Genomic DNA, 134,823 nt, shown 5'->3' with positions numbered 1-134,823 from the left:
CAATAGTTTTTTTTTAATTATGAACTAAGAATTTTAGTGCTGTGAATCTATCTATTATTCGTAAATGGATGATAGTCATGCTCGTGCAAACCTTAATTTTCATATTTTGTCCTTTTTTTTTCAATTCATTTCAATTTTTCCCCTTCCCTCTTATCTTACGTACCTTTTACCACTATAACTATAAAGAGCTTTGGTTATCAATTGTTTTTGTCCTCCCACTATTATCCCACATCTCTGCTTCACACCTCCACGTTATGAAACCAACCATACAATATGAATCTATGATTTGCTCTTGCAAAGCAATCAATAGAAAAGTTTTTTCGATAAAATTTCCGGTATGAATCCATCTGATGTTCAATTCACTTTAGCAAAACAATTACTAAAAGGTTTTTCAATAAAATTTGCAGTTTTATCTGTGCTTCAAATGATTATTTTTAATCTTCAATATGGTAATTGTATTTTTGTGATTTTTGTTTTTTTTTGGTAGATATATTTTTGTGATTTTATTTGTTGCAGTTGACCTATCATTTCTTAAAAAAAAAAAAAAAAAGACTGTATCATCGTTAGGATAAAGTATTTTTTACAACAACTAAATTTGTTTTTATTTTTATTTTTACAAAAATCAAAATGACATTCACTTATTTAAAGTGATAGATTATAACTTTTTTCTGACCAAAAAAAAAAAAAATTACAACATTCAACATTGCTAAAAACGTAAAAGATGAATTTGCGGACAAAATGCAACATCCAAGTTAATAGAATAAAACAAAAATTACCTATAAATAATATGATTAAATTAAAATGAATGGAATACCCAAACGTCCGGATCTGCAACATTACACCAAATCATTGATTGAATAACAATTTTTTTCAATAAAAACCATATGAACACCGCATCGAGACAAGAAATCAAACAAACTTGCACAAGACGACGAACAACACAACACCACTTTGTGATGATGGAATTACGAAGGAAAAAATCTAGATATATGTGAAAATCAATTATTTTTTTTGAACAAGTAAAAATGAGATATATTAACACAAGAGAAAAAGTTATGCTCCCTAGCATCAGAAGTGCCTAAAGAAGCAAAACAAAGTTACAACAACCAATTCCGATGAGCAAAATAAAAGTTAAAAATGAGTAAATTCCGAAAGAAATTAAGGGTTGCTGCCACCATATATAATAATCAAAAGGAAAGCACACAATTTTAGTTTTTCAATCATCGAAAAGATGTAATCTTAGCCTTTTCTAGTAACTGCAAAAGGTCAAAATTACATCAATTATATAGATTAAAATAGATGAAGATTAATGATTTCAGATAAAAAAATTGACCCGTAACTACGAAGAAAATAGAAGAGAGAACTATCATTTAATTGTTGAAGAAAACATGTGAAAGATTATATATTTTTTTTGACAAAATGTAAAAGGTTATATATTTTTTTATACCAAAAAGAATTGATAGATTACATTTTACAACATTTGGGGAGTGTTATTTGAACAACCATTTGATTGACAACTTATGGGACAACCATAATTTACACAAAAAAAGTAGGTATTTGTACAAAAAAAACCAAAGCAATAGAGAGATAAAGTAAAAAATAATGTGAGTATGAGAGAAAATTATTACAAAATGGATGTTCAAACGTAATTTTGTACCGTAAAAACGTAATTATAAAATTTTTTAACTTGTTAAAATTATGTCAAACACACTTTTAAATTTAAATTGTCATAACTAATAAAAAGTGTTATCTTACGGTATGAGTCATAGGTATTAGTAAATTAATTAATTAATAAATAAACAACCCTCCCGCTCTACTACTGCGATTCTCAACCCACCGCCGTCGCCGGTAATAATTCCGACCACCACCGTCTCCGATCGGTCAGTCTCATTCGCACTTTCTCACTTTAGCTTCTTCTGTCTATTATCACCATTCCACGCTTCTCATTTCACGCGTATTAAAATCGCGAACTGTTACGTTATGTGCGAATATTTCTGGAGAATGTAGATTTTTTTCTGACAGTTTTTTACGTTTTATAGCTGTAGTTTTTGCTCATAATATTGTGGGTGCAATGTTTTATTCGTTTTAATAATTATTGTTTTTCTTATTTTCAATAAAGCATTTTTTATGTGGAAGCTCTTGAGAGAGTTCATGATGAATAGTAACGAACATTCTTTTCTTTTTCACGCTCATCAAATGGCAGGGTTGATGTTCTTGAATGCAACCCTTGTGTTGTAGTAGAATACATAATCCGTTGCTATTGTCTGGGAATTTGGGGGACAGGGGGAGCGCTCGGAGCAACAACAAACCAGTGCTCCATTGTTAGATGTATGGGTCGCCTCTCTTATATATCCAGCGCTGAGCAACGCTCATTTGTAGTAGCTGTGTGACTCAACCACTCACACTTGAGCCCAACAATTATTATCTCTTCAAACGTAACATAACTTTATGTTTCTGCTGTCCATATTTAGCAGATTTGCTGATATTTTATAAAACCATGGTTTATTCTATCCGCTTTTTTTAGCATCATTGTATATTAGAGTTGGGTACTTTTGGCATCTATCATCTATGAAATGTAATAATGTATTGCTGTACCGATTTAAGACTAATCTCTTAGCAACTTGGATGGCTCAGTTTGAGTTTGGTAGTTGTAATCTGTTGCAAACTAAACCATTTGGTGGGTTAAGTGCATTATGTTTGGTTATACTTATTTGAACCATTGGGTATTAGGAATTGAATAACATCCAGATTTTAGTAAACTAGGTCCCTGTTTACTTGAGCTATTTTCTGTTTTCATTTTCATAAAAAACAGAAAATAATGGTAGAAATATGTTAGCTATAGGTTTTGAAAACATTTCCCTTAAAATCTTTTTTGCATAAAATGTTTTTGGATGTTAAATTGAAATAATTTCCATGGCCATAACAGCACTTCAGATGAGCCTATGTGTTCCTCTATGAAAGCATATGTATTATATGCTGTTCTTAGTTCTGATTCTTTGTTTTCCGAAATTCATTTTCAGGTACCATGGCAAAGAGAAAGGGAAGAGGCCAGCCTAAAGCGTCAAGTCTTCTGAAGAAGGTTAAACACAGTGCAAATGTCGAACCGGTTGTTCTTAATAATCCATCATATGAATTGGAAGTTGATCTTGGGTTTGTAGAGGAGCTGGAGACAGGTAAACATGGATTCACGTTATCATATTCTGCTCCAGTTGATCTTGGGTTTGTAGAGGAGCAGGAGTCAGGGACACACAAATTCCCTTTATCGACGCGTGATGGAGCGATATCGGACGGATAAAAAAGACTTGCACTTAGTTTTCATTGATTTGGAAAAGGCGTATGATAGAGTATCGAGAGAGATTTTGTGGAAAGCCCTGGAGAAGAAAGGGGTTAGGATTGCCTATATTAGGGCTATCAAGGATATGTATGAGGGAGCTTCGACTAGTGTGAGGACGCAGGATGAGACTACTGAAGATTTTCCCATAACAATAGGATTGCACCAAGGGTCAACCCTAAGTCCTTATCTTTTTACTTTAGTTTTGGATGTATTGACGGAACACATCCAAGAGTTAGCACCGAGATGTATGCTTTTTGCAGATGATGTAGTCTTGGTGGGTGAGTCGAGGGAGGAAGTGAACGGGAGGCTAGAGACCTGGAGGCAAGCCTTAGAAGCGTATGGATTCCGCTTGAGTAGAAGCAAGATAGAGTATATGAAATGTAACTTCAACGGAAGGAGAAGTAGGTCTACCTTGGAGGTGAAAGTTGGAGATCATATCATACCCCAAGTTACACGGTTTAAATATCTTGGGTCCTTTGTACAAAATGACGGAGAAATAGAAGCAGATGTAAGCCATCGTATTCAAGCTGGGTGGTTGAAATGGAGAAGAGCCTCAGGTGTTTTGTGCGATAAGAAAGTACCACTTAAGTTGAAAGGAAAGTTCTATCGGACAGCAGTCAGACCGGCGTTGTTGTATGGTACGGAGTGTTGGGCGGTTAAGAGTCAATATGAGAATCAAGTAAGTGTAGCAGAGATGAGGATGATGCGTTGGATGAGTGGTAAGACTAGACAGGATAGGATTAGGAATGACACCATTAGAGAGAGAGTGGGGGTAGCACCTATAGTAGAAAAGTTGGTAGAAAATAGGCTTAGATGGTTTGGGCATGTAGAGAGAATACCCGTAGATGCCGTGGTAAGAAGGGTAGATCAAATGGAGGAGAGTCAAGTTAAAAGAGGTAGAGGAAGACCTAGGAAAACTATTAGAGAAACCATTAGAAAGGATTTAGAGGTCAATGAGTTGGATCCAAATTTGGTGTATGATAGAACACTATGGCGTTATTTGATCCATGTAGCCGACCCCACTTAGTGGGATAAGGCTCGGTTGTTGTTGTTGCTTGTTTACTCCTATTCCTTACCGGGATTTGAACACAGTCCAGATTTTGGTAAACGAATTGTTTCTAGATGCTGAATTGATAATTTTTAGGGCAAAATTGCTCATTAGGCTTCTAATATTTCTCCCAGCCACTCCAAAATTACCTAAATACCCCAAAAGGCAGTTAACTGTCGTTCGGGGAAATTTTTTAAATCGGTTATACCAATTTAAAAGGTGCTTAAACTGCTCTCAAAAGTGCCAAACAACACTTAACTGCCGTTGGAGAGCCGAGCGGTACTTAAGTGCCGCTCAGGGAAGCTTAAGAGAAATTGGACAAGCCTAAAGAAAAATTTCCTTTTCAGGGCCATGATAGCACTTCAAATGGGCCTACTTGCGCCTCTACGAAAGCATATCTATGATATGTTGTTCTTAGTTCTGATTCTTTGTTTTCTGAAATTCGTTTTCAGGTACTATGGCAAAGAGAAAGTTAAGAGATCGGTCTAAAGCGTCAAGTCTTCAGCAGATGGTTAAACAGAGAGCAAATGTCAAAACGGTTGTTCTTGATAATCGATCAAATGAATTTGAAGTTGATCCTGAGTTGGTAGAGCAGCAGGTGACAGGTGCACATGGATTCCCTTTATCATATTCTCTTATTAACTCCTATTCCTTACTGTGAATTGAATACAATCCAGATTTGGGTAAACGAGTTGGTTCTGGATGTTGAGTTGAAATAATTTTTAGGCCCCTAATAACACTTCAAATGGGCCTACATGCTCCGCTACGAAAGCATATGTATGATTTGCTGTTCTTAATTTTGATTCTTTGTCATCTGAAATTCATTTTCAGGTACCATGGCAAAGAGAAATTTAAGAGATCGGCCTAAAGCGTCAAGTCTTCAGAAGAAGGTTAAACAGAGTGCAAATGTCAAAACAGGTGTTCTTGATAATACATCAAATGAATTGGAAGTTGATCCTGAGCTTGTAGAGGAGCAGGAGACAGGTACACATGGATTCCCTTTATCATATTCTCTTGTTAACTCCTATTCCTTACTGGGAATTGAATACAATACAGATTTTGGTAAACGGGTTATTTCTGGATGTTGAATTGGAATAGTTTTCAGAGGCCTTAGAACACTTCAAATGGGCCTACATGCTCCTCTACGAAAGCATATATATGATATGCTCTTCTTAATTTTGATTCTTTGTTTTCTGAAATTCATTTTCAGGTACGATGCCAAAGAGAAATTTGAGAGATCAGCCTAAAGTGTCTACTCTTCAGAAGAAGGTTAAGCAGAGTGCAGATGTCAAAACAGCTGTTCTTGATAACCAATCAAATGAATTGGAAGTTGATCCTGAGTTTGTAGAGGAGCAAGAAACAGGTACACATGGATTACCTTTATCAATCATATTCTCTTATTAACTCCTATTCCTTACTGGGAATTGAATACAATCCAGATTTTGGTAAATGAGCTGTGTCTGGATGTTGAGTTGAAATAATTTTCAGGGCCCTAATAACACTTCAAATGGGCCTACATGCTCCTCTACGAAAACATGATATGCTGTTCTTAGTTCTGATTTTTTGTTTTCCGAAATTTATTTTTCAGGTACCATGGCAAAGAGAAAGGGAAGAGGTCGGCCTAAAGCGTCAAATCTTTTAAAGAAGGTTAAACAAAGTGCAAATGTCAAAACAGCTGTTTTTGATAATCCATTGAATGAATTAGAAGTTGATCCCAAGTTTGTAGAGGAGCAAGAGACAGGTACACATGGATTCCCTTTATCATATTGTCTTGTTAATTCATATTCCTTATTGTGAATTGAATAGAATCCCGATTTTGGTAAACGAGTTGTTTCTGGATGTTGAATTGAAATAATTTTTAGGGCCCTAATAGATCATCAAAAGGGCCTACATGCTCCGTTATGAAAACATATGTATGATATGTTGTTCTTAGTTCTGATTTTTCGTTTTTTGAAATTCATTTTCAGGTACCATTTCAAAGAGAAATTTAAGAGGTAGGCCTAAAGTGTCAAGTCTTCAGAAGCAGGGTAAACAGAGCACAATTGTCAAAACGGCAGTTCTTGATAATCCATCAAATGAATTTGAAGTTGATCTTGAGTTTATAGAGGAGCAGGCGACAGGTACAAATGGATTCCTTTTATCATACTCTCTTGTTAACTCCTACCTTACCGGGAATTGAATGCAGTCCAGATGTTGGTAAACGAGTTGTTTCTGGATGTTGAATTGAAATAATTTTCTGGGCCCTAATGGCATTTCAAATGGGCCTACGTGCTCCTCTATGAAAGCATATGTATGATATGCTGTTCTTAGTTCTGATTCTTTGTTTTTTGAAATTCATTTTCAGGTACCATTGCAAAGAGAAAGTTAAGAGGTAGGCCTAAAGCGTCAAGTCTTCAGAAGCAGGTTAAACAGAGTGCAAATGTCAAACCGGTTGTTCTTGATAATCCATCAAATGATTTGGAAGTTGATCCCAAGTTTGTAGAGGAGGAGGAGACAGGTACACATGGACTTACTTTATTATACTCTCCTGTTCCACTTGATACTGGGTTTGTAGACGAGTAGGAGACACGTACACATGTATTCCCGTTTTCATATTCTCTTGTTAACTCCTATTCGTTATTGGGAATTGAATACAGTCCTGATTTTGGTAAACAGATTGTGTCTGGTTGTTGAATTGAAATAATTTTTAGGGCCTGAATAGCACTTCAAATAGACCTATATGTTCCTCTAGAAAAGCATATGTATGATATGCTGTTCTTAGTTTTGATTCTGTTTTCCAAAATTCATTTTTAGGTTCAATGGCAAAGAGAAAGGGAAGATGTTGGCCTAAAGTGTCGAGTTTTCAGAAGAAGGTTAAACAAAATTCAAATGTTGAAACTGTTGTTCTTAATAATCCATCAAATGAGTTGGAAGTTGCTCCTGACGTTGTACAGGAGCAGGAGAATCAATCAAATGAATCGGAAGATGATCCTGACTTTGTAGAGGAGCAGGAGACAGGTACAATTTCACAATGCTCAACATTCTATTATTTCCTTGAAAACAGAACTTCAATCATCCTCCATGTTATAGTTTTACATGTTGTATTCTGCATGTTATAATTTAATTTATAAACTATAAATAAATTGTTTGTCTCAAATGATTTCATCAACAAAGAATTCCAAGAATACAGTTTAGAACTCGGGATGTAAGGTTGTTGGGGTGGGGGAATTATGGAGTGCAATGATAAGGAGGTTGAAAATTCTATCCCCGCCCACACCATAACATTAACATACAGTTCTAACATTTAATAGTAAAAGAAAACAGTTTAGAACTCCACATATTTGTTTATAGAATGAAGACATCAATGTCATTTGTTGATATGTCATAGACTTTTAACATATCAATTCTGTTTATATTCTGCAATGAATATGTTAAAATTCAGTGCCCGAGGGTAAGGCCACTAAAGCCCTCGCTTTAGGCCTACCGGCAAAAAAAAAATCATTAAATTTTATAGGGAAAAGGCCTCACATGCAGACACAAAAGGCCTCATATATCAAAACTTGCTTTGAGCCTCACTTATTTTTTAGGATTATTGGTCCAGCCTTGAAAGCAAGAAATTGCTCAACGTTGCATTATTTGAGATTATTTTGTTTGATAATAATTGAGGATATTCTACCAAATCATTAATCGAAAATGTCAAGATTGAGAGAAACCTTAATTTATAATATATTATAGATAATAGATGGCATGACATACTTAGTAATCAACTCAACAGCAACAACCAAGCCTTATCCCAGTACGTGGCTATAGAATGCGATAAAAACTTAGGATTTGAACCTAGTACACAGAAGTCATACTTAGTAATTGACTCGAGTAATTAATTTATAGTTGGTTTCTAAGTTTGCTTGGTGTCCTTTATTCCATTCTTAAAAACGATAGTTAAGAATAATTTCAATTACAGATGTCTTATTATTTATGGTTTTTGTATGTTTTAGAATTGTTAATGCAAAGGGGACCAGGGCGACCAAGAAGGTCAATGAATCAGAAGAACCATCGACAGAATGCAGATGGAAAGTTGAATGTTTTCATTTCAATGGTTCTACAGTTCATGGCTTTGAGGCTATATTTGAAAATTCTCTTATTTTCCTATTGTTTCTTGCTTCAGATACAAGAGTCAGGCCTAAGAATAAAGTAAGAGGACAAACAAGAGGGTTGATGCTTGAAATGAAGCGTAAACTAAGTCGAGATGGAAAGATGGATGTTGATATTCATCCTACGAGGCTGGTGGCTGTAGGTCCAGGCCGTAATGACTTCATTACTGATCTTTCTATTATTGTTCGCAAGAACGCCCGTTTTAATGTGAACAAGTGGAGCAGTGTTCCACAAAGTACTAAAGATACTATAGTGGAAAAAGTTCTGGTATGTTATTGGCATTCACGTTGATTCTGGTTTGTTTTACTTGTGATTATCGTTCTCATAGCTGTCAATTAAGCCCCACCCACTAAGCCATCTGATTATGTCCCCCAGTTGAGGGGACTCTATTTTGGCCCCAGCCGATTAAGTTAATAACGTAGGGGCTTCAAGGTCCCCACATTAGAAGAAATCCACACCAACGTAGTCGCATAACTCCACCTCTTTGTTTCTTGTCATCCTCTGCCTTGCTCATTTTCATGTTCAAACTTTTTTGTTAGTTTTGTATTGATTCAGTTTTATACAACATGTAAATGATTTGCTGATAAATCATGTTTTTTTTTTTTTTATGGAAAAATTGAGTGGTTCTATATAGATTTTTTTACCCTCTCATATTATGAAAATTATTATAATTTTACATCGATTGGTCTATTATATTTTCCCACGTTATTAGATTATAAATATGCCACTCCCACGTTGTATAACATTAATACCCAACATACTGCATAGTAACCTATTAAGATCACACATTCAGTAGAGCTATGACCAAAGTAGTCCTTATAAGGCTCAGGACATTTGATGTGTGTGTTGGAAACACTGGCTGCCTTCATTTTAGTCATCATACATCCATGCCCAAAGGTCCAGTGGTAGGCGTGAAGGGATTTATTGGAGACTGTTGCTGCCTTCCTGGCATTCCATCGCACCATCATTTGTCCATATTAGAATTTGACTAAGGTCTAACGCAACCCAAAAAGCTAGCTCATGGGATGACGAGTAAGGATTGACTAAACTTTATATGGACCACTTTGGCCATATCTTCGATGTGGGGTCTCAGCGTAACCCCTATGGCATTAGAAAACATATTGGTTTTACATTTGCGTTACATTTGAGACAGTTCTTCCATGAAATTTTTGCCCAATTTTTTGGAATATTATGTTCTTTTTTTTTTTGGTGGGGTGTGTATGTTGGAGTTTATTAAATATCAATTGTTTTTTTTGAACAATTTAAATATCAATTGTTAGTGACAGAGTAGAGCATCAATACTTTGAACAACTAGTTGCAGAGGTTGGAAGGACAGCGGGTTGGCTTAAAATAGGAGGAAGATATAAGTTAGTTCATTCATATTTTTTGCATTGAGTAAAATGTGTCATGGCACAGTTGTAAGGGAAAATCCTTGGAGGAGAGACTTCTCTTCCGTACTACATTGGTGTGTGTTTTAATGACGGTATTGTCATCTATAAAAAAAAGGACAGTCTTGCTTGTATGTGTTCTCTTGTTATGTTGTATTCTAGTGTTCTTCCCTAGCTGCTCTTCCACTTGTACTTTGTGTCTCCGCGGAAGCTCCATTTGTTCTGTTTTGACTCTGGCGAAATTTATTTCCTCCTTCGATTTGTTTTCTTTGAAATTTATTGAGGATTGTGGATGAGGAATTTTTTAGTTTAAAGAAGTTTTCTTTTCACAGAACAATTGGAGACTTCAAGATACAGATGTGGTTCGGAAAGCGATTATCAATGAAGCGGGCCGTTTATATCGGAGTCGGCGCCACAGGCTTCATGAGCATTACTTAAAATTTGAAACAAAGGAAGAAGCCTTGAAGCATATCCCTGATGACGTCAATGAGTCTGATTGGAAATTCTTGGTTGATTATTTTAGCAGTCCTTCTTTTGAGGTATATTGATTTATGTTGTTCCTATCCTACCCTGTAAATTTTAATAAATTCCATAACATGTTTTTTGTCAATATTATTCAGATAAGGAGCATTAAAAACAAGGCAAGTAAGGCAAAACAGCGGATACATCATACTAGTGGGCCGAAGTCCTTTCAAGCAGCTAGCTTTGATGCAGTAAGATGTCGATTTTACATGGTGTTGTGCCTTGTCAAATTGTGTGACATTTTTTTTGTTACTAACAGTCTAACTAGGATATGCATCTAACAGCGGGACCCTGTGACTGGAAAGGAGCCTGATTTGCAGACATTATGGCAGATAACACACAAAAAGGCCAATGGGGAGTGGGTTAATGAGGCATCTAAGCAAATACATGTAATCACATTTTAAATTACTGTTGCAATTTTATATATTACTTGAATTTGATGTTCTGCCACTTATTTAAATTGCGGACTGTTGTATTATATTGTATTTGTAATTGTAATTTTATTCGTTATAGGACAAGGTTGCTGAACAAATCAATGAGAGTATGCTAGAGAATTCTCAGGATGAGGTGGAAGTAATGGAAACTGCCTTTAAGTCGGTGGTTGGGAAGCAATCATATATGCAGGGTTTTGGAGAAGGATTGAGGTCAGCAAGAAGCTCTGTTAGAGTTCAAGAACTGCAGGCTGAATTAGATGCCCAAAGGGTGGAGGCAGAGAATGCTAGGAAAGAATGCAATGAATTAAGAGCCAAACTTGTTGAGGTCGAGTCCCAACTGGCAGAGGAGCGACGGAAACGAGAGGAGAGTGAGGCTCGACTACTGTATCGTCAAAAAGATATGCAGGAAATCAACAGTCATGTTCAGACTGCCATCCAGTCAGCATTGTCTCAATATTGTCCACGAGTGAGTATAAAAGATAAACATATTTACGATCATTGGGTCAAATTGCTTTTAATTTTGAAATTACATTAACCTATGTTTTTTTGATAGAAAACTGATGAAGAGACCTCATCAGACGATAAAGAAAAGATTGCAGAGCTTGAAGCACAACTCCATGAGGCGGAAGATGTGATAACAGATATTAGGGCAGAATTAGCTAGATATCGCTTGTATTAGGAAAGTGAAGGAAGTAACTGCAACCTTCTTACAATCATAGTAAAAAGTTTGTTTTGATTTATCATGTAAATGTGGTTTACATTTGGAGTATGTAGGAATTTGCTTTAGACTCTTGGAAGCATTCGCTAAAAGCATCTATATTTTGGAATGAATGTTTGCTTCAATTGTGTTACCAGATAGATTATTGTTCCCTCCATTTGGTTCGGGAGTTTTGATGGGGAGGGGAGGGAATATTTTAAATTTCTTGTGTTTGGTTCAATTTTTAGAAGGGGGAGGGGAGGGAGAGGAAGGGGAGCAAAATCCCTTATAAGTTCATTTATTGCTCCCCTTCAAATTGGAGTTTTTTGGAGGGGAGGGGAGGGAAAGATAAATGATTTAATGCAATTTTAATTATATTGACATAATTATCCTCATATTCATTTTTAAATGACAAAATCGTTCTTATTAAAAATTTAAGTGTTTTTAATATATTGCTTATTACCCTTTTTTCTTAACATGCCTATATCATCCTTTTTTTTTTTTTTTTTTTTTTTAAGTAGAACCACATATTCTTTTCTTCTAATATTTTTTTTACGAGAATTCTTTTTTTTTTGTACTAACGTTGTTCTCGTTTTTTTTTATTTAATATTTTTTAATTGTATTATATATTAAAACATTATCAACAAATTTTGTGCGGGATTTTTTATAAATATATTTTATAAATCAGTTCTAACAATAATTTTTTTATAAATATTTTTATATTTTCGTAGATTATTTTATAAATCAGTGCTCTAGTATTTATGAATATCCAATATTTTGTCAGAAGTTTTGTGTATGATTATTTATGGTGTTTACGGTTACTAAGTTTTCATGTTTAATGTTTTATTAAGTGAATAATTTAAAAATCGTGATACTATTTTAATATTAGAGGGATAAAAAAGTAATTTAGTTTTAAAATCCCTCCCCTCCCCTTGTAAACCAAACATATATTTGATTAAAATCCCTCCCCTCCCCTTCCATTCCCTCCCTTTCCCTCCCCTCCATTAAAACCCCTCCCCTCCCCTCCCCTCCCCTCCCCTTCGTTGAACCAAACGGACATGTTGAACCAAACGGACATGTCACTAGTAGACTGAACCTGCTTGTGCAGTTGATTTTGTGCTCTATATAAAATGGACACAAATTTTCATATAAACAATCACCATTTAGCAATATTTGTAATGAATTTTCGGTCGAAAAAGAATCTTACTTCTAATAATATTTAGGCAAAATTACATTTTTAGTCCCTTAACTTAATTTCAGGTAACAGTTTGGTCCTTTATCTTTTTTTCATTTCAATTTGGTCCTTTTTGTCCATTTTTATATACATTTTCAAGCTTCAAATCTAATATTCTTATGTAAACATAGACGATGATCATAAATTTGAAGATTGAAAGACCATAAGAAAATAAAATCATGAATTTTAAACTTAAAAGTTCATATGAAAATGGACAAAAATGACCAAATTAAAATGAAAAAAAAATAAAGGACCAAACTGTTACCTGAAATTAAGTTAAAGGACCAAAAGTGTCACATCATTGGCAAGGTATGGGTAGGGTATGTACCATGTACCATGTAGTTACTTTCTGATCAGTTTTTTCTATTTTCCAAATTGATTTTACACTATGAATCCATACAAATTAAATTCTAAATTTTCTCCTGTTCTTTAAAAAATCGTGAATTATATATTACTCTTTTTAATGCTTTTATTTAAAAAACTGGTAGCATATACTATTAAAAAAAACTAAAAAACTGGTAAATAACCAAATCATTGTGTCATTTTGTATGTCATTTTACTATAGTGTTTGATTTAACAAAGGTGGAATTTAATAAATGGAAATGGTAAAAGTAAAATTCAGACATTTATAATATTTAATTGTAATATTTTTTTGGGTGTTATATTAAAACCTTAGTTTTTTCTCTTTAAACCATAAAAAAGGGTGGTTTATGGTTCTTTTTTGACCCCAAATTGTTATTCTCATTCTCTTTTATTTAAATATATGATTTTTCACATTTATTTAATTTTTCTTTCATGATTTATCCGTCTTACTACGACGTTGTTTGTTTGTCGTCTTTGTGCGAAATTGTTTGTTTTTCCCGTCTTGTTCAGGTGTTGGTTCGGTTCAAATTGTCAGTTCAACCTGATCCAGTGTAGATCCAATTAATGACTTTGGTGTCATCAACGTTGAAGACCAGCAAACATAGGTAATCTAAAGACATGAGTTATATTTGTAAGCTTTTGTACTCTGTCGTTTTATGTAATTAATATGGATGTTGTGCGTTTGTTCACAAATTCAACCTTTTTATATTTAACAAATTTGTATTGTATTTTATTTTTAGTTAAACAAAAGACTTAAATTGTTTTTTTTTTCTATGGAGGGAATTAGTAAATTCATTTTGGTAAATGAAATGAAATGAAATAAAAAAAAAAAAAAATGTGAGAGAGAGAAGTACTTGTAACATAACATAAAGGAAAGAGAAAACTAGGTCTGAGTAGAAAACTAAACCCTTGATTTGAAAAGAGTAGCAAGGATAGAGAGTGAGTCAGTGGAAAGCCCTAGAAACTCACTTCGCAATGTCTCTCGTTAATCAAACTCCTGACATCTCCGGCGAACGCCAATCCGGCCAAGACGTCCGCACTCAAAACGGTATCGTCTCCCTTTCTCTCCATTTCTCTCTCTCCTCGCCGTAACCGTTTTTCTAACATACGCTTTCTTCGTGGATGAACAAATGCAGTGGTAGCATGTCAAGCCGTCGCGAACATCGTGAAAACCTCACTCGGTCCCGTTGGTCTCGACAAGGTACAAGATCCATCGATTCTCAACTTCTTTTTCTCATTTTCATTCATTTTATTCATTTTTTCACTTCGTTTCCGTTTTTGTTTTTCAGATGCTTGTTGATGATATCGGTGATGTGACTATTACTAATGATGGTGCTACTATACTTAAGATGCTGGAAGTTGAACATCCCGCTGCTAAGGTTAGCCTAATTCCGATCCTTCATTGCATTTGAATCATTCAAATGCGTGTTTAATTATTCAGATTTTCTTTTTTTTTTTCTTTTTTAGGTTTTGGTTGAACTTGCTGAACTTCAGGATAGAGAAGTTGGAGATGGTACCACTTCTGTTGTCATTGTAGCTGCAGAGCTTCTCAAAGTAAATTTCCACCTTTTTTTATGTTTTTTTTTTTCCCTTCCATTTCATACATTTTTATTTATTTTATTTTTCCCTTGTGTAACATTTGTTTATTTATTTATTTTTGGTGTTTGAGCAGAGAGCAAATGATCTTGTTAGGAATAAGATTCATCCAACCTCGATTATCAGTGGATATAGAGTAAGTTTTTATTTACCTTTCCAATTTTACTTGTCTTCTTTTGTAAGACTATGAATTTAATTGGGAATTTCTGTAAGATCTTGTTCTTTTTTTTAACTTATCTGTGTTGATTGTTCTGAATAGCTTGCTATGCGAGAAGCTTGTAAATACGTAGATGAAAAGCTTGCCGTCAAGGTAAGATTTAATAAGTATACCTTTTTCCTATACATTTGTTAGGCGTGTTCTTTTCTCATTTTTCTTAGACGGTCGATAATGTTATTGTTACCATATTTGAAAGCCAGTGATGCTAGATCACAATGATTTCTAATTCTCTGTCGTGTTTTATAGAGTCATTTCTGTCCAGAGCAACTGTATGTTGTAGTTACACACATTTTGAGTATAACTTTTTTGATTAATCTTTCCTATTACTAGGAAGATCCTGATTTTGTTTTGATATGCTTACTATTCCTATGTTTAAATCACAAACGTAAACAAAAAGGAAGTTTTTGATGTAATATGTATTCACTTCAATTTTTTTTATACACGAATTGAATTTTGTAGCATGTTATTGAAGGTTTGCATCCTGGACTTACTTCCCAATTCCTTCAGATGTCCCAAATTAACTACTTGAGCTACGCCTTGGGGACTGTATATGTATTCAATTGATTAATTAATTGCTTAAGTAAATAATAAATAAGATTAATGAAATCTTGCATAACTTGGCCACTGTTCCCTGTCTTATTTCCTGGGAAGCATTCAATGGTTTCATTGTTTTGTGACTTTTGTCTGAAAATTAATGCATCTAGAAAGAAGCTGTTGTATTTTTGTCTTGCTTAGTCGGATTGTTCTCTTCACTTGTAGGTTGAGAAGCTTGGAAAAGATTCACTAATTAACTGTGCCAAGACCAGCATGTCCTCAAAGCTGATAGCCGGTGACAGTGACTTCTTTGCCAATTTGGTGCGTTTGTAATTTTATTGACTTTATTTATTTATTTATATTGAATGTTGGACGTTTACATCACTTTAAATTGATGCAAAACAACCATATTTTGCAAATACTAGTTTGTTCACATCCAATTGTTTAAGCTTATATACATCATTATGTTTCATCTCTCAAATTTTACTTGGATTGTAAGTTGAAAACTTGATATTGACCAAGCTATATACAGCATTTACTTTTCCCCATCACAGTTAAAATTATCATAGTTATCGCACAGCTTTCGTAGGTTTTCCACTTTCTGCTTGAGAGGAAAGGAATTCAAGTATATCATTGGTCTACTCACGATTTCTACTCTAGTTATGCATTCAATTGGTTGATTGTATCAGTCAGCAATGTTCTGAGAGATATGGAAATGATCATACTAACTATTATTATTGGGTCTAATACTATTCTAGATGTTTTAAATCATACTAAATTGCATGAAGTTATCAACTGTTGCTATTATAATTCAAATTTTGCATTTAATGGCATGAACTTATCAACATTCTATGGTTGATTCGAATATATACCGTCACAAATTGCTAATACAGTAATTGTTGCTCATGATTGGCTTTTTGGTACGTTAGGAAACCCAAAGAAATTGTAATGGGAAATTGATGGAATAGTTTTATGGAATGATTCATTGAGATCAGTAGTGAGGTCTCTCCTCCTAAAGTCTCCCCTAAAAAATGATTTCTTCTTTCACCAAATTTTACAAATTTACAAGTCATGAATATCTTGTCGAGGGATGATCATGTCTTTGCTTGGTTGGAACATTTGTTGTGGAGAGGGTCATTGGATTATAAAACCTTTGATCTATTGATTTCTCTGACTAGACAGTTTAACTTTTGTAATCACGGTCAATGTAATTATTAAAAGCAGTTCTGACTCTCATTAGTTGTTCTGAATGTATTGATTGATTATTAATTGATTAAGAACAAGATGCTAACTTCTGTTTTTGATTGAGTTTTCTGGCTGTAGGTTTAGGCACTTGATATTCATTTCAGTTGTTAAATTTACTTGTGTGTATGAAATTCATGCAGGTTGTAGAAGCAGTGCAAGCTGTAAAGATGACTAATGCACGGGGTGAAGTCAGATACCCAATCAAGGTTGGTAGTATAATTTGTCTGATACATTCTCAGGAGGCTTTGTTTTGCTTCTGGATGAAAGATGTCAATTTTGAGCAATATGTTAAACATCTGTAACGTGTAGCTCTATCTTGCTTACGTGGTTTAACATACTTTGAATGAATTTAATTCTGTTTCATTTTGATTCGGATTCCAGGGAATCAATATATTGAAGGCACATGGTAAAAGTGCCAGAGACAGCTTTTTGATGAATGGTTATGCTCTTAATACTGGACGTGCTGCCCAAGGAATGCCTCTTAGGGTATCCCCTGCTAAAATTGCTTGTCTTGATTTCAATCTTCAGAAGACAAAAATGCAATTGGGTGTTCAAGTATTAGTTTCTGATCCCAGGGAACTCGAGAAAATTCGCCAAAGGTAGTCTGTTTGGCTTCTACCGTTCTATGTATTACCTTCCTAGTTCCACTATCTTTCTTTTGATATAGTAAGAATAAATTTATTATATAGCATGTAAAAGTATTCGACGGTATTGGTCTGATGATAAAGCATGTAAATTTTTCGAAGTACTGTTAATCATAAGCTTGAAATATTATGATTAATCATTGTGGAAATTTGATCGTGCTCGATTTGGGGCAATTCTCCTCTCTTTTCATTTTGCAGGATTAAGCAACATGTATGTAATATGTTTTAACAAATCATCACTTTTTTCCTCTTTCAGAGAGGCCGATATGACTAAGGAACGCATTGAGAAATTACTGAAAGCTGGAGCCAATGTAGTTCTGACTACTAAAGGAATTGATGACATGGCACTTAAGGTTTGTTGCTATTTTTCACTAGTACTTTTTCTAACGATTTTTCTCTTTAAACATGGGGATTTAATTACAATATTTCATGCAGTATTTTTGTATAGTATTGGCTGCTTAGCCTTTTTTTTTTGTTCTTGTGCTATATAGACCACTCATCTTGATATCTGAAAATTACTAAACAACTTTATCACTTCCTATAAAATTACTAACCAATTCTGATGATAACAACCTCAATATTCAATTCACACTATACTTTGAGATCTATGGATCTGTATGCATGTACTACTTCTGATTTTCTTCTTCCTGCATTAATAGATGTCATGGGTCATATTGATGGGGGCCATGTCCTGTTTTTATATTACCTGTTCTGTTTCTGACGACTTACATAAAGGACCTCTCATTTAACTAAGTGTTTATGCCTCACTTTTTAATCCTGGTTTCAGTACTTTGTTGAGGCTGGTGCAATTGCTGTGAGACGTGTGCGGAAAGAAGATATGCGTCATGTTGCCAAAGCAACCGGTGCAACATTGGTATGCCTTTGTTTAATTTAAATCTATTTATTGAAACTGAGATAATCTAGTAAGTTGGCAGTAAGTAAATCAAATGTCTATCACCATGCACTTTTTAAAATGCTCTGTTTTTCGTACCTCCCCTTTTCTTCTGCAGTTGAATAAAATGTTGGCTATGTTGTGGACTAGAAATGCAAACCATGTCTTCGTTTCCATGCATTAAGTAGATATTGATGCTGAATTCTTCCTATGTAGAATGTTGGTCTTTTGAAAAGATTAACACGTCTTGGATTCTTCTTTTAAGCCTGAATTTGGAACACTGTAGCTTTTACTTTCAAGTTTAAAATGAGTAATGAAAACATAGATATTTGATGTCTATCAAGGGAGATGTGAAAAACTCACGATAACTCATTCTCTGTCTTACCAGACCCATTTGGCCAAGGGGTTTGTATTCACTTTTATGCATACTAGTTTCCTCTATGGGTTATCAGACTTCTTTTTTATTTGTGATTGCTTGATGTAGGTCTCAACATTTGCTGATATGGAAGGGGAGGAAACTTTTGAACCTTCATTTCTTGGAACTGCAGATGAGGTTGTTGAGGAGCGTATAGCTGACGATGCTGTAATCATGATTAAAGGGACCAAAACTTCAAGTGCAGTAAGTAGTTTGGGACCCGAGGATTGGGTTGGTTTTTTTTGTTTAAAAGTATAAATTCATTAAAACAGAAAAAGTACACAAATATTGAGGAGCAAGAATCTTCTACATACAAATGAGGAACAATAAAATGACAAAATATGAAGCATCAATTGTGTCAAACTCCCTATCTTTTGCATCTGTTTAGAGTCTTCTGAATTATCACATGTTTCATACGAAGCTAATTGGCCTAATCTCTTTGTTATGGGGATGCATATACTGGCGTTTATGCTGGGAAATTACTATTTTGAAATGCCAGATACAAAAAATACTATTAATTAGAAAGACCAGGCCATTTCTACATCCATGAGATAGGCCTTCATCTTTGAAGGAGTGGAGTAATCACCTGCTCTTACTTTTAGTTTACTTTCCTCACTGTGATGGTAGCTACATTTAATAGAGTTTACACGAGAGTAGTAATTAATGTTGATGAAATTCTTTATTGAAACTGTCCAAATAAAGAGGGTGCTAATAAAGCCTTGTGGAGTCCCGGATCAAAATTCTAAATATCTAAATTCTATATTGTATAAGTTACAAATATATAGAAATTCCTAGAAAGTGTGGCATCTTTAACATTATTGCAATGACAATGGGAGTGTTATACAAATATGAAAAATTGTAATGATAGCTTTTGGAAAAGAGTGGTGATATATGAAATTATATCATTTAAAATCTGGTTGCACATTCTGTATGATATACATTATCAATTGACTATGTTTTTCTCTTTAGGTCTCGTTGATTCTCAGAGGTGCAAATGACTACATGCTTGATGAGATGGATAGAGCTTTGCATGATGCACTATCAATTGTCAAGAGAACGCTTGAATCAAATACAGTAAGCCTGCATTCTCTAGCTATAAATCCTATTTGGAAAATATTAAGCTATCCAAAATTGAAGATGTTAGTTTCTTTGTGCCAGTAGAGTTCACTTAATGAAGGCTCTGTTGGGGGTATGATCAGATGCCATGAAATGGAAACTTGGGTTTTGTTTTATGGAAAAATTAAACCAATCGTAAATGAGGGGTTTTGAGGCAAAAAGTTTTTATTGCTGTCAGGTGTCGAAGCTAGGTCATTTTTGCTGATAATCTACAGGAGCATAGCATACCTTAGAATTAGAATAAGTATACCTTAGACTATGTTTGGATTGGTGGTAAAGGATGGAATGTGATGGAGTGGAGTGGTAATTAATCAGGTTTCATTGTTTGGATTTGCACAAAATGGAGTGGAATGGAACTCATTTCATCGCATACCATCATATCCTTCAATTTCTCTTTCCCCCCAATTCAGGGTGTATGCAATGGAATAAGCCTTGTAATTAAAATATTACCTTTTTACCCTTTATTTATTTTATCAGCACAATTAATCTTCATCTCAAATATTCCTATTGCAATTGTTCATCACACATTGATCCTCCTGTTGCATTTTTTTTTGAAACTATGTCTTTTTTTTATTTTTATTTTTATTTTTTTACGGATGGACTTTGCTATGTTTATCATAACTATCCTGTTGCAAGTTTTTTTGCTATGTTGTGCTCTTGGTTTTTTTAATTTTTTCTTTTGTAAACATTTGAATGGTTATAATTGACACTGTTTAAATTGATATTGTCTATTTCTTTTCATGTGTTTGGTTGGCATGCCAAATCAAATTAAGATGCTCCATGAGTTTGTTTTTGTGGTTGAATTGTTGAAGAAAATATAAAAATAGTAGTAATATGTTTTAAAATATTATAACTTGTTCTGGCTATTTATGGTATTGCACCTGGGTTGATTTCTTCATGTTACTACAAGTGTTGTTGACTTGGGAATGATATCCAAAAGTTATATTCTATAATATATTATCCTATAATTTCAACCCCTGCCACTAAACTTGTAAGGACCATTATTCTTTAAACAAGACTAAGTAACATAAATAGCATAACCCTTCAAGGTGTAGCTCATTGGGCTTAACTTACATTGTTTGCAATCTTCATTGGTTGAAATTGATTTTTCCCTGTTTATCAGTCCCACCATTCATTGTTACGATACTTTTTTACTCTTTCTATTTGGTCTGCATTCTCACAGTCACACTTGGTTAATGTAAATTCAGGTGGTGGCTGGTGGAGGTGCTGTCGAAGCAGCATTATCAGTTTACTTGGAATACCTTGCTACAACTCTAGGATCGCGGGAGCAGTTGGCTATAGCAGAGTTTGCCGAATCTCTGTTAATCATTCCAAAGGTAGTTTGTTTGAATGGCAAATGTTAGTAGTTTGTTTGTTAGACTATTATTTTTGTCCTTGCCCGGGGTTTGAACCCAGGACCTCTAAACTCTTTTCCCCTTAGCTCAAACTAGTTGATCTCTCCCCCCCAAGGCAAGTGAAGGTCTTGATTGTGCATATAACTAGGGTGGTAAGGGCTAGTTACACTAATGGTGTCAAATTTTGGTTTTCTCCCCATGCACAAATTAATTGATTCTATAATTTTTGTCCGCATTATTAGTTTAGTGGGTTTTCTCGTGGGGTTAACGTGTTATAATTTTTTTTTGGCCAATTATTTAACTTTAGCTGCTTCATCTTTTGTGTCGAGTGGTTTTTTGATAAGTAAGCTCTGGTTTCGTATCATGCTAGCACTAAAAATGTATATATTGGTAACACTTATGGTACAGGTGCTTGCTGTCAATGCTGCCAAGGATGCCACAGACCTGGTTGCAAAATTACGGGCCTGCCACTATGCTGCACAAACTAAAGCAGATAAGAAGCATTTATCAAGGTAATTGGCTACGTCAGGATATATGAAGCTACTTATCTGATTTAGCAAATATCGTGTGCCTGTTTTGTTTGTTTGGGAATTTTATGCTTAAAAGACGTATGAGATATTAAAACAAGCAAATTTTGTTAAAGGTTTTGTCAAGATGAACCAATATATGAATACGCTCCTTAGTATTTTTGTTGCATGAGCTGATTTTAGCTCACAGTTGCTGTTCTAGTTTCAGCATGGGTTTCTTTCTTTTTTATTTAGTATTCTTTTCTATTTCTTAAAATGATTTTGCTTGCTATCTTTCCAGTACGGGTTTGGATCTTTCAGAAGGAAAGACTAGAAACAACTTGGAAGCTGGAGTCATCGAGCCTGCAATGAGCAAAGTCAAAATTATTCAGGTGTTTATTTTAGTTATATATTATTAGTAGCTGACCCTAACATAGAGCTTTCTATACAATTTGTCTGAGCAAATTTTTTTGCCCCCATTTATCTCAGTTTGCAACTGAAGCTGCTATTACTATTCTCCGGATTGACGATATGATCAAGCTTGTCAAGGATGAAGGTCAGGAAGAATAGTGTGTACTTGAATTTTGACGGCATTTACTTGCTAGTTCTTGTGTAAGGGAGGGCGTTTCCAGGCTATGTTGGTGTGGCATTTGAAGAGGAAGCTATAGTTATTGCCCTTGATGGTCTTGGAGGGAGAATATTTTGTTTTTCTTGTGGAAAGTAGCTTTTATTTCTTTACAAGTTTGCAGCTTATATTTTGTAGTAGGGCGAGAACATTTTGTTGTCTAACAGTTGAAAAGTGGCAGTGTTTGTGTCATGCATTGGCTGGCTGCATGATTTACATGCCTTTCTAAGGCAGCGTTTGGTTTGTGGAATTTTGATGTTTCATTGATATTTATTAGTTTTTAACGTAAGAACGTAGTGGGATTATTTTATGTATAATGCCAATTTTTTGATAGAAGCATAATTTCCAATTGTTTCAAGAGCTGTCAATTGAATAGAACTTTGAATTTACCAGCACAATCAGTTGGAATAGTTGTGGATTGGAATTTAACTATTCAAACAAATATCAAGAGTTTGGCCAAGTAAAGTTGATTTTTTTTTTTTTTTTTGAGAGGAGATAAAGTTGAGTTTGGTCAATTAAAGTTGATGTCAACCAGCAAATTGTTAGTCTTATTATTGCAAATTCAATATTAAGGTGGCATGCGAGGAATCTAAATATTAACCGCTTTTGATTCAATTATGTTAATCGACATTTTTACTTTAACCTTTTAATTTACACGAATATTTGGGACTTTTTACGCAATGAATTACTTGTGAATCTAAATATTAACCGCTTTTGATTCAATTATGTTAATTGACATTTTTACTTTAACCTTTTAATTTACACGAATATTTGGGACTTTTTACGCAATGAATTACTTGTGGAGATTCAAATCTTATTGTAACATTGTAAGAGCCTAACCCTTTTTTGCTATGCTCAACCCCATTGGTCGACACATGTAAGTTTTAATAATATTTTCCTTAAGTATCTTTCAATAGATATAATTTTATTTGAGACATGTCAAATCTCGATTAGATACCTTTTATAGAGGAGATTCAAATCTTATTGTAACATTGTAAGAGCCTAACCCTTTTTGCTATGCTCAACCCCATTGGTCGACACATATATAATTATTTTTGAACAATATTTATCTATATATTCACATAAGATATTGTATTAATATATTTTCAGTTGGTTTTCCAGTTTTTCTAACAATACTTATAGTTTAATGTAATTATTTTTAACTAGTCTATTGAAAGGAATGTTTGTTCAAAGTATGAGTGTTTAAACAATTTTGAGGCAAAAATTCATTTGATTCAAATATAATATTATGTCCGGTTCGATTCAGTTTTAGACGACTAACTTAAATAAAGACATGGTAAAATAATAGATTTGATTCAAAATAAGACATAATATATTATAAATTAAATAAGTATTTTCTCTTTTCCCTTTCTCTCTTGTGACCGTCACTGAAATCCTAGTTTCTTCTCCTTCATCCACCAAAGAGGGATGATTTAAGGTCAATTTGTGACCCAATATCACCCCTCTAACTCGTTTTTCTCTTTCCCTTTTATTGAAATAAGTGATTTTCACATCTATTTCGTTTTTTATTTTGTGATTTTGTCGTCTTTGTGCGACGTTGGTTTGTTAGTCGTCTTTGTGCGACGTTCTATGTTTTTCTATTTTCTCTCAGGTATTTGATCGATTCAGGTTGTCAGATTAGCTTTGATCCAGTGCAAACCCAATCAATGACTTTGGCTCCATCCACGTTGCAGATCCAGAGACATGGTTGTTCCGGTGATTTAAATATAGTCATATGTGTAAGCAATTGTACTTTGTCGTTTTATGCTATTAACATGGATGTTGTGAGCCTGTTCACAAATTCATCCTTTTTTGTTTTTAGCGAATTTGCATTATCGATGTACTCTATCAATTTGAATAAATGAATATCATTTGTTTTGTCAAAAAAGAATATTACAACAACAACAACCAAGCCTTATCCCACTAAGTGGGGTCGGCTACATGGATCAAATGACGTCATAGTGTTCTATCATACACCAAATTTGGATCCAACTCATTGACCTCTAAATCCTTTCTAATGGTTTCTCTAATAGTTTTCCTAGGTCTTCCTCTACGTCTTTTAACTTGACTATCCTCCATTTGATCTACTCTTCTTACCACGGCATCTACGGGTCTTCTCTCTACATGCCCAAACCATCTAAGCCTATTTTCTACCAACTTTTCTACTATAGGTGTTACCCCCACTCTCTCTCTCTAATGGTGTCATTCCTAATCCTATCATGTCTAGTCTTACCACTCATCCAACACAACATCCTCATCTCTGCTACACTTACTTGATTCTCATGTTGACTCTTAACCACCCAACACTCGGTACCATACAACAACGCTGGTTGCTATCCGATAGAACTTTCTTTTCAACTTAAGTGGTACTTTCTTATCGCACAAAACACCTGAGGCTCTTATCCATTTCAACCACCCAACTTGAATACGATGACTTACATCTGCTTCTATTTCTCCGTCATTTTGTACGAAAGCCCCATGATATTTAAACCTTGTAACTTGGGGTATGATATGATCTCCAACTTTCACCTCCAAGGTAGACCTACTTCTCCTTCCGCTAAAGTTACATTCCATATACTCTGTCTTGCTTCTACTCAAGTGGAATCCATACGGTTCTAAGGCTTGCCTCTAGGTCTCTAGCCTCCCGTTCACTTCCTCCCTCGACTCACCCACCAAGACTACATCATCTGAAAAAAGCATACATCTCAGTGCTAACTCTTGGATGTGTTGCATCAATACATCCAAAACTAAAGTAAAAAGATAAGAACTTAGGGTTGACCCTTGGTGCAATCCTATTGTTATGGGAAAATCTTCGGTAGTCCCATCCTGCGTCCTCACACTAGTCGAAGCTCCCTCATATATATCCTTGATAGCCCTAATATAGGCAAATTCTAACCCCTTTCTTCTCCAGGGCTTTCCACAAAATCTATCTCGGTACTCTATCATACGCCTTTCCAAATCAATGAAAACTAAGTGCAAATCTTTTTTATCCGTCAGATATCGCTCAATCACGCGTCGAAGTAAGTAGATTGCTTCCATAGTCGACCTCCCAGGCATAAAACCAAATTGGTTATCCGTAACTTGAGTCTCCTTTCTTAGTCTTCTTTCGATCACCCTTTCCCATAACTTCATGGTATGACTCATTAGCTTAATTCCCCTATGATTCGCGCAATTTTGTATATCCCCCTTGTTCTTATAGATTGGAATTAAAGTGCTTCTTCTCCACTCGTCCGACATTTTCTTCGTCCTCATAATCTCTTTAAAAAGGTTTGTGAGCCACACAATCCCTCTATCGCCAAGACTCTTCCACACTTTGATAGGTATGTTGTCCGGCCCAACTGCCTTGCCACTACCCATCCTTTTCAACGCTTCTCTAACCTCGTGCTCTTGAATCCGACGATAATAATTATAGTTTCGGTCATCCTCTTCGATGTCTAACCTGTTAGAGTCTGGTAAGATCTCATATCCTTCATTAAATAGGTTGAGAAAATACTTCTTCCATCTACCCTTAATATCTCTTTCCTGAACCAGAACTTTACCCTCTTCATCCTTAATACACCTTACTTGGTCCAAATCTATTGTCTTTCTTTCTCGTCCCTTAGCAAGCTTATATATAGATTTCTCTCCCTCCTTGGTACCTAAAGATTGGTATAATCCTTCAAAAACTTGAGTTCTCTCTTCGCTCACCGCCTTCTTAGCCTCTTTCCTAGCTATCTTATATTTATCCCAAGTTTCGACATTTTTACACCTAGACCAATCTTTAAACAATCTCTTTTGATCCGAACTTTACTCTGAACACTGTCATTCCACCACCAAGATTCTTTACCACTAGGTCCAAAACCTCGAGATTCTCCCAACGTCTCTTTTGCTACCTTTTTAATCTCATGTGTCATCCTCTCCCACATATCATTTGCACTTCCATGTGTTTGCCTGAAGCCTCCCTCTAATATCTTGTGTTGGAATATCCTTAATTTTTCACCCTTTAAATGCCACCACTTGATTCGCAGAGCCCCATTTTGACTTCTTCTCTTAGCCCTCCTCTTTACCCTTACATCTATCACCATCACTCTATGTTGGGTAGTTAAGCTCTCTTCATGTTGATTTTATTTGATAGATATGAAATTGTAAGAAAATAAATCAAATTAAACTAAGAAATACTATTAAGTTTTTTAAGACCAACATCGCCAACGATGATTAGTCATTACTTATCGATAGTAAAAATTTCGTACTTATAATATGACAACAAGAAACATAATTAACAATATGGGATGACAAATATTGATTGTATTTGAAGGATATGAAATTGTAAAAAAACAAATCAAATTAAACTAAGATTTTTATTTTTTTTAAGACCAACATATAGTAGAATAATGCAATATATATACTAACACAAAATTAATAAGAATTAAAAGTATATGTATTGGTTCAATTTTGAAAAATAAATCCAAAGTTCAATACGATCTAATTTGATATGAACAATTTATATAAAAGGACATTTAAACACATCCAATAATATTCAATTTTAAACGGTTTTTAATTTTTTTTGGATTTTTCTGTGATTTTTATTTGGATATGTTTGAATTTGAACACGCTATGTTGTTTTGTTTGCATATACGACATAGTGACTTTTTGGTGCGCTAAGCTTCAAACACTCACTAGAGTCAGATATACATCAAGACTAAAAGAAATATACGTACAAATCACATTGCAGGTGAGTCAACTCTGTTAAATTTTAATAGTTTGCTGATTTTTTTTTTTTACCAAAATAATATTCTTCTACATTAAGTTTGCTGATTTTTTTTTTTTTTTTTTACCAAAATAAACATGTTGATGTTATTTAGTTTATAGCAAGCTATCCAATATAATATAAATATAGAATTATAGGTTGACGAATATAGAATTAGCCAATTCAACCAAAACTGATCTTAATTGGATTGGATCATATCAATATTTTTTAAAAGCAATCCGAATCAGGCTACATGTTATTTTAATCTTTTAAAATATATAGGTAGGTTTAGTTTCAAAATCAATATAAACTGAATCGGAAATATTCCCTTTTAGAGATATAAACATAAAAGGAATAGAATTTCACACGATTTGCATTGTGAATAGCAAATATGGAAGGCATCACCAATTTATCATTTCTTAACTTGAACCCAAAGAAAGCATATGCAAAATCCACATGACATGACGTGTCATGTGCAAGGTCACAAACCTAAACCAAAACCATCAATTAATTTTCTTGTTACCCGTCAACAACATCGGCACAAAAACGGCTTGTCTTGTGCCCCAAGACTTATTTCCAACCCAAACCTAAACTCTTAAAATATTCAAGTTTGAACACTTTATTTTATAATTCATGCATATATGAATCATGTCATAACTTATCACGTAATTCTAAACTCTTATTTTTAGTGAGGAAAAAATGCATCCAATTGAGAAAATGACTTGCAATGGGTTAATGAACAAAGTAGAAGAAGAGAGTGGAGAATATCAATTCATTAAGAAAGGTTTTTTAAAGGGTATGGGATTTATGGTGGATGTTACAAATATCATGGCCATTCACAAGAACAACGTTTCCACTAATTTGACAAAGCAAGCTAGTTTGGATTCATTTCACATTTTCTCTAAGGCGGTGTCAATCAAATGTGGAGGTAATGCTAATGTTAGGTGTGCTTGGTATGGTGGCTCATTAGATGAACTCGTAGATATTGTATCTTTTGGATTCACCGGATGCAATATTCATGTAGACGATGATGATGAGTCTCACGGAGTTGGAATTTCGTTATCATCAGCTAATTTTTCCATTGATAGGTAAGTAGTTTATATACATGGATCTAAATTTTTTGTAGTTGTAATTGATTATTATAATTGGTAATTTACTTATGTTTTTGAGAAAAGGTCGAATGACTCACATAGTGATTTTGAAAATTATGAACTTCAAATTTCAATTTTTTTTATTTTGATCAAGATTGAGATAATTGACTATTGTTGACTAAGTTTTGAAAATTTGTTTTCAATTTACAGTAATTTTCATGAACTAGGTTTTGATTAAAGGAACCATCTCTTCCTCATAATATGATTCTTAACTACAATGATCAAATTGTATTTCTCATTGATTGCTACATGTAGGATACAACTTGGATATTACTTGCACGTATAATAATCAATGCTACAAACAATATCTTCTACATCATATGTAATTCTCCATTCTTTGCATGAGCATTGCCTTGCCCTTGTATATAATTTTGTATCCTTGTATCAATGAATATTCTGGGCTTTCTATAATCTTGATATAATTCACTGCATTTGACTTATCTTACGAAATTTATTTTTTTATATAAATTCTGAAATTCATTTTTTATATAAAATAATTTCATTGAACTAGTTTTTATTTTTATGATGTCAAAGTGTGATTTCTAGGAAAACTAAGAATTTGGTTATTTGATTGACAGTGCAATGTCTACGGTGGCAGATGAAAATGGTTTGAGGCATGTGTTGCTATGCAAGGTGATACTAGGAAGGGTTGAAAATGTACCTGTTGATTCAAAACAGAGCCAACCTAGTTGCAGGCAATATGACACAGGAGTTGATGACATTTCATCACCCAGAAAACATATTATATGGACTGCTTTTATGAATTCACACATTCATCCTGAGTATATCGTAAGTTTCAATTATAACTATGTGAAGGGTAAGTTTAGTGTTCTTTTTTTCTCGTGTCTTTTCATGCCCATCAACCTTAATATTTTTTTATTTTTTTTTCATTTCAATTTCACCATATTCATAGTTGGTACTAAATCTCAAGGTTTTTTGGTGCATTATTTTTTTGTTATATTTTGCATTATGATTAATTGTTACCGTAATTTAAAACCTTGCTAATATTTTAATAAAATTACTAGATTTTTGTTCAAAATTTATTTTTCAGACGTTTAATGAAGCTCACACAATTTAATTATGGAGAAGTGGAGTGTTTGGGGTTCGAACCCCGACCCCTGCATATAAAATGCAATATCCCTACCAACTGAGTTAAGCTCACGGGGATTAAAGTCAATTAATTTAATATTATTTGAAACTATATTAATTTTAGTTTTGAAAGTAAATTATTAAACCTTTTTATTAAGTAAAAACACTAAAAAAATTAGTCCTAAGATGACCATCTTAGTATATGTTTGGTTGCCCGTTTGAATGGCCAAACGCACGTCAAAATGCTATGAACGTGATTTACTACTCTAAAATTGGTGTTTGGTTGAAAAAATATAAAGTGCTTCTGCTCTATAGAATTGAGTCTGACCGAATCAAACTCAATTTTCACCACCGCATAACCAAACACACACCGAGTGGCCTTACCCTTCACAACCCTATATTTGTATCAAAGGCTTAACTACTAACCATATATTTTGGAACAGATCAAGGTGTATTTGGGACACTAAAACCCCAATCAGAATATGTATTGTTACCTAATCTAGTGGCAAAAGTTTCAAATCATTTGAAACCATCACAAATGTCTCTGTTACTCAAAAGCTGCCGTATTTACCAAGTAAGTAAACAATATTTTTATAATTGCCATGCTATGCTTTAAGGTTGTTAGTATGTTGTCTTGTATATATGCAATGCTTTGTTACTTAGATTTGCGGTAATAAGTGATTAAAACTAAATTATGTTGGGGCTCAGGAGCAAAAGATTACAAGAGAAACATGGGTAAATCAAGTGAGGAAGATTGTTGGGGACATGTTGCTGCATTCAGTGATCACTGATAAATCCAGTGGCGATGTGCATCCTCTTTAGTTCAATCTTGGAACTTGAGTTGGACCTTTTTTTTAGGGCAACTTTGAGTTGGACATTGTATTGATCAGATTGCATACAATAATAGAATCAAAACTTATACATTAGTATTCGTCGTTATTCAGTATTGTTTTTTTTTTTTTTACTCAAGTAATAAATACGCTGATAGAACCATTGAAGCAGGTCATATTAATTAACGCCTTAACGGTGTTTTTGAATCGTTTTTAATAAGCAAAAATGGTAGTAATACTAATAGGAGTACAAGGTACTCCTGCCCTTAAAAATCTACATTGCTGTCCTTATATGCCTTGGAGACATATTTAAGGATTATTCTACCATTCAGAAGTAAGAAAATCTAGATATAAACTTTCGATAAATTAACAACTTCCCCCCAACAAAGGATATTGTACATATTCTATTAAATTGGTCTAAATGGTAAGAGAGTTGAACTCTTAAAAGAAGTGACCATGAGTTTTATTGGTTCAATTATTTTATTAATAAATTACTGTTTGAAATATGCTTAGGTTTAAGTACAGTTTTGCCCCCCGTATTTTGACCGAATCAAAATTTTACCCCCCAATTTAATGTTTTTTGAAATTTTGGCCCCCCTATTTTAAAAATCTGAATTTTACCCCTCCAATTTAATATTTTTCGGGAGTTGGCTGATGTGGCTTAAACAATATTAATGGAATTTTTTTTTTCGTTTATTCCCTACATTTTATCTTTATTTTCTATAATTTTTTAGAATTTTTTCTGCATTTTAAGGTATTTTTTAAAGTTTTTTTTTATTTTTTTTAAAAATTTATTTATTTTTTGTAATTAAAAATTATTTAATTTAAATAATTAATTAGGTGGATAATAAGATAATATTTTAAAATCTAAATCACCACCGCAACATTAGCCAAAATGCACTCAAATGTGGTGGGGTGGGTGGAGGGGGAGGGGGCAAAATTCCGAAAAACATTAAATTGGAAGGGAATAAAATTCTGATTCTGTCAAAATAGGGGTGGCAAAACTGTACTTAAACCATATGCTTATTAACCGTGATCAATGCTTGTATTCCTATAAATTCTTTTGAGCTAGTGAGCTTTGAAATTCTCGGCATTTCTTAAAAGCGATAAATAATGGAGGGGTCAATCACGAGAGAGATTGTTGCAATTGTTACAACCATATCTCTTTTCAAGTGATTTTAAAAAAACCTTTGAAAAATTATTGCCCTAGGAGATTGAGTGTTTGTTACTATAAAGAATGTTAGTGTTCATAACAAGCATCCACGAGTTTACTAGTTACTCCCTCCGTCCTAGAAAAAAACACTAATTCACATTTATTAAGAAAACTAACATTTAGTGATTTGAGGAATAATTTTTTATGTTCTCTTTAGAATAAGTTTCATGGAAAGATGTAAAAATAATTCTCATTGGTTAAAAATCATGGAGAAAATAAAAAGGAGAATAAATTAAATGCAAATTGCATTTAATTTTACATTGGAAAAGATGATTTGTTTGAAAAAACATAAAAATAGCATAAAAGTTTGTCTTTTTTGCTTATATTTTGAGACAAAGAAAATGAGATTTTTTTGCTTATATTTTAGGACGGATGGAGTAGTATGACTATTAACTAGATAGATTTAAGTAGTATTGCTTTACTTTTTCAACTTATATTTTCTTCGTCCGTCCCTAATTATAAGATCAATTACAAAAAATATTGTTCCTAAATGTAAGACCATTCACAAATTTCTAGATGTATTTCTTACTCCTTTTTCAATTATACTCCTTATTAATACTACCAATTAGTACTACTATTTTAGAATATGAAAAATCATTATTGAATGCACTTATACATAAAGAGCAATTTACTAGTTACACATTTTTTAGACAAATTTATTAGTTCTAACAACTTTTTTAAATACACATAATTTTTGTAATTTCGATTAACAATGGTGAATGAAAATCACTCCATTCATTGGGACTTGGGAGCACACTAAATTTCAGTTATGTTTCCAATTTTCCAAGGATGAATATTTCTTAGAAACCGTTCCACTTCCACCAATGAGCTCATTCCGTTAACTAACCGTTCCACTCTCACGTTCCAAGACTACCAAAACTACTCAAATTCAATACATAAAACTCTACTAACCATATCCATGAAGGATTATCCCATAAATTTATAACTACACCACCTCTAGTAAAGATTGTTATACTACTACTACCTCATTGACACAAGAAAACGAATCATCCATGAAGTCATTTCAAAGCCGTTTCAAGTCATTGATCAAAAAAGTAGTTGAAGCTCCAAAACACTTTCTTTTCTCCACCAAAACAAACTCACTTCTAATCCTTGATCGCTTTTACTACAAAGATAACAATGTATGTGGCCAACACCTATTTCTTCTAGATACCAAAACAAAACATCTCAAAGAGCTTCATATTCCAAGAGTTACAAATTCTGATATGGGTTATAAGATCATAGCTTCATGCAATGGTTTATTTTGTATTGCTCATTATTCCTTAGACCAATACTCAACCCTTTTCCTTTGGAATCCAACCACAAAACAAACCAAAAGAATCATTGAACCGCCACATCGTCAACAACCTTTGCTTATGCCACCAAATTGTCTTATAGGTTTTTATGAAAGTAATAATGATTTTTATGTGATAAGGTTTCACTCTTTTGAAAACACAAAGAGGGATTCTAGTAGAAGAACTTATGCTGTTGGAGGTGAAAAGTACTCATTGAGTAAAAGGTTATGGAGAGAAATAAAGGGTTGTGATCAAAATTTGATTTTGAAGGGACATTTGTTTTGGACTGAGAACAATGTGACAATGGAAGGAACCTTGTTTTGGATTGCTATGGAGGTAACTGAAAAGGTTAGTCATGAAGTGATTATCTCTTTTAATTCAATTGACAATGTTATTAGCAAGATTGAGTTGCCGATTAATCCTTTTAAAGACTGTGATGAAGTTTATAAGAAACTTGTAATTTATAAGGATTCTGTTTCATTGATTACTTGTTTAAAAAGTAAAAGTATGGAACAATGGTTAGATTTGTGGATTTTGTCTGATGAATATGAAGGTGTTGAGTGTTGGATGAAGGTGCAAACTCTTGGTATGTTTACGAGTTTAGAGCGTCCTGTTGGTGTCTGGAAAAATGAAGTTCTTATGGCTACAGATAAAATGATACATAGTGTTGGTGGAGTTGTTGCTTGGCTTCCTGAAGATGATGTTGGAGCTGAGTTTTCCTATAACATTATAAATTATCAAGAGAGGTTCTTTCCTTTACATGATGTGGAGGAAATTGATTATTTTGAAAGCGGAGGATTTTTGTTTATATGATACTATGCTTCTTAATAGCAATATCAACGAATTAAGCATTAACTGTAACATAAGGATTATGGTGGGAGCTGAGGGCTTAAGATTGAATAAGACTTTCTTGTTTAGTTTATTATGTGTGAATCCTTTGACAATGATTGTGTAAGTTCTCTATAGTTGCATGTGTTAAAATAGTTCGGCTAGAGTTAGTAGCTTGGTTAGAAGTTAGTTAGAGTTAGTTACTCAAACTAATCTCTATATATAGCAATACTGTTGTACTCATTCATCATCTTTTATCAATCTATTCATTTCAATCTCCCACATGAGTACTCTTATGCTTGCTATCTTGCTTACATCTATGACCTTTCTCCCTATGATTCTTAACAGCATGTTCACAGAACATTTAGAGCAGGAACGGTGGAAAGAATGCTAGTTTGATTAGGAAATGTATTCCCCCTGTTACTACGTGACGCATTTAGCAGTCTCTGATTTGATTTATGTTTGACAATGAAATTCAAGCCGATTTAAACATTGAACGACTAAGATTGCTTATTGCGTGCAACTGTGTCTACTTCTGTGAATTCAGGTCCATTCAAGTCCACTATCTCTTTTTTCATAACTATTAGAAAAAAAGATCAACATATATCAACGGATTTGCTAATTAATTAATACTTATATAGAGTGATATTGAACCTTAACCTTTACAAGAACTTGTTAATGCAAATGTATGAGGCCAAATTTTCAACAAAGTTTGTACACGTTTCTGAAATGTGATATGCAGTTAAAGGACGGTAGGCGTTTTTATTTTCTTTTTGGCAGAAAACTGGTGTTTTATTAACCTTCTTAAAATTGTCAAACCTATCAATTTATTGGTCTTGTTCATTTGAAGTTCAGGATAACATAAAACCCATGTTTTACAATACAAAGTAGTAACATGGGAAAGCTTACCAATTTCATATGGATCCCGCTTGTGTGTAGTCACAAGTCGGTAGTCATATGAAGTTAACAAGTTCAAGGGCGTCTGTCTTAAAATTATGAAGAGCTGTCTGCGTGCTGTAGTGACTGCTCCTAATCTAAATTCACTTCATATATATAAAGTTTTGGAAATTATGATAAACTACATACATCTACTTTTTTGAAATTATTTCAACAATAATTTGAGTATCTGAAAAATGTGGATTCTGCCTATTTACAACAAAATTCTTAAATCTCTATAAGAAATGAAACTCATCATCTGTTTCTGTTATGTTAAAGAAAATGGCAAACAAAACAACCATATACAATTCCATATGTATACTTGTGAATGCATGAAATAAAACCTGAATAATTAGGCTAAAAGCCAAAAGTTTCTATGAGTTTTAGTATTGAGAACATATCCTCCATTTTGTGCTTTTCTTTGAACTGCAACACAGGTGCATGTGCCCGGAGTGTTTTGGATCAAAAACTCCGCCGTGTCAAACATTTTTACCCCTTTCAATGATCCTCCTGTAGGTCGTTTATATCTGCACATTCAAATTTAAAATTTTAAATAGAAACAAAAATGTGCATGCATATGGTTCAATTTGACCAAATAAACATACTTTTTTGTTTATATAAAATTAAAGGGATTATATGATTTATTCTATACTTACCCTAATAATGTGGAAGAAAGAGTGCGTTTTTGGCCTATAACTACAACATCAACCCGTTGATCTAAGGTATGTAAGAGAATAGTGTTAGCCCTATCTTTTCCATTATCTATTTCAACCTTCATTGTACGAACTTTCAATTTAGGTTGAGCAGCTTTACAGGCATTCTTCATTTCTTCAAGAAAATCAACCACCGTCTCTCCCTCTGCGGCTGAACCTCCTCCTGCTCCTCCTCCTGCTGCTGCTCCTCCTCCTCCTCCTCCTCCCCCCCCTCCACCACCAATGTCATTTAACGACGCGGTTGTTGAGGTTCCCAATGAAGGCATTTTAAGAAACGTTGAAAGAGTATTGCGCCATGAACTTGTGTTCTCAATAACATGTAATAAAATCAATTCATCTTGTTCCATTACAGCGTGACAAAGTGCATATTGAAGTGCTCCAGCTGATTCACGTGTTGGATCAGCCACCACCATTACCTTACGTGATTGATTTATTGCTTGTGGGTTCCTATTACTACCATTACCACTTGCCATTAATTAATTAACCATGCACTATACACCACAACAGAAAATGGGAAAAATATGAATATGAACAATGTTCATTTTTTGTGTGATTGGTGATTAATTTGAGGACACAAATTAACCATGTTCATTTTTTGTTCCATACCACAACAACAGCTCATATAAATTGTTTGTTTTACTTTTGTGATTCACAGTTTTGTTTTGTTTTGTTTTTATACACTGCTATGTTTAGATTGGGTTTTTATGCTACGTTTAAACACACCTTCCTCAAGACTCGGTCAAATGCCACCCTATTTTTACCTCTATTTGTGTGCTCATATATGCAATACATATATGTCTCTCAAAATTCTTTTCTAAAGTCAATTTTCTCTTGTAATTATATTGTTGTTATTGTTATAATGTTTAATCAACTTGTATTAACCACTCAATAAATTTGTTATTGATTAGTTTTTTTTAATATAAGAAATGGTCATGCTAACTCACAAGTTTTTTTTTTTTTGAGAGATGCTAACTCACAGGTTAAAGAACTATAAAAGGAAATAAAAAATAAATCATGTATTGAAAATTTAAATTATCAAACTTTTACAACATTAAATGCACAAATTCCAATAAAATACTTTATCTTTAACTTTTTAACTTGTGTCTTACCATTTTCTTATAAAATAACCATTGAAACTTACAGAGATAAGTTGAGGAATTGTGTTTCGAACTTCGATTACGATATTCAATCTAGCAATTTCTGACATTTTTTTCCAGTTAAATTAGATTATTGATTTTTTTTCTTGAGGGGGTTATTGATTAGTTTATATTGTACAAGTTTATTTTACTTCGCGCGCGCATATATATATATATATATAATTTCTCAATTCATTATATATTATTATTATAATTTTACGAAAACAAAACGATATTCATCAAGTCAAATTGGTAGAGTACATTATTCAACATCGTTAAAAACGTAGAGAATGAATCAACAAACAAATTCACAACATCCAAATTAATACCACATGTCTACGAATAATATGATAAAATTAAAGTGACATGAATGCCCATGCCACCAGATCTGCAATGTTGATGTCCAAGTCGTTTACTTAATAGAAGATCTTTCAATAGGAACCAAATAAACACCAAAACAAAATGAGAAATCAAACAACACCGCACAAGACGACGAACAACACAACACCACACCTAGACGATAAAACCTCGAAGAAAAAACCTAAATATATGTGAAAACTCCTTATTTAAATTGAAATAGAGATAAAAAAATTAAGATGGATGATTTTGGGTAAAAAAAATTGACCAAAAATCACCCCACGAAGAAGAAAATTGAAGAGAAAATTTAAAGAAAGAAAACTATAGTCGGCTTGTTCGATAACTTTACTCTTTTTAGATGATATGAAGTGAGTCATCATTCTATTGACATTATTTGAAGTTAGTTTGGTGCCTAAAACACATACAACTAATGACGTGTTGCATGAGTTGCCAAATGATTAGGTATACACAAACCAACAATAATTTCTAATTAAAAGTAAGATGAATATGTCGGTAAGGTCTAACTTAATAAACAAATATTGAGATTATTAAATTGAACATTTTAGTTAATTGAATTCAAAGACATGATATCTTACCTCACACAATGTCATTTTGTTTGTATAAAACATGTACGATTATAATTAGTACATTCCAAAATTAAAAGTACATTTTAAGCTAATTCTATGAGCAAGAGATTACAATGATGTAGACCAATCTTGTCATAGGCATTATGACTAAAAAAAGTTAACTACTTGTTGCTCTAATTGTGTCCTTAGCTTATTAGCCTCCACTCTAATCAAACAACTTAGTGCTCCAATTGTGCCTTTAACTTTCTAGTTAACGAATGGTCCTTTCACTTCTAACTTGAAGTAGGGTTAGAAGTAGAACTTGTCACCTTGGCTGATTGGCTTAACATCGGGCACTCAAGGATATTTACGAGGCTGAAATTCTTTGTATCCTCTGAGATTAACCTTTAAGTTAGCGACCAACTGTATAAACTTTTTACACAAATAGTTAAACTAGCTCGCAAATGAATGACTTATGAAATTGTAACCATAAGAGGAATGACTTATGAAATCAAACTACGACTCTTTTTAATTAATTTTTAATTTTCATTATTCACGTAGTGTTTTTTACATGTGTGTTTTTAAAAAAAGAAATTTGCTAATTTAGATCTACTTATTTTTCAATGTTTGTAAATTAGTAAATTACTACTTAAGTTAAGTTATTGACAACTATTTTAGTTTTTCTTGTTATCATCATTTTGATATGAAATAGATGAGTGTTATTTGAACAATCAATTTGGTGATAATCTATTTGACAATCAAAATTTACAAAGAAAAAGTAGTATTGGCACGGAAATCATAACAATAGAGAGATAAAGTAAAAAATAATATGAGTATGAAAGAAAAAGTTGTCACAATAGTTGTCACCAAATGGATGTTCAAATATCATTTCTCTATAAAATAATATACAAGCCACACAAGGTAAATCTCACATTCCAACCGGATTTTTTCATACACATGAATCAAGAATCAAACCACATGACACACTTAACCATGATTCAAATCTCTTACCATTTCGACAAATAATTAATACAATTATTTTATTTATAACTTTTAAGAATTAGCTAATATATGGCATTTGAACTTTGAAATCCAGCAAAGAGGGGCCAAAGGGGACTTCTGTACAGGTCATACGCTCGCCTTTAGTCTCATAATAAAATATTTTTTATTTAAAATTGATCAAAATTAATAAAAAATCTATTTTTTTTTACAAGAAGAGATTTATTGCATTTCATTCATAATAATAGTAGAGAAACAAGATGGAATCCTAATATGAATATGGAAATTAGCATGACACAAAACTATTCTAGCAAAACTATAAGCGACTTCGTTTGCTTGTCTCCGAATAAACCTAACATCAGAGGTTTCTAAATAAAAAAACTAAATACATCTGCAGTCATTGATTACTGTGCTAAAATTAGAGATACCACTTTTACTACCATAAAGACTATCTACCACAGTTTTGGAATCAAGCTCAAAGTCCACAATACCTAGTTCCAGATCATGAACCCAATACATGACTGATAGTAAACCTAAAGTCTCACCTAAGTCCACATCAAGGAGCGGAGACATCCATTCAGTCTTGGCTAAAACATAACAACCTTCATCATCTCTAATACACACATCAATGCCAACTTGATTCGAAGTTTTATAAAAGGACGCATCAACATTACATTTGAATCTTTCTAGAACTTCAGAAAATCTACTTATACTCTCTTGATCAAATAAAATATAAAAAATATGATGCTAAACTCAAAAAAGTAATATATTTTTTTAGAAGAATCAAAAGTACTAATAATTTTTATTTGAATTTAAAGGAATAAAAATCATAAATTTGGTAGGCTCATAATTTGAAAGAATATTTTAATTAATTTATAAAAATCTTTTTGCTTTTTTGTTTTGATGGTCTATTTGATTGACTCAACTCAACGCAACCCATTTCAAAGCAAAGCAAACATATCTGAGTTGTTTGATTGAAGAAAGAAAGATTCCTTCTCCTCCGCTTCCACCGATCACTCTTCTCTCTTTCAATTATGGTCTGTTTCTTTTCTTTCATCTTTCTAAAATGCTGATTCAAATTACACTAACAATTTTCATTTTTTTTTTTAGTTCCGTTCTGTTTACTTTATCATTTACCTGCAGATCTGATTTTGATCTCAATTTCACTTTACTTTGTAGCTTCACATAATTATCTTTGATCTTAATTGATTCGTTATGCGGTGAAGATGAACCGATTTTTCAAGCAAACATAATCATTATTTGATTACTGTTATTAACTTTAATTACTCACTCAAAAATTCCATCATTCTGGACAATATTATGCGTGATTTGCAGCTTGTAGCATAAGCGATTCTTATGTATAAGCCATTTTTATAGCAAAACATAAAATTCAATTCAATTTTTTTTTGTATAAACTATAAGCTATTTTCATAAGCTAGTCATAAGCTGTTTTCATAAGCTCTCTCAATAGCGCCTTTGCCGGTGGATTAGTATTCAAATAAGCCAATCCAAATAGAACATATATGCAAATAAGATCTTTTCATTTTTTTTAAATCTTAAAAAACTAATTAGGGCTTGTTTGGATTAATAATTTAAGTAAGCACTTAGTCGATGAAATATTTTATTGAGTTTAGTTAAACACTTATTTTTAAGCTATTTTGGGGAGAAATAAATTGATCAAAACTTATGGATCTGTCATTGGTTATTTTTATGATATCTAACACTTTTATAAATATTGTGTAATGATGCAATTAAGCTGAAACAAGCTCTTTTTAATCCCCTAGTTTGAAGTATACTTAAAAAATAAGGGAAACTTATGTGGTAACACATTTGTATGAAAACCTCACCATTTTGAAGGGGATAAAATATCAAATTAACTCCAAGTTTTATCGTGTTTTCTCTGTATTTTTGTTTTTGTTTACAATCATTTGTTTATTTTAGGAACCTCTTAAATTATGTCTGCTTGTGTAGTCTTACTAAAATTTATCCAGTTTCAACCGAACTATTTGGGATGTCAATTACGTGTCTGTAATTTTACAGGCAAATGCGGCATCCGGTATGGCAGTCCATGATGACTGCAAGTTGAGGTTTATGGAGCTCAAGGCAAAAAGGACACACAGGTTCATCATTTACAAGATTGAGGAGAAACAGAAACAAGTCATTGTGGAGAAGCTTGGCGAGCCTGTCCAAGGCTACGAAGAATTTGCTGCCTGCCTTCCTGCTGATGAGTGCCGCTATGCGGTCTTTGATTATGAGTTTATGACTGAAGGCAATGTTCCCAAAAGCAGGATTTTTTTCATTGCATGGTGATGTTCTGTTTAGGTTTGCCAGTTACTGTTGTAGCATTGATATTAATCTTTTATCTAAACATGATAGTTTCTTTTGAAGGTCTCCTGACACATCAAGGGTTAGAAGCAAGATGATTTATGCAAGCTCCAAAGATAGATTCAAGAGAGAGCTTGATGGTATTCAGATTGAGTTGCAAGCAACTGATCCTACTGAGATTGGTCTTGATGTGTTCAAAAGCCGTGCTAGCTAAACGATCTCCAACAGTGGCTGCCTTTTCTGCTGGGGTGAGCCCCCTAATGCTTTGTTACTTTTATGAAAACTTCTAGTTTGTGTAATATGGTCTTAATATCTCATGATTTGTGATTTATGCCTCATTTATGTTGAGTGGCATTTTAGTCCTGTGCTTATAAGTTGAATTTGTAACTGTTCTGTGTGATGAAACAAAATATGGGGTCTGTTTCACTTCAAAAAGGCTAATATGTCCTTTTTCTGTATGGATAGGATAGGAAAAGAAAGCGCACCTGTTACTTACAACATTTATTTTTTTGTTTGGTGTTATGATATCCTATTCTATTGGTCGATTATTATTCTTTGAAATTTTACTATACTAGCATTAGAAAGAGAACTTAGAGCTCTTGTGCGAACTTGCTTTTCCATCGTTTCTTTTGCTTTTGATTATGTGATGGAAAATTGCTTTTAGTTGTCCGGGGTTGGGTAGCTCAATTGGTTTCAGTTAAGGGTTAAAGGAGTTGAACGAGTTAAAGGACTTCAAACTCTTGTGAAGAAAAAAATACTGACACTTATCGAAAAAAAGTTTTATGTTGTTGTCCGAGTTCAAGGACAGTAATGGTCTTGAGATTTCATGGTCTATTATAATGTAGGCGGTTTATAGCCAAGCCTAGCTTTATGATATGCTCCTTTTTAAGAAGAAGGAAAGGTGAAGTATTTTCATAAATTCATCTAGATTTGATCATACAAACCTTCCATCTAGATTTGAGCCTATGAACCTTTTCAGATCAAGGATTGTTCAACTCTGCCAATAACCATACAACTCTTTTAGAATCTCAAATTACTCCCCGGGAAGTTTCTTCTAGACAACTCTTCTCATCTCTGAATTATACTTCAGATTTGAATTTGCTTTCCAAAGAAACAAATATGTCCCTTGGGAGCTACTAGTCTACTACAACCATTGTCATCATACTATACAAAAGCGTATGATAATATATCATGTAAAATTGCTTCTCAAAAGTATCTGAGTTTATATTTTCCATGAATTGGCTTTGCTATGCTCCTTCTTTTGGTACTACTAGTGCTCAAACCATTGCAACACACAAGCAAACAATTGTTTTTTTTTTAAACTATACAACACAGGACAATAACTATCTTTAATATTTCATGGTCGTAACAAAATATACATAAAAGAAAATTCTCACCAAATTACACACTTTAAAATCACACCATTTGAAGTACAACATTTATTTATGTACTAGTAAACAAAAGCTTAGGGTGACGGAATCTCCTAATTACAACAAGATCACACATCACACACTGATGGGAGAGTTCTAGATTCGAACCAGACATGCCTAAACTCAAGAAAATATATCACACTGACTTATATTTTCTATGATATTATCCATTGAGCATCTCACAAAGTGTGTTGTCATATCTCATATGTCATTCCAATCCTTAGAAGCCTAGAACGTGGAATTGCCATTAAATTTTCTCCTTGTCTGAAGTTTCTCCTCAAGAAATTGTAAATATGATTGATAACTATCTTCTTAAGTATGGTTGAGTTGGGCTCTGCCACTACTTCTGCTTCTCCCAGCATATACACCACATTTTTCTCCATTGCTCTCTGCACAAAAGATATCTCCTCTTCCACTCCCTGCAGATTTTGACTAGAGTTTCTACTATCCATTTCAAGTGAATGAATAGAATCTGATGAAGCACGAGACATATCCACCCCTTGATATGAAGAAGTTGATGCTGGTTTACTGAAAGAACCTTGTCCATCCTTTACAAAACAATCATTGTTAGATTGTTGTTGGCTACTCACTAACAAGTTGTTATTAGTTTGTTCAGCATCAGCTCCTCCTACTCCCCCTAAATAAGTAACATTTTGATCGCGAATAAATTGTTTTAGTTGTTCTACTAGTTGTTGCTCAAATTTGTTTGGTTCTCCAATCACGTCGTTATAGCCATACCTAACAACACATCGAAATATTCTATACTCTTTTGGTTGGATTTGTCTGAAAAGAAATCTCTCATCTAATGCAACTTTGCTAATTGGAATAGACTTCATGGAAACAAACACTACTACAGAATGAATGTGGGGTATGTTGGCAATAACGTGAGCAAATATTGGTGGAACTTCTTCAACTAGTCCTGAGTATATCAGTGATACTCCTGGAATTCTAGATACAACCCTTTTGCTTACTAGTTCTCTTACATATTCAACAGAAACCTTGTTCTTGAGCTCAAATAAGTACCTTTTTCTGTGTGTGTAATGCCAAATGCCCATAATGGCCATCAAGAACAAAGCAAGTGCCAAAGGAAGAAAGCCTCCTTGAATGAATTTAGTTAGCATGGATGATAAATACAGAATCTCTATGACACCAAATATCACAACGAAAAGAGCTATCCAAAATATGTTTGTCTTCCATATTACAAGCATTATGAGAGCAACCATGCCTGTTGTGATTAGCATTACAAAGCACACAGCAATTCCTGTGTAATGAAAAGTAATTAAGTATTAGTAGCATGCATGTAGCTTGGTTGACTTTTAGTACTACGTAGTCTCAAGAAACAAAAAAAAAAAAAAAAAAAAAAAAAAATTGACGCAAAACATAAAATAATATAGAGATGTTGAAGTTGTTAGATGCATACCATAAGCATGACCGATATTATCTGTGGTTCTAAAGGCTGCACATACTAGGATACAAGAGATCATAAGAAAGTAGTTGACTTTAGGTATGTATACTTGACCTTCATACTTGGCAGAGGTATGTATGACCTTAACACTAGGGAAGCATCCTAAATTTTGTGACTGTTGGATAACAGCATATGCCCCTGAAATCATAGCCTGACTTGCAATGATAGCAGCACAGACGGACACGGCAAATGTTGGCCAAAACATTAGATCTGCAGGTGATTGAAAAAATTAACCAAGATTAGGAAATGTTGATGTTGATTTGTCATTTAATCAAGATTAATCTAGAGCTAGCATCAGTAAGAAACTTACCAGGTGTTGAGTTATAAAAGGTACTCCCAATTTGTTCAGGGAACTTTCTGAGATATGCTGCTTGTCCGCTGTATGCACATACTAGTGTAGGAAATGTGATGAAAGTGAAACTAATCTGCAATTGCAGCATGAAAGTCGTTAGTTCAATTTTAAAAAAAATAAAATTGTGAGGGTTCCGAGTTTGTTGCCATGGAATCACACATTGATGCAATCATACGATCTAACTTGATCGAACGGCGTACATTCCAACTTTGGTTAATATCCCAAAATACAAAATCAGAATTGAACCGATAGATCTTGATCTGATAGTTTAGATCCGCAACTACGTTGTTACAATGAATCCAAATCTATTTAGAAGTATGTGGCTTAGAGCAATCACACTGCATTTATTTACTTACTTGAACTGCTCTTACATTGAAGTGACCCAAGTCCGCAAACATGGCCTCAGCCCCTGGTTCATGAAGAGGGTTGTTATAGAAGAAAATATGTGTATGTGCATGTATTTTTATTGTTTTTGTAACAGTATGTGCATGTATAAATATATAAAGAGCACTTGACCAAATATATATATATATATATAAAGAGCATAAAGAAAACAATTTAAGAAAAAAGTGTTATAGAAGAAAATTGCGCTTCTAATATGGACCTGAAAAAAGTCCAGAAGTTGACGCTTAAAAACACATTTTTTTTTTGGTAATAAAAGAGGGCTGGCTGACACCCAGCTTAAAAACACATATTTTCTCCAACTTTGTTTACATTTGTAAAATTCATAATTAGAATCACACAGAATAAAACAGTTGTTGATGCCAGTCACCTGTAATGCACATAAAGATTCCACCAAGAGAAATCCACCCTTCTTTACCATTCCTTTTCATGTAATCTACAATGTACTTTGGATTGAAGGCTCGCAAAACACCAATATCATGTTTGATCAAGTTGTAAAGACCTATGCCTCCGATGAGTAAAAACCACACCAAAAGAATTGGGGCAAACGCATAGGCCACTTTATCAGTGCCAAATCTTTGGGCACCAAAGAGAATGATCAGAATTCCTATTGAGATCCCAAGAACAGCACCTGGACTTCTAATAATTAACAAATCATTAGATTATGATTATTAAAGTTCTTGTTCTTAACTTATATATTGAGAAATGATATTGTACAGCTATTTTTTTGACAATTTTTAGACAATTCATACTCACATTATATTCTTACTCTTTCTCTTCCTTTTTCTCTCTCAATTGCTTTTGATCAATGAGAAGAGAGAAAAATGAGGCTGTCATAAAAGTTGTTAGCAAATGGTTGTTCAAATATCATTGCTCCTATATATTATCACTTGACTATTATTTTTATTTTGATCGTCTTAACAAGTGTCTTAAGGGCCTTTTCAAAAAATAAAAAAACCAGTGTCCTAAGATATTATTAGAAAATTGACTATTTTATTATGTTTCGTAGATACTTGCACAAAATAGTTTAAAACAATTTATCATGTACAAATCTTAAACTGTTGTGTACGAACAAAAGTTAAAATAGTTACTAAACCTTGGCCAAGTGATGAGCTCCTGGTTCTTATCCCGCTAACTGCAGAAAGCACTGCATATAGCACACACTTATATTAGATATAAATAAAAATAAAGTTCTTAATCATCTTTTATAAAGCAAAAGTAGTATTTCACCTGAAATGGATGGTGTGAGAATTCCATCTCCGATGACCATAGCGGTTGCCATGATTGTTACAATGAATAGAAAAAGTTTCGCAAATTTACTATTCTCTAATTTGTGCTTAATCTTTTGGCGGGAACGTGTTTCAAGTTTGTAATGGGAAATTTCAATATCTTCTGGTTGGTGATTTGGAATTAAGCTCACCTTCGAGTGCCGGCAAATCAAAGAATACAATGCACATGTGCCACCTAATAATATCCATTCAAAAATAAATAAAGTTATTCTTCTTTGATTGTGACCTATGTCTTGTATCAAGGATATTTTTACCATTTGATCAACAAGTCTCACCATTCGTGCGTAGTGCAACACTTATTTGATTGTGAACATTAGACAAAATCATTCTATATACTTACCGTTACCGTTGTCATTAGCCCATAAGACAACAAGGATGTATTTGACAAAGACAATAAGTGAAATAGTATAGATGATAAGAGACAAGCATCCAAGAAGGTCTTGTTTGTTGGAGATACCATCAGGGAAGGTGCTATCATAAACGTATAATGGAGAAGTTCCAATGTCCCCATAAATGATCCCCAAACTTTGAAATGCTAGACTCAATGTCCCCAACCAGCTTGTCTGCTACAACAGATATATCACAGTTATTCAATGAATCTGAAAAAATAAAAATGATCTCTTATAATAAAGAACGGATATTTATGATAATAGTGAATACATGGATGCTTTAATAGTAATAGTTTGATAAAATGCCACTTAGAAATGCAAATCGACATTCATTGTATCAATAAAACAAAGAGTAACATACAAACCTTGGATGCATGGATGTTATTAGCTGAGGGAACCCTTCCAGCCTCTAAACGGAGGGAATCGACGTGAAGATCATTTGGCCATGAATTCATGATTACGGCTTTTGATCGTTAAGAAAAGTATTATATTCAGATTTAATGTTTCATTCACAAAGCCAAGCAAAACTTTTATCTTGGCCACCTCACCGTGTTTTCCGTAAACACCAACTCAAATTTTTTTTGTTTAAAATGCTAACACGTTACTCATTGCTTTCTCGTTTTTTTTTTTTAACCACTCCTTCATCATTAAATCGTGCAAGCAAATAATACCTACTTGATCAATGAGCATATGCTATACCGTACGCCACCGACTCACAATAGTTGTATAAACTTACCATACAAGAGTGATGTCGGAAAATACAAATATCTCAAATTAGTACATTTTATTAGTTTTATTTATTCTTCAAATTTTCAAATTAAATGGTTTATACCTTTTCTCAAATTTTAAAAAGAATAATCTTCAAATTATTTATATCAAAGATGATTTATAGAGTCTAAAACAAACTAGCCTTGAATCAATTTTTTGCTAGAACAAGTGGTCAATCTACATGAGAACGCCTAAATGTATCAGTCAATTTTTTCCTAGAACAAGTTGTCTATCCCAACTTCTATCCGAAATTAAAATTATAATTACTGGCCTAGCTTAACCTTATTTTTAAGGTCAAATGAGTAGGTCTGTATTATTTACAACCTACACCTACTTGATTTATGGTCATAACCTTATTTTAATCGTTATGTAAAGAACCTTGTTGGCATTCTCCAAAACATATTACTACAATTTTTTCTTCAATATCAGATGAGAAAAAGATTAACTCAAAAGTGACAGACCGACTGAAAAAACATCCAGTGCACGTTATTTATATTCTTTTTTCCTGTTGAATAAACATGCCAAATCTTCGGACACCATTGAGAGCCAGAACTGAGATAGTGCATCGTTCAGTTTTTCCATAGAACAGTGACTGTAGTAAAATATAATTGTATAAAAATGTAAACAAAATACAGAATCGAGAGAAAAACATACTGGAATTAGGCCAGGCATAAACACATTTGATTTACTTTAATCTCAGTTTTGCCAGACCAGTCAAAACGATGTTAATAAAACAAACTCAAAAAGCAACACTACCATGTAATGCAACTTTCAACTCATAATACATAAAAAAGCTGTTAATAACATACGGACGATGGTGAATGCTAAGTTGCAAGACTCCTGAACTACGCAAAATGATGACCAAGAATAAAAGGAGCCATATATGAGACAGAACACGGAACTTTTCACTATAACAAGATGAGAAAAATGTAAAATGGGAAAAAGAGTATTGTTGTAATACAGAAAATTAGCACACAAAACCTAAGTTAACATCACGAGCGTAATAATTATGTAGAATACAACTACTGTCACATGGGGGCACCGGCCATATCAGGTCTCTTTGGACCAAACAGGTACATTTAACATTAGACCGTGGGAACGCCTCGTATTGATTGGTCATTCTCGAACACACATCACATCAAGACCCTTAAAAACCGGGAGGTGATTAGGATTAGTAGCTGTTTTGCCACAATTGTTGTTGGGACTGCTTAGGTGGTTGGCTTTGGGAGCCAGCAAGGGAAGCATCCCTAGGGTTCTGCTGCTGATGTTCTAGAGAAATTCCACTCTGAGAATGGTAGAAATTATTAGGGTACCCGTGCGGTGCAAAATGCTGCTGCGATGGCTGCTGGCTTTGTCGAAATGCACCTGGTTGTTGTTGATTCTGTCCCTGGAAGCTGTAATACGTGCTGGGAGGAACTGACATTGTTCTAGAACCAGGCCCTTGAACCCACATAGGATTGTTCTCATTCTGACATAAGAAATCACAATCAGTAAATTCCTTCCATATAATAAGCCAAAATATAACAAGTCATATGATTATTATTTATTTTCTTTTCCTAACCACCACTGGCCTTGCATCTCCTTGCCAAAAAGAACATGACATAAAGACAACTAAATGAAGCACATGGTCCACATGTCAACCTGTCTGTTTACATGACAATGGCTGCATGGAACTAGTGATGCTAAACTGACTCAACTACTTAAAGAAATCTAACAGGGAAGACAATCAACTTTAATCAAGCATTTTGGAAGAAAAAAAAAAAATCTACCTGCTGAAGTGAAATCATATGATTGTTATCCTTATACTGGGAGTTTATCACGTCATCATATCCAATGGTTGTACTAGTAGGGGCAGCTGATGGATTCAAAGGATAGTTTCCACCAGGAATGCTGGTGGAACTTCCAAAACCATATCCAGATGGTATAGCAGCAGACTGAGGCAAGCTGCTGACAGAAATGCTATTTTTATATTGTGGAAGCACCGCTGCCAGAGATTGGTGGTAGGTGCTATTTCCAGCAAAAGCCTGCTGAAATGCCGATGGCATGTAGGTATAGCTCTGAGGCATGAACGGATAACTTATCATATTAGCAAAAGGTCCCAGCTGTGAGTACGGATGCACAGCAAGGTGTTGAGGAAGTGAAGGTCCAGTGGCAACACCAGCACCAGGCAAAGATTGTTGATTAGGTTGAGCTTGAGGCGTCGAAATGTTGTTTGCCCTTAAAGCCTGCATCTTGACAAAAAAAATAATCAAAAGACTGAACCAATAAAATCAAGACACCAACTTAAAACTAAACTCTGTCAATTATAATCATCTTTATTAGAGTAAGTTTGGTGTACCCTTAAAAAAAGGGGGTTAAAACTGATATAATTCTACATATACACAAACACATAAGAGTAATTAATAGCAAACAATGTTGGTACAGATGTATCCATAACCTCCTCTAAGAACATTCCTTTGATTCACTTTGGTATTTCGAATACCCGTAACAAATTTGGGATAAAAGATAATATGATTTTACACAGACACAGAGACTATTGATACTTCCAAAATTGGTCACTATTTTATAGGCATCGAACGATGTAAGACTTGTCCCTCGTAGATGACTAGCATTTATCAGGCAATTAAACAACATATCACTGCAAAAATATAGTTGGGTTAAACCGAAGAAGAAAAACTTTTTGCCTGGACCACTCTATCCTTTAGCTTTCGTCCGTCATTTCCTCATATCAAGTTTCATTTCCCCTTAAAAAAATGTTTCATTTCCCCTAGAGATGCTACCCTCGTAATTCTATTTTAATTATTTTGATTGTATATATGATTTCTCATTTAGTAATAAATCAAACTATTATAACACATTGTGAGCACAGATTTATTAATTAATTATATTTATAAACGATTTTTAATTATAATATTATAACTGATTTAGTTTATATGTGATATTTGATATTTTTATATATGAAACTACATAAACATAGACAAACACTTGATCTTTTTTTTAAAAATATATCAGTTAATAAATTATTCATAATTTTTATTTTTTTATACACGTATACAAAACATATCATAACTTATATTTTCCAATAAATGACGCATCCCCGTATCGTATTTGTGCATCATAGGTAACACACATAGAAAACCAACCCTGAGCTACACAAAAATCTAGGGAGAAATTTGCATTCCCTTAGCGGATGTGGTTGTCACTAGTTTTTAGCAATTGTTAACCAGAATTATCGGCATGTAACTGCAGCACTTTAATGTACACATGAACTCCAAAACATTACTTTGGCCAAGAATAGACAAATACTGCAAGCCGTTATATTAAAACTATTTATAACTTAACCTCTTTCTATAGCTTGTTAATAGATGAACTTATATAAGTCAGCAAGAAGTATACCTCTGACATGTTTATAGTGGAACCACCAATTGAAGAAGCCATGTTGCTATATTTTGCAGGCATTGCTTGTGTAACAGGGAAGGGTGAGTATGGGATATCCTCCCTTGGTGTTTGAACCGTTGAAGCCAACAGAGCATTGGGCAAAGAATTTGTATATGCCTATAAAGCAATATTAAGTTAGATGTAGATAGTAATATCAACAGATAATATCAACATTTGCAGATAAAAGAAACTACAGTAATATCCTATGTTATTACCACACGACAGTTGTGATCTCTGCACCATAATATAATGTAATGGGACAAAAGTATTGTGTATTACATTAAGGAAAGGGGTTGTATACAGGTTTAATTAGTAGAGCAACTGGGCAGCAAAATTTTAATTAGTAGAAAACCCACATCACCTAAATCCAAAAGATTGAAACATCCCGGAAAAGGAAATTTTAACAAATTCTCAATCCAATCATATATATCACATAACCATCCCCTAAGCTTATTACGCGATCTCACATTGGTTCATTCCAGAACTGATTATAATTAATTGAAGATACAAAACAAGACAGTCTTGAAAATTATATTTCTTAAGGTAAGCCAGTTTTCTACTATCAAAAAGACTTTTTGCAGAGAATAAACATCATTTTACTCTCTTAAGAATGTGTAGGTAATATAGCACCAACGAGAGGATCTCCAAACTCTAGTTATAACATTTATGAACCAATTCTAGTTAATTAAAGAGCCAAACTAAGACACCAGCTTTAAAATATATATTGCTGCACATCCAAAATTTAACAAAACAATGCATTACCATTACACTGGAGAAGGGAGATAGGTTCTGGATCTGTGAGCTTGTTTGTGAATGAGGATATGCAACTTCTGGTTGTTGGGCATTTTCATATGTAAACTCATGCGAAGATGAAGGAAATGAATATTGATTTTCCTGAGCAGTTTCAGAGGGTTCAGACTTTAAAGCCTCTGGTTGTGAAATGGAAGAATGTTCATAAGTCCTAGCATCCACACCAGTTATGTGGGATATATTATTACCATCTGAGGTAGTAGCAATATGCTCATCCCCATAATAGTCGGGATTTCTGCAAGAAAAATTACACATGTGCTTAAGTAAACTATGAATGAGACAAGAATATGCAGTAAAGCAACCTATTTTATAACCACATACTTGACATCTGAGGACCCAATTGCTGAAACATCAGTAGCTCCGGAAGTCTCCTCCAAGTTACTTTGTAAGGGCCTAGATGAATGTGTCCCAGCTCCAGAAACGGTGGCATTTTGTTTTGGTCCAAAACTTCCAAAGCTCAGACTAAAACACTCTGGAGTATGGAGTTGTAGGTGATTTGGAATAAGTACATCAGAATTGTCCTCTTCTGGTTCTATCCCTTGCTCATCTGTGTGTAAATTTAGCTGCTCTAAGTTTGTAGCCACTGATGAAACACCATTTTCAGCTGAAAGGAATATTTCCAGAAATTAAGACTCGAGACCACATGTATGTAAGGCACATGTCGAATAATCAAATATCAAATAATAGCATTACAATTTAATGTAATATTTTTTACACAATTAGAAAGCAGACACATAGGTACATGGCTATATTAGCAATGCAAGCCTTTTAAACCATTCACACATACGGAGTTAGAGAATTAGTAACAGAAATAAACTAATAAAAATAATAATATCACCAGATTGACTCAACAAATGGATGCATGTTTCCTTATGCTATTTCTATAACTTGGATATTTCTGGCAAAAATCTAACATGTTTATTTGTAAAACCAACTACACATGGAACAACCATAAAATAATAATGTACAAACTGATGAATTTCAAAGCGAATTTAATTCACATAATGGTACCATCACTTCAATTACATGATCATTTAAAGCAAATTTTATGGAAAACATAGACAACAATGCAATAAAAAGAAGTATCTGATTCACCTTCGTTATCATCAAAAGGATGTCGATGAGACTGGTAAGAATTTATGTCCTTGTACAAATTATCATCATATCCAGAAGCAGTTCCTGGATTATCATCCGATATAATTTTAGCGGGTATAGAAGCAGATCCAACATCATCAGGATTCTCATCCTCAACAGGACTGTCTTCAGCTACAAATTCATTTCCGTGGTTCTGCAGTTGTCTATTAGCTTCACCAAAGTTAGATGTATTTGTATAATACTCAGAATTTGGATGGGCATCAACAGCAACTATTGGTGGGTGCTCAACAGAAGGCCATTCATCACTCTGTTGAACATTGGGGTCAATAGAAGGCCATTCATCACTCTGTTGAACATTGGGTTCAATAGAAGGCCATTCATTAGTCGCTTCAGTAACATTCAAGTTGTGATGCGAGGCTGCTGGAGTTGAAACAGCATTCTGATGATTCCCACTGTGGACAGAAGATTTAGGCACGGATGCCTTGGCCTGTGGCCTACCCATCTTGACAATGTCAGCCATTGACACTTGACCTGGGCTCGCCGACCATGCAGATTGCAATCCACCATGATGTGATGATGAAGACAATCCGTCATGGACACCAACAGAATCACTGCAACAGAATTGAATAATGGTGAAAAATCCATCTTGGCCTACATATCAATACTGTTTAGTCTTCAAATACTTTATAATATTTTTATGTATGGAAGAGGGAGGTGATCATTTTTGACATCTCATTTATCTTCAGGGGACCAAAATGGGCATTTACCAAGTTATAAATCTGATGCCATAGCGAGATACAGAGTGAACCAGCTGTTTTAGACAAGAATAAAAGTGAATCTATATTGAAATTAGGTTTTCAAAAAGAGGATACTTTGACAGCCAACTTGCTTTTGGGATCGGATTTTCAAGCCATAAAAAATGGCTAGATTTAGTTTCACTTTATAGCATCGAGAACTTAATTGCAAACACATCATAAACCACAAGAATTTAGTTTTTAACCACTCCAACCATGTACAATTATTTTTGTATAAATATGAAGAAAAAGATATATACCTCCAAGATGGTGGCTGCCTGTTTACATTATTGTCCATCACACTAGATGCATAAGATGTGGAGGAGCTTCCATAAGCAGGCGTTCCATTTTCCTTCTTAAATACAGGTTTACTCTGCGGGACACCATAATCTGATCTCCAAAAATAATGGCGAAAATTAAAATAATAATAGCAATAGCAACAACATTTACAAAGTCATCAAATCATTTCTTGGTCATGATATTACTTCTTAAAACATCAACACAAATAACTACATGGTAAGATAAATTTAGAAATTTCTGAAAGTGCGAGACTTTTTTACACTAACGTGGATATAGTTATCAACTTCTACGGTATAAAAAAAAAAACACAAATTAAGAAATATACCAAAAATAGAAACATACATCATCTAGATTCGAAAAACATACCATTATTACTGAATTGGTTTGAACTTGCACCGCCGCCACCACCACCACGGCCAGCATATCGGTCACTACCAGTCCTACCACCACCACCGCCTCGACTCGGTATATTATAATTACTCCCACGCGACCTTGGCTCTGTTGTATCCTTACCCTAAACAAATAAAAAAATAAACATGTAACTAACTCTGCACAATACATAATATAATAAAAAGTTAAAAGAACAAGAACAAGTACAAAAAAAAAACCTCTTTTTTCTTTTCTCGTTTGCTCTTAACCTCATGAAAAGGATCTACAAGAAGAAAAAGAGTAAATTGTTAGATTAATTAAAGAAATTGAAAAACCCTAAATAAGTTAGTGATGGGAGAGAGAGAGAGAGAGAGAGAGAGAGAGAGAGAAACCTTGAGAAAGAAGACGACTAACAGCTTCGTTAGGGTCCATGTTACAGTCTTTGAGAGTGGCATAGATCTCGTTATCAGGTATATTCGAAACTATCTCTTTCAAGCTTTGTACCATTTTCCGACTCGCCGCCGGAATACCCGACAACGATGATGATGTACCTTTCTGTCCCCCTACTTTGCCGCTCATCCTTACTCCGATCCCCTCGAGTTAGGGTTCCGCCGCACTCCGATCACAATACTTATCTCTACTTTCTCTCTCTAACTTTCTCTCTCTTCTCTCTAACTCGATTTGCAGCATAAACCAAAAAAGAAACAATCGTAACTCCCTCTTCGTTTTTTCTATCTCTCTCTCGGTTTTATTTTATATAATTCTTAATTAATTAATATAGTATTTTATTTATTAAAATCTTCATGAGTCATCAAACTTAATCATTCATAAATTTCTTTCTCTCTCCTTTATGATAGCTACGTGTTGTGTTGTCTAGTGTTTATCTCTTTATTTATCTTTTTTTACAAGGTTAAGTCTACTTAATTCCCTGGACTGGATCTTGGGGAGTGCAAAAAGCGTTACTAAATCGAGCTTCTAAAAAGTATGGGTCTAAAAAAAAATTATAATATTCATCCCTACTTAAATTAAAAAAGTATATGTTATTAAACCACCATCAATTTGAATAATCAGTTAATTTAAAAAACTATTTCATTGAAAGAATCACAACAATTATTTTTTTCTTCGCATAAATCATTTGTTTTCCCATTTCCTACGACGTAGGAGTGACATTCCAAACGACACCGTTAGATAAATTTCAGCTCTCTTTCACTTAATTTTATTTTGTTTTGTTTCGTGTTTAAAAGTTCTTCTGATTCTGATTTTTTAATGAAAACTGAGCTGCAAAAAGAGAATTGCGTTTTGATTTTACTGAAGTCTAATTTAAAAATAAACCAAACCTCCTATTTCATAGGAACGGCCCTGTTTATTCCAATAATAAAATAATTCCTTCAAAAAGTAATAAGATAATTATTTTGATCGAAAGGGAGAAAAAAGTGATTTAATCCGACAGAAATTAAGTTCACCGAATCTAACTGAAGGTACTTTCTCCTTACATTTTTATTCAAAAAAAGAAAGTACAACTGCTACAAGTCGGTTAGATTAAAGGTCAAATTGGGTAACCTCAAAAAACCAATTAATGGCCATATTTTTTATTGCAAAAATTAAAAGAGAAATGATATTTGTTAAACTATTTTTGACAACATTTGTAACAACTTTCTCTCTCGTATTTATATTATGTTTTTAACAACATTTGTAACATTATGTTTTTAACTTCTCTCTATTATTTTGGTTTTCGTATCAATACCTATTTTTTTTTGTAAAATTACGGTTCTCCCAAAAATTATCACACAAATGGTTGTTCAAACAACACACCTCAAATTAAAATGGCTCATTAAAAAAAAAATCGAGACAGAACCAAAACCCTATAAATTGTTACTCCATCCGTCCCAAATTGTATGACGTTTTGGACATTTCACACATATTAAGAAATGTAATCAATATTGTGTGGGAAAGAGATATTGTGAGTTGTTTTAAAAAAATTTCCTTAATAAATGATATGAGAAATATAAATGAAAGAATTGAAAGAAGAAAGAGTAATAAATAGTTAAGGATATAATAAGAAAAGAAAAATTAATGTTTCATTGTAATTGTAAAGTGAACATATATAACTCGGTTGAGGTAATTAAATCCAGCTTTTGAACCACTGTTTTCTGCTGCACTAGTTGATCGTTTGGTTAAATAGAACAACAATGATCACACTTCTGCTATTATTAACGTGGATGGTAGTTATCACGACTCTCCCATCAGATCAAGGTTTGGAGAAATTTTAAGAAACAATGTTGGCTTCTTCTTATCCATCTTTTCAGGTTTTATTCCGGGCTCGTATGAAATTATTCTTGCTGAACTTTTTGCTATTTACCATGGGTTGATTATAACTAAAGATTTAGGGTTTGTGGAGTTAGTTTGCTGCTCGGATTCTCTTGTTTATATCAATCTCATAAACGGACGTCAGGAGAAATATCACGTCTATACCGTTCTTATACAAGACATAAAAGAGCCACTTCATCAAATTAATGTTACAATTTGGCACACTCTCAGAGAAGGAAACCGGTGCGCCGATTCTTCGCAAAACTTTGAGTTTCTTCAGATGTTGATCTCCTCATTCACGCTTCTCCCCTAGCTGGGCTGCTCAACTTTATTAGAATGACGCTAATGGAACCTCTTTTTAGAGATTAGCTAGCTTTTGTTAGGCTTTTTCTTTTTCTGTTTTTTTTTTTCTTCTTGTTGTCTCATTTTTCATTGTAACTAAAAAAAGAATAATATAAAATGTTTATTCGAAATTAGTCAAATGTATTAGCTTCACAAAAACACATTTGAAGTAGCGATATTTATTGTTGAAGCATTTAAAACCAATTTCACATCAACCTTAGAGTCGTAATCAATACAAACATGCAAGTTTCATAGTAATTGTGTGCACACATCAAGAACAAGGAAAACCAAACAATAATATCTTGCTATGGTCTTAGGACCACACCTCCACAAGTTAAATTCTCATGATTAATCACATCCTCATCACCATTTAGCTTTATACGAAGAAGATAGGGAGGCTTATATCAAATAGACAAGGAAGCGTTACTCCACAATTCAGTAGGTGAAAGAAGGGTTCTAATGGTTAAAGATGTCAAGATGACCATTATCACATGCCTCAAACCCACCTTAAGGCAACCAACTATTTATACAGTTCCAAGTACATTTTCTTACCATTATCACATGCTCCCCAAAGAAAATTCTTGCACTTTCTATCCAATTCTTAATATGATATCTTAATCCATCTCAACATCATGTCCCGACCACCAAACATACAATTAGGTAAGTTAAGAACATTTAACTTCAATTGAACACCTCGTATAACCTATTGCTTAATGAAACAAGCTGTGTTACATTTTTTATTTGGTGGAACAATGCCTCTTGTCTTCCTAAAAGAATTTGTATTATTACTCTTCTTTTCAAAATTAAATAAACGCACAAAGAAATATAGTAGCGTAACGAGTGCAAATAACCTAAGTAATATTCTTGAATAATAACAAAAGAACAAAAAAGAATCTACGAAAATATGGTTGTTGAACCAATCAACTGTGTGTTGGTTTTTAATAGTCACAGACTCACAGCAGGCAAACATCAATCATAGAATAATGGATATAATTTTTATTTTTTTTTTTAATTAAAAAAAATCATACAATACAATTATATGATTATATCCATTATAAAAGTGAAACAGGATTCTACGTTCCTAAAAAAATAATATAAGGATATATTCTACGAATAATAAAAATGATTGATAGCCCCTCAAAAAACAAATGATTGATAGTTAAAAAAAAATGATACTTGATTAATCATGCGTCCAAGGCTGTTTTTCCCTATTCCGACCTCTTTCCATTTTTCTTGACAGGGACATCTACCCAATTTCAGGTAGGAAGTTTTGAGAAGTATGCATGCATATATATATATATATATATATATCTTTTGAGAAACAATTTTGAGTCATATATTTTGATCACTGTTATGATCTGTCTCTTTTATGATGATAAGTCTGGGAAAGTGAGCATGTTATTTGTATTAAGATGTTTGCCGGGGATAAAGATTAATTCCTTCTATATAGTATTTATAGTACATAAATTATTGTTGCTGTGAATCGAATGTTCCGAAAGCTAATCCATAACAACAACATCTTATCCCAATAAATGAGATCGACATAATGTTCGATCATAAACTATATTTAAATCCACCTCATTAACCTCTAAATTTCTAATAGCTTCTCTTATAGTTTTTTTTAGGTATTCTTCTACCTCTTCTAATCTGATTGAAATGTATTCCTCATTTTCAAACTTGTTTACTCCAGCCAACAAATATTCAAGTGTAACATGAACCTACGAATGTTATGATGAGTGCAAACTCAACAAAAATTTAAATGTCAAGCTTCTAATAAGTATTAGTAAATAGTAACAATACTTACCTGTCTTAGAAACGTTTTTTTTTATGGCAAATATTAGTAATTAGTTGCAAGATTAATTTTCTCTTTTGTTCCGGTTCAAGCCTAATATCTCTAGCTCCTTATCCTTTAGCTCATTCCAGTTAAACTACCCAACCCTTTTATTCTAGGAGGTTCACAATTAATTCGGAATTATGTTAGTTTGTTAAATTTCCATATGTTCTATATATGCAGCATTGTATACTCAATTCAATCAGTTTTTTCTACATGGTTTCTTATGGATTTAACTTTCAACCCTCAAGCTCGCAAACCTCCTTTCCTTTCTCTATATCTCTGATTTACAAAAAACACAAATACAATAAATTTCAGTAAATACTAATAATCATTCAATCAACAACACATGAAATAAAGAAATAAATAACAGATCATACTGCCCAATGCTTCAAATTGTACCACCATTATACAATACTGAAACACTCTAACATACACCTTAAAAGAGAAGACTATGCTTCTAAGTCCAACATAACTTAACGAGAGAATAATATTTAACTTACATCAGAGACGTTCGACGGAGACAAATCACGTCATGGCCTGTTCAGGCGCGAGTCTCATATGCAGAATTTAAAGCAGCTCAAAAAAATTATATTAAAAGTTACTTTAACACGGGACATGGATTTGGAAAATAGAGAGTACTTTTTTCAGTGTATATGTGTGTTAGTCTTTAATCGCCACAATTATTTTCATTCCTCAAGGACATGGATTTGGAAACCTTGAATGAACCTTGTTAATTTCTTCAATAACTTCAGATGTAAGCTTGATCTTGCATGCATTTATAACTTCCCGGAGCTGCCATGATTTGGTAGCCCCAAAAACAACACTAGCAACAAGAGGGTGTTGCAAAACAAAAGCTGCTCAAAACACAAAGAACAGCAGCAAAGAAAATAAGGATATAATAAAACAGGAAATCTGATATACAAAAGCTAAATAAACTATTAACCAGCAGCATCAAAAGGACGAACTCAGCAGCTCGTGGACACAAATGTAAAATCCTGAGCTAATAGCAAATGAAAAAGAGAAGCTAAAAGTGCTCCAATTAACTCATGTAACAGCAAATGACCTACGATAATAACACAGTCCTTTAGCAACGCTGATACTACTAGATTAGTTAAAAATTGATTATCTACAAGCTTGTTACGTAAGGCCTAAACAAAAAATAGGAGTGCAAACTTTGCAGATAACTGAGCTATAAAATAATCACACAACAAAGACCCATCCAAATTCAATCAAAAGAGGGAGAGGCATTCAAACCTATAGCAAGTGATACAGGATGAAGACCATATGTTTTTGCAATATCAAGGTATTCCTGCAAAATGGAAAAGACGTGATAGGGGTATTCACATTAAAATAACAACTTGGAACACAAGGTTCTATCAGTTTCTGCTTTAAACATCTTCATCTATGATACAATAAACAAGACATAAAAAAGATGGAAGATATTCTTAGGCCAGTATAAAATAAGACACATCCAAACATTTGCCATCAAGAGTGCACAAAATTTCTCACTCAAATTTCATATGCAGGTGAATGCTACCCCACTATTGTACATTTTCAAGATTTCAACATCAGATACAATGCTCTCTGTTAGTCAAAAGTAAACAATTTTCCACATTCAAATAAAATCAGATTCTTTAAATCAACTAATAATCAAGCCAAATTGCAATCAATATGACAATAAAAACATGCAAAAAAGATTGTGTTAAAAACTCAGCAACACATGACATTTACTTTCCAACAAAACCATATCAATTCTTATGTGGAAGCAATGAACAATGTTAACTATCAATGGTTACAACAGTACAGGGAAAAAATTATCAATGCTAACTATAAATGGTTACAAATACAAAATAAAAAACAAAGCCTATCTAATTTTTTCCTCTAATTTTGCACCAGTTCTTCTTTCACTAATGAGTTCAACCCAACGAGTGTATACCCACAAAATACTAACACCAATAGCTGAAAAAACCACGACAGCCCAAGAAACCCAAATCCACGTAGGAACAAGCCCATACGCAAGCCCACTGGCATAGAAAACCACCATTTTAAACACAAAGTATGGGCCCACAAAGCCCCTCACAATAGAATACACCACGTAAAACGGCGGGGACAGAACATCGTAAACCCTAGCGGCGAAGCGATTTTCCTTCCGGCAAGCACCGGTGAGCGTCCATGTATTCTGACACGCGCTGGTGACTTCAGCGAGAACAAGCAAAACGACGACGGAGAAAGAGCCATGAGAAACGACGTGACGACACGTGACGATAACGAAAAGCGTGGCTAAATGATGAGCGATGAAGAGAACGTCGCTTGGGAAGAAAACGACGTAGTGTAATAGATCGGTTACGAAGTAAGCGATGCTGTAATCAAGAACGGTTTTCTGGAAAGCGGTGTTGAGGGATGCGAAGCCGCTGTTGGGGTCGGAGAAGATGGAGATGGCGCCGAAGATTGCGGCGGGTGTGCCGTGAAAGAGGGAGATTAAACAGCTGGAGAATTCGGATCGGATTTTGGGGTTTTTGTTACGGAAGATAATGGAGTAACCGATTAGGTAAATTGCAAGGAAGAAGAAGAAAAATGGGAAAACTAACCAATCTTGGTGTAACAATAGCATTCCCATTTTTCGTTTGTTGGGTTTGGGAATGTGATTGAGAAAGGTTATGGATGAAAAAGGGTTTTTTTCTTTTTGGGAATGGAGGAATATAATAATATTCTGGATTTTTTATTCTTTAGAGAAGTGAGGGTTTGGAACTTTGGGTGGGTGAGTGAGTGGTTGTTATGAATTTTAGCTGAAATTATTTGCGTCTAGTTTTGGTCTTTTTATGAGAAATAGCAAGTAAGTTTGTTATATTTTATTTTATTTTTATTTTTATTTTTGAATTTGGGAAAGAGGGAAATATATTTGGGTGAGGAATTTGAGATTGAATGAATGGTGGAGTGTGTTTCGGTGAGAATAAATAAAGTCAGGGTTGGCCTGAGAAAAAAAAAAAAATACTTATTATATTAAATTATATGGAATATAAGTTTTATTCTTTTCCTTCAAAAAATAAAAAAATTAATTTTATTCTTTGTATTGCAACATATAACAATTTAAAGAGGAGCAATGATATGTTGAGTGTAATTACAACATGGCGTTTCAATGTTCAAATTTCATTGTGACAGATGTCTTATATTTAATATTGAGTAAATAGTCAATTTCCTCCTCTGAAATTGTAAGTTTCATCAATTACCCCTCTGAAATTAACAAAACTTTAATTACCCCCTTAAATTTCACAACGTTAGTTAATTTACCCCCTCCGTCAAATTTTTCTGTTAGTGAACATGACGTTTTACAAATACCCCCTGAAGTTTTGCACTTATGTGCAAAATGCCCCCCAAACTTAAAAATTTATATTATTTTTTCCTTAAAAACAAACAATTAATAGTTAAATATTAAAACTAACTATTAATTTTGGAATTTGGGAAAACTACATGCCAAAATGGAGAAAAATATATATTTTTTAAAGTGACAATAATGGGATGATTTGTGGATTAATATTGGGGGTTGTGTAGTTTAAATGGTTTGAGCAAATTGTTGAAGGAGTTGGAGGAGTTAAAAGACTAAGATGGTGAAGGAGAAAATATAAATTTAAATCTGATTATTAATTTGTTTATAAACCTCTAAAAATAATAATTTGTCTATTAGAAATAACCATTATTGTCACTTTAAAAATACACATTTTTTTCTATTTTGATGTATATATGTATGTAGTTTTTCCAAACTCCAAAATTAATAGTTAGCTTTAATATTTAACTATTAATTGTTTGTTTTTAAGAAAAAAATAATATAAATTTTTAAGTTTGGGGGTATTTTGCACATAAGTGCAAAACCTCAGGGGGGTATTTGTAAAACGTCATGTTCACTAACAGAAAAATTTGACGGAGGGGGTAAATTGACTAACGTTGTGAAATTTCAGGGGGGGTAATTGATGAAACTTACAATTTTAGAGGGATAATTGATGAAACTTACAATTTCAGGGGGGGAAATTGACTATTTACTCATTTAATATTTGACATGCGAGTCTAACGTATAATTATCATGGGTAGAAGGAATATATAAAAATAACAGTGTTGATACCAACAATACTCTTTTATTGAGTCCAAATTTTGAGCCATACCACTTTTATGGATTCATTCGAGAGATAAGGGTTAGAAAAAGTGTGTTGAAGTGATCTGTTTGGATATGCTTCTAGTCACCGGTCCGTGTATGAGGCATTTTACCGTGAAAAACTAGTCAGGCCAAATTTCAATATGATAATCAAAACTTAGCAACACGTGACATTACATACCAATAAGCTATAATCAAAATATTATCATCAACAATGTTTTGGAAATTCTACTTACCCTAGCAGCTGCTTGTATAGCTTTATTGGACAAGTTGTATCTGGATTCTCCTTCTGAATACTTTCCTGTGATGGCGTATTTAAGATAAATTTAGATCTACTAGGAACATATTTAATATTTTCTCCCTTTTATGCTGGAAGGGGTGAAAACACATAAAAGCAAAGCATATGTTACAGTGTGTCAACAAACCTTTGAAAAGATTTAAACGAGCATCTGCTGGACCATTACCATGGGAAAAATATTTGCCTGAAAGAATACCCATTGCTAGAGGACTGTAGGCCAACAGGCTAATACTGAAAAAGATAAATCAATCAATTATCCAAGAATGAAGCTTTCACTGAAAACACAGGAAAATTATTTTGTTCTTGAGTATCATATTCAAATTCACTTATAAGTCATAATGAAATTTTCATGCACTATGCTTTCATTGTTCATGCATCCAAAGAAAACAGAATTTCACCACTCTGCAGAATAATATAAATTTGACTGAAACATATTTCTCCTCCAAATCAGTAATAGCCTCTCCGACTGAAACATATTTCTCCTCCAAAGCCACTCCTTCCCCCCAACCTCAACAACACCGTTCACCATTTTGGCAACTGTAACCTGTTTGTTAAGAGCGAAACCATACAACCTACCAAACCTCTCCCACAACTACCTTATTCTAGCAAACCAGTTAACCTAAGTATCTATACACCAGATTGAACCCCGTTTTGGACTACCTATATCCCTGCCATCAAGCACTCCATACTTTTCTTTTATCGAACCACAAACCATTTCTATCCGCTCTCATCTATCTCTTGCTAGATACACAACCTTATCCCATTTGATCCAATGAACTTTTCTAGCCTCCTTACTGTCCCAAGTAATATATTTTACTAATTGTTGTGAACCAATTATGCCAAAAGCTTAAGTTGTTGAAAGCATAGAAATTTGGTATCTAAATGTCCCCTCATGGACAAAGCACCAGTACACCCTATCTTATACTGAAAGTCAATTCATATTTAGAAGAATGGAGGCGACAATGATCAAACGGTCAACCACTTGGTGTATGTTTGGGTGTGCATTTTCAAACTTGATGTTAGATGATCTTGATTTTGCAAAGTTGATTTTGGTTAAAATTAAGTGTGATATAAATTGATTTGTATTTGGAAATCGTTATCTCAAACGAAAGCTTATAATAGATCTTAATATGAAATTCTCAACCTACCACAAAAGCTACAATTTTTCATTTCTAGTCAGATCAGATGTGATCTTAGAAGCAAAATTGATTTTAATAATGCATTAGAACCAAAGATGATAGTTTATAACAAAATCTTGGTTACCTTTCCTGATGACAGCACTCAGCCATTGCAGAATCAAAAGTCCTACATAGCAAGCTATATGAATTCTGTCACTAAACAGAAGAAAATTAATGCCTGAAGCAAACATCTATAAAGAGAATTGCAGGAGTCGAAATGGCAGTAGGTGAAAAAACCTGCAAAGAAACTATCTTTGGGTAGGAAGAACTTTTTTCTGCAACCTGAATAAACTTCATCAAGCCATACGGTGTTTCATTACTAAGACCAATGTATCTGATCTGCAAAGATATTTTCATACTCTTGGTTTCAGGAATCAAATAACTATATTATTTATAGGTTGATGGTTGAAACTATTTAACAGTACTGTACCTTCCCGTCATTCACTGCTCTGCTAAGAGCGTCAAGTTGTTCATCTATACTAATTGAAGAGTATTGTTGGACTGGATCATATTCGGTTTCTCCAAACATTGGAACATACCTACAAGATCATTAAGAGGACAAAAATAAGAAAGCTGGCAAACATGCAATATAAAAAATATGAAAATAAGAAATGGTACAAACCGATCAGGCCAATGAATTTGATAAAGATCTATATAATCCAATTGCATCCGCAACAAACTGCATAAATAAATTGAATAAGCAAAGCTATTATGAGTATTGAATTCTACTAGATAGAAGATGTAATGTAAACGTGAATTGGGAAGGAGGAGTAAGTAACCTATTATCTATAGCTTGACTAATATTGGTGGCATCCAAAGATTTAGGACCACCTCTAATCCAAGTCATCTGCCCAGATGGTCCAGCAACCTGTCCATAGTAGTATTGCGATTAACATCAATGCTCCAAGAATACTAATTTGGTTTAAACAAGACTTTACTGAAAAATGCAACACACATCGAAATAAAATTAACAATATGCTAGAAGGTAGTAGTGATATATATCCATGTAAATATCAAGTCGAATCTAACAATTAGTCCCAAATACAAGTGTTACATCACAAGGAATATTTTAACCAATATTGAGCGAATCACCAATTTAATCCGTGACTTTGTAAGCGCCAAACAGTATGGTCCCTGAAATTAATGAAATTTCAAAACGAACCCTTAAATTGAAAGTCCCTAATAGCATAGTTCTATTGTGACAGTTTTAGAGTCAAAATTGAACAATCCAAAATAACTAATGTGGTGGGGATTTACAATTTCGGTAATGACTAAGGGACAAAATTGATATAGGTAATAAATTCAATAAGGCAAAGACAAGGAGTAACTTATAATCTGTTGGAACATCGACCCTTTTCAAAAGAAAACAGATTAGATACCGAAAAAACACAAACAGAGAACACACTGGATTTGATCACGAAGTTCGGTCAATTTTGCATACATCTCCGACCGTATAATGGTTGCAGTGCCTCTCTATTATTCAAACTTAGGGTTGCATATTACAATGTTACAGGAATTTATGATGTAATAAATTTGCTCTATTTTATAGTTTTATTTGCCTAATTGAAGGTTTAGCCCTTCTTAGTCTGCTCTATAAGCATAATTTCACTTTTGGTTGTTATTTGTTTTGGCGAGGTGTCCTTTGTGAGTGAAAGGATACTAGAATTTTCCAATAAACCAAACTTTGTAACTGCCTGAGCTATATAGCTTGGAAAACCATCATGATTCATGAATGAAGGTAAGGTAACTCATATTTCACAAAACTTATCCTTTTCTATATGAAAATGAAAATTCTCTCTAGCATTTCTACATTTATTCTTAAGCACCGGAACTTATTCAGTCCCCGTGTTTGAGTATGCAATTTCTCGGTTAATCCCTGAAAATCCATTTTCCTATCTCAAAATACTTGTATTGTATTTAAATACCATGGTCCGACTCGAGTAACATGTCCACTTATGAATAAAATATGTGCTATACTCAACATAATCCCTTTAGACAAACTAACTAACTAACTAGTTCCAAAATGTTAAATGATGAGAAGAATTGATAAGTTAAAAGAGATAGTAGTTTGATGGAAAGAAAACCTTAGTTGCAATAACGAGACGGTCCCTGGGGATATTCCGGTGTTTAATCCAATGGCCAAAATACTCCTCACTCATTCCCCAAGTCTGAGCACGTTGAGGCACTGGATACCTGCATAACACAACACAAAAAAGAAGATAAATAAATAGAAAAAGGGAAGGTAGTGCTACTGCATTGTTATTATCAGTTACTACATTTCTGCGGAGTCAAAGAAGTTGATTCCAGCATGGTAGGCTTCATCGAGAAGCTGAAATGACTGAGACAACGTGTTCTGTTCCCCAAATGTCATGGTTCCCAAACACAGCCTTGAAACATTGAGATTAGGAGCAAGGTTGAAGACAGGAACTCCTCCTCCACCTGACATCATCAATTCAACTTTCTCTATACTTCTTTGAGAGAGATGAATGAATGAGAGGCTATGGTTAAAATATCTACGAATTAGGTTTAGCCACGTAACCAACATTTTTTTTGTTGATAACTAGATTAAATTAAACTCTGTTTTTTTTATTTTTTTTATTTTTTATTTTTAAATTTTAATATATAATAATAATTTAATAATAAAAAACACAAACACAACACAGTTGTTGTGTTTCAGTTTGAGTTGCAGAAAGAAGATGAATGTGTGGCTAATACCTTCATCACTCTCCACCACTCCAACAGCACTTTCAACACCCCATCATCATCTTCATCTTCCAATTATTCCCACTAAGCTTTCCCTTCACAACACCCTCCTTGCAACTACTCTCTCTTTTGGTTTCTTCTTATCCCCTTTCCCTTCTTCTGCCTCTGTTCTTCAACCCACTCCCCTTCCAATCCCTCTCTCTACTTCCTCCGAAACATGCCGTGATGTTGAGCTACGAAATATCACGGTTCCAACTGCTCCTGAAGTTGTTACCAATGAAGGACTTGTTCAGGAAGCTTGGCAGATTGTCGATGATGACTTTCTTGATACTGGTCGCAACCGTTGGTCTCAAGATACCTGGCAGGTATCATCAATGTTCATCCACATCAAAATTTTGATTTTTTTTCTCTCTTCATCTTAGACCAGTTTATGAATTTCTATTATCTGGGTTTTGGTTTGTAGCTTGTACACATTACTTTACCAACTTAAAGTTTGCTGCTTTATCTTGTATTGCTACCTGAGTAGCTATATTGCATCGTCACTTTATATTGAAGGCGTGTCTAAGTGTCTGACATTTACTCGCACTTTGTGATTTGTATGTAATCAAATTATTATTTTGTCTATGTGTGTTGGTGTTGGTGTCGAGTCTGGTGTTTGTGTCTGTAATCATAGGATGCTAGGTTTGCTTCATTGATGTTGTTTTTGTGTGGTGATTGGTTGGTGCTAATAGCTGTTTTTTGTCTGCAGCTAAAGAAGAATGATATTTTGAGCAATACAATTCAGACAAGGTCAAAGGCACACAACATCATCAAGCGAATGCTGGCCAGTTTGGGCGATCCTTATACACGTTTTCTTTCACCTGAGGAGGTAATGCATTCTTCAATTTTCATTAGTGTTGCTCTGTGGAGATTTTTCTTTTTATCATTAGATGTTTATGCCTTATGGGCTTTTTGCCTTGCCACCCCCCTGATGTGAGTCTTGATATTGCAAAGGGCACGGTCATATACAACTGAGGCGAAAAAAATAAATCTCATCTGCATTGCGGTCACAGACCTGTAAAAAAAACCTTGATGTCTGTCTGAACCTACAATTGCAGCTGCTGAACAGTTTTTTAAAAAAAATGTGTCTGTCTGTGCCACTACAACATGGCGTAAATGAGCAATTTATGATTGTTTTACTGTGTTGTCTGAGTTTGAAATTGGTGCGCCTATACTCTTATGAGACATCAATTAAACTAAATAAGAAACTCGTGATGTATTCTTGTATTATCATACCATTTACTATTGTTTTTTTGCTTATACATAATGTGATGATGTACTGCATAAATTTATGTACTTCCTACCATTGTGCTTCTCGTGTTTCTTACTTAATGGTATATGGACTTTTTTCACTTTTAAAAGTTCTCCAAGATGGCGAGGTATGACATGACTGGTATTGGAATAAACCTTAGGGAAGTTACGGATGAAAATGGAGACCATAGGCTGAAGGTATTGGGATTAATATTGGACGGTCCTGCTCATTCTGCTGGTGTCAGACAGGTAGACAAAGACAACTCTACAAATTCACTCTGCCAATGTCTTTCAAATATTATGCTTTGCCCTGATAATTTTTTGTTTTCAGTTGATCCCTGATGTTAATATAATTGTATTATTATGTACATAACTATATGTTTTAAAATTTTCGGTATAGGATGTTATCATATTTCTCCTTTAGAAATGTTGTTTCCTACTCATTTTCAAAAATCTTCATATACATCTCTTGCTTTTATTTGTTTCTTGGTTAGGGGGATGAAATATTGGCAGTCAATGACACAGAGGTAAAGGGAAAATCAGCATTTGAAGTATCATCCCTGTTGCAAGGCCCTAACGGAACATCTGTGACTATTCAGGTTTTGGATTCTGATTCCAAGTTAGTTTGGCACCTGCTCTAGCCTTCGCTTTTAGTTTTTTAACGTTCAAGTTTAATATTGGTATCGCTGTTGTCAGCTCAAGCATGGAAACTGTGGACCTGTTGAATCAATTGAAGTTCAGCGGCAATTTGTGGCTCGCACACCAGTCTCTTACCGTATGGAACAAACAGAAAGTGATGCTGCTCAAATTGGGTATATCCGCCTCAAAGAGTTCAATGCATTGGCTCGAAAGGATTTAGTCATCGGTAAGCTTTTCACAGCTTAATGTCTTTTTTTTTTTTTAGCTTTCTTGCGATGACACAAAAATGAATTGAATTTTGCAGCAATGAAGCGACTTCAAGACATGGGTGCCTCATATTTTGTATTGGATCTTAGAGATAATCTTGGTGGGCTAGTGCAGGTTGCATTTCATTAACCCTATCTACCTATACCATTCTTAGTTTCTGCTTTGAAATCAACTAGAATAGTAAGTTTTTTATGTTGTTTACATCCTGAAAATGAAGATAAACGCATAAGGCTTCTATGAGATGTGTCATGTGTGTTAGTGCAGATTATGGCTGAGAGGAAATGCCAAGATTGTTTTTGTTGTCCCATCTTTTCTTTTTCATATAACGAAGTATAATATCAGACAAATGCTCAAAGTGAATGTGGCTCATGTGGTAGCATGTTACCATAGTCAGTATTTCTTCAATTCTATTTTAAGTGAATTTGATTGCTCTATTGAGTTGTGCTCAAACTTGCTTTGGTTGATAAGATTACATGATAAAGTAAGCATGTGTTGTATTGAATGAAACTTTTCTCTGTCTTTTCAAATTTCCTAATTCAGTTTTGCCTTTTTAATTTTTTCAGGCCGGAATTGAAATCGCAAAGCTTTTCCTAAACGAAGGAGACACGGTAATTATGCTAACTTTGTGTCTGTTGCTGAATGTGATGAATTAAAGCATACATTGTGTAAAAAAATTATTGGAGAGGTTAAAAAAGAGGTCTTAATTATGTTAGTGATTCACTTGAATGTTATTTTGCCTTAAAATGTGATATTGGAGGTTAAAACATTTTTTATTCCTTGAATTTTATTGTCTTCAATGATTTGTGATTTCACATTTCTCCACTAATAACATTGGTCTCATGTGCAAATCACGTTACAATTATGTTAGACATTTACTGGTTGTTTACTTAACATATGATTCCTCCCCCTTTTCTGTACAGAGTGAAGAGTTTAAGATAATAGAGTATATTAATTCTGAGTGTGAGTTAATCGATTAAATGGTTTAGTTAATACACTATTCAGTAGATAGCCAGTTAGGATGATGATATAATCGATTAGATGTTGGTTGGTTTCTTTTTTACTATAGGATATCTTGATGTTAAAATTGACTGCTATCTTGGTGATGCTTCTTCAACTGTTTTTTTCAATGGATTTTGGTTTCTTAACACAGACTTGTCCGTTTCTAATGTCATCATGATAGGTCATCTACACTGCTGGAAGAGACCCCCAGTTCCAGCAAGCTGTTGTTTCGGATACTTCACCATTGATCCGTGCTCCTCTTGTTGTAAAAGCTTTTGCTACATCTGATTTTTTTTTACAATTAAGTTTACGTCAATGAATTATTTTGCTTTCCGATTTCCTAATCTCATCTCTTTTTCTTATTTGAATGAATTATTATGTTTTATTGTGATATTTATAGATGATAAGTATGTCATTGTTTAGTGGAATTTTCATTTTGTAGACTAAGCTTTTAAATCTTTTTGATCTGTATCATGCAGGTTTTAGTGAATGACAAGACTGCTAGTGCTAGTGAAATAGTAAGGAGCTAATTTCTTGTTATATTGTTTGATTTTTCATCTCATACTGCTTCATGACACCATTGTTTGTGTTATACTTATTTCAGGTTGCTTCCGCACTTCATGATAATTGTAGAGCTGTTCTCGTTGGAAAACGCACATATGGCAAGGTTCATAATTTTTCTCTTCCTCGCAAAATGGTTTAAACATTTTATCTAAATTGTTCCAATCTTCACTCTTGTTCGGACATTCTTTCGAACTTCCTTCTATAATTATTCTTTTCTTTCAGGGTTTAATCCAATCTGTCTTCGAGCTTCAAGATGGGTCTGGTGTGGTTATTACTGTTGGGAAGTATGTAACACCAAAGCACAAGGACATAAACGGCAACGGAATAGAGCCTGACTTCCAGAAACTTCCAGGTATATATGCGTTTTTTTTCTCTCTCTCCTTGTCTCGGGGAAAGCGTTGGAGTTGCTACCATGTGACTAGCACTAGATTGTTATGAAGCAAAAATAAATAGACACCGGGAATAATTTGAAAAAATGAAAGCTATTGAATGTAATCTAGTGTAGTGTCGGACATCAGACACACTCAATCTGAGATGTTAACGCTACATAGTTAGATTTCTCTTTCTCTCTTTCACTGTCAAATTGTAAAATGGTTTTCATGATTATTTGAGCCCTCACTGTATTTGCAGCTTGGGATGACGTCAGCCAGCATCTTTCAAAATGCAGTATGCTTCAGCAAGGATAAAACATTTTATACGGCGTATTCAAATGAAATCTTTGCTTCTAAAGAATCCGCATATGCTGGAAGCTGCCATGTATATATCTCAAAAATTTCAGGTTATTAATAGACACATAACACAAGATTGGTAGGAAGCATACAGGAGTTCGTATTTAAGGAACCAGTGCATAACTGAAGCAACTTGGATTGTAGTAATACTTAACTAATATAGGAAAGCAGACCTTGTTTTACATTTTTATGTAGATTTTGATACTATTTCCTTACTCTTTTATTTTTTTTCATTTTTTTTAAAAATTAAAGTGTATGTGTATCAATACGTATTGATATATGAATACATGACATTGTCACTTTATTCGTAAACCAATCATTACAATGTTTTTGGTTTAAATTAAGTATTCTTCGTGGTGCGTAACTGTAAATTCATCAAGTTTTAATGGTAAATACATTACATTGTCACTGTAAATTCTTCGTGGTGTGTAACTGTGTATCAATACGTAACTGTAAATACATTACATTGTCACTCGGGTTTAAATTAAGTAAATTCTTCGTGGTGTGTATCAATACGTATTGAGACTAATTCATCAAGTTTTTGTGAAACCCAATAAATGACAAATTCTTCTTAAGAGTTTTAATGTTGTTGCATGTTTAAACCCGAGATATTGGTTAAGTTAGAAGAGATTTGTTTCATATCATCTAAGCAATTTTGGATTAATCGTTATAGTATTGACAATGATGAAGAAAATGGAAATTTCAATCTTTTACTTATTATCTTCAACTTTTTGGCTTGAGTAATTTTCTTCTAGATCAAGTACTTTGGTAGTTTCTATTTATTTAATTTTTTTTAAATTGAGTGTATCTACATATAAGTTGATCCAGAAGAAAATAACTAAGGCTAAAAAGTAGATTATAGATTGTTTGTTTTCTATTTTTATTTTCTATTATATTTGTTTAACCCTTTTTAATTAATCTAAATTTTAAAAAAATAATTATCTTGACTGTTTCCAAAAATTAGGAGTATATAACACATGTATTTATTGTTTGAAAATAGTAAAATAATTTGTGTTTCCGCACGCGTCTGAGTCGTGTTACACGTTATAAATAGTTTGCATTTATGTCATCCATTTGGATGCCCAAAATGGTCTTGTTGTACATGTCACTGATTTTATAATTAAAATAAGAGTAGTGATATTTGTACATCTAATTGATGACAACTTTGATAACAACCTTGTTTTTCTCTCTTTTTATTGGTTAAAAACAATAGAGAGAGAAAAAGTAAGAGAGAAGATAAGAATGTCATCTGAATATGAGAGAGAAAGTTGTCTAAAAGTTGTCACAAAATAGTTGTACAAATATCATTTCTCTTAAAATAATCCTTAAAAAGCATTCAATCTCTCCAAATTAGCATCTTGAAAAAAATTAGTAAATGAGCCCCAATACTAATTCTATATCATTAAATCTTAACAATAATTAATCTATTCATTCATGATTATCTAATTAAATATTAAATTAATTCAGTTTTTTTAAACAAAATTAATTCAGTTTTTTTTATTTTATAATTCAAGCATTAATTAAAATTAAAAAATTAAAATTAAAAAATTAAAATGATGTCACAAAAAATTAACAAAACAAATCCATGATTTGAAATTTTCCACAAAGCTTACGAATAGTTTATGGCTAAATAAAAATGTTGTCACAAAAAATGGTTTGATTGAAAATGAAAAATTCAAAGTTGATCAAATAAAAAAAGCATTTACGTTCATTTATTATATATTTTTTAATATTAAAATAATATAAATATGGAAGGAAGTGAATTATTTTTACACTTAATTGATAGATGAGAGTATCTCTATATACATATAATCATTTGATGTTACAAAGAAGGATATCTATTTAGGATGATGTTAAATAGAGAAATATCCTCATTCTAGATGGTTTTATTCTCGTGTATGATAAGTTGGTTAAATTGTGTAAGATAAGTTGTTTAATTTTTATTTTTTTTATCATCATGGATAACTTGTTCTTTGCTTATTAGTTATATCAAAGTTATTTTAAAAATTTCATCAATTCATAACCACTAAGAATGTATTTTTACATGATATAGGCATTTGGTGCTATTTATAGGTGTGGGTGCAAGCCTCTTAGAACAATGGTGGAAAGGTCCTAGGAAGGTTGTCATTGGTAGAACTTTATAATCATTAGACATTTGAAAAGTCATGACTCACGATGGTCGACGATGTAAGTTCTAAGTTTTTGATCATTGGATTTGAGATCATCAAAGTCAAAAATACATCAAATTTTAGAAACACTAACAAATATTTTTGTATGTTACAAAGACAAATGAAACCCATAATCAAGGAATAAACTTTAAAATAATAATCAAATAAAAACTTATAATAACATTTTCAATTTCCTCCTAACCCTAATGAATATGAAATTCTATCATCCCTTCCTATTACTAATAATATAACAGGCAATTTCTACGGTACACTCAAAAAAATTGAATGTACCGGTACACCTATATATTAAATGAATAGTTTAATGAATATTTTTTTCTTAGAAAAAATATATTTTCTATTAGTTACAATTATAATAATTATATTTTATTTTTCAAAAGTGTCGGCAAATCAAAATTCAAATTTTTTTAATTTTTAATACTCATATTATTGAATATTGATTATTTTTTTGGATAAAATGTTAAAAAAATTAGTATGATTCTTATAAATGATGAAATGATGTTTTTTCTTATGAAATGATATTTTTTAAAATATAAAAGTCAATAGACATCTCTTTATTACATAAAAATGATTGTTAACTTATTGAATTATGAAATAGGTGTACCGGTACACCTTAATCTAAGGATATACCGTAGAAACTCCCTATAACTTATACCTATCATCAATAAGTTTCACAAAGTCATAGTTAGAATCGAAGAGGAGCAAAACAGACAGTATGTGATGAACAAAATCAGATTGCTAACACTTAGTATGTGATGTGTCTAAACACATGATTTGGTCATTAATGAACAAAATCAATACTCTCTATGTTCCTAAATAATGTCGCAGGCAATTACTTCATACATACAATATACAACTTTGAATATTAATACCTTTAATTGGCTATGATAAAAAAAATATTTATATATTGAAAATATTCGTTGACACAGATCAAATAACATTTTTTTTAAAAAATCAAACAACAACTTATGTACAAACATTTGTATTTTTTATATTGATTAAAAAATATGATCAAAGTAAAAATTACGTAAATAATGCACATGGTAAAAATGCGGCACTAGATTAATTTGAACATAATTAATAAACACTTGTAGTTAATTTATTCCCTAAAAAAAAAACTTCGTAGTTAATTTATTGCTCTTTTTTTTTTTTTTTACAGTTTAATTCCTCTTTTCAAAAAGTAAAGTACTATTATCGACAATAATATTTGCACACCTTTAATTTCAAAAACAAAATGTGAGGGTTTTCATGTTCCCAACCCTAATTAGTCCTCAATTCTATCACATTTCTTGAATATACGTACTCCCTATCATATCATATCCATTTCTATTGTTTAGGATCTAACTCTAATTCCATAATAACGAACAAAAAAACTCAGGGAAGAGCAAGCAAGACGAAGACGGAGACAGCACCGTTACCGATCATGTAACGGTAAGTGAAGACGAAGAAAATCATGGCTAACTGGCGAGCGAAGCAGAGACGTAGCTTGGGAGGAAAATGACGAAATGTAACAGATCGGCGATGAAGTAGGGGATGCTGAAGTCAAGAACGATGTTCTGCAAGGTATTATTGGCGGCTGATAAGCCACGGTTGGTGTCGGCTAAGCCGTGAAAGACGCAAATCAAGATGCTGGAGTATGTGACTCGAACTTGAGGAGTTCGGTCTTGGAAGAGATGAAGTAACCGATAAGGTAAAAGGAAGATGAAGAAAAATGGGATTACGAACCAACCTTCTTCTGCTAAAGATAGCAGCATTCCCATTGTGTGTGAGAGGTTTTGGGAATGCAATTGAGAAACGATTTTGGAGCGAAATAGGTTTAGGAGGTTTTGGGCCCGTTTGGATAAACAGCTTATATAGATGCGTATAGCATTAGCTCTTATAACATTAGAGCTTACATCATAAGCTCTTATACTTGATAAGCTATTTATCTTTGGATATGTACACTAAAAAGTACTTACATAAATTGAAGTGTTTGGATGTAGCATTATATAAGCTCTGAAGGAGTGGCATGTTACACATTCCAAGGATTTGTCGAGGAAAATTAAATCTTTAAAGGAAAGGCAATCAGAGTTGGATGGGAAAGGGGAGTCGGAGGATTTGTCGGCTGCTGAAATTGAAGAGTTGCACGTTGTCTCATCTGATATTCACTCTTTGTCTCGGGCTAATACTAGCATCGCTTGGCAACAATCACGGGTCCACTGGCTTCGAGAAGGGGATGCGAATTCCAAGTATTTTCATTCCGTGCTTTTAGGCCGTCGTCGTCGTAATCACTTGCACTCCATTGTTGTTGATGGGGCGGAGATTGAGGGAGTTCTTCCCGTTCGGCAGGCGGTTTTCTCCCACTTTGAGAATCATTTTAAGAGATGTGGGTCAGAAAGAATCGCTCTGCACAACTTGACGTTTCAGACTCTGAGTTATGCAGAGGGTGGAGGCCTTACTAGGCCTTTTTCTTTAGAAGAGGTGAAGGCGGCTGTGTGGGATTGTGATAGTTATAAAAGTCCAGGTCCGGATGGGGTGAATTTTGGTTTCTTTAAGGACTTCTGGGGTGTTTTGCAGCAGGACATTATGCAGTTTATGGTAGAATTCCATCGAAATGGGAAGCTGTCTCGAGGTATTAACTCAACTTTTATCGCGCTTATTCCAAAAATAGATCATCCTCGGAATTTAAATGACTATCGCCCTATTTCGCTGGTAGGCAGCATCTATAAAGTTTTAGCGAAAGTTCTTGCTAATAGGCTGCGGCAAGTGATCGGTTCAGTTGTGGCCTCTGAGCAGTCGGCTTTTGTTCAAAATCGGCAGATTTTAGATGGGATTTTAATTGCCAATGAGGTGGTTGATGAAGCCTCCAGATTAAAAAAGGAGCTACTGTTATTTAAGGTGGATTTCGAAAAAGCTTACGATTCGGTTGACTGGGGGTATTTGGATGCGGTTATGGAGAGAATGTCTTTCCCTGTTCTCTGGAGAAAATGGATTAACGAATGTGTTTCGACTGCAACAGCTTCAATCTTAGTTAATGGTAGCCCAACTGATGAGTTTCCTTTAGAGAGGGGGTTACGCCAAGGTGATCCTCTTTCCCCTTTTCTTTTTCTGTTAGCAGCCGAGGGGTTGAGCATTATTATTAAGTCTGTGGTAGCCAGAAACATCTTTGAGGGTTATAAAGTTGGGGCGCCCGCTTCTGTGCCAGTGACACATCTTTAGTTTGCTGATTATACTTTGATCCTTGGAGTTAAGAGTTGGGCGAATGTCCGGGCTATGCGCGCGATTTTGGTCTTGTTTGAGGCTATGTCTGGTTTGAAAGTAAATTTTAATAAGAGTATGCTGGTGGGTGTAAATGTCTCTGATTCCTGGTTGTTTGAGGCAGCCTCTGTCCTCCATTGTCGAGTGGGGAGAGTGTCGTTTATGTATTTGGGTCTCTCTATTGGTGATGATCCGCGTCGATTGATTTTTTGGGAACCTCTTTTGCGTAGTATTAAATCGAGATTGTCTGGTTTCAATAGTCGGTTTTTATCGTTTGGTGGCCGGTTAGTTCTCCTAAAGTCTGTCTTGACCTCTCTACCTGTCTATGCTCTTTCCTTCTTCAAGGCTCCGTCAGGTATAATTTCTTCCCTTGATTCTATTTTTTCTAATTTTTTTTGGGGGGGATGTGAGGATTCTAGGAAGCTCTCGTGGGTTAGTTGGACCACTATTTATTCTCGGAGGGAGTATGGAGGTTTGGGGGTGCGGAGGTTGCGGGAGTTTAATGTTGCGTTATTAGGCAAATGGTGTTGGCGTTTGTTGGTTGAGAGGAGTAGTTTATGGTATAGGGTGTTGGTGGCGAGGTATGGTGAGGAGGATGGGAGGTTGGCGGTTGGGGGCCGGAGAGGTTCTTCTTGGTGGCACGCGATTGCTAATATTAGGGATGGGGTTTTGGGTGTTGGTGGTGGGTGGTTTTAGGAAGGAGTGTCTCGTCTGGTAGGGGACGGGGCTGATACTTTAATTTGGCATGATTTGTGGTTGGGTGCGGTGCCTTTTCGTGTGCGCTTTAGGCGCCTTTATGACCTGGCGATTGATAAGTCATGCACGGTCGCTCACATGTTCTCTAGTGGGTGGGATGTGGGGGGAGCGGGTTGGAGATGGAGTCGGAGATTGTGGGTGTGGGAGGAGGAGATGCTGGGGGAGTGTGCTATTTTACTTCGTAATGTTTCTTTGCAGATTGGTGTTAGAGATACTTGGAGATGGTTGCTGGATCACTCGGCAGGTTATACAGTTAGTAGCGCCTATCAGTTGTTGACTTCTCAGGATATCCCTCATGTCGAAGGTGCAGCTGCGTTGGTTTGGCATAATCATATTCCGCTTAAGGTCTCAATTTTTGTTTGGAGGCTGTTGCGGAATCGCTTGCCGACACGGCAAAATCTGGTTCATCGTGGAATCCTTTCAGATACTGCTGCTGGTTGTTTGTTAGGGTGCGGAGCTGTGGAGACTTCTCAGCATTTATTCATTTCTTGTGATTTTTATGGTTCATTGTGGTCTCTTGTTCGGGCGTGGCTTGGTGTCTCTGGACCTGATCCCTGTATTGTTTCCGATCATTTTCTTCAGTTTACTCATTCAGCAGGTGGTTTGCGAGCAAGACGCTCTTTTATGCAGCTTGTCTGGTTGTTTTGCGCGTGGATTATATGGAATGACCGTAATCAAAGGTTGTTTAATAATGTAGGTAGTTCCATTGATCAGTTGTTGGATAAGGTCAAGTGGCATTCTTTGTGGTGGTTAAAAGCTAGCCATGCCGTTTTTGTTTTTGGTTATGATTTGTGGTGGTCAAGACCCTTGGATTGTTTGGGTCTTGGCTAACTTTTGATTGACTTTGTATATCTGTAATTTTTTGAGGACCCCTTGGTACACCTTGTACTAGGGGAGCCCTTGACTTGTTAATATAAGTTCCATTTTTGATTGTTCAAAAAAAAAAAAAAAGATTTTTTTTATGAAATTAATCAAGGCGTAAAAAAACAATATTATAATATATTAATTATAATTATATATATATATATATATATATATATATATATATATATATATATATATATATATATATATATAGTATATAGTATAATCAATATTTGTCCTTAAAAAAAATATCATATTCATATAAGACAAAATTAACATTAAAGTGTAAATAAACTTATCATATATATAGATATTAGTGTACAGTTTGTTACAAAAAAAAAAAAAAAAAGTTAAGTTTGTTTTTTTTATTCAGTTTCATTTTGTTACGTAACAAAAGAAAAATCTTCCGTAAAAAAAAAAATCTTAGTTAGATGTGCTACTTTAGTAAGATAAGTATATAACAATTTTGTTACTCATGTACCGCAAAAGATAACTAACATTATAATTAAAATATTCCTTCAAAAAAAGTTATAATTAAAATATATGTTTTGAAAAAGTGGATCCAGAGAGAATCGAAAGAGGTTACATAAATTCATAAGCTTCTTGTTAAGTCGGAGGGTAAGCTGAAAATTTAGGCTTATTAAAATATGGCATAAACAAGTTATGAAACTATGATAAGCTGTTTTTATTTATTTACCCAAACACCTTCAAAAAGACTTATGCGATTAGATAATCCCACATAAGCTTAAAATAAGCCAATCCAAATGGGGCCTTTCTCCTTATTCTTATAAGAAATCAGTGAGATCCTCTCATTTTTCTCTCATAATTTATTCTTTTGATTAATAAAGTTTGTAAATGTTTTTCGATGTATAAAAAAGATTGGAACTCATTTTATGTTACACATATTTATATTTCCAAATTGTTAGTAATTGAATCATAACATCACTCCTCTCATTCATATCAACTTTCCCTTCAATTTTGAAGTTAAGGAAACGTTGTTAGGGAAGAGTAGTATCTCCCAAGTGGCTTCCAATTCAATTTAACTTTTCCAATGAAATGAACTAGTCACATACATTTTTTCTCAAATAGTTACACTATGCCAAGTGTATTCCCTCATATGTTATTTGAATCATAACAATCAACATCTTAATTAAATCTAAATTACCTCAAATAGTAGTCTATGCAGTTGCGCGCGGATAATACATTTAGTTTACCAAAACAAAATCATATACTTTTAAATCAAGCCAAATTTCAATATGATAATCAAAACATGCAAAACAAAATTGCTTTAAAATCTTAGCAATACATAACATCATTTACATTCCAATCTAATCAAAATATTAGCATTGCAACAATGTTTAGGAGAATCAATCCTGCTTGTATGGCTTTATCAGACGAGTTGTATCTGCAATCTCCATATGAATACATTCACGAGATTCTCATTTATTATTTAAGGAAAAACTGACTCTAATTATGGAAGCATGATAAAGCATTATAATTAAGTTAAACATTCGGATATTACTGAGTTCAAAGAAATAGATCCTTGTGATTTTGTATTAATAGTTAGTCATACAAATTAATTGAAAAATCATGTGTGAGTAGGTTATAAATTGCATGAAGGAAGGAAGAAAGAAATGCAGACAGAACAGAACACACATAAAGAAACTCCATTGTCTGTTGGAGAAAGGTTCGAAAAACTTCGAGCAAATCAATATATGCGCATCCTTCTTTTGTTTAGTAATTTTATTCCACTGTGACTTGGATCTCCACTTATCCGATAATGTGTTATTAACTTTTTCTTTACTTAAAATTCTCACAGTCCTGATGATCGAGGAACTAATAATATTTTTTTTTTTATCTACATTGGATATTTTTAATTAAATGTTCAGTCCCATAAAACTGTAGAAAAGTGTAGCACAAAGAGATAGAACATTGCAGATATATCACCTTCATATTAATTATATATCTAACTATCAAATATGTCACCCTTGCCTTTTCCCGCCTATGTTTGCACCCTTCTCTTGCCTGCTATTTTCAACTATTCAATGTCTTCTTTCACAAGTTTGCTGTAATTCTTAACTGAAGATTTGATATGTATATAAAATATATAAACAAGAATGTAGATTAAACGGATAAAATTCTTCTACAGAGTTTTCCTTGTTTGATAAATCTTTGCTTGTTAACATTGCTCCAGATCAAGGAGGAAAAATCTGTAATTCAAGCTCAAAAGCCAATTACCTGCAAAGATGGACGTTAGAATTTTGCAGTTTGCTCTATTTTGTTTGTGCAGTTTCTTTGGTTCAGGTAAGTAACAAGGAGTACCAATTTTGATTTTGTATACAAATGTTGGTTGGCTACTTGGTTATGTTAGTTTTCATGGGTTGAATTCTTAACCTCCTGATTAATACTCATTCAATATCCCTAAAATATGTGATTAGTTATACCAGCTTTCCATTATAACAAAACCATGCAATTGTTGATCGTTCACCATGGTTTTACATCACTGTCACATCGCAATCCTTTGAGAACTGTGGCTCAACGCAACCTCATTCATGGTAATGAAGACATCAAAAACTCTGATGTCTTGTCTATATTGTGTTCATGAGCGTTTTTTAAAACTCTAGTAATACTAAAAGTCAGTTTCAGACTTTCAGTAGACTAATCTAATTTGCCCTAATGAAAAGTTAAAATGATATATTTGGTTTTCCAGGAATCTCTACAACATCAGGTGGTTGTCAATGGTGTGGTTAAAAAAGGAACTTCAAAGTCTGATATACAAGCAGCTCTTAATCATGCTTGCGGAGAAGGAGGTGCAGATTGCTCACAAATTCAACCTGGAGCAAGTTGTTATGAATCAAACACTCTCCCTGACCATGCTTCTTATGCCTTCAACGACTACTACCAGAAGCATCCAATACCTGCCAGTTGTGTGTTCGGAGGAGCAGCAACGCTTACAAGCAACAATCCAAGTAAGCATTTCATCAAACGTAAAAGCTGAATTGAATGAGATTCATTAGATATCAACAAATTTTCTGACCATGAGGTTTCACCTCATTGTTGAGAGTTTGATCTTTTTATTTCGAGAGTAGTAGTCTAAATTTCTTTGAAAATTGTTGTAAAATGGTCATTAGTGCCACATTATTTAACGGAAATTTCTCTACCTTCTTAATAAACTAACATCTAACATCATTGTAGGTAATGGGAACTGCCAATATGCATCATCCGGTATAGGGTAAGAATTTGAAACACCTACAAGTCTATTTTTTAGTATTTTTTTAATTATGTATCAAAACAAAGAAGTTAATATGAAGGTAATCAATACATTCTAACTATATATATTATATTGTGAATGCAGAAAAAGTACACCATGATCATATGGTAGCAACCCACCAAGACCACCGAGTCCATATGGTGGCAACCCACCAAGTTCACCGAGTTCATATGGCGGCAGCCCCGCCCACCAAGTCCACCAGGTTTTGCAATCCCACCTCCAAGATCCGGTGCATCCACATCTGCTCTTCTTTCTTTGTCATTGCTGTTTGCATGTGGCCTCTTGGTTTCACTTCAAGTAGCAAATTATTCAGTCTTCAAGCAGTTTTAGTAAAAATTTCTAGAAGTTGGATCAAATAAGTCTTGTAATTAAAATTACGTATACTGTCATATATGTATGTATGGCTGATAGTTGTTAATAAAGCGTAATAATAGAGCCAAAAGGAAACAAAGGTTCTTGTTGACAGGTTTTTTTGTTTTTTTTTGAGTATTAGCTTTTATTTTATAGAGAAAGCTCTATAACCAATATCAGCTACTATGCCATTTTATTTAGTGAATAGAATAAATTACAATTACAGAACTTCTGAAATTATAATGTTTGGTCTAAAACATGTTTTCAGAACTGAAACCCTTAGAAAAACCTATTCAGAAAAATCAACCTTGTTTTATTCATGATTGTATATGTTGTGTAAACAAATGATATGGTAATGAACATAATCAACATAGTCTGCCTCTCTAACTATCTTATACATAACTAATCGTGACACACTCTAACTTCCCCAGCTAAAAGATTATCATTATACCAATACTGAGTAATTCCAAAGAATATAAATCTACAAACTTTTTATACTCTTCAGGAAGCCACCTTGTAGGTAGAATCAGAATACAACAATTTCAATTGTGAAATGATATAATATCAAGTTGATATTGATAAAACTAATAAATTACAGTCTACAAGCACTAAAAAGATATTCAAAAGTAAAAGGTTAACTCCCTTTTTTTTTTCTTTATAAAAAGATGATCCGGCCTATATTAATATTGTTTTGAAATGGGCAAAAAAAAAACAACTTTAAACGAAGATAACACTAAACTGACTAACACAACTTACATAAGCCAAACCAAAACTTGAATAAACAGATAAACACGTATCGGGAGATGATAGCATTTTACTCACTCTGTAATACACGGCAAAAATGAATATTTTTTGGAACATATCTAACTGAAACAAAATTTAAGAACAACATTTTATACTTATGTTCATTGCAATCTACACAACAAAAGCAAAGAACCCTTATGTTAGATGTGGAGTTCTTTATCATAACAATCTAGGGCCAAAAGCTAGCTTCAGTCACTCACTTTATAATATATACAGAATATCACGAACTAAATACATATTTCTAATACAAATACCGATTTAACTCCATTATTTAAGTAAAAAGTAAACAATTGAGTATCTAACATTTTACATAATACTATTAGTACACGACCAAATAATATCAACATTCCAATATGTATTGTTCTTATTTACAATATGCTATTAGCGTAAATACTTTCGAAGCCAACTCAGATAAGAAGCAACAAGGATGCGACAGTGATACCGATGACTGCTAAGGTGGAAACAACTGAACCTTGGTCAAATGATTTCTCCAAGCTTGTTCTTGAGAAATGTTGGAAAGCCAAATACACCGCAATCAATAAAGAAATCACGGCACCTTCTTTTGTGTCCCTGGCAAAGAGAATAACGATGTGTAAGTTTTTTATTTTAATAAATAGGGTAAGTTGACAACGGTTCAATGGGCCCAAAAACATGAATTTGCTTACCTTAATCTCACAGCCTCGTGAGGAGCTACAATCACCAAGAGAAACGCTATAAATGGCAACTCAAGTTCACCTGAAATCAAAGAATATCCGGCATAAATTTTATCTTTTTTCCAATTAATATTCAAAAAGAATAAAGAACAAAATACACAATTTATTTTTATTATATTAATACACTCCACAATTGCCCCTTATATTAATACACTCCACGTATGGTGGGACCTCTTCCCGGACCTTGCGTATGCAGGAGCTTTAGTGCCCCGGGTTGCCCTTATATTAAAACACTCAACAGTTGGCTAGTAACACATAGTTTGGGTATTTTGGATCCATTGTACAAAATGAAAAGGAAATAAACGGAGGTGCAAACCATGGGAATCAAGTGAGATGGATGAACCAGGAGTGTTTCAAGTGTTTTATGTGATACGAAAAACATCCAATTTTAAGAATTTGTTTACTCTACAGCTCCGAATTTTTTGTATGAGAAAAAATGTTTGGTTGTAAAGAACAAACACGAAAATAAGCTTAATCTTGTAAATATGAGAATATGATTATGGATTATTGGACTCACAAGACTTAATACGATTAAAAATAATTTCTTAGAAAGAAATGTAAGGTGACCCACCTATTGTGGAAAAGAGAGTAGAATTTTGTCTTAGATAGTTTAGTTTAGACATGTAATGAGAAAACTTGTGCAAGCTCTAGTGAAAAGAGTGCATCAGATGGAATCCAATAGTTAGAGGTAACAATAGATGAAACCATTGAGAAGATTTAGATTTTAAATAGTTTGCCTTTACAAATGATCGGAAAAGTTTGATTTATCCCCGCCTAGCAAAAAAGGCTTCTGCTATTATCACTTTGCAGTTTTTACTTTTCACTAAGAGAAAAATAGAATCAATATGTGCCTTGAGGTTCCTAAAACAAAATGTTGATTTTCTCCACTTTCAATAAAGGCCAGATGGTGTTCTTGAGGTCTATTGTGTCCATTGTTACCCCTTCAAGATTCCTAAATTTCATGTGCATATGATGTATAAGAGAATATACCTGGAATATGAAAGAAGAGACGGACGAGAAGTGCCAAGAATGCTGACCACACACCATATCTACCTCTGTATGTCCAATTTGTGTAAAATAATTAGATCAATAAAAGGTAAAGAAGCAGTTTTGATAAAGAGAATAACACTTATTCTTAGTGTACGTGTAGAATAATGATCCACCAAATTTGTTGAGCAAACATAAGAAAATCTAATTTGAAACAGTTGGCTATATAAACTAAACAAGAAAGCAAAATACAAGAATCAATGACGTACTGTATCCAGGAAAAAACAGGTGCAGGGGCTTGCAAAGCAAATAATGGAACAATAAATGATTTTGGTACAGCAGTGCCCTTTGCCAGTATCAAAACCCTATAAGAATTTGAATATTCATCAGCACATAACAACAAATTTGGCATATCAGAATAACGAAAGACGGTAGATTAGACAAACAAAAAGAGGGCACAATTATATGATAAAAACCATTAACACAACTAATGATCATATGTTTGATTTAGAAGTGAATGATTTTAAATATGAATAATTAAATTGAGAGAGAGGTACTAACAGAGAAGAGACAGTAGAGAGCCACTGAATATTAGGAGTAGTGAAAGGATAAGGAGCATAAGAAGAAAACAAACGAAATCCGTTGGTGCTAGTTTTGGGGTTGTGGGCGATTTTGATTCCGTAATGACGAGTGAAGGATCTGAAATGAAAAAAGATGAGAGAGGAAATAAAAGGAAAGAAAAGAGTAGATAAGAATGTAGGTAGGTAGATACCTGAGGCATAGGGGATTGAAGGTGCGAGGGTGAGAGAAAGAGAGCGATGATGATGATGATGGATCTGTTGTTCGGGTGCAGTTGAGGAGAGAGAAAGTGGTAGATCGTGCATTTACAATTGAAGTTGATGATGATGATGATAACACACAGCCTAATGTTGATGATGATATCATTTTTTCTTCTTCTTTTTTCTGCTCGGGACACTCTGTTTCTTCTCTTTGCTCTTACTTTCAATTTCGATTCACTGACTATTTTATGACTCTGCTGCCCAGTCAAACCCAGACAGGAGGAGGACCCACTCTCAAAAAACACCTAATATTGCACACGCGTCACTCAATTAATATTACTACCACTACATCACGTGCCCCTTAATGCCAACTGGTGTGCTGTGTCTGTCCAGGGCCACTTCTCAATTTTGGAGTTGGCTCAAAAAAATCATAGAAATGATAAGTGTTAGAACCTATGAAGCTCAGATACGAGATACGATACGGATACGATACTGCACTGATACGTCGATACGGAAAATTTTCAAAAATCAAGATACGATACGGCTGAGATACGTTAATAAAAAAAAATTATATAATTAAATGTACAATATAATTATAACCATTTTTTTAATATGCAAATATATTAACAAACACAAGAAACTAGACTCGTAGCACATTAACATAAATATAAATAATATTGACGATTGAGAGAGTGGTCATTAGTCAATTACATACGAAATATATATAAAAAGAGCACTATCAGTGTTATACATCAATGCTACACTATATCCAAAAGGAACTTGTTAGTGCTATACTATATCGATCCAAAAAAGAAGCACTATATCCAAAAAAGAACACATCAGTACTAAAAGTTAACACTAACAAGTAACTAACGTTTACATCTCCTCTCCTCCATTCCCATCATCAAGATACAAATCAGCTTCCAAATCCGGTTCATCCAAAGACAACTCTGCCAACTCAATTCCAACACCATCAAGCGGTTCATGCACATCTCCACTAATGTCCCACATTCTTGATTGTCCTTTCTTATATCCATCTTCTTTCCTTGACAAGAGTTGAAGATTAGTATGCACATAAACCAAATCTTCTACCCTTTTTGGATCCATTTTGTTTATTTTCAAAGAATGGATAAAAGAAAAAGTACTCCAATTTCTCTCACAACATGAGGAAGAACAAGGTTGCACAAGAAGCTTTAAACCCTAATTTCTCGACGGTGGCCAAAGTGGACGGCGACCACTTTGGAAGAAAAAGTTGAAACCCTAATTTCTTAGAAAGGGAAAGATGCAATTGTTTGTGTGGTGTGGGTCGTACTGGCACCAAAGAAAGATAAAGGAAATGTATATATATTATAGTAATATAATGTTTTTACTCTTGTTTTTTACAAAAAAAAAAAAAACAGAAATCAAAATAATATAAAAAATACAAGTATTCGTGCGTATCGGGACGTATCGGATAATTATTTTTTTAAAAAATAAAATTTAATATTTGGATACTCTTCGGATACGTATCGGAAAGTATCGGGCAGGTATCGGTGCAGGATACGCAGGGGATACGGTACGTCATCCATTTTGAAGTATCGGGGCTTCACAGGTTAGAACTATTTTGCGATAATTTTTTAATAAACTCTTTTTTCATATTTATAAGATGTTTTATTTTTTCTTTTTTTTTTATCATAAAAAAAGTAGCGAGATAAAGTTTTCATAAAAGTTGTTATCAAATATCCTTGCTAAATTTTTTTTGTGTTTCATAAAACATTTAAATTTAAATTTAGAAAAATGGTAAAGAGTGTTATTAGTATTGGTTTAAATACTAAATGGATCAAGTCTACTTTAAAAACAAATAGGGTAATTATTGTTAAGACATAAGTATAAAATATATATTTTTAAGATAAAGTTTCTATTAACGAAATGATCAGCAGATAATAAAATGTATTAAAAAATAGTTTTACATCTTGACAAAAAAAGAGTAATTCTACTTAAAATTCAAATTTGAGTTTTTTTTTTTGTATGAAGAATTTATCCTAACTAAACCGCATTAACGACTTGAACATCAACATTCTATTTTCTACCATGTATTTAGTCTTCTTCACTTGTTTATGTGAAACCTTATTTTCTATTAGCAAAATCCACCTTAGAAAGAGGTCCAATTATAAAATAGGATGTTGGATTTTATTTGAGGATGTGCTCCAACTTCACAAATTCGGATACCTTGCGGTCCTTATTGCATATAACTAACACTTTAGAATCACTTGATCTTGATAGGACAGTTTAAATTTTAAAATAGATTTTAATTATTGTTTAATATAACATTTTAAGGATGAAACTTAGACCCTCAAAACTTGATTAAAAAGCTTTAAACTCGTTGACCGTGTGTAGTCATCACTTGTGACTGCACATAAACCCTAAACCCAACCACACATCCAATGTTTATGTAATCTTTTGGACTATTCATGTTAAGATGTTTCTGCAACTTGATATAACATTATATTCATAGATCAAGGAACTAATTAGCCAATATAATTTGTAAGAAGAATTTATATATGATGGTCTTCTAAATTCATTTTTTCATTAATAATTTTAATAATAAAGAGCACTATATGGAAATATTGTACACAATTGATGCATACTAGAATTAAAAAACATGACCAAGTTTCTTAAGCTAGTAGCCGTTCATCAAAATGAATTAGTATGGAAAAAAAAATTTCAATCTGTCCACAATTGGAGTTGGTGGAAAATTAAGGGGTACTTCGTCGGTTCCGTATTACTTGCTCCTTAAATTTCCCTCAACAGTATCATTTTTGAGTTGCTTTCTCATACTAATAAGACTAGTAATTTTTATCCAGAAGTCTTAGCTTAACTGATAAAATGTCGAAATTGTTAGGCCGAATGCTATGATCGGGGTTCGAACTCCGATGCCTCCATTTTATGTGTGAGTTTATAATGATTTTGCTATTTCGTTTATCTACCAAAAAAATAACTAGTAATTTTGTTTTTTGAAATTATTTATCTTTTTCAATTAATATTCTTAATACTTTTCCTTTCAAGAACAAAAAATTCTTCACACTTTATGAGTCCGAAGATATTCTCTATCTTAGATTGAGGCACCATCATTTCATCATAAATTTCTTTATAGAGTAGTATTTTTAACGATTTATTATCTAACTCTACTTATTTCTCTATCGGTAATAAATATTTCATATTTTTTGTAAGAGATTTCATATTATTGGTAATTAATGTTACATTTGTAACCAAAAAAAATTAATGTTACATTGAACTTAATTTGTTAGTATTTGTTGAAGATGAAGGTGAAACACGAGATCATTTTTATTTTTTTTAACAAATGAAAATGATATTAACACACAACGGTAGACTCTCCCGCACAAGGTGTGCAATAGGAAAAGCACCGCTAAATATTTACAGAGTCAAAGTGCTGCAAAAGGAGCACCAAGAAAAAATAATTAAGATTACACCCTAACACCAATGCATAGAAGCGGCTGGTTACACCAGTCGTGGTAACTATAAGCAAAATTAACCTGTTTAGTTTTTAACCATAAGAATGACAGTCGCTGAATTTTTTTCAATAGACGTTAAAGGATTAGAAGCCGAATTTTGGAATACACGGCTGTTGCGATCCTTCCATATCATCCAAACAGTTGCAAACCAAATAATGAAAAGGTAGTGGTGTGTAAAGTGAGGCATAGCCGCCATCTTGGTGAACTGAATAAAGTGGTGTCGAAGATCACCTGATAGCACTGATGAAATACCTAACCAATTCCACACATTAAACCACAAGTTACTTGCAAGGGTACAATGCAAAAATAAATGATTAGTTGTTTCTGATGAATCACAGCCTACAGAGCAAGCCAATTCCGTCGATGCAAGGATACCCCGACGACCCAAGTTGTCTTTAGTTGGAAGTCTGTTTCGGAGAAGACGCCACACCATCAAAGAGACTTTTGAAGGAATCTGCTTATGCTAAACTTCATCAATCGAAGACCTATCAACAATGTCATCTGTGTTTGTCAAGTAATTGTAGGAACCCCGAACCGTGTAACCATGCTCAGGGTCTAACAACCACTTCCACGTGTCAGGTACATTATCCTGCAAAATAATATTATGCAAAAATACAGAGCTCTCCTTCACCAAATCCTCCTCCCATGCAAACAAATAGCGTCTCCACACTCACGCCCTCCCTTCAACCGCCCACCCTAACCTCTCCTTATCCACCACCATACAATTTTTGTCCATCGCTAACTCAAACAATCGAGGATATTTAAACTTTAAAGGAATATTTCCTACCCATTTATCGTACCAAAAAAATATGTTCCCATCATCACCAACCAATCAAGATCATTTTTATTATTTCACTTTTTCACTCCAACCATGAAGGCTACCAAACTAACTTTATAACTCTTTTTACAGTTATGCACATCTTATTTGAAATTTGTTAAGGTGTTTAAATGTAGGCAAAAAGAGTTGACAGCATAAATTCTAGTATGCTTTAGATTTGTGTGTTCTGTCAAATATCCTTGGACGAGTAGGTAATGTTCATTGTCATGAACAGTTACCCCACAATTTATTTACTTAGCGATTAATATGTACTTTATTTTAAGGAGATTAATATTTTTTTTTTTTTTACAAAAGGGGATTAATATGTACTTGATGACATGAATCTTCTTTAGAAAAATATAATTGCAGAATGTAAAATTATTATTAGTAATTAAAATTGTGTTAACAATATCCTATATATATATATATGGCTTAGATCGTGAAATGCCACGTATATATTTGATATGTTGTGACCACAAGTTCAAATCCATAATTCTTTGTTCAGACACACAATAGTTACTGTTGTCGAAATTGTAATAGATACGTTGTTGAAGCATAATAATTTTTTGAAAACTCATACATATAAACGAAGGAGTAGAATTTTGAACCCCGATCAAAAAATGTTGGACTTAACAATTTTAACATTTTACTGTGTTTGATGGGATCTCAGTTACAATTTCACGGACTTCATGACATGAAACTGCTATAGCCATTTTCACGGATTTCATCTATGGCATAATCATGGATTCATGAAGTGGCCAGTTGTATTGGTAAGGATGTTGAATTTGGATTGAACTGCATCCAACAACCGTTGAGCTTGAAATTGAAGATTTATCTCTTTGAGGCACCAATCACATCAAATGTTTGTTTCATTGTTGATTAGTTACGTCTTCTTTGCACCACCGGACCTACACATTTTGTTGTTTCATGTATTATTATTGAACCAACGGTCCACAAGCACATATTAAAACCAATTTGTCTATGTGTTCGAATAGATTGATGGGGAGGTTAAAGAAATATTGACAAGCTCCAAAAGGGCGTCATAATTAAGCACCAAGGAAAGAAATGAAATGACTGGTACCGACATAAATACATTGCGAAATTTTATATAGCTTATATCTTTTTTTTAAGGAATATATAGCTTATATCTTATATATTAAGCACTAAAAAATGTTTATTTTTTTATTTTTTTATTTTTATAATAGTGATAGGAGGAAGTACTAAATACAGATTTTAAGTTTTGAGAAATAAAATATGAGATCCAATTATTTGGTTTAAGTGAGAGTGATTTTGTTTCATATGATTGTGAATAAGATAAATATTGGATATATAAGAGAGACGACTTATATACTTACTGTCTTAATATTTTGGATGAAATTATAGGGTCTCTCTTATGGTCATCAAGCATTACTCCCCAACACTTGATATTGTAGCTTATAGTAAAATTACACAAAGTGTTGATTAATACATGCATGATTATTGATTAACCCCGACGCAAGGTACAATGTGAGATTATGTCGGTGGTTGAAAAAATTTCTACCAACATGAAAATTTCACCATAAATCGTCAATCTGATTTTTGACATGTGAAAATTCTTTGAGTGGTTTATTTTCAAGGGAAGTGTACTATATATGATGGAGTATGACAATTCTTTTGAACTATGATTGTAAGTGAAGACACTGTGAAAATTCTCTGAGTAGTTTAATTAACCTCATGTGAAATTCTATCCAATGCAATTATAAGTCTTTGTTTAGTATAATTTGTTCTTAATGTTTTTATATTCTAGTTACATATGAAATTAAATCAAATATCAACTGACTATTAGCACTAGTTGTTGAATTTGATCTAATTATAATGTTCATTCAAACATGTCACTTTGTTCAGTATAATGTTCAGTAAAACCTTCAAAGATTACAAACTCACATAAGAGATTTTGTAATCTTAGAAGGGAGCTTTGAGTCAAGAGATTGATGATTCGAAAGACCATTTCTCTAAAGATCTTAACCAGTTATTTACATTTTGCAATTAATTTTATGATTGTGAAATCAGTTGTGCCGTCTGCAACCCCACACCCCTCAAAAAAAAAATACATTCAACATGGTAATTATATAGCGGAGTAAGAACTAGAACAGTCCATGTGAAAAAGAATTTATAATTTAATTACACCGACACATTTTTATTACACTTGATAAAAGTTCATCACATACACATGAGTTTTATTGAGAAAACAACAACTAATGTTGTATTGAAATTAAAAAATTATGGGTATATAAAAAATATCTATAAAATGACAAGTAAACAAAAGAAGAAAAAAGGGATAATTTTTTGTGTGTTAACCTTCAGATTCCTAGGAGAAGGGAGCCCCAACAATTTAAAGTTTGTGTAAAAGATTAGTTAAATCTTACGAATAATTATTCAACCAAAAAATCAAACTCAAGAAATAAATATATAATAAGGGTGGCAATTGGGATCAAGTTATCTCCATTGATCGGAAGAAAAAAACTTGAGGAAAGATTTCAATCATTAATCTCCATAGCTTGTTCAAAAAATCATTAATCTCCATATTATCAATACTCAAAATCTTCACATTATTTCTTCAAGTTTTTCTTTCTTTCAATATATATAGAGAATTCATTTCCGTGGCAACTGAGTCTAATAATAATCTATCATCCATCCAACTCAGAAAAAATTCAACTTATCTTCAATCATAAAAAATGGGTGGTTTTGGATTATTTTTTCTACCTATAATCACCATTCTACATCGTTTTTACTATCTGTCAGTTTTTCTTTCGTGTTTCTTTTCATGATTTCATTGTCTCAGTGTGATATATTTTTGTTCGTTGTTGATGACACTCGGTCATACTAGTTTATTTGGTTAATTTTTATGCCTTTTTGAGCAAGTTAGGGATTAGGTTGATATTAGTCAGAAGTGTTAAGGGGTCATAATATGTCTTTGTAATGTGGAATTTTTTACACAACTTTGGTCACTTTCTTCAAGTTGAAACCACCGGAAATTTCATGCCACGATGGACCTATATCGTGGCAAGTTTGGAGGAGTGTCAAAGTGAGAATTTGAATTTTTGTCACAACCGTAGCATGTTGGATACTTGTCGTGGCACGATTGAACAATAATTGAGCCAACCATGTAGGATTAATGACACATTGTGGCACAATATGCATCTTCTCGTTTTATTCCATTAACTTGGATGGTGTGAGCTTGTTCGCATGTTCATGTTTTACGTTTTTAGGTAGTGATGTTGAATTTGTATTTGTATCTCATGAATTCTACGGGTTTGAATGAATGAATATCATTTTTCCGTAAAAAAAAAAAAAAAAAAAGTTGGCATTAATACTAATAAACGCTAACTAAGTTGGCATTAATAATACATGAACTTGTTTGCATGTTCATGAAGTGAGTGGGGCTCACCAGAGTCAGGGCAATTGTCAATACTCAAAAACGCTAACAAAAGCACTTACAAATAATCTATCATGTATGTTCGCCTCAAATTTCTTTTTCTTACTCAATATTTACCGAGCAGTTATTTAATATTTGATGTGAAGGTTTTGAAAATCCCCACATGCATAGTTTTATCTTGAAGCAAAATATAGGGTACAAAGGGACTTGGACGTATATTTATTCGGATTTAGAAAACTACTCTTTATCTAGTGATCTAGAGCTAGCCGTATATCTATGTATTTATATAAATGATCATGGCTATGCATGGATCAAAAAGAAGGGACATGAAATGGGTAACTCTCGGAAGATCAAGGTTTCTGTTAATTTGTTTTCTTCTTCTTCTTCTTCTTTCATCTTATGTTACTTCTTCTCATCAATACACTGACCAAAAAGCAACACCAGCTTCCAATGAGACCAAAGGGGTTGATATTCATGCTAAAGTATTTTATAAACACACTTGGCCGGTAAGTGTTTTCAATATTCACAAATACTTTATATATACAATTTGTTAAAAAAAAGTAATAGTATTGAGATCTTTTAGGGTTATATATGAGCATGTGGATTTTGAACTGATGATCTTTGTGGTGCATCTAGGGGATGAAATTTGGTTGGAGAATTATAGTAGGCACCATAATTGGATTTCTGGGATCATCATTTGGCACTGTAGGAGGTGTTGGCGGGGGTGGCATATTTGTGCCCATGCTTACCCTAATTGTTGGATTTGATGCAAAATCAGCAACGGCAATATCAAAATGTAAGAACAACTAATTAATTTTTAAAAAATGCATTTGAATTATCCTTTAAAAAATGCATTTAAATTATGTTAGGTTAAATTTTCAACAATTCAGTAATAAAATGCATGTGTGCTGTGGATGACACATAGGTTGCCTCCATTGCCTCATAACATTCAGAATGCTATCAATACTTATATATAAAAATATATACTTAGTTTTTGTATAATAATTCTTCTTCTAATTATACATTTTATTTAATCTAATGTATTTCTAATTTTATCATTTTTATAATATTATTTAAATCTGCTAAAAAAAAAAAATTAAATCTGTAATTAAGAAATCAATCAAATCTCATTGCGATTTAAACAATTCCAGTGCAATATAAAAATAATATAGACATCATTTTGATCTTTTGTTAGTTGAGAGATCTTATTTGGTGATTTTGTTTTTTTTTTTTTTTTTTTTGTGAAAAAACGGGGCTAAAACCATGCTTGCCAAAATTATTTTAATTGTTTCCCTCAAAAAAATTATTTAATTGTTCACTCAAAAAAAAGTTATTTAATTGTGATATATGTCAAAAAAATTATAACTAGATACCATAAAATTAATCAATATACAATTAATAATAATAGAAAAGCGGACAAATGTTAGTATTATAACTATCTATCTATCAAGAATAATTGTTCCATGCTTTATTTTCTATCTTTTCACTGGTTTCAGTAAATAAAATTAATTTTTTGAGAAGTGTAAATAAAATTAATTATTAGCTTTTTTTTCTTGAAGAAATTATTATTAGCTTTGTTTATCTGTATGAAGTATGAACAATTTTTTTTTTTAAGGAGGAACAAATTGTTTTTATTTCCTCGAGTGTGCGTGCAAGTAAAATATTTGGCATATATATTCTTTGTTCCTTGTTTTTTCCGGAATATTGCAACATCTTAAGTAATTAGTACTTTATCTTGTACTAGCATGAAATACAACGTTCTTAAGTATCCTTCTTTTCCTTAGTTAGTTTTCATTTTATTTGGTATAAACTTATTGATCCTTTCCCCCCTAAATTTTACTACTTAATAAAATAAACAACAACAACGATAATAATAACAAAAAAAACAATGATTGTCAATAATAATATTTATAAATAAATATGACAATTAATAATATAGGATATCTTCTGACCCTAAAAAAATATAACATTTCTTTTGAACACCAATTCCTAGTAATGTATAAATAGCATCCGAAACTCAACGTGTGTAGATTTCCTCTCTAATCAAGCTAGGTTTGATTATGACAGGGTCGACCCAAAGGGGTCGCAAGTATGGCGGATGCCTTAGGCTTCAAACTTTTGAAGATAATAAATTAGGTGTATTAGTGTTATTTGTCTCTTGAATATAAGTCAAATGTAGTTTTGATCTCTGCAAAAAAAAAAAAAAAAAATCCCTATAATTTCATTTTTTTTTACTTTTAGTTATTTATATCATCGCATTATAAAAAATTGTGATACGGCAAACCGAGTCAACATTTTTTAAAGTATTTGTTTATGTATATATCCTAGTCAACTTTTTTAATAATATACTTAGACATAAATTAAAATAATTTAGGGTTACTTGTTCTTCCCTTCCAATCATCTTCCTCTTTACTATCATCTTTTTCCCAACCCTTGACTCTCACCGGAAGAACCCCAAAAACATCTTAAAACCGCATTGGCACAAGAAAAATGCTAGAGGCCATTGTGCACAAGTGGGTGCCCAATACCGCGACTCAAGAAGGACAAGGAACCTTGTGTCTAGCCTATTGCCTTGGCTTTTGGCAAGCATAATCCCGTGTTTGACGGCCTGTCCAGGCACCAGCGCCCTACATAGTCATTTTTATCTTGAGTTGTGCATCGTATAATCGATCTTGTGTCATCCAATGTGTCTCATATGATTATCAACCAAAAAGGACAAAATTCCTCTTTCTAACCAATATAACATGTGCTATATGTTGTCTTAGTGTTTCTTATAATATTTTTGTCAAAGTATCATTTCTCTATTAAAATACGTAATATGGATTGAATGCATATGTGTTTGTTTGTTTGGTGTGAAGTCATGATTACTGGTGGAGCAGGAGCAACTGTTTTATACAACTTGAAGAAAAGACACCCAACACTTGACCTGCCTGTGATTGACTATGATTTAGCACTTCTTTTCCAACCAATGTTAATGCTTGGAATCAGTCTTGGTGTTGCTTTCAATCTCATTTTCCCTGACTGGATGTTAACAACTTTGCTAATCATATTTTTCACTGGTGATTGAGACCTGATTCCTTCAAAATTGAATCTTAAATTTCTTTTCTTTAATTAAAGTTCTTATCCATGTTGATATAGTTTTGGATATATGGGAACAGGTATTTCAGTTAACGCTTTCTTAAAGGGTGTTAACACTTGGAAAAAAGAAACCCTTACCAAGAAGGTTGCTTATACATAACTCATTCTTTAGAATGAAGGTCATTTTGGTTCTTCAAGATTTTTGTTCGGGTCAATTTAGTCCGTAACAAAAATAATAAAACACAAAGCACTCACATTTTAATACCATAGAGAAATTAATCCCTCTACTATGGTGAGTTAAGGACTAATTTGTCCTAGGTATAAAAAAAGTCTACTTTTGATTTTATTTTTTGGGACTAAATTGACACGACACGAAAATTGTAAAGGACCGAAATGGATCTTCTCTCTTTATATTAAATTTCATTTTTTATTTTTTTTATTTTGCATTTTGATGATTTATTTTAATGCATCCATGTTACAATTCCAGGAAGCTAAGGACAATTCACAATTAAATGGTAATTTTTAAGATATAACTTCTGTTTGTAGAAAAAAGTAAAATTAGAAACCAAATTTAGAGTGGGAAAAAATGAAATTTATCTTTAATTCACTTGTCACTAAATCTAGTGACATAATTGAAGATGAATTTCATAGTTCTTTTTCTCTTTGCAATATCTATCGCTAATTTAATTTTTTTTTCCTAGTAATCATGCATTCTCTATACGTTATATATGTTAGTCATTATAGTACATAAATAGAGACAATGGTAACCATATATACATTTCTTTTTAAGGAAGTAACCATATATACATGTCATGCTATATTTGTGCCTCAGATATTAGGACAGAAGATGCTACACTTGATCTTCAAATAGGGGAATCAGTCAATGAAAATCAAACCAATACCAATCTACCAAGAAAAAAGGTAGTAGGAAATAAATGCTGCTTAATTATTCCATGTCCAAGCAATGCTAAATAACATCAAGAATTCTTCAAGAATAAAGAGCAGTCAATCACAGTACACTATTTGACACAATTTAAGGAGGTGTGGCTGAAAAATAGGAAGTGAACAAATAAATCATGCAATTAAAACTTACCAATTGTGTCTTGAAAAATTCTTGATGTTATTTTTCTAGAGAAATAGCATTTTCCGTCCAACATATATTTTTTTTTTCTAATGAAATATGAAAATGCCATGAATGTGTAGGTTTCTGTTATCGAGAATGTTTATTGGAAGGAACTTGGACTTCTTTTCTCTGTTTGGATCATGATACTTGCATTACAGATAGGAAAAGTAAGTATATATCTCATGAGCTATATATTCAACTCAAAATTAGTTGATATTTTTTTTCCATATTCTTGTATACATGAGTAAACAAGGAAGGATGATTATTTATGCTTTTGTTTTGAAACAGAATTACACAACAACTTGCTCGTTGATATATTGGATATTGAATCTACTTCAGGTATATATATAATTTATAGATCTATATAGAAGAATTAAATAGCTAGAAACTCAAAGTTGTATGCAACTAATTAATCTATAAAACGCACCAATACTTCAAATTGAAGGATCATTCAGTTTCTAGCACCGATATGATTTTGGTCTAATTCAATTACTTTTCTTTTCTCACATTATTAGTGATGTTTACGTCGTGTCTATGTATGTGTCGTGCTTTATATATCCAGGTTAATCAACGAAGCATATATATGGCCTCAAAGTTGTGTCTTGAGAATCAATGAAATGTATATAATAATAGGATGGGTATGACTTTCTTCTTTTTCCCTTGTTTTTTCAGGTACCTATAGCTATAGGAGTGAGTGGATATGAGGCTATACTTTTATACAAAGGAAAAAGAGTTATAGCTTCCAATGGAGATCAAGGAATAAATTGGAGTGTGAAGCAGTTAATTCTATATTGTTCATGTGGCATAATTGCTGGAATAATCGGTGGCTTGCTTGGTCTTGGTGGAGGATTTATCTTAGGGCCACTTTTCATTGGACTTGGAATCCCTCCTCAGGTACCTTAATTCTATCCTTTTCTTTACCATAAAATCTATATTTAGATGTATTTTTGAACTAATAAAGAGATTTATGTTACTATGTTCGTATATATGTTTGTGTTTTGATTGGGGAATTTTCTATTAAGGTGGCAAGTGCTACATCCACTTTTGCAATGACATTTTCTGCATCTATGTCTGTGGTGGAATATTACCTTCTGAAACGTTTTCCAATTCCATATGGTAAGTGCATGGATAAATTTGAATTTTTTTTTCTCTAAAACATTTAATATTCAACGTTTGATTATTCTTGCAGCTCTTTACTTTGTAGTTGTAGCCACTGTTGCTGCACTTGTTGGGCAACATTTGGTGAGAAAGCTTATTGCCTTATTAGGAAGAGCATCAATTATCATTTTCATCCTAGCCCTCACAGTTTTTGTGAGTGGTATATCACTAGGCAAGTATCGTTAAGTTGTGTGTTTTGCATTTATATATAGATTAAGATGAGATGACTTAACTTCTTTTTTTCCCTTCAAATTACAGGTGGAACAGGCATAGCAAATCTAATTAAAAGGCTTGAAAACAAAGAGTACATGGGATTTGGTAACTTATGTTCGTACGCGGTTAGGAATTAAAGTTCAATATGTGTAAAACTTGAGGACAAAGATTTTTACTTCACAATAGTTTTGTGTTGTCAAGTTGGTATCAAAAGTACAACATGTGTGGTTGGAAATCAGCATTTAGGACATACGGTAAGTGTAAAGCTATACCTTAAACGTGCGAATGAATGCAAACCAACTTGGTTCCAATTTTCTAACATGTAATATATCTTTTTATTTTGACAAATAAACATGCATATTATATCATTTCTCACGATATAAAACTACACATTACACACATAACCAAAACCCAAGATTGCAAGAACAAAACATTACAAAAACAATTGTAGTTTTTTTTTTTTTTGGGTTAAATATGATTTTGGTCCCTATAAAATAGAGATCTTTCAAGTTTAGTCCTTACTTAATTTTAATAGTTCTTTTAGTCCCTAAAAAAAATTTCTGCATTCAGTATTAGTCCTTCATCAATTCAAATTTGTTTAATTTATGTTTAAACTCTTGAGTTTTTGAACAATTTTTTACAGATGTATTAAGAACGTTACCAAAAGTTCCTATGTAAAAAATTGTCGCAAAATTTGATTTCTACGTCCAAATTTTGTTAATTTTATCTTTAACTTTCGCTGTTTTAAAAAATTCATATCTAATTCGTTTCATGTTAAAAAATTCTAAATTTTAGTAAATGAACCTTTCATAGTGTTCTAAACTTATCTTAAAAAAATCGTTCAAAAATTGAAGAGTTTAAGGATAATTAAACAAACTTTGTTGTAACAGGGCCTAAAATTAGAAGTAATTTTTTTTTGTAGGGACTAAAAAACCTATTAAAATTAAGTAAGGATTAAAAAGTAACTTTATCTACATAAAACTTGTAAATTACTTCTATATTTGAATCCTTAACTAGTGTCCTAAGGACATTGCTTAACAAGACCCAAATTACTTATATATCATTAAGATGAACAACATTTTTTTTTTTGAGAGAAAGATGAACAACATTTGAAGTGTTCTACTTGTGAATCAATAGCATCCTATCCAAATTCTATTTGCAAATCAATCATTTACATCAAATAATCTCACATATGGTTTTGGATTTAGAGTGGGAAATAGTTTACTTTCTCAATATGAAGCCTAACCAACACATGCGCTATGAGTCGTAAGTGAAACAAAATAGAACTATTAAAGACGGATTCATGAGAATGAAGTGTCGAATTTTTCTATATGGAATGGATGTATGAAAGGTGAATGCACAACTGTGAGTACATAAGCACTATTTATTATTAGAAATCAGATAAGGGGAGGGAAAATGCAAGGGTGGAGTGTAATAGTGGACAGGATTGAGGATTGAGAATAAAAGATTAAGAGCCTCTTTGAAATAATTTTTGTTTTTCAGTTTTTGAAATATACAAGTCATCTTCTCACAATAGTTATCCTTTTACATGTTTTAGTTTTAGTCCCCAAAACTAAAAAATTCAAAACAATTTTCAAAATTGTAATTTTAAAAAATAGTTTAGCAAAAAAGTTTTTAATTTTCAAGTTTTTAAAAACCAAAAAAGAGTTTTTGGAAATTGTTTCAAACATGCTCTAAGATGCTAAAATGTGTAAATGACGCTCTTATTTAAAAAGTTGGCTGAGCGAGAAAGATATATTTCCTTTTTTTTTTTTTATAGATAAAGAATTTAGAGCAGTGCTAAATGATGCGATTGGTTTTTCGTGTAAAACACACGACCGTGTTATTGAATATGCAATCCAACACTTGTGTGCTATATTTTTTTATTATTATTAAACTATCATATTCAAAACCGAAAAAAATATTTTCAACACCAAACCGCTAATCTCTAGTTTGACAGCATAAGTAAAACTAAACTCCAATTACAATTCTTAAACAATAGAAACAAGGGGTAATTGTAACAAAAAAAAAAAAGTAATAGTCAATTTGGTTCATAAATATGTAATGAGTAGTCATAATAATTCTTTTAATGTATCAAAATTTTAAAATAGTCCTTAATTGTGCATTTCGCTAGTCCAAATATTGTGAGTACCGAGATATTATTTTAGTGTTTGAATCTATGTTGACTAATATAGTGTACAATCAAAAACTATTTTAAAATTTTGATATATTGAGGAATTATTGTAACTAATCATTATACATTCAGAGATCAAAATGACATTTAAAATTTATTGTAATTGCCTCTAAAACATAGATAAACGTAAAAAAAAATCACATAAACGAAGCACACCGTCATAACTTTTGTCAATATACAAACAGATTTGAGCAAATTACAATCGTTTAGATGAATTTATCCATGTATCTCAATGCCAAAATATGAGTAAATAGGCAATTACCCCCTGAAATTGTAAGTTTCATCAATTACCCCCCTGAAATTAAGAAAACTTCAAATACCCCCTTGAAATTGCATGACGTTGATAAAATTCAATAATTTTATTCCAAAAACTTAAGAGGAGACATAAAGCTAATTGTTAATTGTTTGTCTTTAATATCATTTGAGGAAACATAATCTTTAATATAAATTTTAAAGTTTGGGGGGCATTTTGCACATAAGTGCAAAACTTCAGGGGGGTATTTGCAAAACGTTATGTTGACTAACAGAAAAACTTAACGAAAGGGGTAAATTGATTAACGTTGTGCAATTTCAGGAGGGTAATTGAAGTTTTGTTAATTTCAGAGAGATAATTAACAAAACTTACAATTTCATGGAGTAATTGTCTATTTACTCGTCAAAATATATTTCATATAATTACTGTAGTCAAAGGCTTGTTTTTTTTTTTTAAATAATAGTCAAAGGCTTGTCTATTTGTGTGAATAAAGAAAAAATAACTAGAACATCATTATTTGACTGTTGGTGTGTATCCCGTGAATTGATTATCGTACTAACTAGCATTTTTCTTTCAAGAATTTAATTTGTGCACAAGTTGTTTTTAACAATTGAAGATTGAACGAAAGCAAAACAAGTTTATGAAAATAAGTTAAATGAGTTAGAGTTAAAATCAGGTTACAAACAAAATATTTCTAATTCATTTATATCGTGAAAGAGTTGCAGAAGTTGTTTATATTAATACCATTGAAGATAAATAAGGGTTTTTGGTTTTTCGTGTGTATATTAGGGGAGTTAGAATGTTAGAACATGGAAATGGAGGGGTGGAATTCTAAGAGGAGAAGAAGAGGAGCGTAATGATAGCGGTGGTGTGTTACTGGAGGCCAGGTGGAGAAGAAGAAGGAAAAAAAAAAAACGAATTAAAAGAAAAATAAATGGAGTGTGTGTGATGTGCAGAGTTTGTGCGATGAGTAATAGAAGAGTGGAGGGAGTTTTGGATATTGAATTTGAAATTCAAAATTAAGAATGAATTGTGTTGAAGAAGGAAGAACAAGAGTGATACAACTAGCATTTTTTCTTGTCAAAAAAAAAACTAGCATTTTTTCGCTTGACGTGAGAAGATTTGAAAGGAAAATTTGTCTTTTTTGCTATTGAGAAGAAGTGTTTTGTCTTGTAGGAGATTTTCTAATTTAAACAAGAAACAAAAAAAAAAATTAATCGAATGTACATTTTAAAAAATTAAACTTAGAGAATAAAAATTCATTTATGTCGTCCCGTGATTATAGCTCAGTTGGTATGACAATGCATTATTATATGCAGGGGTCGGAGTTTCGAACTCTGTACATCCCACTTATTCATGTGAATTCTAGCCACTAGGCTGTCTGACAAAAAAAAATTAATTTATATGTTTTTTTGGGATTTCTCATAGATTATCTTTAATATAGGTGATATTATTCAAAACGTGTCGGACATCAAATATTTCAATTGAGATTCGAATATTAGTTCACTAAGATCATATGGAAGCACCATCTCTCTCTTCATTTTGGGTCTCATTTAATAAATCTTAATAAAATTGATACTTATTAAGTATGTGATGATATGAATTCAATTTAAACATCTAATTTAGGGTGCTTGTTGTGGATGGTCTAAGATGTGAAAGTGGTGACTCATTCCTCTATGCCAATCCCCATTGTTTAATTTGAGTCATTTATTTGTATAGAGACAATATTTATTGAGACAAGGCATAGAGACAAAACATTTATTGAGATTTCTTCTTTTCTTACTCAAAACATTTACCGAGCGGTTATATAACATTTGATGTCAAAGTTTTGAAAATCTCTACATGCATTGGTGTGATTGTCTTAGTCTTATCTTGAAAACTACTCTTGAGCTATCAGTGTCTACATTTACATGATGATGGTTGTGCGTGGATCAGAAAGGAGGAACGTGAAATGGGTAATTCCCGGAAGATCAAGGGTTCTGATAATTTCTCTTCTTCTTCTTTCATCTTATGTTACTTCTTCTCATCAATACACCGACCAAAAAACAACACCACCATCCAATGAGACCAAAGGGGATCATGCTAAAGTTTTTTATAAACACACTTGGCCGGTAAGAGTGTTCAATATTCACAACTTTATATCATCACATTGTTTAATTTCATCAAATTTTATGTGTATATTATTATTATATATTTCATCCGTCTTAAATTATAAGTTGCTTTGTAAAAATGTGTCTCAAATTATAAATAGTTTTACAATATCAATAAAATAATTGTGTTATTTTTTCTATTATACCATTAATTATTTGTTACTCTTTCTTTCAATTATTTAATTTTTCTTTCTTTCTAACAAAAAAAAAATTATCTTTCTCATACCATTTATTAAAGATAATTTTGTAAATCAACTCATAATATCTTTTTTCCATGTAAAATTAATTATATTTTTTAATACGTGTGAAATAATTAAAATGACTTATAATTTGGAACGTAGAGAATATAATATAACTTGAGTCAACCCACATGGCTCGGCTTGGTGGGGTAGTCTTACATTGGAGTTGGTTCTTCTCCAAGTCCTAGTTCAAATTCTCCTACACCATTTTTTACAGGTTAGTCCATATTACACTTACGTAAATGGACGGTGGAATCAATCCCCATATCATTGGATTAGATATCAAATTTTTTTAAATATATATAACTTGGTCAATTTCAAAGTAAATAAGCACTATGTGTTAATTAAATTCTTAAAGTTAAATAGAGTATCTATATAACTTGAGTCATATGTATTTGACTCAAAATTAGACTAGATACATTTGACTTTTCATTTATTACACTATTTAAAGACTAGAGGGGAAATTTAATTAAGCATGTGGATATTGAATTGATAATTAATCTTTGTGGTGCATGTAGGGGATGAAATTTGGTTGGAGAATAATAGTTGGCACCATACTTGCATTTCTTGGATCTTCATTTGGGACGGTGGGAGGTGTTGGTGGGGGTGGCATTGTTCCCATGCTTACCCTTATTATTGGATTCGATGCAAAATCAGCAACAGCAATATCAAAATGTAAGAATATGTGTCGAGTAATATAGCATTGGTTTGATTAACAAATATCTTTTGATTACTCTTTAAAGATTTTAAATTAAGAAAGTTAAAGAATATCTCAGATCTTTAAGGAGTTAAATACTTCAATTTTCAATGCATTTAAGATCTTTAAAGAGAAAAATGCATTTATTATATGTACTTGTTAGCATTTCCTTTAATAAATTAGATAGATATTTAATGTGAACAATGCATTTATACTAGGTTAGGTTAGGGTTTTTTTATATAAAAGAGGACAAAGCCAAAACAAAAAAAACAACTACTACTATGAAACTAAGACAACATTCCTACGCATACAAGTACCATAAATATCCGGATGATCTATATCCGGGTGATCTATAGAAATGTTAAAGTCAACAAATCAATCAACACTTTTACTCTCTTTGTGTCATATGTGGTTGATTTTCCCCTCCTAACTACCTCATTTTTAACGGCTTCTGAATACGGTGAACTTATACAATCCATGCCCAATTAAAAACCAACCCCTTCAATTAAAAAAAATAGTTATAAAATCGTAGGAAACTATACGAAGCTATACTTGGATTGCGTGAATGCAATCATGAAATACATGAAGAATAATTTCATCCCCATTACCACAACACAAACAAGTGGGAGAGATCCCTACACCCCATTTACTCCTTCAAAAATGTGCTGGCAATAAATAAAAGTTTGAATGTGATATGGTTCATGCCATTTCCAAAGTGTTTTCCAATCTCCCTCTGTTGTCGGAAAATTCTTTAAAGATCATTATCAAGGACTTTTATACTTCTCACCTCATTGTATATGCTGAATATCAAACCTCAACTTTCTAACCAATATAACACGTGCTACATGTTGTCTTAGTGTGTGTCCTATTTTTAAAGTATCATTTCTCTATTAAAATAGATAACATGGATTTTTGTTTGTTTGGTGAAGGCATGATTACAGGTGGAGCAGGAGCAACTGTTTTATACAACTTGAGGCAAAGACACCCAACACTTGACCTGCCTGTGATTGACTATGATTTAGCACTTCTTTTTCAACCAATGTTAATGCTTGGAATCAGTCTTGGTGTTGCTTTTAATGTCATTTTTCCTGACTGGATGATAACATCTTTGATACTAATATTTTTCACAGGTACTAAGAGTTCCTTCAAAACTGAGTCTCAATTTCTTTTTCATGAAATGCCCATTTTGATTTTTGAATGTACCGGAGCATCAATGTTGTAGTCCTAAATTAACCAAAATTACAAAAATCATTATCAAATAATGTGTCTCTCTTTAGTCATTATGGTCTTGAATGTGTTTTTTTATATTAGTTTGATCCATCAAATAACTTAATCAGGAATAAAATAGACATTGCCTCCCAGATTAAAGGATAAATTATATTTGTACAGTTGTTTTAGAATAACTATCTTATAGTTGCATTGTGTTTTTACTCTTTCTCCTCCTCTCTCTCTTGTTTTTATCCCAGATAAATAAGAAGAAAAATGTTGTCTCAAAAGTTGTTCATGATCGTACAAATATTATTTCTTTATTGAAGTGACAATCACTAAAGTAATTGTTTACTCTATTAATTTCTTTGACACTGCTTATCCATTGATGTAGTTTTGGATATATGTAACAGGCATTTCAGTTAAAGCTTTTTTAAAAGGTGTTAACACCTGGAAAAATGAAACTCTTGCTAAGAAGGTTACGTAAACATAATTAATTCTTTATAGTATTTTATATTTTTTTTTGTATTTTTATGCTTTGTTTAATGCTTATCCCTGTACAATTTCAGGAAGCTAGAGACAATTCACAATTAAATGGTGATTAATCTGACATCATTTCTGTTACTACAAAATTAGAGGGGAAAAAAATGAAATTCATCTCTAATCACTTGCCAAAATTTAGTGACAAAATTGTAGATGAATTTCTTTTTTTTTTTCTCTCTAAATTTCTATCGCAAATTTAACTAATTTTTCCTAGCTACATGTCAACTAATACAGACCATTGTAACCATATATACATGTCATGCTAAAATTCTTTCTCAGATATTAGAAGGATTGAAGATGTTGAACTTGACCTTCAAGCAGGGGAATCAGTCAATGATAATCATACTAATACCAATATACAAAGGAAAAAGGTATAGTAGGAAACAAATACTGATATATCATGCTTAATTATTCCATATCCAACACACACACACATATGTATGTATGTATTCTTTCTAATGAAATCTGAAACTGTCATGCATGAATGCAGGTTTCTGTTATTGAGAATGTTTCTTGGAAGGAAGTTGGACTTCTCTTCTTTGTTTGGATCATGATACTTGCATTACAGATAGGAAAAGTTAGTATATATCTCATGAGCTATAACTCAACTCACAATTATTTGAGCTTTTTCATATTCTTGTATACATATACATGAAGTTTGATTTTCTCTGGTGTCAATTTTGATAGACTAGTTTGACTTTTCTAACAAAAAAAATATGAAGTAAAACAAAGATTAGTGACCATGTATGCTTTTGTTTTGAACAGAGTTATACAATAACTTGCTCTGTGGCATATTGGATATTGAATCTACTTCAGGTAATAAACCAATATTGATAAATAAACTTAATTTATGTAGTGAACCAACTCTCCTAATTGAAAGTGTGTTTGGTGTCCAACAATGACACAACCAATACTTCTGATTTAATTCTATTACTTCTCTTTTCTCAAATTTTTACTATGTTTATGTGTCAATGTTGTGTCGAGTGTTCATGTATGTATGTGTTTCATGGAGCTTAATCTACCAAGCCAATAATATGGCCTCAAAGTTAAATGTTGAGCACCTAAGACACTGATTTGTTCTCAAATTTAAATATAGTTTAAGAACTGATGAAGTATAGATCAATATCATGGTCATTACTTCCTTTTTTTAATTTCTTGTTTTTTTAGGTACCTATAGCTGTAGGAGTAAGTTCATATGAGGCTGTGCTTTTATACAAAGGGAAAAAAGTTATAGCTTCCAAGGGAGATCAAGGAATAAATTGGAGTGTGAAGCAGTTAATTCTATATTGTTCATGCGGCATAATTGCTGGCTTAATTGGTGGCTTACTTGGTCTTGGTGGAGGATTTATCTTAGCGCCACTCTTCCTTGGACTTGGAATCCCTCCTCAGGTATCTTTATTTTATTTCTTCTCTTTTCCATAATATACATATATATACTAATTAAATGAGATTTATGAGAGTATGTTTGCAATTCTGATTCGATAATTTTCTTTGAAGGTATCAAGTGCTACATCCACTTTTGCAATGACATTTTCTGCATCTATGTCTGTGGTGGAATATTACCTTCTGAAACGTTTTCCCATTCCATATGGTAAGTGTATGGATAAATTTAATATTTGAATTTTTTTTCTCTAGAACACTTAATATCAAATTATACAATGGTGTGATTCAACTAAAAGGGTAGGAAAAAGGGATTGCTACACTAAAAGAAGGCAATAATTGGTTGATTATTTAATATTCAACGTTTGATTATTCTTGCAGCTCTTTACTTTGTAGTTGTAGCCACTGTTGCTGCACTTGTTGGGCAACATTTGGTGAGAAAGCTTATTGTCTTATTAGGGAGAGCATCAATTATCATTTTCATCTTAGCCCTCACAGTTTTTGTGAGTGGAATATCACTAGGTAAGTGTCGTTAATTTGCTTTCATTTTCTTTTGGGAGGATTTTGCTTTCGTTATTTTGTGAGGGCACTAGTCCTCTTAGAAATTATGACTACTAAAATATATATTGTTTCATTAAAATAGGGACATAAAAAATAGGTTATAGAGAAATAAGCGCAGATACTAATCACTGCTAGTTGTTAAAGAAGATTGATACAATTCCTTGATTCTCTGTGTGTGTGTTTGGCCAAACGATAAAGTTAATCTAAAAATTAAGGCGATCATCTTAATTTGATATGAAGAAAAAAAATTGGCCCGTTGTTAACTCGAAAAAAAAAAAACATCAATTATATATAATTAGATCCTTGCTTGTTTACAAATTTAAACGTTACTTAGGTAAATATCCCCTGACTATTTCCTCTGATTCTCTTATTGATGTTGTGGTAGCTTTTGATTTGTTGCTACTGTTTAAATCACGACTATTTGTTTCATGTCACACAATATAGGAAATAATGTTTTTACATATGTATTCAGTTATTTATAGATTGCTTAACTTTTTTCGTTCCTTCAAATTACAGGTGGAACAGGCATAGCAAGTCTGATTAAAAGGACTGAAAACAAGGAGTACATGGGATTTGGAAGCCTATGTGCGTACCGTGTCAGGAATTAAAGTTAAATATATAAAACGAGTAGAGATTTTTACTTCGCAAGAGTTGTGAGGTTGGGATAGTATAAATCAGCTGCATCATCTACTTAGTATTTTAGAACTATTTCATATTGAGGATTCATCTTAACAATGATGTGTCGAATTTTTCTTACATGGAATGGTTGAATTGTATGATAGGTGAATACACAAGTTGTGAGTTGTGAAAGGGTACAGTTGCCTGTTTACATATCGCAAGCCTTATGCAAATGGATTTGAGAGCTCAAAATACCAGGGACAAAAAAAACTTTCATTTGGCAGATTTAGCATTGAGCAATAAGCAATGAACTATTTTGACAAAAGCTAGAATAGAATTTCAGAAGACGACTTGAACAACACATAAACCTGGACATATAGCCATATAGCTTATTCATGAAATGAACCATAAAGTTTTCAGTTGCTTAAACAAAAAATTGTATTAAGAAAAAGTCGTTTCCACTCTAAGGTTAGGAATCAGTGACTGAAATTGAAAGGGAGTCATAGGCAAAGAATCTGGGGATTAAGAAAGAATCTCAAGATGCTGAAATGAGTACAAACACGAACAACCACGAAGGCGTCGACTCTCTTAATTCCAACAAAACTTAAATTTCCCAATTACATAGTTAACGAATTACCTTGAGCAAACAGAACATAGGTAATCAGGGTAACAATATAAGTAAATTTCTGTTCACGGACAAACTATTCAATACACCGAACCATTTATCTTTAATAAAAATAACAATAGATTCATCTCAGTTTAAATTTGTATGTGAAACGAAACTAAGTGACGTTTGGATATACAGCTTAATGGTGTGTTTGCCTTATTGTGCGAAAGAGATTGTGTGCAAATTTTTACAATTCAGATTAAAGAAGGGGAAAATAAGTGTGTGGCAATAAGCTAAAAGGATGAGTCAAAATCAGATTAGTACAAAATATTTCCATTGTTATTGCGAAAGAACTTGTGCACAGGTTATTTTTTGGCAAATAAAGATTGAATTATCAAAAAACAATATGGAAGAACCAGGTTATGAAAAACCTATTACCATTCATTGATATTGTAAAAGAGTTTGTGCACAGGTTGTTTTATTACAATTGAAGATTGAATTTCAGCAAAATCAGCTTATGACAGTACATGGATGAGCTTATGAAAATAAGCTAACTCAGGTCCTATAAGCAAAAGATTTCCACAATAATATGCCATAAGACATAGGCAAATAAATTCTTTCAAAAAAACATAACCAGAACATCTGGTATCTATCTTAACGAGCAAAATCAAAAATCAGAAACAATTGTAGATAAAACAGATAAGCCAATTAACTAATACATTCAGAGAATATCACCATAAAACCAACAGCAAAAAACAACGTAACAATCATAATTCAAAACGCACAAAATTGTATTGGATATTCAACTAGAACATATAATAATTGTTTTCCAAACGAAGCTAATTAAACCGAAACTGAAACATTAAAAAGTTCAACAACAATAACAAAACAGAAACACTAGAACATCATCATTGAAACATTGAATCTAAGCTTCCGCCTTCTGGTAAACATAGGTAAGACCACACTTACCACAATAATGACGATCAAAATGATTAGCCATAAAAGTTCCAGCACCACACTCAGCATTAGGACACTCCTTCCTCAACCTCTGCACCTTACCAGAATCATCAACCTTATAAAACTGAAGAACAGCAAGCTTCACCTTCCTATGCTTGTGCTTGATCTTCTTAGGCTTGGTGTAGGTCTTCTTCTTACGCTTCTTAGCGCCACCACGAAGACGTAGGACAAGGTGAAGAGTGGATTCCTTCTGGATGTTGTAGTCGGCGAGAGTGCGTCCGTCTTCCAACTGCTTTCCGGCGAAGATGAGACGTTGCTGGTCAGGTGGAATTCCTTCCTTATCCTGGATCTTGGCTTTGACATTGTCGATTGTGTCGGAAGACTCAACCTCGAGGGTTATCGTCTTCCCTGTTAGGGTTTTCACGAAGATCTGCATCTTGCTTCGTTGGTTGCTGCAACTCTCACAAACGAATGGTTTCGGAATGAAGGCGATTAGGGTTTCTCGGAATTTATCTTCTAGGGTTTCGGATATTGGGCTTCGTTGTTGGGCCTCTTAACCCACATTTTATGAAAGTCCATTTCAAAATCCTAAAAACAAAAACAAAATTTAATAAAAAAACATTACCATTTGAATTTTTTTTTTACACTATTACCATTTTATATTATATTTAAAAAAAAATTGGTAGTGATATATTATATTTAACTATTCTTTCGCCTAAAAAAAAAAACTATTTATTCATCATCGGTCATGAATTATATTATATATTTTCTCCATTTATTTTGTTAGGAAATTGAGCAAGATAAGTCCTTATTCAATTTTATCATAAATCTTGTTTAAGAATTTTAAAAAATCAATTCAACATTTTTTTTTTGTTTGATCGAGCACATTTTATTTAAGCCAAATTAAACATTTTTTTTAGGGAAAGCCAAATTAATCATTTACACTTATGTATGTCTCACATTGAATTGAAGTTATTTGACAAAGTGTAATTAAGTTGTTTTAAAATTTTAGCAGATTTTTCTTTATTTAAATAATTGGGAAAGAGAAAAAATATATTAATTAAAGTGACATTAATATTCATTTTACAATTGTTTTCGTAGGGATTTGAAATTAATTAAATAGTACAAACTTTTTTTATTTGAACAATTGATAAAGTAATTATCACAATAATCTCACATGAAAGTAAGTGGATTCCCCAAACCATAATTTGATTAAGTTTTTGGTGAATGTAGCTACTAGTTAGACATTTCACAAACTTTAGAGCAGTTAGAAATGGATGGGTCCTATACAATGTGATTTAGTGCAGTTAGCAAGGGATGGGTCCTAAACAATGTGATCAATGTGCTGCTTTATAATGATAAGTACCTCTGTTTGATTTGGATTACGTACAACGTGATGAACGGGAAGAAGAAAAACAATCTTAGACAAGTTCACCGATAGCTGCATATTGTAGCTTTCATTCAATGCATGTTTGAACGCCATTTTATGGAGAGATATTAAAACAGCTTTTGTTTTATACTAAGGCTGGCACCAGACTTGCCCTCCAATGGAGTATTAACTAAGGTGTCATGCGTGGTCATGTGCTTGCATCTTCTCTTCTATCTAAGCTCTTAATAGCAATCTTATTCTTCCCAAGCAGATAAATCATGCTTCAAATCTCTGAAATACCAGTCAAATGGTGGGGGATTGGAACTCTAATATGTACAGTTGATATAAAAGGCAAAGCACATATTTGTCCAAACTTATGGTTTATGTTGAGAGGTAACACCGATTAGGAGATATGTTGAAAGTAGTCCCTAAAGTTTGAATAATTCTTACTCTTTGAGCTAGCTTTAAGGTTGAGTTAAAATTAAAGCTCAAATTATCAGACGATGTCTTAATCTAATATTTGTTATCGGGTCATTTGTATTGTTCATGTTCTAGATGTTCATCCCTAAGCGTGGTGGAGTGTTGATATCAGACTACTTGTCCAATCTCCAAATGTTAAGTCCGTGGTATGAGGCAGTGTGTTAAGATTTCAAATCGATAAGAGGCATAACTACGCTGGAAAATACTGTATCACACTATATTTCCTTTTAGTTGGAAACTGCTAAAAAAATTATGTTCATAAGGAAGTGAATTCTGAATTCTACAACTAAAAATTTATCAAATCTACAAGGAAACGTCAGTCTTCTTGGGTAGGTTTCTCTTGAGGATGGTGCAGAACAGGAGAAGAAATCAACCCATGGTCGCCTGATTGTTGTGATGATATTGCTTCCTGACCCTACATGATCAAAATACAAATATTACTTATATTTCAAAAGACATGGGGATAAGCCATATATTCAGCCAATTAAGACCCAGAAGAAATTAACCAACAAAAAAGCAACCAGGCCTCCAGCTACAAAACCAAAAAAAAAATTCAGCAAGAATTCAATTGAACTGACCTGTGGCGTCAGTATTGCCTGTGCTTGGTCTTCTACGGGATTGCTGCTGCTCTGTCATTGCAAAGAAATAATTAGAACTTCAGAAGTAATGAGTTCAATAAAAAAATGAGCCACAATTTCGTTGTAACAAAACTGTTCAATACCTGTGTTGCCAGTTGTACCTGCTGAAGGTGAGCACTATGCTCTTGCTGCTGTGGCTGCTGTTGCTGCAGAACCTGTTGTTGTAACTGCAATTGTTGCAGCTGTTGTGGTTGAAGAGATTCTGGCTGACTATGTTGTTGAAATTGTTGTGACAATTCTGGTTGGAATGATTGTTGTTTCAATTGAATATAATGCTGCTGTAGTTGCAACTGCTGCTGCTGCTGGTAGTAATACAAAATTCAGTTAGGTTTGAAAGAACATGGGAAAATTAACCAGGTCTCCAGCTATAAAACCGATTTTTTTCAGTAAAATTCAATTTAACTGACCTGCGACATCACTATTGCCTGTGCTTGATCTTCTACGGGATTGATGTTGCTCTGGCATTGCAAAGAAAAAAATAGATTTAGAATTTTGGAAGGAATGAATTCAATGAAAAATGAGCCAGTCTCACTGTAACAAAACTGTTCACTACTTGCATCGACGGCTGTACCTGCTGAAGGTAAACAGGATGCTCTGGTTGCTGGGGTTGCTGCTGTTGAAAGTATTGATGCTGCTGCAGATCCTGTTGTTGTAATTGCATTTGTTGCAACTGTTGTGGTTGAAAAGGTTCTGCCTGAATATGTTGTTGTGACAATTCCGGTTGGAATGGTTGTTGGTTCAATTGAATATAATGCTGTTGTAGTTGCAACTGCTGCTGCTGGTAGTAATAGTGTTGCCACATCTGATTATAATCTTGGCCCTTCTGCATATATCCATATTGCTCACTGCCTTGCATTGCATGGCCATGTTGTAATACATTTGATGTGGTACTAACTGGTAATTGGGACTGAGGTAAAGAGTTTTGTATTTGAACATTTTGTATCGGCCAACTTTGAGGTGTCACAAAACCAGCAGTAGTAGCAGTGGCTTGAAATTGGTCTTGTCTCTGATTGCATTGCTGAACTTGCAAGGCAGATTGAGAACACCCAGGGGTTACGGGAAATTGTGCTCCCCTTTCAGCTAGATGGATTTGTTGTGGAGATAAACTCCGGTGCTGGTGCTCATTTCTACGTGGATACTCACGATTACCATATTTGGGACCTCCACGTCCACGGTTACCATATTTGGGAGCTCTACGGAATTTATTATCATTTTTTATTGGATCCCTATTTCCACCACCATTTCTAGAAAAACGGGGTGGTAAAAGTGGTCTTTTCATATTATGGTCTCGATGAGATGATGAATATGGCCTGTTTCTCTCAACATGAGTTCGCGGATAATCGGAATCTTGAGTGCTTCTTGAAGAATTGTACCGATTTGCAGTATAACCACCCACTACTGCTCTACTATTTGAGTTGCAGCTTTCTGGAATTGTCTCACACTCAACCTGAGATGCCACTAGTCCTGAATCAGGGCATGTGTTTACCAGGGTGTTCAGTGGCGCACTTGTCACAGAAAGTGGCTTCAATTCTTCAGTCTTCAGCTCACACTTTCCCTGAGAAGAAACAGATTTTTCATTTGACGATGCTTGCAAAGCTTGTGAGGGTTGATTTACGATGGCTATTTGATGTAATAAATTTTCTGAAGAAATGTCAGATTCAGAACAATCTTTTTTAAAATTCTTAATTTTGGTAGATTCCTCTTTCGCTCCAACTAAATCTATGGATGACAAATTCCTTTCAGGATCATTGTTTCTTGGCTCCTCTGAAACTGAAAGTGATAAATCCCTTGCATTGTCTTCTGCTTTGTCATCTGACTCCATGGTTTGAAGACGGGCTGTATCTATGTCTCTTGGCTCCTCTGAAACTAAGAGAGGTAATTCCCTTGCATCGTCTTCAACTTTGTCATCTGACTCCACGGTTTGAAGACGGGCTGTATTTGTATCATAAGACCGAATTATGTGATCTTCCAAATTAGAACTAGGATCTCTAGGTTCTTGATTAGGCATGGCAACCGAAATCTCTTCTCTCTTGTCCTTGATCAAATTCAGTGGTCTTTTACTTTTAATTGATTGCTGACGTAAATCTATCCGCGCAGAGCCTGGACATAATCTTATGTGCCGATTCAGTGCTCTCCTCACATCATGTATGGTTCCACAATAGTCAACAAACTGGTATATAATACAGTTGTTAGTATCAAAATTTCAAGATATTTGAGCTATCCCACAAAAGTTTAGTACAGAAATGTCGGTATAACAAGGGTCAATACCTAGTAAACCAAACAAACAAACTATTTAGAATACTTTGCTTTTATCTATTAAATAGAACCAATGCAAATTTCTTTTAGAGACAATGACAACAAGTTGTAAAGCATTTTCTTGGGCTAAAAAAATTGAGATAATAAAGAGTGAGAGCCATCTGTTTTTATTTTTATTTTTTCTAAAGACGGCAGCTCTATAGCACAAATAAACAGTAATAACTTGCGTTATCCCTTGTTACCAAGAAAAAAAAGTAATAACCTGCACATGCAAAATGTTACAAAATTTGCTAATGCAAACATGTTGAATCATAAGAAAAATAACTGACAAAAAACAGATCAAACACCTTATATTACTTCATTCCTAGATGATAATGATGGACTCCAGTATAATAATTCAGTACATACAAAAAGTATAACCTCAAGGTATAAGTTTGATATATCCTCTGCATCTTCTGCACTCAGACCTTGAGATCCATTAGCCCTTGGAGATATTGCACCTGCAATAATTGAATCTAATTCATCAATGTGTTTTGCCCCTCCATGCATCATAGAGAACTTCATCAATTCCTGTAAAGGTACATCAAAACAAGTGGATAAATTTTATCATAATTTAAATTCACATATGATGATTTTATCTTCCAAACAACAAAAGTGATGCTTGTTATAATAAAATCATATGCCCGTGACAGCTCAAAGTTTACAGAACCACTCTCATGTGACTAAAACTTGTATTTCCCCAATTGAGCACTTGTTAATGGTGAGTCATTTATGCTAAACCAGCTCAAAAGCGGTTTTCCTTGATGGGCGTAGGTGAATTGGTTTTTGACAATGCTGCAATCTGGATAGAATATGAACTGCGCTTTTCTAGTTCCTAACTACAGTTTGGCTGAAAATTTAAACACTTACAAACCTTTAAACCCAAAATTTCTTCCTGAACACTTGTTAATCCATGGGGTTTGTTTAGGGGGTGGGGGAGTAAAGGAAAAAGCTCCCTGCACATCAAGGTCAGTAGCACTAGTAACTAGATGGTTTGACTTGTGCTGTCGGTATGAATTGACCTGTGTCTATCTAAAGACTAGTAAAAAAACGCTATCTTATCTGGTGTGATTGGGAAATTGGGTATTATGACGTCATTTGATCAAACTTAACAAACTCCACCTATAGTGGAAAAAAAGTATTGATCTGTTGTCTGATGTGTCGGTAGGCCTTCAACCAATTAGTTGATAACCAAGACGGGTGTATTTGTATGCATACTTACTGAATTCCAGATTAGATGTCTCTTTTTGCAAAACATACAGTAATAATATATGGGAAAAGACGGACATACCTCCAGGAGCAATTTGTTTTGAGGCAAAGTTCTGATGCCATCAATTAAGACAACTCTAGCAGCATCCACATCGTTTGTACTCTTGAAACCAAGAATGGAATAAATGACAAAAATTAGTTAACAACACCTGACATCAGCATGTATAAAGTGACATATTTGTTTTCCTTGCTTTTGATTTTAAAGAACTCTTCTTTATATAATTCTGATATACTTGCTAGAACCAGTTGAAAGAACTAGTGTAACAGGCAAGTATCAGAAAATCCATTTAGTTTTATATTGGGAAATCGACCATGGAAGCCTTGTATTTACTACAAAGATTGATACAGAGATACCAGAAAAATAAAAAATTTAATAGAGGTGAAAATTGATTGGAGAACATACAATACAACAAATCTCGTACTTCAAGTACCTTGGATCCATCATACAAAATAATAGGGAGATAGAGGGAGATGTCAACTATATGAGCAGGGTAAGCGAAATGGAGGGATGCTTTGAGTGTGATATGTGATAGAAAAATACTTCTCGAGAGCTTAAAGGAAAATTATATCGCAGAACAATAAGGCCCACAATTTTGTACAGAACTGAATGTTGGGCAGTATAAAATCAACAAAACAGTAAAAGTCGTATTGTAGATATGGGAATATTACAGACAAGATAGGATTAAAAATGCAATTATTAGAGAGAAAATTGGGGCAGTCCAATAGTTAGAGATAGAGGGTGATAGAAAAACCATAAGCTGAATCATTAAGAGAGATTTAAAAGTAAATGCTCTACCTTTGGAGTTTGGACCAAATGCACGAGATCTTACGGTGGTGGTGGTTTTTCAATTATATATTCACTTTTCCTAATGGCTCCACTAAACTGGACACAGAAATTAGGACTTGACAAATCAATTTTTTTACAAGGAATGCTGCTTTTTACATTAAATTAAGGAGCTAAATGATGTACCTATGTATATTAAACTTTAGTTTCTGAGTAAGTATAGGTTATTCCCTCCAATGAATGTCTCAATCACTTGATAGGTTGATAGAATCATGTCAATGAAGAAAATCGTTAAGACCTAATGTTTATTGCAGACAAGCATAGACTACCTACCATAAATTTTAGTCGAGAGAAATGAACATATAAAATGGGGAGGGCAGGTTGTTTTTCCTCTGCTGCAGCTATTTCAAGCGCTTCTTTGTATATACTGAAAGCAGACTCCATATTTCCCTACATTAAATATATAAAGCAGCACATGCAGTAACATTATTACTGCATCTGGGCAATGCAGAGTTAATTTTTCTTCAGTAGTAGTACAGGCTAATTTGCATACCAAACGTTTTTCCATATTAGCTTTTGATATAACATTCTCCACAAAGTCTGAATCTGTCTCTTTACAACGATGAATATATGCAGCACGAGCAGCTAAAACATCTCCTATTTGCTCCTTAAACCTAGCGTTGAATAAATGGATTGCTGGCACACTCTGTGATAAACATATAGTGGAGCTCCAGTCAAGCATAAAGCTATGAAGTTATAGCCAAGATAAGAAAGGAATTAAAAAAGTTTGAGCAGGGCATAACATAGTCATGTAGTTCAGAAAAATAATGTGCGTGGAAAGCATTAATTAATAAATGCAGTGAAACCACTCAACTCCGAATAGCGACATGTTTTGACTTGGATTTTATTTTATATTCCCTCCGACCCTAATTATAAGATCTTTTACAAACAATTATGTGTTCTTAAGTATAAGACAGTTTCTTTACAAAAATGAGCATAGCATCACACAGAAGTCAATGACATCAACGAGTTCCAAAGTCGTAACAAATGTAAGAGCAAACAGATACCTTAGAAATATTACAGGACCATTCTTATTATGATGTATCTAATAAATATATTTTGATCTTTCCCTTTCTAATGTAATGCATGTGAACACACATCCACTTCCAAACCATCACATTTCGCGTATCCCTTTTCATTTGTGAAGTGCTATTACAAATTAGTTTTTGTATATGGGACATCTGTAGCCATATGACATTGATATTAACGCTTCATACTTGTGTTCTTTGAAATCGCTTAACTTCTGCAAGTGTTTGTTCGATCGTTGTAGATATACTTGGAAGGTGAAAAATAAGCATATGCAGAAGCTGGCCATTAACATGACATTCAAGATATTCAATCAATATAACAGGTAACTAGATACCTTCAAATAAATTTCAGTTGCTCGATCTAGAGAATAATTTGCTATTTCTCTTCCTCCCTTGGCTTCCATGAAGTCCGCATAACGCATCCAGTAATCAGGATAATTAGCACACACAATCAAGCATCTCTCATATAGTTTCACAGCCTATGCACAATGGGAGAAATGGAAGAATTAGTTTTTAGTGTTCAACTAAAAAATAATGATAAGCAACTTGAAAACTTTGGAATGCTGTGCCGAGATGTACCCAGTCAAAATCCCCGTGAAGTTCAATAAAATCCAGATAAGCATGCCAATTCTGCAACTGGTTCGCATCAAGTGGCCGGAAATCAAAGTAATATCTTTGAATATTTGCCTCAAAAGAACTAATCTTCGAATACAACTCACAAGCATTATGATAAAGCTGTTCTCCAATGATCCTGTACTTTTTTAGGGCTGTTGAACTGGTCAATCCAACGGGCGAATCCACCATATCTTTGATAACACAATAAATCTCGTCATCATCGCGACACATAGTCATGGGAATTTCACCATCAAGGCATGGTTCAGATTGCGATTCCTTTGGAGAACTTTCCCGGCTTGTTATGCCCTCTTCCAAAAAGGTTAGCAACTTTTTAAAGCTGAAGAAATATTAAACTAACATATGGTAAGTGTATTATTCAAATGTACTTCGTATATGTATGTAAAACATCACAACACATACACCAATATGACCCATACACATATTATTAAATATGCACTCTTAGTACTGTTCGATAACCAGAATGATTGTCCATATCCACATGTCATGTCAAAATTCAGAAGCAAATTAAACAAGGGTTATGTTAGGAACCCAGACAAATTGAAATGGAAAGTGGTAGGAAGAATCAAAAGAACAACAACTTAATTGAATGAATGGTTGAGCATACGAGAGAGAACTCTCCTCCAAGAATTTCCCATTCTAATCTTGCATCCCATCTGTTTATCTAACCAATTTCCTCTTACTAACTAACTGCTCCCTTGTAAAGATAAACAAGCATATCAAAAGGCACTGCACTATAAGGCTTTCAAACAAGTTTGTATCAAAAGCAAACAACTACACAAGTTTGCCACAAACTCCCTCATTCAATAATTACAGAAGTTTGCCACAAACTCCCTCGTACAAACTGGAGGAGTAAAATTGGTAGCTTTCATCATATTACTACCCCCCTATGAAGCACGGATACGGACACGGACACTGACACGCCGACACAACTAATAATTTGAAAAAATCACAGAATTCAGTGTAATTACAAGTGTAGGTGTCGGACACGACGCGTGTCCGACACCAGGACACGCCTAATCCGAGGAGTGTCTGTGCTTCATAGCTACCCCCTCCTCCTCCTCTTCTGTTGCCCGATGATATATGAGCTGTCCTTGAATTTGTAAACATAAAACAGTATATTTTAGAATGATCTCTTAAAAGATCAAGTGTAGCGCAGCTACCCAGTGCATTTTGGACCTCATAGCACTACATGTTATTGGTACAAAAACCGGGGGGGAGTGCACGGTAATGGGCTTAAAATTTATTAAAAGCTATGACGTCATAGCCATGTAAAAAGTCACTGCTTTAACATCAAATTTTCATCAGCATTTCAGAACAGCGTTAAAGACACAGAAATTACAGAATGCAAAATATACCTGTCATAATACTGGTGTAACTTTTTGGTTGGAAATTTAAGAGTCTGGATATAAATGTGTGCAAGACAAGTCCACTGCTGCTGGGAAAACTCAAAATGGATATACCTGTCCCACAAGGTATGACATAAGTAATCCTTCCCAACAAAGGAAATGGCTCTCTTGAACAACCTGGCAAAAATATATCAACAAAATCATCTCATTTACTTTCAATAGGAAAAACTTTCAAAGAATATAAAGAGGTAAGAATGTGGAAACTTAAGGATAATAAAAGAATTCCACTTAAATCATTTATCTAAACAGTCCCTACAACTAAAGTATGTGTATGTCTGCTTTAACTATATTTACCTCCGAATATCAGATGCATCCTCAAATGACGACATACCAAAGCTACAATAGTCAACCCACATGCCAACCGAATATGTTGCAGCCGACACAGCTTGTTCAAAGACTTCAACAACCTTATCCATGGTGCTTAACTGTGTCATGTGTGCAGCATACTTCCTCCAATACCCATGACACAAAGGGAACTCAGACAAGAAATGTTTGTAAACCACGCATATTTTCTCCACATTATCCTGCAGAAATAGTTCAAGCTTTATCAAACTAGTAAATCCCACAATAGCAATGAGCTCATTCTAAAATTCAAACAAGAAATATTGATAAAAAAGTAAGACATACACGCACAAACACACACATGAAGGGGTATCAGAATTACTATTGTTGGTTTCTGAAGGTATTCTAGCAACTTTAGGACAACTTCTGATTTTGTACTTCTCTTTTCAATGTATAAAGTCTTTTATTTTATCAAACAAAATAAAAAATAAAGTTCAGAGAGAGTAAAAATTATCTAACTTCAGACCTTCCTTAATGAAATCATCTACAGAACTACTGGCTGCTGTATTAGTTCAATGAAATCCAGGTTTTCTTTTCACCAATGAATCAGGAAAGTTGAAAATATCGAACAAAGTAGATACAGGAGAGAGGAAATTGTTAAACTTTAGACTATCAACAGAGGCAATAGTTTATAAAGATTTAAATGTACTTTTAGTCCCTAAAGATATACCGTTTTTTACTTTTAGTCCCTGTAAAAAAAAAAATCTTTTTGGTCCTTGCAAATATACCACTTTATGCTTTTGTTGCTTGGTCTTTTATTTTAGTCCCGACAAAATATGTTAGCACTGAAATTGGTCCCTACAATATTCATTTTAGTCCTTATTTTGTGGGACTAAAATCAAATGTTCTATATTTTACAAGGACCAATTCCAATACGAATAAATTTGGTAGAGACTAAAACCAAACATTAGGGACCAAAAGTAAAAATTTGTATGTTTGCAAGGACTAAAAACAAAACAAAAATTATACAGGGACTAAAACCAAATCTCTTGATACTTACCCAGACCATTTGCATATTTAAAGCCTTAATTAAAATCAAAGATTATTCAATCTATTCAGATAATAATATTTAACTGAAATTAAAACATGGCCGTACATTATATATCGAACACAGGTTTGCTAAGTTTGTTATGTTGATCTCATGTATAACTGGGGGAAAATAACAAAATAAATTGCCATTTTGGTATCCAACTTACAGGATATATTTTCTCAATGTCTGCAATCAGTGAGACCCATTCATCAAAATCTAACGAACCCTTAGAAATAACTTCTTCGAGTTCAAGATTGTCATTGCTTGCTGCAAAGATAAAATAAAATGGATAGCAAGCAACTCGTTTAGTTTTTTATTGAAGAAGACAAGCAACTCATTTAGTTTGTTGCTACGTTGCGAAAAATTGATTGAATGAAGAAATAACCTTCACAGAACAGTTGAAATAATTTGCAACAATAAGAAGTTAAAACCTACCCTATATGTCATTATTTGCATGGTAGTGACAGACATAAAGTGGGTGAACAATTTCCCAATAGTCTATAATGAAGCGTAAGTATTTTCAGAAATGAAGTCAAAGTTTTCCATTTCCTTGATTGTTTTCATGTACATGTAATTATACTGCGGATACATGCAGGACAGAACCATCATTTATGTATTGAATGCAGCCAACTATAGAACATCATTTTGTTAAACACATTAACCCTAGGGTTGTTTGATTTGATAGCAATTTAACCTAAAACCAAAACTAAGTAACAGACAAAAAGCTTAAAATGCTACAATGTTCCGTATGATATTTGTTCAATTCATAAAATTGGCGGCTTCTCTAAATCTATGATGGACTCGGAAATCACTGGCAACGAGTCTTTGCCGTCTTTCCCACTATAGAACCAAACACACTAATTTCCATTCGAGAACAATCAAACATGTCAAAATGAATTCTACACATTTAGAATCAATTTAGACTTCTCAAAAAGTGGAACCAAACATACACAATTTGACATGTTTGGATGTTCTCGGGTAGAATTGATTTTGCCTATATAGTTTACAACAACAACAACCAAGCTTTATCCCACTAACATAGTGTTCAATCAAAAAACATTTCTTTCTCCAAAAAAAAGAAAGAAAGAAAAAAACATGTCTTTCTCCAACTCATTTATTCTGAAATTTATTCTAGCTTAAACCTAGAATTTGGAGCTTTTCTCTACAATTGAGTTTTAGAATCAAATTTATTATTCAACTCAGTTATACATAAATGTATCTAAACACAAATCATTTTATATTCAACTCACTTTTAGTCGGAATCAATTATATAAAATCAAATTTTTGACACTGCAAAACCAAACATAACTTAGAACATGTGACACCAGATGAAACCAATTGAATTGTCATTACCTCGGTATCAGATTCTGATCAATTATAATGGTTCCATGTGTTTTTCAGTTTAAATGAGTTGCATTTTACTCACTCACCATGCTCTAGCCAAACAAACAATATAAGTACAAAACATTCAAAGCATAACAATCGTTACAATGAGGAATGTGCAAATAACAATGATGATGATGAGCAAATAAACAAATAAAAAAGTAACAGGAACTGGGAAGGGTTGCTTACCGGGTGATTCTGTGAGACACTGCGATACCATTAGAACTATAAGGCGATGAGAGGGAGAGAGAGAGAGAGAGACGCTAAACTGCACCGTCGTTCAGGTTTTGCTTCGAATCTATCTTTCCTGCTTCTTTGTTAACATTTTTGCTCATTACGCCTCGATACTTCCTAAATACACCCATTTCACACAATTTATTCGGCACTAATATCCTCCTAAATTTAGTATATTATGCATTCTCCCTACCAAAATTAAAAATTAAGATTATGAGGACAATACATTTTAAGTTTAAATGGTCTCAAAAAATATTAAAGATTTTGTCTTTAAAATACCGACAGAAAATTTTAAAAGACTAAAAAAATACGATTTTATTTTATAAGAATTAAAAATAAAATTATAAACATGGAGCATTACTTGATTAACCTTTTATTTTATATAAAGGTTTCATTTGGTAAATTTAAACGGTAAATCGATAAATATTTGCTAAAATTTAAATGACATAAAATCGTATGGTTATTTATCTTTAAGCATATTTATTATTAATGTATAAATGATAATATTTATTGTTAATTGTTTTTTTTAAGATAAATAAACTCATCTACCCAAGCCAACGTCACCAAACCAACTCAAGTGATTTTTTATTGTTAATCTCGATTAAATCAATGATTCTACTTAAAAATGTTATATATTTTTAGATGAAGTTTAGTACCAACAGTATATAAGCTAATAATAATTTATGCCACCTAAAGACATGAAAGTATATAAGCTAATAATAATTTATGCCACCTAAAGCCATGAAAGTGTAGATTGCTTTTATTTCAAGAATAGTTTTATCAATTTGATTTTATTTGAAAATGTAACACCCCGTTACCCCAAAGCAAATAAATAATAAATAAACACATCATAGTATATCCCAAAAACGGGCATGTCACATTACATTTTCAAAATTTCTTAAAAAGAAAATAAAAATTATTTAATTAAACATCTTCCATGAACTTCAATAATCTGCAGCGGAATATTTGCATCAAAAGCAACAACAACAACTGTTTAATTCTCCATAAAGTAATCTTGGCATAAAAACCTCATCAAAATAAGTTCATAATCAAATACAAGGGCTACATCATCATGTTCCAAAAATTGATACATAGGAATGAAAATAAGCAATTAAATCACATCCCGTACGTATCAGAGCCCTAGACACTTGAGCCACCACCTACTACTCAGGATCACCTGCAAGTTACCCATAGGAAGGGCAACATTTTCAAGCAGAAGGGATGAGATTCACAACAAAAAATATAGATAATAAATTCATCAATTGAATCTAACACCCTAACATAATAATAATGATTCAAATATAAATGTATATTTCATAATTAACACATCATCAACAATGGTATGTACAACCAAGACAACGACTCATGCAACACCCGACAACTCCACTAAGACTCCTCTACAATGCACATGCATGTGGTACCAATTTACAGGGCAGTAGCCCTCACCGGATATTGAATGGTTAAAGCATTCATCAGGGCATAAGCCCTCACCAATTTGAACAATTAAAGTGTTCCAGGACATGAGTCCTCCCGCTTTGAACGACAAGGCGTTCCAGGGCAAGAGCCCTCCCGCTTTATATGCTTATGCAACTGACTCCACTTGTGTATATCTACATACAACTTCAACAAATGCATATATGTATATATGACTCACAACCCACAATTCAACAACATGTATGATTTAATTAAATAAGCATACATCACAGTCAACTACAAATCATCATAATCAATTCAACAGTCCAGAAAAATACACAATTAATCATAACTATGCTCATACGTTCAAGTTCTCCCATTTCTATTCAATTAAATAACAAACAGCTTCAGAACTGGGCAACTCGCCTCGCGAGTACATCTACTCGCTATGGCGAGCACAAGAAAACGGGTTGCTCGCCGTGGCGAACGAAAAACAGGTGCTCTCGGGAGTTTTGACATTTTTCTCACTAAATCTTCATTTTTAAGTTCCCTATTCATCTTTTTAATCTAAAAATTGTCCCAGACCTCTCTAAAATCATCTAGGCACTTAAAACTATCTATATTACAGCTTATAACAACAATTCAAAAATCATATTTTTCTCACAGGTACTCGCCATGGCGAGTTGGCTTGCTCGCGGGGCGAGCTATGAACATTGCTCACTCGCGGGGCGGGAAACTCCACTCGTCTAGGCGAGCGATGAATGTCAGCACGACCAGAATGCAGGTTTTTCCCAAAAATCCCATTTTCCTCCAATTCACTCCCCAAATTAGTTTACAGATGTGAAATAACTTGTTGTATGCACTCGGAACTTATTCCTAACATCAGAACAGCAATCTCTACACTCAAATCACCCAAAAACCTAGAATTCAACATAAACCCCAAAATTCCCAATTCTAACATAAACCTGTTAAAAATCAAAATCAGAATTCAACAACTATATTACTGAAGCAAACCTCACCCTTACCTTAATTCAGAAAGACAAATGCGCAGCAATTCGGGTTCCTTGGCTCTACTTGCTCTTCTCTCCCTTTTCTCCCAAAACTGACTGCTTTCACGTAAAAACGTTTCTGACTTCTCTTTCTCTTAACTCCCAAAATAATAACTCCCCTTTATTTCATTTACTCCCCCCTTAATTCTATTAATTCTAATTAACTCCCCGAACTCCAAAATAATATTAATTTCCCACTTATTCTAATTATTATTAAAATAAACTATATAATAAAATAATACACACCACATAAATCACAAATATTATTTAAAATCATATAAAAGGCTCTAAATAAATCAACAATAAATAAAATAACGACTAGGGCGTTACAGAAAACAAAAAAAAATTACTCGGATTTGTTTTCTCTAACCGTAAGACTTTTCAATTGTTCATCAATTTTTACTAATGGGTCCGATGTGGTTTTTATTCTCATGTAAGAGGTGAGAATAGCCTCGGTTGAGCCATCTTTAAAAAAAAAAAAAAACTTGGGTTGGGCCGTATTTTTCTTGAACAATTCATGTCTAGTTCAAAACATAAGTTTGACCTATTACTTGACAAATACTTTTTTCTATATCAGGTCAGACTTTTTTATTAGTTTGGTCCGGTCCGACCTATTAATATTTTAAAAGTCTATTATGTCTTAAGACCTGTTTTTTAGAGGATGATTTTTTTTTAACAATCAAAATTCAACTCGTATCATCTGTTAAATAAGATTGGATGCAAGGAGGAACGTAATGACTGGCATGAGAAATGACCACCTTAACAAGAGTATGAGCAACCATATTCGTCTGTCGTTAAATAAATTTACCCTCGAAGTTGTTATGTGATCTTAAGAGACTTATAATCTTAGAAATAATAACATTATAAACTCATATATGTCTTCGAACTTAGAATGGATAATATCGATTGGGACTTTTGAGTCACCCTCGAATATCACATCTTGAAAATTTGAGTTACGAAGCCAGTTCAAAGCCTCTCATAAACCGAAAGCTTTACTTTCATGTTAGTGATCACGGGGTGCAAGCAACCTATCCAAGCAGAAACAAACGAATATTGATCATCGTGCACGCAACATCCATAGCTAGTGATGTTCGAAGCACGATTAACACTTGCGTCGACATTACACTTTAACCTTCCTTGGCTTGGATTTTGCCAATTCAAACTTAGTATTGTAGATAATTTCAATTACATTTGTTTGTGTTTGATTCCAAATCCAACTATTTATGCTATTACATAATCTTCAAAGGACTGTCTCGAGTTGTACAACTTATACCGTCTCTCTCTAACATACATTAAGTATTATATTGTATATTGTTGCTAGACGCGACACTCTGCTGTTGACAGTCGTGTTTAGTTTCTCCCTATCCCAACATTGTAATTTGTATGTTTGTAGGACAAGCAAGGAAGGTATGCCACTTGCTTTCTACATCAACACCACGAATCTCACAGTTAGTGACAGAGTTAGAAAAAATTGTTTGGATGGGCCTCACAAATAAACTATAATATATACACAAAATTTATGTTATAATAAACATTAAATATAAGATTGACCATCAAAAAATTAAATTGTATACCTTAAAAATTCAAAATAATTATCTATGCATTTCGATTGACTTGAAATTGTGATAATAAAAAGTACTGAGATAGAGAAAAGAGTGGGCCGCAAGATAATTTTAGTTAAAAATCAAAGATATTTTAATAATTTCCCATATAAAAAAATTAATTATTTTTGTAGGATGGGTCGTGGCCCACATTGGCCTAAAAGCCCTCTGTCACTGCTCACGGTGAATCGGGAGGGGACATATATAACATTCAAGCATTGACAAGTAGACAAACAACCACGACTAATCCTTCATGCAAATTTGTGAACTTTCGATGGAACTCTAACCTTTCATAGGTGTTCTAGTCACCAAGAACCTCACTATTTTGACCATCCAACAAGAGACCACGAAAAAAATGATATCCCAAACAAACTCTGTATACATCATCTTGTTCCATGTTCCAAATCAATTTTTCTACACCATTAATGATTTCAAAAGTGATAGAAAGAATATCATTGGATGCTATAAGTCCTAACTCAACTGATAAAAATGCCGAAATTGTTAGGCCGGACGTCATGACCGGAGATTGAACCCCAGTATCTTTGAAGGTAGTAAAGTGAAATAAAAAATAAACTTAATATGGTAGAAATTTAAAGTCAATCCTTTCGAGTCATCCACAGCTTATATACACGAAATTTAAACATTATAGGCATGATGACTGTGTCGAAGAAACCAAGCCCCACATTAATTAATGATAGAGTCTGATTAGAATTTATAAAGAGAGACATCTCCTATCTTACGATGTGTTATATACCTATTTACAAATTGAGCCGAGAATTTAATTTAATTTATTTTTTGAGGAAGAGCCGAGAATTTAAATTTATTTATAACTTTTTTTTTTTTGTAGATAGACGAAATGGTAAAGCCATTATAAACTCACACACACAAGTGGAGGTACCGGAGTTCGAACCCCAATCATGACATCCGACCTAACAATTTCGGCAATTTGTAGTTGAGCTTGGACTTCTAGATTATAATTTTTTTTTTCTAATAATTTAATGCAATCTATTCCCACTCCTTTTTATTTTATTTTTAAGAAGCACTCCTCCTAGTTGGATAGACGTAAACAAAATTAATTTAAAAGTTAAATTGGTTTGAAAATAATTAATTAAACGTTAAATATAAAAAGAGATTTCTTCTTAATTATGAAGTGATGAGGGGTTTAGAGGAGGGGATAATTTACGTGTTTTATGGCTGGCAAACGCTGAACTGAGCAAGAAGCAAAGTTGAAAATGCAGATACCCACTTTCACAACAATCTCTCAACGCCCATTTCATCCACTTGGAGGAATAATCAATTACACTTTCCATCGTTTCAAACCTTTTTCTCCAACCAAACACTTCCCTATTCATTTCCATTTCCACTCCCTTAAAGCAGCTATAACTACCCACCACGAACCTGTTGTTGTTGTTGATGATAACGAACCACGATTCGTTGATATTGGTTATGTATCTGGTGTTCACGGTTTTCAAGGCGATGTTCGTGTTAAGCCTAACACTGATTTTCCTGAACTGCGATTTTCAACGCCTGGGAGAAGATGGTTGAAGCAAAAGGTTATGGGTGGAGAAAACGTTCAGGAAATTGAGCTTGAAGAAGGTAGGGAACATTCTGGACAGAATTGTTGGATACTCAAATTCAGTGGAATTGACTCTGCGGAGGAGGTAATTAATAATCATTTTCAAGAGGAATACACTAGTGGATATTAGGCATTGTTTGATTTCTCATTAAAATTATAAGATTCTATTGTCATAAAGTATTAAATGTGTTAATTATTACTAGTCTGTCTGCATACCTTAATTCGAGAAAGAGGGAGCATTTTTGTGAATTATATCTTTGGTCCAATCATGTTTCAAAGACAGTTTGATTTGTGATGCCAAACATAGATGTTACTCTTTGTCAAAGTAATGTCACATGCTTTTGTTGTTCCTCAGTTGGGACTCATGGAATCTAGCATTCATAGTTGCAAATGGAGAATTCTACTTTAGTTATGTTGCCATTGTCTGTTTGATCATATGATGTGCTTGTGCATCCTTTTGGCCTTGACTAATCAACACATCATGCAGGCTAAGATTCTTATTGGTGCTACCTTGCTTGTGACGGAAGAAGACAGGCCCGAACTCGAAGAGGGTGAATTTTACACACATGATCTCAATGGGATGCGAGTTTTTATGAAGGTTTGTGCTAATCATGAATCGTGTGTGTACATGCATGTGAAAAGACAAACTACTTTCTCTTCTCTTATTTGCCATTTTAACTTTTGTTCAAGCATCACCTTAAAATTAATTGCCAACTGTTTTTCTTTTATATTTTTGTGGTCTTTTATTAATTTGGTAATTCTCCCTGGTGAGCTATTGTAACAAAAAGGCCAATTGTTTGCCATGTTAGTCTCTCATGGAACATGACTAATCCTTTTTCCATGGAGCTCTTTGTAGATACATATCTGAATGCTAGCATTCATTTGTACCAATGATTCAGCATGCTAAATGTTAAGTGCTAATATTTGATAAAAACTAAAAGTGGCTACTATCAATAACCTTAATATTTGTTATTTTGTATAAGTTTTTATTTTTCTACCTTGGTATTTTGTCACCTTCTTGTTAGTTTTAATCCTTAAAATGCAATATTTGAAGGTGTTGACCATACCTCTTATCAGGAAAATGGAAAACTTTTGGGAACAGTTATTAATGTTTTCAACAATGGAGCAAATGATCTACTTCAAATTTCACTTGATTCATCCTTTGATGTGCTTGATAAAAATGGCAAGCCAAAGCCAGAAGAAATAGAAGCATCTGGTCAGCTTGTTTTGGTACCTTTTGTTGAAGCAATTGTTCCAGATGTTGATATGAATAGAAGAGAAATGCATATTACTCCGCCCAAGGGACTTTTGGAGTTAAACTTACGATTTGATGATAGGTCCAAAAAAGAAAGACGCCAACTTGTGAGCCATATTCTCCCGATACTTTGTTACTATCAGGAATTTTCATTGTTAGTATGTTTGAAGTTTTATGCTTATTCCTGATTCCATGTTACCTTTATCTGTCTTTACTTTTTATGGCAAATTGAGAGTTGACCGGTGTTTTGTGATTGAGCATCTGTTTTAAAATATTTCTGTTTATGTTGCCTACTTCTCTTTTACAGTAAAACACCATGTACCCAAGAATCAACCCTAAAATTAAAACACAATTATCTAGCATTTAGTAATGGTTTCTATTACTTACTTTTTCTTCCGTTTACAAGGTAGTCACACTGACATACTTGCTGCAATCCGAATGAAGTTTCATTTTCATTTGGCATTCTACCTGTGCTATCCATCCTAATTAGATTTCCATACTGTGGCATTATGCTAGTGCCATTCATCCCAATATCTTCACCTGTATCATTTGGATTCTAAATTTCCTTTCATGAATTGATTCTCTGTTGTGATATCTATGTTTGTCTGGGTGTTTTCCACCATGTACAATTGATTCAAATTATGAATAATTACTTTTTGATGATTTTCAGGAATGGAAAGAAAGGAAAAAGTTCCAAAAGCGTCTCATAGCAGCAAAAAAGAAACTCCGTGAAATGGATCAGCAACATGTATTTCATGGATTTCAATGCGGAGAGAAAGAACAATGGAGCTTGCTTAGCGATCAGATTGTTGGTGTAAACTCCAGATTACTTCAGGAGGCCTTACAAAGTCTTGAACAACCAGCCAACAGGCAAGTTAATGTACCAATCCAAAGTTTATTTTTTCCACTAAGCAGGTTTGGGAAATGTTGTTGTGCTCTATACAAAACAAAATTTTCAGTAAAGCCATTTAATTTTAGATTCTTTCTATTGGTTTCACTTACAGTCTTTGTAGGTCTTCCTTATATACTTCTTATTATTGAGTTATCCTACATTTAATCAACTCTTTCTAACTGGAGGTTCTATTAGTCTTTTCCTCACATGTCCAAACCATCTCAGGCACAATTCTACAGACTTCTCCCCATTAGAGGCCCCATATGCAAATAAAAAAAACTCCCCAATAGAGGCCCCCATATGCAAACCAAAAAAAACAGAGATATTATTATTGTAGTCCATAAATAACCTGTTACCATTTTGTACATTTTTATTCTATTTGTATTGAAAGGTTGTTGAAATACTAGGCTTAGGACAAAGGTATTCATCTCTGCCGATACGAAATGATAGGTCATGCTAACTTATTTTAACTTAAAGTATTCACTTTGTTTCCTTGCTAAACTTCACCTTATCATCATTATTTTCTTGGCTTTTGTGTCACTATTACAAAAGGAAAAATTTCTTTCGCATTGGTGTGAATTTTTATTTGTGTTTTAACTTCTTTAAATCAGATGGAATGCAGCTGAGTTGGTCAGTGCCATGGAAGAAAAGCGTATACGTACTGTACAAATATCTGAAAGGTCTCTCCTAACTGGAAGTAAAACCAAGTTGGTTAGGAATATCATCAATATGAAAGAGAAGGGAGTTGAGCTAATTTCTAATGGCAAAATGGCTATTGTCTTGCTCTTGAAAGAAAAAGAGAATGAAGGATGCATTTATGATCCTGAAGTTGTTGAAAATGAAGCAACTGAAACTTCAACACTACACATGCTTCAAAACTTACTCTCTGATCATGAAAAGTTTGTAAAGGTTGTTTAATTGTGATTTTTTGTGTGTTTTTGGTACACATCTTTCGTATGAAACTTCTTTGTTGCAAAAATTTACTTGTTTCTTTAGATAGATGTTGTACTATAAATTAATTTTAACTAAATAATAATCTGTTAAAAAAATATTCAAAGAGATCGTCAAAAACAACCATCTTAATGTTCTGTTCTTCTTGTTCATCTCATTTCCACTATTTTAAAGGAGGATGTCCTATCTTCTATCTTTTGATTCTTCCTTTTCTACTTGGATGATGTTTGTTTTAATTCATACAAGGTGAAATAAGATGATATAAGTTAAGCTGATCTGTGATGTTTATCTGGCTAAGTGACTAGACTACAAGGTACACTAAAAAGCTTATGATCATCTAATGAATTTCCATTTTTGCAGGTTAATGATCGTGTATCTGTTCCTTTAATTTTGGTTTCCTCGGCCCAACAAATCCAGTCTTTAAGAAATCTCTTTACAAGGAACAATCACTTCGCGTTCGACTCTGAAAAGGTTCACATAATTTCAAGCACCTTTCCTTTTGCATTTTGAATTATCTTGGTTAGATATGTATTAAAATTTGTTAGTGGCACATATCTCTTGCTGTGTCCAAAATTACATATTCTTAAAGTTCAAAGATTTTGGTTCAAAGGAAAAAATCATAAACTTGAGTTTCCAAATTACCCTTAATCTTGAGTTTCCAAATTACCCTTAATCTTGAGTTTCTACTTTACCTTGTTAAAAAAATGTGTCGTCTTGTATAATTGTCAGTATTGGAATATGAGTATTAGACCTAACCATATAACCATGGTGGTTTTTAGTCTGAAGAATTGTAAAGGATGGAATATTGTTTCCTCATTTCTCAGAAATTGAAAATTTCAGTTTTTCTGTAACTTTTACTCCCTCCATCCCTATATATAAGCACTCATTTGACTAAAAATTTGTCCTTAAATATAAACTAATTTTCAAATTACTAGATGCATTTATTATTTTTTTGCCTAAACATACCCCTAACTAATACTACTAACTTGTCTTGAAATATGAAAAGTCAAATTTAATACACATACAAACAAAGGACAATTTGGTAATGTTAACACACAAAATAGACACATTAATTGCACTAACATTTTTTCTTAAAAAATGTGGAAAAGGCAAAGAGAGCTTATATAGAGGGACGGAGGGAGTAGTATGCTATTTTCCTTTGAAGATGATAAACTGTAAACAATACATGTCACGTGAGGCATGTGAAGTGGTGCTCCATCTGTAGACATTAACCGCAAATCTGTACATAAATAAACAATTTTTTTCAATTTAAAATGGAATGTGTCAAGTTCTTCTCTTGCTTTTAATCCTATTGCAGGTATGGTTTTTGGAGGAAGAGAAGCTTCCAGTTGTCAGCAGTTCACTAGAAGGACAAAACAAATACAAGATTTTAATGAAGTCACCTTGGGAAATACTCCAATCTCCTGTTGGATCAGGAGGATTTATTAGCTTGTTTTCAAAACATAGCATTACAGATAATCTGATTAACATGGGTGTTGAGTACCTTGAGGTATGATTATCTTTTGCCATCCATTGAGATTGATGCTGATTTTATATTTATTCGTCAAGTTTCAATACACAACTATAACCAAAGCAATGGAGACATGCTTAAATTTTAGTTGCTGATGGTCGAGTCATTGTTGAAGTTTATTTGGCTTCATGTCTATAGCCAAATAGCTGAATGATGGACTCTATTTTTTCCTTTGCCCAAGTTCCGATTGAATTGTTGCTTTTGGTGTAGTGTGTTTTATGTCAATTTATTTTATGTAGGTTTTTTTCTCGCGCACAAATTTTTTTCAGGACCCTTCATTTTATTAATAATAATATAAGTAATATACATGAAGGTAATACTTGTGGACACAACATGATTGCCTCTTATATACATTATGTAAGCCAACCTATGAGAGCTAAAGCAAGTTTCACTGCCAGATATATAAACACGCTTCTTTTGAATATTTCAAAAGTAGGAAAATTTGAGGCTCAAGAGATTCCATCATTGTTTGCATGTTAAGTTGTAGGCGTAGTTGCTAATCTGAAATACTGTGTTAAGTAAGATACTGAATTAAACTCAAACATTTTACCATTATGTTCTGGAATTTCCGTGATTCAAAAGTTGGCATATTCGCTCTCCTCTGGATTTGCACATGGATCTTTTCTTTTCAATAAAAAACTACTAATTGCATTTCTGTATATATTGGTATGTACTGCACCTGATTCATTTGTGTTGTGCATTCTTCCAGTTATGCTGTCCATGCGAAAGAAGTGTTGGTGGAAATTCACTACTTGTTGGGTTGGTTGATGCGCGGGAAGCAAAAATTGGGATACAGATTTCACCTACAATAGCTGATCCAGATGAAAATTTTGACATGATATTGTCGATGGAGTTTGTAAAGAAGCTAACGAAGCAGAGCTACAAACTTCGATTTGATGCAACCGCCAAGACAAATTCCTTTATTGAGAGTGTTGATAAAGACTGGGTTACCGTTACCTCGTCCACCCCAAACTCATACGAGCTATCTTGTAGTGTATATAGTTCCTTAAATGCATGTCCGTTGGATAAGGTTTGTATAGTAGAGGTTAGAGAATAATACCATAAATTATATTTTAGATGAGATGATATATGAGATAATGAATGCTTCAGAATTACCGGCTAGATATGAAATAGCACGTATGTATATATGTATGACATTCCTTTAAATCCATGGAATTATACCATATCATATATGTTATATGAGGACAAAAATTCAACCATATATGAATGGCAACTCGTAGGGTTGGATACGGTTTTCATTCATCGAGGACAACAACAATATTAAACCAAATGTTTCCCTAAAAAAAGAAGGAAAAAAAACTATACCAAATGTTTGGGGGATTAAGTTGATTGAACTTGGCGGTTGAGTTGCGAGGGTTAAAGAGCGGAGTGGCAAGGGTGATCTCGAGGTTGATTAAAGGTTTTTGTTAATTATGTTAAAAGAGTCCTCACTGTCAATTTTGTAAGGATGAGTTAGACCCAACCAATTTTAATATGGTATTATTATAGCCTATCAAGATTTGTTTGGCCGTCAACTATCATGTCCCTTGAGCCACCCTCTGGATGTCCAATTTTGTATGTAAGTGGTGTGTTAAAAAGTCTCACAATGAATGATATATGATATGCTGGGTCACCTGCTAACAAGTCACTGCAATGGACCACTCGGGACACCCTCCCGATGTTCTCCCCTAGAGGTAAGTGGGGTGTGTAATATTCATATTAAAAATTGATCATGTAAGAACGAGTTAATCACGACCCAAATTCTAATAAGTCTAGTATCCTAAAAATTTTAAAAGATAAATTCAATAAAAAGTTAAAGATAAATGTTTCAATTTCCAATTCATTAGATACACACATTTCATAAAAATCTACTATTTAAAGGCCTTAAGTAGTGTATGAGGGATACTAGTTAGCAAAACTAACATTATATTATTAAAAAAAAATTCCTTAAAACAAATTATTAATTTTTTTTCAAAGAAATTATTAAACTATTATTAGATACGTGAAATTATTAGATGAAATAGTGGAGATGCATTTCTTTTTCGGCTGAATACAGGAGGAAGCTAGAAAGTTCTATTTCATTAAAGGGTAAGAAACTCAAAAGAAGAAATATTCTAATATTATATTATTAAAAAAAAATTCCTTAAAGAAAGTTATTAATTTTTTTTCAAAGAAATTATTAAACTATTATTAGATACATGAAATTATTAGATGAAATAGGGGAGATGCATTTCTTTTTCGACTGAAGGAGGAAGCTAGAAAGTTCTATTTCATTAAA

General features: G+C 33.3%; 17 protein-coding genes across 34 annotated transcripts; 9 read left to right on the top strand and 8 right to left on the bottom strand.

Annotated features, from left to right (window-relative positions):
* Window positions 1-1,739: 1,739 nt before the first annotated feature.
* On the top strand, window positions 1,740-11,708 carry LOC112417572 (uncharacterized). 7 transcript variants are annotated; one of them, XM_039828975.1, is made up of 17 exons: window positions 1,771-1,880; window positions 2,204-2,328; window positions 3,021-3,173; window positions 4,835-4,987; window positions 5,214-5,366; window positions 5,593-5,745; window positions 5,971-6,123; window positions 6,350-6,502; window positions 6,727-6,879; window positions 7,176-7,379; window positions 8,357-8,431; window positions 8,527-8,780; window positions 10,234-10,440; window positions 10,522-10,614; window positions 10,708-10,812; window positions 10,937-11,323; window positions 11,411-11,708. In XM_039828975.1, exons 3-17 carry the CDS (start codon window positions 3,026-3,028, stop codon window positions 11,534-11,536), a joined length of 2,517 nt encoding a protein of 838 aa, XP_039684909.1. In that variant the 5' UTR covers window positions 1,771-1,880; window positions 2,204-2,328; window positions 3,021-3,025; the 3' UTR covers window positions 11,537-11,708. The 7 variants fall into 7 exon arrangements, with proteins under 7 accessions (XP_024629666.1, XP_039684909.1, XP_024629667.1 ...); XM_024773899.2 differs by having other exon boundaries at window positions 2,204-2,435; XM_039828976.1 differs by lacking the exons at window positions 1,771-1,880; window positions 2,204-2,328 and adding an exon at window positions 2,140-2,161 and having other exon boundaries at window positions 7,176-7,234; window positions 7,316-7,379.
* A 2,321-nt stretch (window positions 11,709-14,029) lies between these two features.
* Window positions 14,030-22,694, top strand: LOC11418019 (T-complex protein 1 subunit alpha). The gene is made up of 17 exons (XM_003629864.4): window positions 14,030-14,199; window positions 14,288-14,352; window positions 14,441-14,530; window positions 14,619-14,705; window positions 14,824-14,883; window positions 15,007-15,057; window positions 15,724-15,819; window positions 16,884-16,949; window positions 17,125-17,342; window positions 17,644-17,740; window positions 18,175-18,261; window positions 18,764-18,898; window positions 19,664-19,768; window positions 21,019-21,147; window positions 21,574-21,677; window positions 21,973-22,063; window positions 22,161-22,694. Exons 1-17 carry the CDS (start codon window positions 14,127-14,129, stop codon window positions 22,239-22,241), a joined length of 1,635 nt encoding a protein of 544 aa, XP_003629912.1. The 5' UTR covers window positions 14,030-14,126; the 3' UTR covers window positions 22,242-22,694.
* Window positions 22,695-27,576: 4,882 nt separating this feature from the next.
* On the top strand, window positions 27,577-30,188 carry LOC11426589 (probable inactive poly [ADP-ribose] polymerase SRO2). 3 transcript variants are annotated; one of them, XM_024772538.2, is made up of 5 exons: window positions 27,577-27,950; window positions 28,047-28,110; window positions 28,752-28,990; window positions 29,706-29,836; window positions 29,971-30,188. In XM_024772538.2, exons 1-5 carry the CDS (start codon window positions 27,722-27,724, stop codon window positions 30,082-30,084), a joined length of 777 nt encoding a protein of 258 aa, XP_024628306.1. In that variant the 5' UTR covers window positions 27,577-27,721; the 3' UTR covers window positions 30,085-30,188. The 3 variants fall into 3 exon arrangements, 2 of the variants coding, with proteins under 2 accessions (XP_024628306.1, XP_003629911.1); XR_003007797.2 differs by having other exon boundaries at window positions 27,578-28,110; window positions 28,752-28,962; XM_003629863.3 differs by having other exon boundaries at window positions 27,580-28,110.
* A 4,314-nt stretch (window positions 30,189-34,502) lies between these two features.
* LOC11426587 (uncharacterized) lies at window positions 34,503-35,689 on the bottom strand. Its single transcript, XM_003629861.3, has 2 exons — window positions 35,021-35,689; window positions 34,503-34,891 (listed from the first exon to the last, which is right to left on the bottom strand). The coding sequence occupies exons 1-2, from the start codon at window positions 35,548-35,550 to the stop codon at window positions 34,717-34,719; spliced, it is 705 nt and encodes a 234-aa protein (XP_003629909.1). The 5' UTR covers window positions 35,551-35,689; the 3' UTR covers window positions 34,503-34,716.
* Window positions 35,690-39,015: 3,326 nt separating this feature from the next.
* On the top strand, window positions 39,016-41,011 carry LOC11422613 (actin-depolymerizing factor 1). Its single transcript, XM_003629859.4, has 3 exons — window positions 39,016-39,172; window positions 40,176-40,441; window positions 40,524-41,011. Exons 1-3 carry the CDS (start codon window positions 39,170-39,172, stop codon window positions 40,672-40,674), a joined length of 420 nt encoding a protein of 139 aa, XP_003629907.1. The 5' UTR covers window positions 39,016-39,169; the 3' UTR covers window positions 40,675-41,011.
* An 825-nt stretch (window positions 41,012-41,836) lies between these two features.
* Window positions 41,837-46,397, bottom strand: LOC11408208 (potassium transporter 5). The gene is made up of 9 exons (XM_003629858.4): window positions 46,153-46,397; window positions 45,739-45,961; window positions 45,340-45,573; window positions 45,206-45,256; window positions 44,480-44,740; window positions 44,064-44,116; window positions 43,666-43,780; window positions 43,311-43,565; window positions 41,837-43,151 (listed from the first exon to the last, which is right to left on the bottom strand). The coding sequence occupies exons 1-9, from the start codon at window positions 46,240-46,242 to the stop codon at window positions 42,085-42,087; spliced, it is 2,349 nt and encodes a 782-aa protein (XP_003629906.2). The 5' UTR covers window positions 46,243-46,397; the 3' UTR covers window positions 41,837-42,084.
* A 944-nt stretch (window positions 46,398-47,341) lies between these two features.
* On the bottom strand, window positions 47,342-54,105 carry LOC11422612 (uncharacterized). Of its 2 annotated transcripts, none has more exons than XM_024773795.2 (10): window positions 53,754-54,105; window positions 53,601-53,644; window positions 53,359-53,506; window positions 52,953-53,082; window positions 51,899-52,509; window positions 51,125-51,407; window positions 50,756-51,038; window positions 49,952-50,110; window positions 48,325-48,786; window positions 47,342-48,023 (listed from the first exon to the last, which is right to left on the bottom strand). In XM_024773795.2, the coding sequence occupies exons 1-10, from the start codon at window positions 53,938-53,940 to the stop codon at window positions 47,727-47,729; spliced, it is 2,604 nt and encodes an 867-aa protein (XP_024629563.1). In that variant the 5' UTR covers window positions 53,941-54,105; the 3' UTR covers window positions 47,342-47,726. The 2 variants fall into 2 exon arrangements, with proteins under 2 accessions (XP_024629563.1, XP_003629905.1); XM_003629857.4 differs by having other exon boundaries at window positions 48,325-48,780; window positions 53,754-54,104.
* A 4,048-nt stretch (window positions 54,106-58,153) lies between these two features.
* LOC11405216 (protein tas) lies at window positions 58,154-65,974 on the bottom strand. Of its 2 annotated transcripts, none has more exons than XM_024773768.2 (11): window positions 65,741-65,971; window positions 65,549-65,657; window positions 64,244-64,332; window positions 64,087-64,143; window positions 63,895-64,003; window positions 63,702-63,803; window positions 63,550-63,614; window positions 62,414-62,517; window positions 62,225-62,289; window positions 59,099-59,153; window positions 58,154-58,698 (listed from the first exon to the last, which is right to left on the bottom strand). In XM_024773768.2, the coding sequence occupies exons 1-11, from the start codon at window positions 65,911-65,913 to the stop codon at window positions 58,538-58,540; spliced, it is 1,089 nt and encodes a 362-aa protein (XP_024629536.1). In that variant the 5' UTR covers window positions 65,914-65,971; the 3' UTR covers window positions 58,154-58,537. The 2 variants fall into 2 exon arrangements, with proteins under 2 accessions (XP_024629536.1, XP_024629537.1); XM_024773769.2 differs by having other exon boundaries at window positions 58,556-58,907; window positions 65,741-65,974.
* On the bottom strand, window positions 59,542-60,767 carry LOC112417538 (TLC domain-containing protein At5g14285). Its single transcript, XM_024773770.2, has one exon. The coding sequence runs from the start codon at window positions 60,459-60,461 to the stop codon at window positions 59,709-59,711; it is 753 nt and encodes a 250-aa protein (XP_024629538.1). The 5' UTR covers window positions 60,462-60,767; the 3' UTR covers window positions 59,542-59,708.
* A 132-nt stretch (window positions 65,975-66,106) lies between the features above and the next one.
* On the top strand, window positions 66,107-70,998 carry LOC11411398 (carboxyl-terminal-processing peptidase 1, chloroplastic). Its single transcript, XM_003629853.4, has 12 exons — window positions 66,107-66,532; window positions 66,916-67,035; window positions 67,569-67,706; window positions 67,952-68,056; window positions 68,154-68,322; window positions 68,401-68,477; window positions 68,927-68,971; window positions 69,544-69,627; window positions 69,842-69,880; window positions 69,967-70,029; window positions 70,149-70,278; window positions 70,557-70,998. The coding sequence occupies exons 1-12, from the start codon at window positions 66,161-66,163 to the stop codon at window positions 70,610-70,612; spliced, it is 1,398 nt and encodes a 465-aa protein (XP_003629901.1). The 5' UTR covers window positions 66,107-66,160; the 3' UTR covers window positions 70,613-70,998.
* A 5,913-nt stretch (window positions 70,999-76,911) lies between these two features.
* LOC112417434 (uncharacterized) lies at window positions 76,912-77,664 on the top strand. Its single transcript, XM_024773115.1, has one exon. It carries the CDS (start codon window positions 76,912-76,914, stop codon window positions 77,662-77,664), a length of 753 nt encoding a protein of 250 aa, XP_024628883.1.
* A 4,523-nt stretch (window positions 77,665-82,187) lies between these two features.
* On the bottom strand, window positions 82,188-84,818 carry LOC11408207 (cold-regulated 413 inner membrane protein 1, chloroplastic). The gene is made up of 6 exons (XM_003629850.4): window positions 84,596-84,818; window positions 84,385-84,522; window positions 84,093-84,188; window positions 83,827-83,891; window positions 82,789-82,858; window positions 82,188-82,693 (listed from the first exon to the last, which is right to left on the bottom strand). The coding sequence occupies exons 1-6, from the start codon at window positions 84,766-84,768 to the stop codon at window positions 82,531-82,533; spliced, it is 705 nt and encodes a 234-aa protein (XP_003629898.1). The 5' UTR covers window positions 84,769-84,818; the 3' UTR covers window positions 82,188-82,530.
* A 7,679-nt stretch (window positions 84,819-92,497) lies between these two features.
* On the top strand, window positions 92,498-98,266 carry LOC11413826 (sulfite exporter TauE/SafE family protein 3). Its single transcript, XM_003629849.3, has 12 exons — window positions 92,498-92,852; window positions 92,983-93,142; window positions 95,205-95,405; window positions 95,505-95,569; window positions 95,912-95,939; window positions 96,257-96,345; window positions 96,628-96,714; window positions 96,836-96,886; window positions 97,220-97,441; window positions 97,570-97,663; window positions 97,737-97,877; window positions 97,964-98,266. Exons 1-12 carry the CDS (start codon window positions 92,637-92,639, stop codon window positions 98,053-98,055), a joined length of 1,446 nt encoding a protein of 481 aa, XP_003629897.2. The 5' UTR covers window positions 92,498-92,636; the 3' UTR covers window positions 98,056-98,266.
* Window positions 98,267-101,945: 3,679 nt separating this feature from the next.
* Window positions 101,946-107,943, top strand: LOC11415913 (sulfite exporter TauE/SafE family protein 3). The gene is made up of 12 exons (XM_003629848.4): window positions 101,946-102,476; window positions 103,273-103,429; window positions 104,381-104,581; window positions 105,071-105,135; window positions 105,227-105,254; window positions 105,480-105,571; window positions 105,691-105,777; window positions 105,966-106,016; window positions 106,368-106,589; window positions 106,698-106,791; window positions 106,962-107,102; window positions 107,658-107,943. Exons 1-12 carry the CDS (start codon window positions 102,276-102,278, stop codon window positions 107,747-107,749), a joined length of 1,431 nt encoding a protein of 476 aa, XP_003629896.3. The 5' UTR covers window positions 101,946-102,275; the 3' UTR covers window positions 107,750-107,943.
* A 1,174-nt stretch (window positions 107,944-109,117) lies between these two features.
* On the bottom strand, window positions 109,118-109,816 carry LOC11413825 (ubiquitin-40S ribosomal protein S27a). The gene has a single exon (XM_003629847.4). It carries the CDS (start codon window positions 109,757-109,759, stop codon window positions 109,292-109,294), a length of 468 nt encoding a protein of 155 aa, XP_003629895.2. The 5' UTR covers window positions 109,760-109,816; the 3' UTR covers window positions 109,118-109,291.
* A 1,547-nt stretch (window positions 109,817-111,363) lies between these two features.
* LOC11426586 (uncharacterized) lies at window positions 111,364-122,383 on the bottom strand. Of its 8 annotated transcripts, XM_039828564.1 has the most exons (16): window positions 122,233-122,375; window positions 122,014-122,096; window positions 120,827-120,927; window positions 119,583-119,812; window positions 119,238-119,405; window positions 117,826-118,198; window positions 117,582-117,725; window positions 116,712-116,864; window positions 116,492-116,608; window positions 115,397-115,477; window positions 114,487-114,636; window positions 112,364-113,980; window positions 112,218-112,268; window positions 111,894-112,112; window positions 111,751-111,801; window positions 111,364-111,587 (listed from the first exon to the last, which is right to left on the bottom strand). In XM_039828564.1, the coding sequence occupies exons 4-16, from the start codon at window positions 119,720-119,722 to the stop codon at window positions 111,489-111,491; spliced, it is 3,363 nt and encodes a 1,120-aa protein (XP_039684498.1). In that variant the 5' UTR covers window positions 119,723-119,812; window positions 120,827-120,927; window positions 122,014-122,096; window positions 122,233-122,375; the 3' UTR covers window positions 111,364-111,488. The 8 variants fall into 8 exon arrangements, with proteins under 8 accessions (XP_039684498.1, XP_039684495.1, XP_039684497.1 ...); XM_039828561.1 differs by lacking the exon at window positions 122,014-122,096 and having other exon boundaries at window positions 122,233-122,383; XM_039828563.1 differs by lacking the exon at window positions 122,014-122,096 and having other exon boundaries at window positions 111,912-112,112; window positions 122,233-122,383.
* A 5,099-nt stretch (window positions 122,384-127,482) lies between these two features.
* Window positions 127,483-133,729, top strand: LOC11418018 (uncharacterized). Its single transcript, XM_003629844.4, has 8 exons — window positions 127,483-128,001; window positions 128,404-128,514; window positions 128,994-129,278; window positions 129,842-130,041; window positions 130,675-130,972; window positions 131,375-131,485; window positions 132,333-132,524; window positions 133,255-133,729. Exons 1-8 carry the CDS (start codon window positions 127,573-127,575, stop codon window positions 133,600-133,602), a joined length of 1,974 nt encoding a protein of 657 aa, XP_003629892.2. The 5' UTR covers window positions 127,483-127,572; the 3' UTR covers window positions 133,603-133,729.
* The last annotated feature ends 1,094 nt before the right edge of the window (window positions 133,730-134,823 follow it).

The sequence above is a fragment of the Medicago truncatula genome, chromosome 8 (assembly GCF_003473485.1).
Source record: "Medicago truncatula cultivar Jemalong A17 chromosome 8, MtrunA17r5.0-ANR, whole genome shotgun sequence".
NCBI classification, from domain to species: Eukaryota; Viridiplantae; Streptophyta; class Magnoliopsida; order Fabales; family Fabaceae; genus Medicago; species Medicago truncatula.
This window is presented reverse-complemented; position numbering and strand designations above follow the sequence as displayed.

Excerpts from the sequence above, each read along its gene's own strand:
- LOC11408208 (XM_003629858.4), bottom strand. The coding sequence starts at position 46,242 with ATGAATTCATGGCCAAATGATCTTCACGTCGATTCCCTCCGTTTAGAG. Across the intron at positions 44,741-45,205 it reads GAGCTCATCACTTGGCCAAG|GTGCTGTTCTTGGGATCTCA; the intron begins GTTTAGTAACTA and ends TTAGAAGTCCAG. Across the intron at positions 43,566-43,665 it reads CTTTTATAACTCAACACCTG|ATCTAATGTTTTGGCCAACA; the intron begins GTAAGTTTCTTA and ends AATCACCTGCAG.
- LOC11418018 (XM_003629844.4), top strand. The coding sequence starts at position 127,573 with ATGCAGATACCCACTTTCACAACAATCTCTCAACGCCCATTTCATCCA. Across the intron at positions 130,973-131,374 it reads ATCATGAAAAGTTTGTAAAG|GTTAATGATCGTGTATCTGT; the intron begins GTTGTTTAATTG and ends CCATTTTTGCAG. Across the intron at positions 131,486-132,332 it reads TCGCGTTCGACTCTGAAAAG|GTATGGTTTTTGGAGGAAGA; the intron begins GTTCACATAATT and ends ATCCTATTGCAG.
- LOC112417538 (XM_024773770.2), bottom strand. The coding sequence starts at position 60,461 with ATGGGAATGCTATTGTTACACCAAGATTGGTTAGTTTTCCCATTTTTC.
- LOC11426587 (XM_003629861.3), bottom strand. The coding sequence starts at position 35,550 with ATGGCAAGTGGTAATGGTAGTAATAGGAACCCACAAGCAATAAATCAA. Across the intron at positions 34,892-35,020 it reads CTTTCTTCCACATTATTAGG|ATATAAACGACCTACAGGAG; the intron begins GTAAGTATAGAA and ends TTGAATGTGCAG.
- LOC11408207 (XM_003629850.4), bottom strand. The coding sequence starts at position 84,768 with ATGATATCATCATCAACATTAGGCTGTGTGTTATCATCATCATCATCA. Across the intron at positions 84,523-84,595 it reads TTCAATCCCCTATGCCTCAG|ATCCTTCACTCGTCATTACG; the intron begins GTATCTACCTAC and ends TTTTCATTTCAG. Across the intron at positions 84,189-84,384 it reads CTCTCTACTGTCTCTTCTCT|GGTTTTGATACTGGCAAAGG; the intron begins GTTAGTACCTCT and ends AAATTCTTATAG.
- LOC11411398 (XM_003629853.4), top strand. The coding sequence starts at position 66,161 with ATGAATGTGTGGCTAATACCTTCATCACTCTCCACCACTCCAACAGCA. Across the intron at positions 66,533-66,915 it reads GGTCTCAAGATACCTGGCAG|CTAAAGAAGAATGATATTTT; the intron begins GTATCATCAATG and ends TTTTGTCTGCAG. Across the intron at positions 67,707-67,951 it reads ATTCTGCTGGTGTCAGACAG|GGGGATGAAATATTGGCAGT; the intron begins GTAGACAAAGAC and ends TTTCTTGGTTAG.
- LOC11426589 (XM_003629863.3), top strand. The coding sequence starts at position 27,722 with ATGCATCCAATTGAGAAAATGACTTGCAATGGGTTAATGAACAAAGTA. Across the intron at positions 28,991-29,705 it reads CAATTATAACTATGTGAAGG|ATCAAGGTGTATTTGGGACA; the intron begins GTAAGTTTAGTG and ends ATTTTGGAACAG. Across the intron at positions 29,837-29,970 it reads AAAGCTGCCGTATTTACCAA|GAGCAAAAGATTACAAGAGA; the intron begins GTAAGTAAACAA and ends GTTGGGGCTCAG.
- LOC11405216 (XM_024773768.2), bottom strand. The coding sequence starts at position 65,913 with ATGATGTCAGGTGGAGGAGGAGTTCCTGTCTTCAACCTTGCTCCTAAT. Across the intron at positions 64,004-64,086 it reads CAAATTCATTGGCCTGATCG|GTATGTTCCAATGTTTGGAG; the intron begins GTTTGTACCATT and ends ATGATCTTGTAG. Across the intron at positions 62,518-63,549 it reads GAGTGCTGTCATCAGGAAAG|TATTAGCCTGTTGGCCTACA; the intron begins GTAACCAAGATT and ends TATCTTTTTCAG.
- LOC11415913 (XM_003629848.4), top strand. The coding sequence starts at position 102,276 with ATGATGATGGTTGTGCGTGGATCAGAAAGGAGGAACGTGAAATGGGTA. Across the intron at positions 106,017-106,367 it reads GGATATTGAATCTACTTCAG|GTACCTATAGCTGTAGGAGT; the intron begins GTAATAAACCAA and ends TTGTTTTTTTAG. Across the intron at positions 106,792-106,961 it reads ACGTTTTCCCATTCCATATG|CTCTTTACTTTGTAGTTGTA; the intron begins GTAAGTGTATGG and ends TTATTCTTGCAG.
- LOC112417434 (XM_024773115.1), top strand. The coding sequence starts at position 76,912 with ATGTTCTCTAGTGGGTGGGATGTGGGGGGAGCGGGTTGGAGATGGAGT.
- LOC11426586 (XM_039828561.1), bottom strand. The coding sequence starts at position 122,263 with ATGGTATCGCAGTGTCTCACAGAATCACCCG. Across the intron at positions 116,609-116,711 it reads CTAATATGGAAAAACGTTTG|GGAAATATGGAGTCTGCTTT; the intron begins GTATGCAAATTA and ends TATTTAATGTAG. Across the intron at positions 114,637-115,396 it reads AAAACAAATTGCTCCTGGAG|GAATTGATGAAGTTCTCTAT; the intron begins GTATGTCCGTCT and ends GTACCTTTACAG.
- LOC11422613 (XM_003629859.4), top strand. Across the intron at positions 40,442-40,523 it reads AGGATTTTTTTCATTGCATG|GTCTCCTGACACATCAAGGG; the intron begins GTGATGTTCTGT and ends TTTCTTTTGAAG.
- LOC11413826 (XM_003629849.3), top strand. The coding sequence starts at position 92,637 with ATGATCATGGCTATGCATGGATCAAAAAGAAGGGACATGAAATGGGTA. Across the intron at positions 93,143-95,204 it reads AGCAACGGCAATATCAAAAT|TCATGATTACTGGTGGAGCA; the intron begins GTAAGAACAACT and ends TTTGGTGTGAAG. Across the intron at positions 95,940-96,256 it reads GGACAATTCACAATTAAATG|ATATTAGGACAGAAGATGCT; the intron begins GTAATTTTTAAG and ends TTTGTGCCTCAG.
- LOC112417572 (XM_039828974.1), top strand. Across the intron at positions 3,174-4,834 it reads TGTAGAGGAGCTGGAGACAG|GTACTATGGCAAAGAGAAAG; the intron begins GTAAACATGGAT and ends ATTCGTTTTCAG. Across the intron at positions 6,503-6,726 it reads TATAGAGGAGCAGGCGACAG|GTACCATTGCAAAGAGAAAG; the intron begins GTACAAATGGAT and ends ATTCATTTTCAG.
- LOC11413825 (XM_003629847.4), bottom strand. The coding sequence starts at position 109,759 with ATGCAGATCTTCGTGAAAACCCTAACAGGGAAGACGATAACCCTCGAG.
- LOC11418019 (XM_003629864.4), top strand. The coding sequence starts at position 14,127 with ATGTCTCTCGTTAATCAAACTCCTGACATCTCCGGCGAACGCCAATCC. Across the intron at positions 14,200-14,287 it reads AGACGTCCGCACTCAAAACG|TGGTAGCATGTCAAGCCGTC; the intron begins GTATCGTCTCCC and ends GAACAAATGCAG. Across the intron at positions 18,262-18,763 it reads AAGCAACCGGTGCAACATTG|GTCTCAACATTTGCTGATAT; the intron begins GTATGCCTTTGT and ends TGCTTGATGTAG.
- LOC11422612 (XM_024773795.2), bottom strand. The coding sequence starts at position 53,940 with ATGAGCGGCAAAGTAGGGGGACAGAAAGGTACATCATCATCGTTGTCG. Across the intron at positions 53,645-53,753 it reads TAGTCGTCTTCTTTCTCAAG|ATCCTTTTCATGAGGTTAAG; the intron begins GTTTCTCTCTCT and ends TTCTTCTTGTAG. Across the intron at positions 52,510-52,952 it reads AGGCAGCCACCATCTTGGAG|TGATTCTGTTGGTGTCCATG; the intron begins GTATATATCTTT and ends ATTCTGTTGCAG.